This window comes from Phocoena phocoena, chromosome 13 (assembly GCF_963924675.1).
Source record: "Phocoena phocoena chromosome 13, mPhoPho1.1, whole genome shotgun sequence".
In the NCBI taxonomy this organism is placed as follows: domain Eukaryota; kingdom Metazoa; phylum Chordata; class Mammalia; order Artiodactyla; family Phocoenidae; genus Phocoena; species Phocoena phocoena.
In genome coordinates this window covers 85,156,369-85,260,959 of record NC_089231.1, presented here as the reverse complement: position 1 = coordinate 85,260,959, position 104,591 = coordinate 85,156,369, and the positions used below count along the sequence as shown (strand labels likewise).

General features: G+C 49.9%; 3 protein-coding genes, 5 non-coding genes and 3 pseudogenes across 9 annotated transcripts; 7 read left to right on the top strand and 4 right to left on the bottom strand.

Annotated features, from left to right (window-relative positions):
• Positions 1-16,402: 16,402 nt before the first annotated feature.
• Positions 16,403-32,346, bottom strand: BRI3BP (BRI3 binding protein). Its single transcript, XM_065890476.1, has 3 exons — positions 32,039-32,346; positions 21,614-21,716; positions 16,403-16,882 (listed from the first exon to the last, which is right to left on the bottom strand). The coding sequence occupies exons 1-3, from the start codon at positions 32,237-32,239 to the stop codon at positions 16,461-16,463; spliced, it is 726 nt and encodes a 241-aa protein (XP_065746548.1). The 5' UTR covers positions 32,240-32,346; the 3' UTR covers positions 16,403-16,460.
• Positions 32,347-35,338: 2,992 nt separating this feature from the next.
• Positions 35,339-65,293, top strand: DHX37 (DEAH-box helicase 37). Its single transcript, XM_065889542.1, has 27 exons — positions 35,339-35,444; positions 39,200-39,369; positions 42,205-42,317; positions 43,903-44,233; positions 46,324-46,472; positions 47,642-47,734; positions 49,783-49,879; positions 50,767-50,880; positions 53,612-53,713; positions 53,936-54,050; positions 54,638-54,733; positions 54,937-55,019; positions 55,582-55,714; positions 56,168-56,244; positions 56,567-56,799; positions 58,591-58,702; positions 60,042-60,148; positions 60,311-60,499; positions 60,921-61,045; positions 61,141-61,257; positions 62,527-62,699; positions 63,459-63,573; positions 63,699-63,836; positions 64,036-64,130; positions 64,223-64,296; positions 64,955-65,052; positions 65,208-65,293. The coding sequence occupies exons 1-27, from the start codon at positions 35,339-35,341 to the stop codon at positions 65,291-65,293; spliced, it is 3,441 nt and encodes a 1,146-aa protein (XP_065745614.1).
• A 1,904-nt stretch (positions 65,294-67,197) lies between these two features.
• On the bottom strand, positions 67,198-67,269 carry TRNAA-UGC (transfer RNA alanine (anticodon UGC)). The gene has a single exon. It is a non-coding gene; the product is annotated as a tRNA-Ala (tRNA).
• Positions 67,270-67,517: 248 nt separating this feature from the next.
• Positions 67,518-67,589, top strand: TRNAD-GUC (transfer RNA aspartic acid (anticodon GUC)). Its single transcript has one exon. It is a non-coding gene; the product is annotated as a tRNA-Asp (tRNA).
• A 1,977-nt stretch (positions 67,590-69,566) lies between these two features.
• Positions 69,567-69,639, top strand: TRNAF-GAA (transfer RNA phenylalanine (anticodon GAA)). The gene has a single exon. It is a non-coding gene; the product is annotated as a tRNA-Phe (tRNA).
• A 462-nt stretch (positions 69,640-70,101) lies between these two features.
• Positions 70,102-70,173, top strand: TRNAD-GUC (transfer RNA aspartic acid (anticodon GUC)). The gene has a single exon. It is a non-coding gene; the product is annotated as a tRNA-Asp (tRNA).
• A 3,077-nt stretch (positions 70,174-73,250) lies between these two features.
• TRNAA-UGC (transfer RNA alanine (anticodon UGC)) lies at positions 73,251-73,322 on the top strand. The gene has a single exon. It is a non-coding gene; the product is annotated as a tRNA-Ala (tRNA).
• Positions 73,323-80,678: 7,356 nt separating this feature from the next.
• UBC (ubiquitin C) lies at positions 80,679-81,895 on the top strand. Of its 2 annotated transcripts, XM_065890191.1 has the most exons (2): positions 80,685-80,891; positions 80,967-81,895. In XM_065890191.1, exons 1-2 carry the CDS (start codon positions 80,685-80,687, stop codon positions 81,828-81,830), a joined length of 1,071 nt encoding a protein of 356 aa, XP_065746263.1. In that variant the 3' UTR covers positions 81,831-81,895. The 2 variants fall into 2 exon arrangements, with proteins under 2 accessions (XP_065746264.1, XP_065746263.1); XM_065890192.1 differs by having other exon boundaries at positions 80,679-81,895.
• A 5,352-nt stretch (positions 81,896-87,247) lies between these two features.
• LOC136132658 (large ribosomal subunit protein uL11-like) lies at positions 87,248-88,876 on the bottom strand (annotated as a pseudogene).
• On the bottom strand, positions 87,692-87,802 carry LOC136133330 (U6atac minor spliceosomal RNA; annotated as a pseudogene).
• A 12,681-nt stretch (positions 88,877-101,557) lies between the features above and the next one.
• LOC136133127 (E3 ubiquitin-protein ligase RBX1 pseudogene) lies at positions 101,558-101,880 on the top strand (annotated as a pseudogene).
• Positions 101,881-104,591: the final 2,711 nt, after the last annotated feature.

The following is a 104,591-nucleotide window of genomic DNA, read 5'->3' as shown; positions in this document are numbered from 1 at the left end:
AACTCCTATATATCCTGGCTCCCCCCTCACCTCCTTGGAGCAGGTTCTCAGAGTCATCTGAAGCGCTGTCTCCCGGGATGCAGTCCTCATTTTGCCCCAAATAAAACTTAACTCGCAACTCTTAACGTTGTTCATTTTTCTAAGGCAAACACCCAGAGGGCACAGGCCACTTTCTTGTCCTTCTTCTTCTGTATGACACTCAGCCACTCAAGATCACCCACAACTCGGTGATACACTATGTACTGGGTGTTAAGACAGCCCTAATCCTTATGAGCCAAGTGCTTCTGATGAAAGAGGTATTCCTACAAGCAGAGGCCTCATTTAATCCTACAGATTTAAAACAACCGTACAAGTCCTCTAAGGCTTGCCATGGTTTCCTCTCTATACTCTCTCTTTTTTGTTGTTGTTGTGGTACGCGGGCCTCTCGCTGTTGCGGCCTCTCCCGTTGCGGAGCATAGGCTCCGGACGCGCAGGCTTAGCGGCCATGGCTCACGGGCCCAGCCGCTCCGCAGCACGTGGGATCTTCCCGGACAGGGGCACGAACCCGCGTCCCCTGCATCGGCAGGCGGACTCCCAACCACTGCGCCACCAGGGAAGCCCTCTATATTGTTTTTAACAGGGCAAGACACAGGGACCAGATGAGGTGACTTGCCACCCTCTGGCTTGATTTGGCTTCTTATGTATTTGCAAAGTTCATTCTTCAGGAGCCAGGCTCCCAGGAGAAGGACTGTATTTCCTGAAAACTTGTCTCTAGTGCAGTCAAGGGGCACAAATGGTGAAGGGGGGTATAGATGGTGTAATAAGATGCAGAGAAATCTTATTTACACACACACACACACACACACACACACACACACACACCCTTCCCCCACCATCTCATTGTAGGTGGTTACAATTCAAAATACTGCCCAGACTCTCCACCCTAATGGCCGTTTTTTTTCACCCACCGCGCCAATCACCATCTGAAACTAAGTCCTTGGTGTGCCTCCAGGGCAGCACGGTTGCCGGGACAAAGTAGCAGTTCAATAAATACTTATGGGGCGATGAAAGATACTGAGGGTTCAGAATTTGGCTGTCTGTATTATAAGTCTCTACTGGGCTATTTCTTTTGGAAATTTCGGGCAATTGAAATCTTTTATTTTTATTAGCGTTCTTTTACTTATTGTGTGCCTTTGTACTCGAGATTCTTTTGTTTTTTAAACTTTTAGAATGCCACGAAAGAGTCTGAATTTGCTGGAGGGGGTTCTTAGAAGGAGCGAAAGCGCCCGCTGGACAAAGCCGCCGGCCTCCGTCCCTCTCTCCTCCAGCTGGCACGACGGCACTCTCTACGGCCTCTCCCAAGATACCGGACCCCGCCCCGACCCTAACAGAAGCCTAACCGGGTGCAACCAGCCCAGACAGGAGGCCGCGCCCGCGGCGGCGGCGGCGGCGGCGGCGGAGGGATCCGAGTCGCACGGTCGAACCACACTCAGGTCGCACACTGATTGGCTGGCAGAGAATTGGCCTCGCATCAGCCCAGTACATCGCACCGAGGAAGGCGGGCCAGAGCGCCACCAATCGCAAGGCGTTACGGTGCATCGAGGCCGCGCCTCTCAGCCAATCGAAAAGGGGATTCGGAAAAAGCCGTGCCCAATTGGCGCTGGGCCGCGGGGCGGGGTCCTACTTCGACCTCTGAGGCGGAGTGCTGTCACCTTGATAACTCAGTCCTGCAGCAACTGTTTGTCTCCCGCAATCCCAGAATACTCACCGTTCAGTCGAGCCCCGAGCTCGACTCCTGTGGGGCTAAAGGGGGGATTTGCGTCTGAAGTGTCTGAGACATGCTGAGTCTTTCATGTAGATGTTCAGATGTGTATAGTGGGCTCCTAGTATGTGCGAGACTCAATGCGCTGGGGGAATCAGAGGGAACCCGACAAAGTCCGGTGGGAAGAAAGTGAACACATTCATCAGATCACTCAAGTTAGTGAGAGGTGCCCGAAGATGATAAAGTCACAGATTAGAGAGTGGCGGGGGGTGGAGGTGAGGAGGGGGCTACTTTTGATGTGGGCATGGTCTGAGTTAACCTTTGGGTTCTTCAGAATTACGGATGTGATCCGTGCCGGAGGCATTTGAAGCTCTCCCTGCCCCAATTGGTCCGACCACACTCATTCCCCCTCCTGAAGACAAAATGAGCTTGAGAAAGCTATCAGCTTGCCTCTTTAGGGCAGGACCAGGATATGTTTGTGTTTCGTACACGCACATATCGTAGGTTTCCAAGGTTGTGCTGCCTTGGGGTGAGGTCTGAGGAGCTGAGGGATCTTGCAAAGGTGACTGTGGTCGGATCCCATGACACGACTAAGCGATGCAGGCATTTCAAGGCAGGCCTGTGTCTTGTTGGAGACTTAGATCTTCACTTCCTTGCGGAATGTCCCACCGCCCCAAGGACAAAACCTTAGAAAAATGACTCTGCTTTTCCTTACAGGAATTCAATCTTTCAACATTTATGGAGCATTTCTTCTCTAAATAGTAATACACTACCTACCCAAACTCAGAGGCTGAGAAAAGAGGACCAAGCCACTTACATTTTTTCGTGTATAGGATAAAAAAAGTGAAGAAATGCTGGAACTGGGTTATGAGTTAAATGTCTCTCTTTTTTTCTTTTTGCCACCCAGCTCGTGGGATCTCAGTTCGCTGACCAGGGATTGAACCCATGCGAGGGCAGTGAAAGCACTGAATCTTAACCACTAGCCCACAAGGGAACTCCCAGAAATGCCTATTTTAAATGTTTATATTGAATAAAGTAATGCTTTCAATTAATGCTAATTATTTTAATACAATGTTGGAATATATACACAGTGCAATGCTTTGTGCTATACGGGGGAAATTTTTAGGATTTATTAAAGATTTTGATTATTATGTACTTACAACAGAGGGTGTGTTTAAAGTCGTGTGATGAAAATGGTATACTTGCAAAACAGTGAATCTGTGACTGTAGAAATAATCACTCTTAGAGATAAGTTCACAGGCTAACTTGAGACTTTTGTGAAGGTGGGAGCTAGAGCCAAATTAAAATAAATACATACATGTGACTGAAAATACTAAAGCAGAAGAAGGAGGAAAGTGACACTCCAGTCATATAACTCTAGAAATAAAAAGATAATTTAACCTGAGTTCAGAGCTTCTAGCTCTGGTAAGTCTCCATAATGATCTGTTTCCTTTTCTGTTATTTTCTCCAGTTCCGTTCTTTTTTTTTTTCATTTTTTGGCCATGCCGCGCCACTTGCAGGATCTCAGTTCCCCGACCAGGGATTGAACCCAGGCCCTTGGCAGTTAGAGCACCGAGTCCTAACCGCTGGACCACTGGTAATTCCCATCCAGTTCTGTTCTTTGAAACATTTTCTAAACATACAGATATGTATAGAATATGTACCTATAGCTTATATTTGCATTCTCAGATTTTTAAAATCAGCACTTTTTAATGGTGGTATTATTTTCTGACCAGCCTTATAAACAGAGACTTGCAATCACTGAAATAAAACACTTCCAGAAGAATTTCGACACAGAAAAACAAATGTAAGAGAGGAGAGAATTCACTGTCATAATGCAGGGCAAACTGTAGGCACTCAATACGTACTTATTCACAGATACATTTTTACCCATAATCTGATAGGGGCCTTTCTGACCTTTGTCTAGACCTGAACAGGTTTCATCATTAATCCTTTCTTTAGATTCCTTTTCTTTCTCCAATTGGTTGACACTTAAATGTTGATTTCATTCTCTTTTATGAGATAACTTTTTAAAAATAAATTTATTTATTTTATATATTTATTTTTGGCTGTGTTGGGTCTTCGTTGCTGCACGGGCTTTCTCTAGTTGCAGCGAGGTGGGGCTACTCTTTGTTGAGGTGCGTGGGCTTCTCATTGCAGTGGCTTCTCTTGTTGCGGAGTGTGGGCTCCAGGTGTGCGGGCTTCAGTAGTTGTGGCACACGGGCTCAGTAGTTGGGGCTCGTGGGCTCTAGAGCGCAGGCTCAGTAGTTGTGGCGCACGGGCTTAGTTGGTCCACAGCACACAGAACACACAAAATCTTAGTGCATATACACCACTGAAGAACAACCCCAAATCCCTGGGCCCTGAATGAAATTGGCCTGCCTTAAGGAGCCCTGGGATTAAATACTACCACTCTTAATTTCACTCTGGTTAATAATGCTAAGCCTCATTGTGTTAAAACTGGAATAGATGGGACAAATGACATGTTTGGGGGAAAAAAGCAAGCTTATCCATTAGATCAGGGGTCCCCAACCCCTGGGCCATGGACCGGTACTGGTCCTCGGCCTGTTAGGAACCGGGCCGCACAGCAGGAGGTGAGCGGAGAGCGAGTGAAGCTTCGTTTGCCGCTCCCCGTTGCTCCCCATGGCTCGCGTTACCACCTAAGCCATCTCTCCACTCCCTTGCCTTTTGTGGAAAAATTGTCTTCGATGAAACCGGTCTCTTGTGACAAAAAGGTTGGGGACCGCCGCATTAGACTAATGATGTAAATGTACCTTTTTGTTTGATCACCATAGATTGGTTTCCGATTTTCTGCACCAAGGGAAAGACAGGTAAAATGAAATTAACAGCCTAGTTCCTAGAAGACTATCGGCAAAACTAAACACTCAATAACAATATATTGTGTTATGTCATATAAGTGTTACACTGTGTTATATAATAATGTTACATAGTTTTATATTTGCACTAAGTGCAACCACTTGCATAAAGATCACAGAAACACAACGGGCACATAAGGTAAATAAGTCAATTTAGGAAGTGCAGCCATTGATCAGAACAAATTTACCAATATCCTTAATAAAGGAATAAAGGAATGGTTAAATAAATTGTGGTATATCCATAAAATGGGGTACTATCAGCCAGAGAATGGTACAGCAAACTGAGGGGTATGTACAGAAAAACAAACAAAAAACAGGGACCAGAAAAGTGTGTATAATATACTAATATTTGTTAAATAATGGTACACGCATACCTACTACTGCAGGCATTTGTCATCCCTAGCAGGAGTCATAAGAAACTGATGAAGGGGTCGCCTTGGGGGGGGGAAATGTGGTGGTCGGGGGCAGGGCAGGAGCAAGACCTGGTGTCCACCCAACACCCTTTTGTTCCTCTGAACTGTGTACTACGTGATCGCTTAACTTTGTCAGCAGGTCTTGAACTTTCTGGTTTCAGGACTGCTATAGATGGAATGTCTGTGTTCCCCCAAATTCACATATTGAAACCCAACCCCCAATGTGACTGTATTTGGCAATGAAGCCTTCGGGAGGTGAATGGGTCATGTACGTGGAGCCCTCATTAATGGGATTAATGCCCTTATAAGAAAAACTAGCTCTCTTTTTCTGCCATGTGAAGACACAGAACGAGGACAGCTGTCTCTGTTGAGGAAACGGGTCCTCACCAGACACCAAATCCGAGGCTGCCTTGATCGTGGACTTCCCAGCCTCCAGAACTGTGAGAAATAAATCTTTAAGCCACCGAACTGATGGTATTTTCGTTATAGAAGCCCAAACAGATTAAGGTGAGGAGCTTTATATATTGACTTACTGAAGGCCCCAAAAGCTTTTGTTTCTGTGGCTTATGAATTAGAATTCGAATCTGTCAATTAGAATTAACAATCAAGTTAGAAATAATTACCAAATTAGAAATAAAAACTGAGAACCAATATATGGGTATGTATACATATATATATATTCATTTAAAAATAATAAAAAGTTCATTACATGGTACCATAAATAACATATTTTTGGAAAAATTACTTTTCAGAACAAAAAAAAATTAGTGAGAAGAGTGTCATCGTTTTCCGTTTTTACAAATCTCTAATATCTCCCTTAACGAAAACAGCTGAATCTTCATCTCAGATGCAGCGGTCTATCTATTATGATATCACACGTCTTGCAGCCTCTGGAAAACTCCACTGTACATTTGTGAGAAAATGAGAGTGAAAAATGCAAACAACTTACGACTAATAGCATTTTATGTAATTAGAACCCAGACCACACTCTGAGAACCGCAGGCCTAGGCCAATGAATGAATAAAGGAATAAATGAGTGAACACTTCTTCCCCCTCCACCCCCCACCCAGCCACACCGCGCAGCTTGTGGGATCGACCCCAGGCCCCCTGCTTTGGGAGCATGGAGTTTTAACCACTGGACCACCAGGGAAGTCCCTTCTTTTTTGTTGATTTTTTTTGTTTTGAGTGAACATTTTTAAGCATCCAAGTCTTCCTCCATGTGAGAAAAAATATATGTGTCTATATATACACATATATTATGTATCTATACATATACACACACACATATATATATACACACATGCTTGTGGGATAGCATTCAAATGATTTTACGTAATTCACACAGGGTGCTCTAAACAATATAAGGAAAGGATTTAAAAGCTAAGTGAAGGCAAGGGAAAAGCAACAAATAACATACAAGGGAATCCCCATAAGGTTAACAGCTGATCTTTCAGCTGCAGAAACTCTGCAAGCCAGGAGGGAGTGGCAGGACATATTTAAAGTGACGAAAGAGAAAAACCTACAACCAAGATCACCCAGCAAGGATCTCATTCAGATTCAATGGAGAAATTAAAAGCTTTACAGATAAGCAAAAGTTAAGACAATTCAGCACCAGCAAACCAGCTTTACAACAAATGCTAAAGGAACTTCTCTAGGCAGGAAACACAAGAGAAGGAAAAGACCTACAAAAACAAACCCAAAACAATTAAGAAAATAGTAATAGGAACATACATATCTATAATTACCTTAGATGTAAATGGATTAAATGCTCCAACCAAAAGACATAGACTGGCTGAACGGATACAAAAACGAAAACTGTGCATATGCTGTCTACAAGAGACCCACTTCAGACCTAGGGACACAAACAGACTGAAAGTGAGGGGATGGAAAAAGATATTCCATGCAAATGGAAATCAAAAGAAAGCTGGAGTAGCAATTCTCATATCAGACAAAATAGACTTTAAAATAAAGACTATCACAACAGACAAAGAAGGACACTACATAATGATCAAGGGATCAATCCAAGAAGATATAAAAATTGTAAGTATTTATGCACCCAACATAGGAGCACCTCAATACATACGGCAAATGTTGACAGCCATAAAAGGGGAAATCGAGAGTAACACAATCATAGTAGGGGACTTTAACACCCCACTTTCACCAATGGACACATCATCCAAAATAAAAATAAATAAGGAAACACAAACTTTAAATGACACATTAAACCAGATGGACTTAATTGATATTTATAGGACACTCCATCCAAAAACAACAGAATATACTTTCTTCTCAAGTGTTCATGGAACATTCTCCAGGATAGATCATATCTTGGGTCACAAATCAAGCCTTGGTAAATTTAAGAAAATTGAAATCGTATCAAGTATCTTTTCTGACCACAACGCTATGAGACTACATATCAATTACAGGAAAAAAAACTGTAGAAAATACAAACACATGGCAGCTAAACAATACACTACTAAATAACCAAGAAATCAAAGAGGAAATCAAAAAGTACCAGAAACAAATGACAATAAAAACAGGATGACCCAAAACCTATGGGATACAGCAAGAGCAGTTCTAAGAGGGAAGTTTATGGAGGGAGAATGACCAAATGCATGCATTTTCTCCAACTGTCAGGAGAGAAGCTTGTTATACGTAAACTTTGATGATACAGAGGACACACTCTATACCTCCGCACACTCCATCCAGTGGAAAACTGGATGTGGAGTCTGCAGTACTGAGTTTCGGTCCTGGCTCCCCACACTTCTTTTCTTTTTTTAAATTTTATTGGAGCATAGTTGATTTACAATGTTGTGTTAATTTCAGGTGTACAGCAAAGTGAATCAGATATATATATATATCTCCACTGTATCGTCAACATGAATCAGTTATACATATATCCACTCTTTTTTAGATCCTTTTTCCATATAGGTTATTACAGAATATTGAGTAGAGTTCCCTGTGCTCTACAGTAGGTCCTTGTTGGTTATCTGTCTTATGTCTAGTCGTGTGTGTATGTTCATCCCAAGCTCCTAATTTATCTGACCTCTCCACCACGTTTCCCTTTTGGTAACCATAAGTTAGTTTTCGAAATCTGTGAGTCTGTTTCTGCTTTGTAAATAAGTTTATTGATATCACTTTGTTAAAAAAATTAGATTCCAAGTGAGTGATAGCATATGAGATTTGTCTTTCTCTGTCTGACTTAACTTCACTTAGTATGACAATCTCTAGGTCCATCCATGTTGCTGCAAATGGCATTATTTCGTTCTTTTTTTATGGCTAAGTAATATTCTCCCCACACTTCTTATTAGCTGTGCCATTTTGTCCAAGGAGCTTAACCTCTCTGAGCTACATACGAAACAAGAATTTGTTGTAAGTCTTAAATTTTCTCAGAAAACGGTAAACTGTAAAACAACAAAAACTATCTATCATTATGCCCAGCCGCCACTCTTCAGCACAGAGAAGATGGTTGTTATTTGAGGTTTTCTGGTTGTCATCTTTTATAGTCATTGTTTTGGTGACTAATGAAGATCTTTACTGATACAAGTTTGGAAAAAAACCCTCGAAAGCCACAACTTCACCAGGAGAGAGACCATAAAGGGTATAATGATTTCTGCCATTTGATGTTGGGCGGTATTCCTCAACGTCTCTGAGCCTGGGTTTTCTCGTTTGTATTACAGAGATAATCCCTTCTTGGCAAAGAGAGTGGGTAGCTTCAACAAGCCAGGGCAGGTAGAGCAGAGCTGACACACAGAAGGCTCTGTTTATGAGAATTACTGCTGTCACTTACAGGAGCCATGTAATCACCAACCCTCTCCTCCTGTGAGGCTTGCAGAATCTTAGTTCCCTGACCAGGGATGGAACCCACGCCCTCGGCAGTTGAGAGTGTGGAGTCCTAACCACTGGACCGCCGGGGCAGTCCCTCCCGTTACCTTTCACGTCAACCTGTGGGACCCTTGGTCTTAAAACTCATCTAAGAGAAAACTATTGAACACTCTGACCACCAAATGCGTGGAGTTTTCCCTCACATTAAGTATTCCTGACACCGACTACCAGAAGTTAGTGCAGACCCCACCGGTTAAAGGGTCAGTCCCACAAGACCGTCCCCCCCACCAACTTCAGATGCAGATCAAAAGTAGGTGGGTCCCCAGGTTGCCCACACTTCTGTCCAGCCTGGCTACGAATCAGAGTTTCCATGACACCCTCCTCAGGTTCAATAATTCGCTAGAATGGCTCAGAGTACTCGGGGAAACAGCTTTATTTACTCTTACTAGTTTATTACGGAGGATGTGACAAAGGATAAAGATGAACAGCCAGCGGTAGACAGGGAGAGGTCTCGAAGGGTCCCAAGTATAGGAGCTCTTGTCCAAGTGGAGATGGGGGTGCGCCATCCTCCTGGTACAAGGATGCCTTCCCCAACCTGGAAGCTAGGGGCTGGGGAGCTGAAAATTCCAATCCCCTAATTGCACTGTTGGTTCTTGTGGCAGCCAGCCCCCAGCCTGGGGCCCGCCGAGAGCCACGCCACGTCATTAGCATAAACTCCAGTAAGGTTGAAAGGGCGTGTTACGAATAGCGAAAGACGCCCCTTTCGCCCCCATCACTCAGGAAATTCCAAGGATTTTAGGAGCTCTGGGTCAGGAACCAGGAATGAAGACCAAATGTATATTTCTTATTATATCATAAAATCACATCATCGCTCCCTAGGACCACCCCCCCCGCATTTCTCTAATTCCAGCTCGATAACTGGAAATCCTCCAGCCTCATCTTTATCTGATGCTCTGGCCATTCCACAATGGTGTGCAGGACAGAGGACCACTGTCAAGCTGGAACTGATTAACCTGAGGGTTATCAGGGTAGATTATCCCAGGATGAGACAATTTCTAGGCCCAGACTCAAGTATACTTTGTACTGTTTAGATGAATTACTGTCCTGAGTTACAAGATTCATTTGTTTCCCAACAAATACGCATTGAGCCCCTGCTGGGCACAAAGATCCCTGAAGTCATACTTCTTCCCTCCCCAGGGGCCACATAAGCCCGCAGAGCCAGGCATTACCACCACTCTGCTTCCATGTAATGAGCACCTGAGTGATTGAAGTTGGCCCTGTTCCAGCGCTGTTTATATAATTCAGTGAGGTCTGGGAAAAATACAATGAAAGCCACAAATGCAAACCACACGTGTCATTTAAAATTTCCTAGTAGGGACTTCCCTGGCGGTCCAGTGGCTAAGACTCCGCACTTCCACTGCAGGGGGTGCCGGTTCTATCCCTGGTCTGGGAACTAAGATCCCACATGCTGTGCGGCAGGGCCAAAAAAAAATAAGTAAATAAAATAAAATTTCCTAGTAGCCACACTTTATTATTTTTATTTTATTATTATTTTTAAAAAAATTTTTATTGGTGTATCATTGATGCACAGTGCTGTTAGTTCCAGGTGCAAAGCAAATCAGCCATACACATACTCATATCCATCCCTTTTCAGATCCTTTTCCCATATAGGTTATTACAGAATATCGAGTAGAGTTCCCTGTGCTATACAGTAGGTCCTTATTAGTTATCTATTTTATTTTTTGGCCACCGCCGCAAGGCATGTGGGATCTCAGTTCCCCAACCAGGGATTGAACCCTGGCCACAGCAGTGAAAGAAAGCACCAAATCCTAACCCCTCCCTATCTATTTTATATATAGTAGTGTGTATATGTTATTCCCGATCTACTAATTTATCACTTCCCACCCCCGTTTCCCCTTTGGTAACCATAAGTTTGATTTCAAGATCTGTGAGTCTGTTTCTGTTTCGTAAATAAGTTCATCTGTATGATTTTTTACTAGATTCCACATATAAGTGATATCATATGATATTTGTCTTTCTCTTTCTGACTCACTTCACTTAGTATGATCATCTCTAGGTCCATCCATGTAGCTGCAAATGGCATATTTCATTCTTTTTTATGGCTGAGCAATATTCCATTGTATATATGTACCACATCTTCTTTATCCATTCATCTGTCGATGGACACTTAGGTTGTTTCCGTGTCTTGGCTATCCCAAGTAGTGCTGCTAAGAACACTGGGGTGCGCGGATATGTCTTTTTTAATGTACTCTTGCAAAATGATTAATCAGATGTATTTAACTCACTCAAATGGGCAATGTTGTCATTCCTCCTTCCCGGCCCCACTTTCTCACCCAGCACTGATGCTGTGACTCACTGCTGCGTTGTCCTCCATGGTGTGAGGTCCCTGCTGTTCGCTCTCCCAGTGCTGGGCCAGCCAGGGGGCCTCCAGGTAACGTCAGCGTGACTGGCCTCAAACTGTCCCCTGGAGACCCCTGTGAGATTTTCTTTGCAATATAAACATTCCCAGGAGGAATACTCTCAGGTCATAAGTGTGTTTCACGTCCCCGTTCTCCTTTTACATTTGTTCCTGAATGTTTGCTAAGGCTAGGGAACAATTTTTAGTACCCACAAAAGCATTCCAGCTCAGGGTGGGGTGGAGGTGTGTACGTCAGTTGCTATACCCTGCTAGGATTGTCTGAATTAGCAAATAAAAATATACAATGCCCAGTTGAATTGCAGATAAGCAACAACTCTTTTTTGTTTTTCCTTTGGTGTAAGTGTGTCCCAAATATTGCACGGGACATACTTACACTAAACAAGCATTTGTTGTTTATCTGAAACTCAGATTTAACTGGGTGTCCTGTATTTTATGTGGCAACGCTACCTCCAATCAAACAGTTAAATTCAAGATTGTATGACTCTCCTTGGACTGGGGAACAGAATCATGGAATCAGCATTACAGGCCAAGACGGGGAAAACTCCACAAATGCTTGGTTGGAAGTAATGAAATACATTTAGGAAGTCTGTACAACAAAATTACCATAAACATTTATTAAGCTGTAATTTTCACAATATTTTAATTCTGTTCTGAAATCGGTCTACAAATATCTCTACATAACACCAAAGCCAGTGATTTAATAAATAAGAGGGACGTACGGATTGCTCTGCCAAAAAAATAAGCCTTATACATTTATGTCTATTTATGATATTTGTAGAATCAGTTTCCCAAGGCTCATGAAACTAAAGTGTACACACACCACATATGCACACACACACACACCACTATATTCAAATCAAGTGGATTTATAGTATCAAATTAAATGCTACGTAAGATTTATAACCAGATACACAAAATACAAATTTGACTCATGAATACACTGTGGATGATGGGTACCATACCACACAAATATGATTTCCAGTTAAGAGGGAAATAATTGCTTCGCTGGATTTTAAGTGAGAGCTAATCACCACCACAAGAAATCAAGTTAATTACGGTATTCAGAGATTTAACACACATGCGGATATTAAACTGACACTACAATAAAACCTTTAAATATGCAAAAAGACATTAGAACATATGGTTCATAATAACATTAGCTGCCGCAGATCTTCAGTAGACGGTGCAAAGGACGATCGGCTTTTTATGCCACCACCAGGGAAAAACTGGTCCTGGGGTATCTCCTACATATCAAGGAATCAATGAAGAGCAGAGCACAGAATTGAGTACGCTGGACAAGGTTTGTTTATCCCCGATACTATACATCATATTGCTGGTTATCCAATACTAATTTTAAGGGTACTGTGTTAGATCCTGCAAAAATATAAACTTCTATTATTCACAAGTGAGGAGGAAAGGTTCAACTACTCAAATGGCCATAAACAAAAATGATGATGTCTTATTTTAAAAAGCTGGGGGAGCAGGTTGACACCTTTAGGACCTTAAAGAATTCCTTTTATTTTTAATTTTCTTTGGCCGCGCCGAGCAGCTTGCAGGATCTTAGTTCCCCAACCAGGGGTTGAACCCGGGCCACGGCAGTGAGAGCACCGAGTCCTAACCACTGGACCGCCAGGGAAGTCCCAGGCATTCCTTTTAAAGTGAACTGGCTGGATGGGAGAGCTGGATTTTGGATTAAATCAGCCAGTTCAAAACCCATCAGGGAGAAGCGCTCAGGTGTCACGCTGTAAGGCAGGTATCGTTCCTCAAAAGCATCTTAAGAAGCAGGGGGAAGCACGGAGATGAAGCAAAGCAGGATTCCCACTAGTGAGGTGTCTTCGCCATGTTTCGGATTCTGCACTGGACATCTGACATGTTATTCCTAACCAGAAGGCTGCCGAATCACGGGGCCAGACTAACGACCAAAGTGATTTTCATCTTTCCTGCAAGCCAGCCCTCGTGGGTGTGCAAAAGTCCTATTATAACCCTCCCAAGCACTGACCCCATCCTACATGCTCACCCTTAGTTCCAACAGGTGATGTCCCCAACTAGCTACTTCCCACCACAGTCAGAAGAGCACAGACCCAGTTCCCCTCCGTCTGCTTCCTGACCCTGCGTGTATCAGGCTTCCTGTGGTCCCACGCGGCATGGTATGCTTGTTGTCTCCAGGAAACTGTGGGTATTAAAAGCCTTCTTTCAACGGCACTAACCTCTCTCCGTGCTGTCACTCGGTCACCTTCATAAGTTAAGACCCCGGGCATAAGTCACAAGGCTAGCTTTCAGGAAATTCTGTCGCTGCACTTTGCTACCAGAAATGACGTGGGGTACAAAAACAAAAACGAGCAAACCAAAAAACCCGGAAGGCAGGTAACGCTGATTGGTACTGGAAAATATATTTACAGAAGGCTGATGTGCCACGAAAGCATCTTTGCTAGGATGTCAAGGAAGAGATTGCTCCAAACATTATCCCCAAACACCCACAGAAATCCAGCAATCTGGAGGTAGCTGGTCCTTTTTCTCTTCTGGACTATTTTCTGTTCTCGGTATTTACTGTGATACTGAAGCACTGGGCAATTAACATTGATGCCTTGAAGATATCTAAAAAACTGAGTCTTAACTAAAACAGAGATCCACAGTAGTTTTCGTCAGGATGTTTACATATCACGTTGAAGGATGTGTTACACTAATATGTTCTACAGCCCTGAAGATATAAAAAAGGTTTCTCTTCAAGGTATGAGATACGGTACAAAAATACATTTCTCCATGTACAAAAGAGAGAAAAAAGGAAGAGATGAGGAAGGAAGCTTACCCTACAAGCTTCCATGGAATGGAGAAAGCAAAAAAAAAAAAAAAAAAACCCAAATTATTTGGGGTTAAGAACACGTCCAAGCAGAAGTCAAATTTACGCATTAAAAAGCAGGCGTTATTCAGATCGAACATCCATGATTTCTATCAGAATTTCAAGGACTGTTCTACCCTGAAGTGATACCTCTAGTGAACTAATTAACTATTTAACTTTTGTTAAAAATAAAGACATCATTCCATTCCTCTGAGTGTACTGAGCTATAAAACTGGCTTCATAGCCTACACTTAGCCAACCTGGAAAACAAGGTGCATATTCTCAACAGCAATTTCCAGTTGATGCTGTGGCCTGAGTCCACCAGCACCTAGACACGTGAGCCTCCCTCGATCTACTAGAAGTTAAAATGGTTCTCCTGCCTGGATCTCAGTACAGCACAGTGCCCATCAGGTTTCCATGTGTGAGGGTGGGTGAGAGAACAGAGTGGATGTTAGACTCAGACCCGTAATTTAAGACTTAAAAGCTCTGCACAGAGAATGTCCATTTCCCTTCTGGCTAACAGGAGCAAATACCTAAATATGCCAGATACATAGAAGCTAAATGCACAAAAGGAAGGAAGGCAAAGATGACCTCCCTGGAGTTCTTCACACCCTGCGCTAAAATAGATTTGTCCGTAAATATCTAACTGACAAAACTGGAACGGTTTCAATGCAAAAAACACGGGGGTCAAACGCCCATGGGTGAAGATTTGCCCAAGCTAATCCTAGAGAACATGCGTCTCAGGAAGCGAACTGAATGCAGGAGAGTTTGGGTCCCGTTATTGTACACCTTGATAACGGAAGTTTCATAAACATCCTCAGAAAACATTTGCTTCCGTTTTCCAGGTACTTGTAACCCCAAGTAAAACGTCACAGAAAGGCGGCACAGGAGGAGTTGGCGGGCAGCTGAGTTTTCCCCCAAATGATACCCGGACCAAAAGGTCTTGGTCCTACCTGATCTGACAGGGGTCTCTGCAAACCTGCGTAGAGGGGCTCCTGTGAGGGGGCTGCCAGGGCACGACGCAGGTGGGCAGGGAAAGACAGTCACGACCCCTGGCAGCATCCTTTCCTTGCTCTCCTGTGCTCGTTGGTACCCAGAAAGGGGCATCTCCACTAGCCCCTGATCCAAGCCTTGCAAAGCCCCCTCTGTCCAGGACCCCACAGCTGTCTGCCCTGCACATACCTCTCTCTGCCCCTAGGGACCAGCTAAAAATGAGGTCACCCCAGACTCCAGGCAAAAAGCACCTAACACAGGTACCGTAAAAATTTCAGGAAAAATAATTCAGATCTTCTCCAAGTCTGGCTTATGCCTGCTTACTGTTCCTGAGAATGCATTGCAGCAACAGACTCGAAAATGTTATTAGCTGCTATGGTTGGTTTTCCTTCTAAGGTCCTGAGTCACCCAAAACCAAGATGAAACAGATAAACAAAAAAACCCCAGAGAGTGTATCTTTCCTGTATCAACCTAGCTGGCAAATGGCGAAATTAGGACATCAAATAGATTCCTGAATGAGCTTACCCAGGCGGCTCCCGGCATCAAACCCCAAAGACATTTCTTTGCCCGGTCCTTGAATTTCCCTTTACAAAATGTTGAGGTTAAGATACATCAAAGTACAGAAGGGGGAAAAAAATCTTAGGTTTTCTACAAATAGTGATTTCTTCATTTAGAAATAGGATTGAAGGGGGCTCGGCTGGGGTCACTAGGATCCAAAAGATGTTTAGTTTCATCCTTGAAACCCAATGGCCCACATTCAGAAGCGACAACATTCATCAGATCGACATCAGCGAAAAACAACGTGAAATGAAGGTCACAGCTTTGGAACCTGAAAAGACCGCACACAGACCTCACCCACCAATCCCTACGCTGCAAAAACAAATGCTTGCCTTGAAACTCTTCCAAAAGGTCGAATTAGCCATTTCTTCCCCTCCATGTAAAGTTTTAAGTTTATTAAAACTTAACTCCATCTGCCTGTGTTAAAAAACCTTACAAAAGGTGTATTTAAATGCTTGAAAAAATTAACTTTATGCTCTATGCACAGATAAACTTCTCTTCCTGTACAGCTAATATGGTTATATCCTTTGTTTAAAAAAGATTCTTTTCCACTAATGACACTTGGCGGGTAGTTCTATACCAACGATCTTGTCCCATTCTTCTCGGAAGATGTCCTAAGAGTTGACACGTGGCTGGAAACACCCTCGCAAAGCGCCACTCTCCTGCTCAGACATGTTTATTAAGATTGTTTGGGGTTTGGCGTTCTTTTTTTCCTTCTTCTTTTTTGTTTCCGGAGAGAGGGCGCTGGGAGGAGGGGACCCGGCCGGCTGGCTGGTTGTCACTTGCCGTTGGAGCGGTCAAGACTCTCCAGCACTCGGTTGAGACGGATGTTGAGCAGTCTGACCTGGTTCTCCAGCTGTTCCAGCTTCTCCTCCACGCTGGGGCCACTGGGGCTGCTGCGCCAGTAGAAACCCATGGGCCCGGTCATGAAGTAGATGGCCACCACGAAGCACAGCGGCAGCACGGCATTCTCAGGCTCACCCTCGTACTTGTGCAAGATGTACACGCACGACATGGAGAACAGGATGACCCGCACCACCCAGAAGAAGCGGCCGAACACCACGTGCAGGACACTGAAGGTGAAGCCCAGGGTCAGAGACAAGAACCAGTAGGCCAGGAGGACGACGCCCACCAGCAGGAGGGCACGTGTGGGGCTGTTGGCCACCGAGCTTGGATTGAAGTACTGGGACAGGTTCGAGACTGCAGGACAGAACAGAGGGACAGCGGCCGGTTACACGGGGTCAGGGGGTTCTCTGCAAGCTGGGGGTGGGCAGCTCAGCTCACTGGCTGCCTCTGCCTCTGCTACACCCAAGGAATTAAAGTTGGCTGCCTCATTAGCCTTTATACCAAGTCCTGGGAAAAGACAGGATAAGACAGGGCAATGCTGTCATATCGTGGGTTTGAAACACCTTTCAGGTGGGGCAGAGCCTGAAAACTGGCCTTCAATTTCCTTTCTTCCTGTCTTCCATAGTAACAAATGCCCAGTGTTAGGCTGGGCACACGGCTGCCTAGGATAAGGGCGTTTCCCAGCCTCCCTTGCAGCTACATAACTAAGCTTTGGTCAAGGAGAGGTAAGCAGAAATGTTTTGGGGTGGCTTCCTAGAAGTAGTGGGAATATGCCCTTTACCTCTTCTTCTTCTGCCTGCTGGAATGTGGATGTGATGGCTGGAATAGAAGCAGCTGTCTTGTGTCATGAGGGAAGGGAGGTCACCTATTGGGGAGCAATAAGATGGGAGGGGCCTCGGACCCGAGGAGAATGTGCTACAAAGCCACCTACCTGCCTAACCACCTACCTGTGAACTTTCACATAAGAGAAATAAGCTTCCATCTTGTTTAAGCTGCTGTTATTTGGGGTCTCTGTTACTCACAGTCAAACCTAATTGTAACTGGTACCCACACATGAAGTTCCATCTTAAGAATGGAGTGAGGGCTTCCCTGGTGGCACAGTGGTTGGGAGTCTGCCTGCCGATGCGGGGGACACGGGTTCGTGCCCCGGTCCGGGAGGGTCCCACATGCCGTGGAGCGGCTGGGCCCGTGGGCCATGGCCGCTGGGCCTGCGCATCCGGAGCCTGTGCTCCTCAACGGGAGAGGCCACAGCAGTTGAGAGGTCCGCGTACCGCCAAAAAAAAGAATGGAGTGAAATGGAGGACTTGCATCTTCTGTGTGCCTGACTTAAGAAAATTTTCAAATAGAAAATTTAAAAGGATAGTAAAATAAATACTCCTATCAAAACCACCTAGGTTTAACAATGGTTAACATTTTGCTCCATCTCTAGTCACATACCTTTTTTTTTTTAAACCAAACCGTTTGAAAGAGGCACACATCCTACTTCAGCATGCAGCTTTCTTTACTAGTTTTATTGAGATATAACTGACGTACAGCACTATATACGTTCAAAGTGTACAGCATGACTTAACTTACATATAGTGTGAGATGAACACAAGTTTAGTTAGTATCCATCACCTCATATAGATACAAAAAAGAAAAGTTTCTTCCTTTTCCTGAGAACATTTAGGGTCTACTAACTCTCCTGATAACTTTCAACTATACGGTAGAGCGGTGTCAGCTACAGTCATCATGTTGTACGTGACATCCCCAGGACTTATCTATCCTATAACTGCAAATTTGTACCTTTTAACCATCTTCCTCTAATTCCCCTGCCTCCCACTTGCTGTCTCTGGCAACCACAAATCTGATCTCTCATTTTATGAGGTTTTTTTTTTTTTAATTCCACATATAAGTGAGCTCCTACAGTATTTGCCTTTCTCTGACTTATTTCACTTAGCTTAATGTCCTCCAGGTCCATCCACGTTGTTTCAAACGGCAGGATTTCCTTCGTTTTATGGTTGAATAATACTCCATCGTATATATACACACACCAAAAATTCGTTGTTGTTTTTTTATAATTTTATTTATTTTTGGCTGCGTTGGGTCTTCATTGCTGTGCGCGGGCTTTCTCTAGTTGCGGCGAGAGGGGGCTCCTCTTCGTTGTGGTGCACGGGCTTCTCATTGCAGTGGCTTCTCTTGTTGTGGAGCACGGGCTCTAGGCGCGCGGGCTTCAGTAGCTGTGGCTCACAGGTTCTAGAGTGCAGGCTCAGTAGTTGTGGCGCACAGGCTTAGTTGCTCCGCAGCATGTGGGATCTTCCTGGACTGGGGCATGAACCCATGTCCCCTGCATCGGCAGGTGGACTCTCAACCACTGCGCCACCAGGGAAGCCCTCATTGTGGTTCTGATTTGCATTTCCCTAATGACTAGTAATGTTGAACCACTAGTAATGTAGTATTGATACATTTTCTTGTACCTGTTAGCCATTCATATATCTTTTTAAAAAATTAATTAATTAATTAATTAATTTTTGGCTGCGTTGTGCCTTTGTTGCTGCGCCTGGGCCTTCTCTAGTTGCGGCGAGCAGGGGCTACTCTCTGTTGCGGTGCGCAGGCTTCTCATTGCGGTGGCTTCTCTCGTTGCGGAGCACGGGCTCTAGGCATGCGGGCTTCAGTAGTTGTGGCACGCAGGCTCAGTAGTTGTGGCTCATGGGCTCTAGAGCACAGGCTCAGTAGTTGTGGCACACGGGCTCTACAGCGCAGGCTCAGTAGTTGTGGCGCACGGGCTTAGCTGCTCCGCGGTATGTGGGATCCTCCCAGACCAGGGCTCGAACCCGTGTCCCCTGCATTGGCAGGCAGATTCTTAACCACTGCACCACCAGGGAAGCCCAGGCCTCCAATTCTTATTAACGATGGGCCCCTTTGTGCCAGGGCAGAGCCGGGTCCGAGGTTGCAGCCTGGAGGAGGCGGGCAAGACCCCACTCACGGGATCTCAGAAGGGAGATGCGTAACACACACACACAGGAGGGAGATGTTACAGCTGAGGGTGAGAACTGAGGACCAGGTTCCTCACACAGGGTAGTCAGGAGGGGCCTCTTGAAGGAGGTGTCATGTACCAGAGACCCAAGCATGGGAAAGATGGGAGCAGGCAAAGGGCTGGGAGGATCACCCCCAGCAGGGAACACCTGGAGGGACTGGAAGGTACCAAAGACCCCAGCGTGTCCAAGAACAGGATAGGGGCTGGGCAGATCCTTGCTGCTTGCAGTGTCCTTGGTGTGAACCTGGTCGATTCCAAGTGCAGCAAGAAGTCGCTGGGCAGCTTTAAGGACAGTGACCTGACCTGCCTTCTTTGGTTTTTTTTTAAATCACTACTATAAAAGCAGTAATAAAAAAAATGGCTCTGAGAACGGACCCTAGTTAGGAGCTGTGCAGGGAAGAGTTCACCCAGCAGGCCTGAGGCCACTCTTTAGAAACACCTGCTGGCAAGGTGGGCCCTTGGCTGGCATCTGGGAACTTGGATTTCTGGAGTGTGAGGTTGTGATACATAATAAGAAACACGTATTTGGTGTCCATCCCTATTTCTGGCACAGACTCCTAAGACCCTTGGAATTCCCTAAGTGACAAGTGCAATAAAAGTGTCTTGTTAATTCATAGCCCCTTTCACCCACACCTGTGCTTGTTAATCAGGTGATTCTGGAAAGCCTCTCAGGATGTACGCTGGTTGCCAGGGGAACCAACCAGATGATTAGAGGGTTAGGCCCTCTAACCTCCAGGAGGGGCTGAAGGTTTAATCCATCACCAGTAGCCAAGGAGACAATAGAACTCAGAACTGGAAGCTCCGAGTCCCTGCCCACCAACTCTGCCCCATGCATCTCCTCCACCTGGCTGTTCCTGAGTTATATCCTTTCATAATAAACCAGTAACCTAGTGAGTGAGTAAACTTTCCTGAGTTCTGCAAGCGGCTCTAGCAAATTAATTGAACCCACGGTGCGGAGGGGTCGTGGGAACCTCTGATCTACACTAGTCTGTCAGAAGCACGGATCTGTGACTGGTGTCTGAAGTGGGGCCGATTGTGGGACTGAGCCCGTGACCCGTAGGATCAGATGCTACCTCCAAGGAGATAGGGTTAGAACTGAGTTCAACTTGGGGGCACCTGGTCGGCGTCCTGGAGAGCTGAGTGAATTGCATGCACATTGCAGTGAGGGCTCCCTCCTCTCACCAAGAACAGGGGCTCCCTGGCTTGGAGGTTTTTACAATCAGTGTGGTTCACGCTGACGCCTGTTTTCCTTCGGGGAGTCGGGAATTTGGAAAGTGCAGGCAGAGAGCACCTACATGACCAGCTGCCAATAAACACCCTGGAGGCCGAGCCTCTATTGGGCGTCCCTGGTAGATGACACCTCATTCGGGGAATAAAGAGTATCCTGTGGGACGCCCCTGGGAGAGGGCTCTGGGGGCCTGTGCCTGGTTCCCCCAGACTCCACCCCGTGAGCCTTTTCCCTCTGCTGACTGTGCCTTGTGTCCTTCACTGTAATACACCACAGCTGTGAGGACGGCCGCATGCTGGGTCCCGGGAGTCCTCCTGGAGATGCACAGAACCTAGGGATGGTCTAGGGGACCCCGACACAGACTGCTGCAGGCTTCCTGGAGAGAGGCAGCAACCTGGACCAGGGCCGTGAGCTTGAATTCAAAGGGTTCCAGCAGCTGCCATCCAATTCCTAGACCAGGGCAGCAACCCCCTGGGTGGTCACACATCGCTCCTTCAGCCCTTTTGATGATTGTGTGAGTGCTGCATTCCCTGCACTAAATCCCTTTCTGTCTAAGTAACTGGAGTAGTTGGTTACGGACCCCAACAACCTAGAGACTCCACCTCCAGTCCCCGAGGTTTGCCTGGGGGCACACAAGTTGGCACTGCCCACCTGCACGTTATCCTAAATAGCATCTGGGAATCTCAGCTATTTACACACACAATGACAATAAAAAAGGTCCTCTCGTATCCTCACTGCCCCCCTAGTTTTCTCTTGTGCCACCCGCCGTGGGTACCACTCCCATAATTTAACAAGCACCAGAATGAAACGGTGCCTTCACATGAATGCCCCCCACACCTACCGTCAAGTCCAAGGACGTCCAAGAGCTCTGCCCAAACTTTCCACAGGGTTTCCACAAACATGTCCACTCCCAGCACGAACCTCTCGGTCAGCCTCGTCAGGAACTGCAGAAACGGGAGAGAGATCATTACCGACCCGGCCAAAGCTCCCTCCTGCCTAGTCCGGCCAAGCTTACACTTGGACGAGAAAACACAGCCGGCCGATGACGATGGCCACCCCAGGACTGGCCGAGTAGCCCAGGGGACTGACGGAGCTCGGGACTAAGTGTCCAGGTGCCAAGAACCAAGCAAATCTAGACAAATCTCCCTCCTACGGGGGAAGGGATGCATCGGGGCAGCCGGGAGCTCTCTGCAAAGCTGCTCACTCCACCTCCGATTCCTCCTGGAGCCCTTCTAGGCAGACTCTTTTGTCAAAGTCTCTGCCTGATTTCTCATTTTTAAACAGTGGGAGGTGCTGCAACCAACCTATTTCGCCCGGAGGCTGGGACGTTGCTGCATGGGAGCAACTCTGAAGGGCGAGAACTGTGGTTCTCACACTCAAGTCCCATCAGCATCTCCCTAGCGTGTGCAAACAGTAGAGAGAGGCCACGTCCATCCCAGCTTTAAGGACCCACGGCTACTGAAGCGCTCCGAGGATGAATATGAGGTGCACTTTCATTTCACTGTATTTAAAAAAAATATTTATCTTTTTGGCCGCGTTGGGTCTTAGCTGCGACACGTGGGATCTTTCGCTGTGGTGCCCGGGCTTAGTTGCCCCCAAGGCCTGTGGGATCGAACTGGAGTCCCCTGCATTGCAAGACGGATCCTTAACCACTGGACCACCAGGGAAGTCCCGTTTTGCTGTATTTTTTAAAAAACAAGTGATATTAAAAAAATAATAATAATAAGTGATATTCTCGGACTTCCCTGGCAGTCCAATGGTTAGGGGCCCGCGCTTTCACTGCTGAGGGCCCGGGTTCAATCCCTGGTCAGGGAACTAAGATCCTGCGTGCCGTGCAGTGCGGCCAAATTTAAGAAAAAGTGATATTCTATACACATGGTATAAAGTCTCACTCCCCGCAACCCAAACCCCCTTCCAGTGGCAGCGCTGTTACCACGCGCTTGCGGATCCTCTCTTAGATGCACCGGGTGAGGAGTGGCAGAAATGTTTCCCCCATCAGCGGCAGCATACATGTACAGTTCTGCCGTGTTTCTCACGGAACACTCAGCCTTGATTATTCAACTTCAGGCAGGACAGAGCGGCCTCATTCTTTGCAAAGATGGCATATCTGCAGCCGCTTATCCAATCCCCTATGGATGGGCACCTAGGTTATTCCCAGCTTCCCAGGGGGACCCGAGTGTTGCAAGGCTCACGCGGAGAGGTTAAATGCCTCGAAGTGAATTGGTTACAGCATTTAAAATTGGATATCCTGGTTGGAGCCATCCTCTAGGACAGGGGGAAAGAGGAGTAGTGTTGGATCAGTGGCCAGGAGAGCAAAGGATGCCATTGACCTCTGTGCTACTGCTGTCGCTTGGCTGACAGCATGCGGGGTTGGGAGCTTAACTGTCTGGGTTCAAGTCCCAGGTCTGCCCCTTATTTGCTGGGTGGCCGTGGGTAGAATATATATGCGTTATATACCAGGGCTACACCTGACAAGTGGAGTTATTAAAAGTACCCATCTCAGCTGGCTGTTCTGCGCGTTAAATGAGATTTGTGTGAAATGCTTTGACGCACCCAACAGAGGTTCAAAATGTCTACTGACATCCGATTTTTTTTTAAATTTATTATTTATTTAGGCTGTGCTGGGTCTTAGTTGAGGCATGAGGACTCTTAGTTGCGACATGCATGGGGGATCTAGTTCCCTGACCAGGGGTTGAACCCAGGCCCCCTCCAGTGGGAGAGCGGAGTCTTACCCACTGGACCACCAGGGAAGTCCCCGATCTTCTAACAGAAGCTTTGGCCCCAAGACTCTTCTGCAAGGACATCATCCTTTTAGCCTTAAATTTCCTAGCTGCAAGCACCAAAGGGATTTGTATATTTAAAGACCACATGGATAAACCTGACATATCCACACAATGGGATATTATTCAGCCATAGAAACGAATGAAGTACTGACACATGCTTCGACAAGGATGAAACTTGAAAACCTTACACTAAGGACAAGAAGCCAGATACAAAGGACCATAAATTGTGATTCCATGAATAGGAAGTGTCCACAAATATAGGAAATGTCCACAATAGGGAAATCCATAGAGACAGAAAGTAAATTAGCAGTGGCTAGGGGTTAGGGAGAGAGGTTGAGAGCTAAAGGATTTCTCTTCGAGGTGATGAAGATGTTCTACTGTTGACTGTGGTGATGGTTACACAACCCTGTGAATATACGGAAATTATATATGAACGATCTACTTTAAATGGATGAACTGTATGGTATGGGAATTATACCTCAATAAGCTGCTATTTAAAAACTGGAAGGGTACTAACATAACACCGTAAATCAACTGTACTCCTATCTAAAAAGAGGTTTTTTTTAAACTGGAAGAGTAAAAAAAAATAATGGAAGGGTTGATGTAAAAAAAAAAAAAAGGAGGAAGTATCTGAGTGTCTGAAAGAAGAGAGGGTCACTGTCCGTCTCTATGGCAGGGGTAGGTGGGTGAGGGGATTTCAGAGAATGTATCATCACCTGAAGAGAAGGCACACTGGTGTTGGTTTAGTTATAATTCTTTTTTGGTTAGAGATTTACTGACATATCATTTACATACCATAAAGTTCCCGTTTTTAAAAGGCACGATTCACAGCTTCTTTTTAGAAATTCCCCATAATCTAACGTTAGAACATTTTCATCGCCCCAAAAGGAGTCTTGTCCCTGTCAGGAGTCACTCCCCATCGCCTCCCACCCCCAACCTAGGCAACCACTAATCTCCTTTCCATCTCCATGGCTTTGCCTTTCCTGGACTTTCCATACCAGTGGAATCAGGCAATCCGTGACCTTTTGTGCCTGGCTCCTTGCACTCAAAATAACATTGTCAAGGTTCACCCGTGTTGCAGCATGTATTGGTACTTAATTCCTCTTTCTTGCCAAAGAGCATTCCCTTTCAGGGATCTACCGCGTTGTTGCTCCTGTCGTAATTCTTTAAAGTACGCGTGATTTGTACACGTTTGCCAATAAGTAGCAACTTGTACATTTTGTTCAAGTGGAGGAAAGAGGAAAGAGCTCCAATACCAAAAGCTACTGGGCTTTTCAAGGGCACCAGCTCTCCTAGAAAGGGTGTGAGGAAGTACTTATTTGGGGAGGAAGAGACAACAGCTGCTGCTGTTGCTGACCCTGTCTGTGCCTCCACTTTCTCAGCTGTAAAATGGGACTAAGATAAGACAGCCATAAGAACCTGTAAAGGCCTCAGGACATGGGAGCTGCTTAGGTTGCTTGTGTCAGACCCGAGGATTTGCTGGGTGGCAACCCAGCGCTCCCAGCAAGGATGGAGGTCCGGCCCTCTCTCCAAACGGAGCCATCCCCTTCCCACCTAACAAACGTCTTCAAGCAGGTGCTCAGAAACCCACAGGCTCAACCAGGGTCCGGTCTGGCTCAGAGGAAAGTCAGGCCCACCCTGGGGACCAGCCAGGGCAGGAGAGGGTGTTGCAGGGACAGACCCATTGTGGGCCTTTTGGACTGAGCGGTGGGAACCACACTTGCCCTCTGCCCCGGGGGCTGGCACCACTCACTGTGGCTTCCCCTTGGGCAATGTGACTCCTTGGCTCCCTTGTCTGTGTGAAGACACAGGAGCCCTCAGGGAGTGTTGCAGGCTGCACCGTGTTCCTCCAAATCTCAGCGAGGGTGAAATGGGATCAGTATGAGGGACCCTGATCCAACAGGACTGGTGGCCCTACAAGAAGAGATGGGGACATAGACACACACAGAGGAAAGACCATGTGAGGACACAGGGAGAAGCCGGCCACCTGCCAGCCAAGGAGAGAGGCCTCAGGAGAAACCAACCCTGCCAGCACCTCGATCTCAGGTTTCCAGCCTCCAGAACTTCCAGATGGTACATTTCTGTGTGAGCTGCCCAGGCTGTGGTCCTTCCTCACGGCAGCCCTGCAGACTAAGACGGGGGTTCAGCGGAGCCCAGAGCCTGAAGCAGTTCACAGGAATCACGTGAAAAGCTGAACCTACGACACAGCTTGTATGTTTTCTACAACCTATAAAATACGGCCAATAGCTTATAATAACTATGAATGGAGTATAACCTGTAAGAATTGTGAATCACTATGTTGTACCCCTGAAATTTATAACTGCCCTTGCCTGTGCCCAGCAAGGACACAAGACCCTCGCATAGAATTCCTGCTGGAATTGTAATTCCTCAATCTAACCCTGGGAATGCAATCAGGTAAGATGCATCGTATGAAAATTCAAAAGTCAACTGGCCTGTCCCAACCCCACGGAGATACCATGTCAGCCCCACTAAAGTGGCTACACTAAAAGAGACAGACAACCATCAACAGATGAATGGAGAAAGATGTGGTTCACGCACACACACCACCCACACACACACACCCCGGAATATTACTTGGCCATAAAAAAGAATGAAATTTTGCCATTCGCACCAGCTTGGATGGACCTGGAGCGTACTACGCTTAGTGAAATAAGTCAGACAGAGAAAGACAAAAACTGGGGCTTCCCTGGAGGTCCAGTGGTTGAGACGCCACGCTTCCCGTCAAGCAGAAACAGAAACATAGAGGTAGAGAACAGATGTATGGATGCCAAGGGGGAAAGGGGTGGTGTGGGAAGAACGGGGATTGACACGTACACACTATTGATACTATCTATAAAACAGACAACTGATGGGAACATACTGTAGAGCACAGGGAACTCTACTTAATGCACTGTAGTGTCCTAAATGGAGGGGATATGTGTATATGTATGGCTGATTCATTTTGCTGTGCAGTAGAAGCTAACACAACATTGTAAAGCAACTATACTCCAGTAAAAATTAATTATAAAAAAAAAAAAGAGGGCTTCCCTGGTGGCGCAGTGGTTGAGAGTCCGCCTGCCGATGCAGGGGACACGAGTTCGTGCCCTGGTCCGGGAAGATCCCAGGTGCCACGGAGCGGCTGGGCCCGTGAGCCATGGCCGCTGAGCCTGTGCTCCGCCACGGGAGAGGCCACAACAGTGAGAGGGCCACGTACCGCAAAAAAAAAAAAAAAAGAGACTCCGTGCTTCCATTGCAGGGGGCGCAAGTTCGATCCCTGGTCCAGGAACTAAGGTCTTGCACGCCGGGTGGCTAGAAAGTTAAGAAGAAAGAAAGAAAGAAGGAAAGACAAATACTGTAATGATAACTGTTATATGTGGAATCTAAAAAATACAACAGTGAATATAACAAAAAAGAAACAGATACAGAGAACACACTAGGGGCTACCAGTGGGGAGAGGGAAGGGGGGAGGGGCAAGATAGGGGTAGGGGCTTAAGAGGTACAAACTACTGTGTATAAAATACATAAGTTACAAGGATATACTGTACAGCACAGGGAATACAGCCAATATTCTAAAATAACTATAAATGAAGTAGAGTCCAAAAAGATATTGAACCACTATGTTGTACACTTGAAACTAATATAATATTGCAAATCAACTACATTTCAATTAAAAAATAAACTAAATAAAATGCATCCAAGGGGTGGGGGGAAGACAAGAACATGTGCTGGCGAGGATGGGGAGAAAGGAATCCTCGTACACTGCTAGTGGGAACGTAAAACGGTACAGCTGCACAGAGGTTCCTTGAAATGTTGAGAGCTGCCGTATGACCCAGCAATTCCACTCCTAGGTACATACTCCAAAATACAGAAAACATATATGCGCATAAAAACTTGCACATGGGGCTTCCCTGGTGGCGCAGTGGTTGAGAGTCCGCCTGCCGATGCAGGGGTGACGGGTTCGTGCCCCGGTCCGGGAAGATCCCACATGCCGCGGAGCGGCTGGGCCCGTGAGCCATGGCCGCTGAGCCTGCGCGTCCGGAGCCTGTGCTCCGCAACGGGAGAGGCCCCAACAGTGAGAGGCCCGCGTACCGCAAAAAAACAAAAACAAAAAAAAAACTTGCACATGAATGTTCAAAGCAGCACTATTCATAGAATCCAAAAAGTGGGAACAACCCAAAGGACCATCAACTGATAAATGGATAAATAAAAAGCCATAAGAAGGTACGAAATACTGACACAGGTTACAAAAGGGATGAACCTTAAAAACACGATGCTGAGTGAGAAAGAAGCCAGATGCAAAAGACCACACTGTATGATTCCATTTGTAGGAAACGCACAGAATAGGCAAATCCATAAAGACAAAGAAGATGATGGGTTGTCAGGGGCTGGGGGAGGGGGGTGACTGCTAATGGGTATAGGGTTTCTTTGGAGGGGGGATGAAAATGTTCTAAACTTGATTGTGGTGACGGTTGCACAGCCCTGTGAATATAATAAAAATCACTGAACTTTCAGTGAATGAATTGTATAGTGTCTGAATTACAGCTCCATAGAGCTATTAAAAAAAAAGACATAAATGTCAATGTCGTAAAAGCCTCCCTTACCCCCAAATGGGTGAAGGGACTTTGACAGACTAAAGGGAACTAAAGAGACAAGCGTTGATTGGGTGCTGGCTTTTTTTTAAAAAGCTATAAAGGAAATGCAAATATGGGCTGTATATTACAAAATATTATTGTACTAAATTTAAGTTTTGGGGTGGAGGGGCCACAGTATTATGGGTTTGTAGGAGAAAAGTGTCACGATGTCTGCAATTTACTTTCAAAAACAGCGTGTGTATGTGTGTGCTTGTTAGTGAAAGAGAAACAGTTTGGGGGGAGGGAAATGGTGAACCCAGGTGGAGTTTCTAGTTGTTCCTTATTCAATTCTTTCAGCTTTTCAAAATAAAAACGAAATGTTATTTTGATTGTGGTGATGTTTTCAGGGGTATATCCATATGGCAAAATTTACCAACGTGTACACTTTTGTCCCACGTTAAATATGTGTAGTCTATGTCGACTACCCCTCAATAAAGCTGTTAGAATGTTGGTGGGAAAAAAAAAAAGACTGGAAAGTGTCAAAGTTACTCTGCTCAAAATATTTGCTTACAAAGCAAAAGAATGTAAGCCTCTTAAAAAAAAAAATAAAGACCAACAGTTCAATAATGGCAAAGGAAAACAAAAAGCAGTTCCCAGAAAAGAAGATGCCAATGTATTCTGGATAAGTGAAAAGACCATCTATCTCACAGTAATATAATAAAACCAAAAAGTTTACTGACACTTGGTTGGAGAGGGTTTGGGAACCAGCCCTCACACGTATGATGGGAGTATAACTGGAAAACAATTCAGTAATATCTCTCAGTACTAAAAAAGTACATGAACTGGAACTGTGCATAAAGGACACGGCAATCAAAACTAATTTACGCAGTCAGAGTCAGGAGAGGGGCTGTCTTGGGGCAGGGGGATTTCGACCATACTTTTCTAGATCTACATGCTGGTCACATGGGCGTGTTTGGTGTGTGACAATTCATTATGTTGTATAACTTACACAGAAAAGTGCACCAATTATATTTCAATTAAAACTTTTAAAACGCACAGATCCTTTGGCTCAGCAATGACGTTTCTAACAATTTACAGATGAACTTGTCTACGCGCGCTCCAAAACATTTATACAGAAGGACCTTGATTGCAGCCTGGATTCACGAGGCAAAAGACAGGAAACTAGTGAAACACTGGCCATCAAGAGTAGGTTGAACGACGGTGCTTCCTTACACTAAATTACAGCAGGCGAATCCTTCTTATATAAATATCTTCTACCATTTACTAAATGCTCATTAAGTGCCTGGTATTGTACAACCTGACTAATCACATTCAACCGTCCAATTTACCTCCTTTGCACAAATGAGACACACAAAGGTCAAGCAACCGGCCCAAGGTCACAGAGCTAGTGAGACGCAGAGCTGGGATTCGAACCCATGTCTGTTGGAGAGCAAGGCCCATGCTCCAAACCAGAAGAAGGTCAGGGGTTAACTTTAGACAAGTCCTAGTAGAACATGGAGTGTTTCATTAAACACCCTCAAACTTCACAACCCACTAAGCAGGTCTGGCTCGCTGAAAACTACGGTCGCTAGCAGATCCAGTTTCCCCCAAGCCTGGCCGGTCTAGGCTACACTAGGCAGGAAGTATCGGGGCAGCCTCATTCTAGATGCCACAATGATTAGGGGAATCAGGAAGGGTCATGATGCTGGAAGACCAGTGAGGGTACCAGTGTGGTCCCCAGACCCACTGTGCCTGGTTCAAATCCTGGCTCTTCCACCCAGTCTGACCTGAAGCCGGTCACTTCCCCACTCTGTGCCTCAGTTTCCCTATGTGTAAAATGGAAACATTAATAGTACCTACCTCACAGGCCTGTTCTAAGGATTAAGTGAGTTACTCTACCTATAAAAGGACTTAGAACATTGGACCACCTATTTGCTAGAAGGGATGCTGCCCAGTTCATGAATTGCTGAATAAAACCAATTAGATCGTTTTTTAAAAAGGCGCATTTGGGGACTTCCCTGGCAGTCCAGTGGTTAAGACTCTGCGCTTCCACTGCAGGGGGCTCAGGTACAATCCCTGCTCAGGGAAGTAAGATCCTGCATGCGGCTTGGCCAAAAAAAAAGGATAAAAGGTGCATCCTAAACAAATAAATTAGTATTATTGCCATCTCTACTGAAGGCACAAAACTTCATTTACCACAAAACTTCAGTTCTGACCTCGAGATTCTCAGATTCTTTGCCAGAATACAGCTGTCTTATTGGCACCAACCCATATTAGACTCTTAAGTATCTATTTTGTATTTCACGCCCGCGGACCTTATATTCTCAGATAGGACCGTCGGCCAAGACATGGGTTACTTGTGCTTACCCTCCTCAAAAAAAGTCACACTTCTTTTTGCTGTAAAAGGAATGATTTCTGCCTTCAAATGGCTCAGGGACATGGCAGGAGGGAAGCGCAGATTCACCCTTTACACTCAGGCAGACTGGATGGCCACCTTTCTGCACTCAGGTGTTTTTGTTTCCTCCCTCCGTGGCCACCTACAAAGAGATCCCGCCAGAACCCACAACCTCTACGGAGGCTCAGAACACCCATAGGAGATGGTGGTCAGAAGTCAGTTTTCCCAACAAATTAACTTGTATTTCACCTCATCCAATTAGAATATCCAGCCAATCTGATTCGGGCTTTAATGTTCTTTCCTTTCCCCTCCACCTCAAGCACCAGAAAACTTTTTTTAAACCCTGAAAGCCCTTTCAGCGGGGCTTCGCAATGTTGATTTGCTCCTTGGCCAGGATATTAACTAACAACAGTAGCTCACACTGATTCTGCCATTACTCTGAGCCAAGAAGGTACCAACGATTCATAATTACAAACTCATAACCAAGAGGATATTATCATTAGCCCCATTTAAGGAATAAAGAAACGGAGGCTCAAAAAAGTGAAGCCACTTGCCCAAAGCTATCCAGTAAAAGCTGGAACTTAAACCCAAACTTCTCTCCGCTCCAAAACCCCAGGACTGGCGCAGAGCAAAGGAATTAAGAGGACGAGCAGTAAGGAACCGCCTGACCACAGGTAACTGTCCCCCTATTCACTTCCCCTTTCTCGGGGGACTTTCACCCCGAATGGCTACCGAGGGCAAAGAAGGGAGAAAGAACTCCCTGCGCTTCTTCGGAGCGCTCAACACCATCCCCAGGGGTCTGAGTCTCCTCAACAGCTCCAAAGTAAACAAAACGTTCCAAGTGAAAGGCCCAGCACACAGTAGGTGCTTAAAAGGGTTGTTACGGTGCCAGGTTGCCAAAGCAACAGAGCAGACTGCATTACTCCCATTCTTAAAAAATAATTTAAAAAGTAAAAAGCCTAAATATCTTCAAAGCAGAAGAAGGAGGGCCTCAGGTGCTCAGGGGAAGTGGGTCGGGTGCAAGGCTACGGGAAATTCGGGGTTGCTGGGGAGAGCGCAGCAGCGTGGGGAGAGGGCGCGGGCGCTGGCTGGCAGGGCGCCCCCCCGCCCCTCCCCCCCGCACCGGGCAGCCGCCACGATGCCTGGCTCACAGTAGGCGCTCATTCAAACGTGTTGAATGAATGAATGAGAGGCGCGGCCGGCGTCAGCGCCGCCCAGAGGAGGCCCGGGCCGCGCACCCCCGGGGGCAAGGTCCAAGGAGAAGTACCGCATGGCACAGAGGGCGCACCGAGGCCCTGTGCCGGAACCGGCCCCCAGACCCGACGCTGGCTGGGCAGGGCCTGGGCGGCAGGCGGAAGGCTCCGGGGCTCAGACCGGGCTCCCCCGCCCCAGACCCGGGCCCCCCTCTTCCCGCGCCCCGGCCGGCCTGCAGCCCCGGAGGCCGCGCACGGCCCAGGCGGGCCCCGGGTGCGCGGCGGCTGCGGCAAGGTGACCGCGGGCGCGGGCGCGGCGCCCACCTTCTGAGCGGCGCGCACGTTGTCCTCGCCGAACAGGCTGCTGACGCTCTGCGAGAAGGTGTTGACCGTGCGGCGGTAGCTGTTCTTCTCGGTGCCGCCGCGGCCCCGTGCCCCTTGCACGCCCGGGGCCAGCAGCCCGAACAGCAGCAGCAGCAGGAACCCAGCCTGGGCCCGGGGTCCGCCCGAAGAGCGCGCGCCCATCCTGGGGCCGGTGGGATGCGGGGTCCGGGAGAAGGGTGAGAGCCGCACGGTGAGACGCCGCGGCTCCAGCGGGGACCGCGTTGGCGCGCTCGGTGGCCAAGCACCGCACCTCTGCCCGCGCCGCGCCGCCGCCGCCGCCGCCGCCGCGCCGCCTGCCCCGCCCCGCGCGCACAGGCTCGAAGGCCCCGCCCACGCCGCGCCCCGCCCCCGGACGCGGGACCCGCCGGCGACCTGGCCGGAGCGCGAGAGGCGGCTGTGAGGTTGATGATCTCCACGCCCCCACCGCCCGGAAGTCTTCCCTGACCTGGTGGGGCTTTAACTTTTTCTTTCTTAAAAAATAATTTTTATTTTTAACTTTTCTATAAAAAGCAACCCAAGCTTGTAAAAGTGGAAACAGCCCCAACAAGGACGAGTGCAATTGATTGGAAAATATGAACTGTAAACGTTTTATATATCGCTGAATTTATAATGACACCCCAAAATTGGCCACCGTTGCCGATGGCATGGGCACGAGCTTATTCATTCATTCTGAAATGTTTAAAAGAAAAGCATTAAGCGTCCCTCCTGCCCTTCTTCAAAGAACTCTATTTCAGAGTCACAAAATAGTCGAGGACCGGAAGTTCTTTTTAGGAAAGTCCCGCTAGCAAATGAGGAGGGAGTGAAAGAGATTAGAAAATTAGAAATTAGAAAATCCGTTTGCACTCCTTAATGAAATGACGGGTCCAGGCCACAATCATCAAGACACTAAAACCAAAAGGTGGCAGGTCGGTGGGGAACTTAAAAAAGCAGAGGCCAGGACCTGGTCAGGACCTGGACCCGCCAGTCTTAGTGGCAGAAGTACCAGCGCCACCTATGATGGATTCTTGCCAAACACTTTGGACCCAAACTTGATGTGGCCTCCACATCTAACCAACAGTTTACAGGAAATATGGGGGATGGAGAAAAAAATTAGAAGCAGCAGAAGCAATCAGCTAAAGCCAGAATGTGGAGCATTCAACAGGATTAACGACCCAGTTTCCTCAATAAGTAAATGACATAAAAAATAAAAGCAGGGGAGCTTCCCTGGTGGTGCAGTGGTTGAGAGTCCGCCTGCCGATGCAGGTGAAACGGGTTCGTGCCCCAGTCCGGGAAGACCCCACATGCCGTGGAGCAGCTGGGCCCGTGAGCCATGGCCACTGGGCCTGTGCGTCCGGAGCCTGTGCTCCGCAACGGGAGAGGCCACAACAGTGAGGGGCCTTGTTTGCATCCTAAATCAAACCACGTCTAACCAGACATTTTTTGAGACCACCAGGAAAATAAAACTTAACTTTTGTCAACCCAAAGAGTGAAAAATTGCCTCTTTTTGAACTTACATTTTTCTAGATTCCTGGTGAGGTTTTCATACATTCACTGGCCTTATACTTCTTTTTTTTAAAAGGAAACTTTTTTTTATACTGAAGTATAGCATACCAACAGAAAAATACACAAATCATAAGGTGCCTCTCCATGAATTTAAATGACACACAAGGTGACCAGCACCCAGGTTGAAAAAAGGAACATTACCAGCTTTGCAAAATGGCTCCCTTTGCCCTCTCCCATTCACTATGCCCCCTCCAAAATTTAGGGGATTCATTTTGCCTGTTTTTGAACTTTATGTGAATTGGATCATAAAGTATGATCTTTTGTGATTGGCTTCTTTTGTTCAACATTATATTAATGAGATCCATGCTGTTGTGTATTTGCCTTTTCTCCTTTTGCTTTATAAAGTGTTCTCTATAACTTCTGGAGATAATACTTTGGTATATAATACTTTAGAAGAAAATGTAAGAGAATGTTCTATTACCTACCTAATAATTTGAAGATGAACACACTTTTTATTTACTTAAATAAACATATTGAAAGAAGAAACTGTAGATCATTATCATCCGAAGGAATAAAACCTATGAAAACACAGGTTTGATTTGCTCATTATAACGTTTTCGCCCCAAATCCTTTTTACTTAATTAAAAGCATGTTCATATGTATACTATGTAAATCCTCTCACGCACCACCTGTGTGTTCGTGGGGGCTTTTTTTTTTTTCACACACACACACACTGTATTTTATTTTTACAAGAGATGAATAAACTGACACCAAGCATTGTAAATGGATGATCGCAACAAAAGGGGGGTTTGTTTTTGTCTTTGGGGGGAAGAGGGGAGCTCATCCAAATTAATCACACTCTTCATTCATTCATTCATTCAAACCAACAACAATTTATTGCTTACCTGCTCTGCAGCATATCTGCGTTGTTCTGCGTTGGCTCAGGGGCCCAGCCGCTCCACGGCATGTGGGATCTTCCCGGACCGGGGCACGAACCCATGTCCCCTGAATCGGCAGGCGGACTCTCAACCACTGCGCCACCAGGGAAGCCCCAAATAAGTCTTAAAAATAACTTTATCCTTTCTAAAATTCTAAAATAACGCCTAGTGTCTTCACTTTTTTTGTGATATAATTTAAATGTTTGCCCTTAACCGATTAATGCTTTTAACAGAAAAAAGGAGACACAATATAGATGTTCTAGTCGCAAGATACAGGATTCAGAAAATACATTATTTCCCAGTGCGCTACAGACAATGGGATGTGGTCATGAGAATTCAAAGTTGTCTAATAGATGCCTTCTTTTAGTTCTACCTGTCACTGTAATGGAAATATTTAGGGCCTTTTTATTACACAACTGTTTCTTGTAGGAATATCAGAAAATGCAGATAAGCAAAAAAGAGAGGGAAGAAGATTGTATTGGGGCAGGGTTATATTTTTAAAGGTGACAGAACACTCCCATTCCCAAATAGCCAAATTAATATTGGTATTTAGAGACTCAGACCAAACCTCTGTGAGAACAGTCCTGGGCTTAAACTAAGTCCCTCCTCTAACTTGGTCCCGCCTCCGCCGCCGGCCGGCCCTGACTTTCAGCGCGGCCCCTCCTCCAGCCCCGCCCCCAGGGATTCCGTTAGTTTCAGCTCTCGCGAGAACTCAGCCCGGAAATTTTCCGGCCGGAACGTGCGGTGGGATACCACGTGGGTTGGGCTTCGTAGTGTGCTGGTCGTAGGACCTGCGGGAGCAGAACAGAAGCCGGGCGCCATGGGGAAGCTGCGCCGGAGGTACAACATCAAGGGGCGTCAGCAGGCGGCCCCCGGCCCTTCGAAGGGCCCTCCCGAGCCGCCCCCTGTGCGGCTGGAACTGGAGGGTAAGTAAGGCGCCCCCGGACGGGGGCTGGGATTCGGGGGAGGGACCAACCAGGGCCTCGGGGCAGGGCTGGCCAATGGGGGCCGAAGGGCTCCCGGACTATGCCCTGCCTCCGCGACTCGGGCGGGCGACACGGAGAGACACCCCTCTCCCAGATGATACAAAGGAAGGGGGAATAGTGACAGTTGCGTTTTAACTGAATTCGGAACAATACCTGGAGTTTTTTTCCAGTGGGGTCCAGCCCAAGTATAGCTCTAGGGGGAGTTTGGGCAAGGAATTACAAGGTAATTCCATCCATTCTAATGGCTTCGATTACAACCTCCCTACCAGCGACCCCTGAGTTTGTATTTTTCAGCCCAGACCTGTGTGCTTAGCTCCAGGCTGCTGAACGTTTCTGCCCAGACTCCTCCGTTTTGTTAGGAATGGCTACTGTGTGCCAGGCACTATTCTAGGAGAGTAACAGAAGAGGAGATGAAGGGAGAAACTCCCTGCCCTGCAGAGTTCACATGCTTCTGGGAAGAGACAAGCAAAGATAAAGACAAAATACATAGGATGTTTTGCATACATTCATACTAAAGAGATAAAGCACAAGAGGTGTTTGGGCAGGTTGCAGTGTTTCATGGAGGTGGGGGGCGGCGGGGAAGGCCCTATTGAGAAAGCGTTGAATCCTTTTTTAAGACCTGAAGGCAGTCAGAATGGCTGAGTGGAGATGAAATTTTAAATGGGGCAGAAAAAAATAAAATAAAATGGGGGCAGGATCTTGTAGGGCCTGGTGGGCCATGGTGAGGATGGTGGCCCTGCAGAGTTGAGAGCAGAGGAGGGACACAGGATGGGCTTAGGTTTTTTTTGTTTTTGTTTTTGAATAAATTTATTTTATTTATTTACTTTTGGCTGCGTTGGGTCTTCGTTGCTGCAAACAGGCTTTCTCTAGTTGCGGCGAGCGGGGGCTACTCTTCGTTGTGGTGCGCGGGCTTCTCATTGTGGTGGCTTCTCTTGTTGCAAAGCACGGGCTCTAGGCGTGCGGGCTTCAGTAGTTGCAGCACGCGGGCTCAGTAGTTGTGTCTCGTGGGCTCTAGAGCGCAGGCTCAGTAGTTGTGGCGCACGGGCTTAGTTGCTCCGCGGCATGTGGGATCTTCCCTGACCAGAGCTCGAACCCGTGTCCCCTGCACTGGCAGGTGGATTCTCAACCACTGCGCCACCAGGGAAGCCCAGGGCTTAGGTTTTAACAGCATCACTTTGCTGTGTTGAGGAAAAGCAGTAGAGGGCAGAGAATCTGGGCGATCTGATAGGAGGCTGCTGAGTACATTGACTCTGGCAGGAGTTGATGCTCGGACCAGGGAGGCAGCAGTAGAGGTGGTGAGAGGTGGTTGGATTCAGGATGTATTTGGAAGATGGAGCTTTGTTCTGGCTGTGCGCAAGAGCAAAGGACACGTCAAGAACAAATCCCAGGCGTGCGGCTGGAGGCTGGAGCAAGCAGGCATGGGCAGCTTGCGGGGAGGCCAGGAGCTTGGCTTTGGATATGAGTGGTTTGGGGGGCCTGTCAGATATCCAAGTAGAAGGGTCAGCAGGCAGCTGCTGAATCGGACGCTTGAGAGAGGCAAGTCCAGGGGAGATAGCAGTTTGGAGTCATCTGTGTATAGATGATATTTATTTGAAGTCTGAAGACCAGACTGGCTCGCTGAGGCAATGAGTCCGGTCCAGTGAGGTGGGAAGAGAACCCTGGGAGAGTGTGGTTGTCCGGGGACCAAGAGGAAGACCTGCCGTCTGTGTCAGATGTGGCCGTGGGATCAGGCAGGGAGAGAAAGGACCGTGGATGTAACACTGGGGAGGCCATCGGCGACCATGATGGGTCCAGTTTCGGGTGAGAGTTGGGCTGAAGTGATTGAGTGGGTTCAGCTGTCTTGCAGGCCCCTGAGACTGAACACATTCCAAAGTTGGACTCATCCAGCTGCTTGTATAGGATCCGTGAGGGCCAAGCAGATTTAGGTGTTAGGGAAGAGTGAGTCTAGATTCAGGAGGTGGAGGGAGGGAGAGAGAGCCGGGGCCGCTGGCTTCCCTCAACCCGCTAATCAGCCTCTTCTTCCACACTCTCCTCTTGGACCCGGAAGGCAGTGGGGTTATAGGAAAGATTGTCAGAGTGGGAATCTGGAGTCCAAGTTCCCGCCTTGGAAGTTGCAGGGATAGGCTGGGAGTTGAAGCAAATCGCCTGACATCTCTGTGCCTCAGTGTTCTCAGCTGTCCAGTGGGTCCAGCAGTAACAGTCATCCTACCTGCTCTCAGAGTCACGGAGGTGGTATTTTGGGAGAATATGTTTGTGACTGAAACGAGAATGCTTTGAAAAGTAAAGACAAGCTGTAGAGATGTGACATTGTCCTGTGATGGGTGTCATCCATTGTAACAGCAGTGACAACTCAGGAAGTGAGATGGCCCCTCTAAGAGGGCAGAAGACCCCTGGACTGACAGTTGGCTGAGAGCAGAGGGACCCGAGGTCTCTTAGACTCAAAGATTTGGGGAAAGTGGTTTCTCACCCCAGAACAAGACATCTCTGTCTATCCCCACCTTTCTCAGGGGCCAGAGGGATCTTACAAGAATATAAAGCAGGTTACCTTCTTCAAAGAGCTTTCCCCGATCCAATATCACCCTTTTTCTTATTTTTCTTTTTAGCACATCTCCCCCGCCCCTTTTTTTCTATAGCACAGTGGTTCTCAAATTTTTTGCACCAAGAACCCTTTTATATTCCTAAAAATTGAGGACCCCAAAGTGCTTTTGTTAGTGTGGGTTGTGTCTGTCGATATTTACCGTATTAGAAATTAAAACCGAGAGATTTTGAAGCACAAGCGCGTACAAGCACACACTCCTTTAGCTGTCACCACGTCACACGATTTGGAGCCTTTGGAAAATACTGCTATACACTCTTTTCTTTTTCTCCCCCTGCTTTTAATTTGTTTGAGAACTGCAGAATGGATGGCTTGCATTGCTTAAAATAGTCTCATTCTTCTGACTGAGGAGCACACAACCGCTCCTACACTTGGTAATGTCATAAAGTTGTACAAAGCCTGAGCAGTTAATAAAAGTCAGACACTGCCTGTGCGGGGACTCCAGCGTTGGGTGTCAGGCAGAAATACGTGCTCCCCAAGCCCCCTCCTCCCCATGGTGCTGCAGTAGGTTTGAGTTGAAGAGTGATAAGGGAGCTGGATTTTGGTCTGAAACATATACTTTCAAACTCCGAGTTTTTTTTTTTTTTTTGGCCACGCCACACGGCTTTTGGGATCTTAGTTCCCTGACCAGGGATTGAACCCGTGTCCCTGGTGGTGGAAACACGGAGTCCTAACCACTGGACCACCAGGGATGTCCCAGACTCCACCATTTAAAAATAGATGTGACGCAAGCTTGGTACTCAGTCCACTGTACACGTGTGAGAGAGCGTCTTTCAGAGTTATTGTGAAGATGGCCCCGCTGAACACAGGGCCCCGCTGGGAGGGAGGCGCTGTTGCAGCCTGTTCCCTCCTTGCTGCGCCCCCATCCCTCTCCCCACAACGCAAGGACAGCTGACCCGTGGCAGGTGCTGGGTGGACTGGTGGAATGAAGGTGTGACGGGCCTGCGCCCCTGTTCCTATGCGGGTGCCCGGGTGGCTCTCACTGTGGGCAGGAGGGTCAGCCTGGAGGAAAACGGCGTTAACGCAGCATCTTGAGACTCGCAGGCGTCCGCGCTTTCTGTCCTCCAGGGCTGTGGGTCAGGCAAGCGTGTCTTTTCAGATAAGGACACGTTGAAAGGAGTCGATGCAAGCAACGCGCTCATCCTGCCTGGCAAGAAGAAGAAGAAGACCAAAGCCCCTCCCCTGTCCAAGAAGGAGAAGAAACCCCTGACCAAGAAAGAACGGAAGATGCTGCAGAGAATCTTAGACCAGAAGGAGAAGAAGCGCCAGGTATGCACGCTCTGTCTGCATGGCGAGGGATGGGTCGGGGTGTCTGTGACCCCCGACGTGATCCCTGTGGCTGGACTGTCGGATAGAACTTTCCAGAAGGAGGGACAAGTTCTCTGTCTGCAATGTCCAGTACAGTGGTCACCAGCCACACGTGGCTGTTGAGTGCTTGAGATGTGGCCAGTGTGGCCGAGGAATTGGATTTTTAACGTGATTTGGTTTTAATTAACTTAAATGCAAATAGCCACGTGTGGCTAGTGCCCCGTATGGGACACACAGATCCAGAACCTTTCCAGTCCTTGGGAGATGTGCTACTTGGGTATCTGTCGGTCTGGGACAGGTCCAGCTTTGTGGAGGCCACCTGATTGTTGAACCAGGAGTTGGTCGATCAACATGCTCACTTTTTATTTTCCCCCCTCATTCATTTTGTTGTTTATTTTTTAACTTCATTCTGGAGAATTTTAACCTTTTTTGCTTAATATTTTTTTAAGGAGAAAATTTTGTAATGAGAAATTCGAACATATATAAAGCTAGAGACAACAGCGTCATGGACTCCAGCGTACCTGTCCTCAGCTCCAACAGTTGTCAGGCTCGTGGTCAACCTCGGTCGTCTCCACGGCCGGTCACTTTCCCACCCCCTGGGTCAGAGCCCAGGCAGCATCAATCTGTACTAGTTTCTGTGGCGGCCTTGACAAGTGACCACAAACTGTGTGGCTTAAAACAATGGAAATGTGTTCTCTCGGTGATCTGGAAGCCAGAAGCCTGAAATCGAGGTGTCAGCGGGGCCGTGCCCCTTTTGAAGTCTCCAGGGGACGGTCCCACCTGGCCTCTTCCAGCTCCTGTGGCTCCGGATTTCCTCGGCTCATGGCCACATTGCTCCAGTCTCTGCCTCTGTCTTTATGTGGGCTGCTCCCCTATGTGTCCCTCCTCTGTGTATCTCTGATAAGGACACTTGTCTTTTTCTGTATTTTTTTTGTTTTTTCTGTTTGTTTTTCTGTTTTGTTTTGTTTTGTTTTGTTTTTTGCGGTACGCGGGCCTCCCACTGCTGTGGCCTCTCCCGTTGCGGAGCACAGGCTCCGGACGCACAGGCTCAGCGGCCACGGCTCACGGGCCCAGCCGCTCTGCGGCACGTGGGATCTTCCCGGACCGGGGCACGAACCCGCGTCCCCTGCGTCGGCAGGCGGACTCTCAACCACTGCGCCACCAGGGAAGCCCCTATTTTTCTTTTTTTTCTAAAAAATGTTTTGGCTGCACCATGCGGCGTGCAGGATCTTAGTTCCTGACCAGGGATGGAGCCTGTGCCCCCTGCGGTGGAAGCGCAGGGCCTTAACCACTGGACGGCCAGGGGAGTCCCAAGGACACTTGGCTTTGAATTTAGGACTCACCTGGATAATTCAGGATTTCATCTTGAGATCCTTAAGCTAATTACCCTTAACTTAAAAAGGCCCTTTTTCTGAATAAGATCCCATTCTGGGACATGGATATATGTTTTCGGAGGGCCACCATTCAACCCATATACATATCCCTGAATATTTCAGTTTGCATCTCTAAAATAAGGACCGTTTCAAATTACCACAATGCCATTAGCATGTCTAAATTTTTTCAAAATACCATTAGATATCCAGTAAATAGTCAAATTTCTAATTGTTTCATAGATGCTCTCCACCCGCATCTCTTGTCTTTCCCCCTTATATTTGTTGGAGAGATTGGTTTGTTTGTCTCAGAGACTTTCCCATGGTCTGGATTAAAAACTTTTAATCTCTGATATAAACATGGTCTTCCACCCTCTGAATTTCCTATAAATTGGTATTTGGGTCTGGGGCAGTGACTCTTAACTGAGACAGTTTTGCACCCCCCGCCCCGGGAACATTTGGCCAAATCTGGACATATCTGGGGTTGTGACGATTTGGGAGACGCTACTGGCATCTGGGGGGTAGAGGTCTGGGATGCTGTTAAACAGCCTGCAGTGCTCATAACATCAAAAAAATGATCTGGCCCCGAATGCCAGTAGTGTGAAAACTGAGAAACCCCGATCTAGAGGCTTTAGGAGATTCTCTCTCGTTAGTCTTTCTGGCAAGGTGACCACATGGTGTGCTGTGTCCACCAGGGGACACACAGGCCTCCCGTTAGCAGCTCTGACGCTTGGTCCCTGGAGCCCTTCATGCAGGGGAGGCTCACTGTCCTGTGCGTGTGTCCTATTTGAATGCTGTGAGCATCTTTTCTTGCTGTTCTGTACGTTGTTTTTTATCGATTACGAAATGCGTGTGTGTGTATGTGTGTGTGTATATATATATATATATATATATATATACACATAAACACGTATAAAAGCAGATATAAAATATCTGTGTAATTTCAAGAATAACAAAACAAACACTCATGAATTGCTCACCCAGGGGAAAGGAACCAACTGGACCCGCCCCCGCTCACTGCTTTATTCAAGGCAGAGTGGGGACCACTTCCTATCACACACTCAGCTGTTCTTCCCTTGTACTAACTGCGGGAAGTCTTGCATTATACAAATAGGCCCTACTTTATTATTTCATCTCCCGTTGATGGGCATCTGGATAGTCGATGATCTTCCCTTACGACACACCGTGGTGCAAAGAGAGCCTTGTTTATCCAACCCCAGACTCCGTAAGGGGGCAGAAAGCCACCCTAAGCTCACGGGTCTTTCGGCGTTAAGAACTCCATGAAGGATGGTAATTGCAGTTCGACCTTTGGTTTAAAAAAGACTGTAGGTGTTAGTGATGCTGGAATTTTATTTAGAGTCTCAGCTTCCCTTCTGACGAGGGGATCATGATGCCAAATGTGTAACACACTCATTTCCTTCCCCAGCGAGCAGAGATGCTCCAGAAATTGAGCGAAGTCCAGGTTTCAGAAGCTGAGATGAGACTGTTTTACACCACGTCCAAACTGGGCACTGGGGACCGCATGTACCGCACCAAAGAGTGAGTCGGCTGGCCCCTCCCTGAAGCCCGTCCTTCCCGCCAGGGCTCCCCGGGGGGCTCAGGGGTCATGGCGTCTTCTGGGGTTATGAGAAAATGCGTTTGCAACGGCACGTGTGCTCAAATGCCTCAAACGTGTAGAGGCCTCAGATGATGCAAACTGTCCTGCCGTGCGCAGGATGCTGGCATTCTCCCGCGACGCTGGGTCCTGCCTTACAGGTCCTTCCAGCTTTTGCAGGGACGAGTAGCCTAGAAGTTGTCACCAAGGAGGTCAAGGATTTGATTTAGCCCATTGGCAGGTTTTGTTTGGTTCCCGTAGCATCATTAGACATTGGGATCTTCTGCACATGTGTGAGTCTCCTAGGGCTGCGGTAACAGGTCACCACAAACTGGGGACCTTGAAACAAGAGGAATTTATTCTCGTGGTTCTGACCGCCAGAAGTCCAAAGTCAAGGTGTTGGTGGGGTGGGTTCCTGCTGGAGGCCAGAGAATCTGTTCCAGCCTCTCCCCCAGCTTCTGGTGGTGCCGGCTATCCTGGGCGTTCCGTGGCTGGTCAACACGTCACCGCAGTCTCGGCTTATCGTCACGTGGCATCCTCTGTGTGTCTTCCGTGGCCTTCTGTCTGTGTCTGGGTCTCTGTTTTCTTTTTTCTTTTTTTTTTTTTTTTTTTCTGGCCACGCAGCATGCGGGATCCTAGCTCCCCGACCAGAGACTGAACCCATGCCCCCTGCATTGGGAGCATGGAGTCTTAACCACTGGACCACCAAGGAAGTCCCCTGGGTCTCTGTTTTCTTATAAGGACACCAGTCATTGGATTTAGGGCCCATCCTAATCTAGTATGACCTCATCTTAATGACATCCTGAAGACCCTGTTTCCAAATAAGGTCACATTCTGAGCATCTGGGTGGCCATGAATTTTGGGGAGACACTGTTCAACAGTCAACATTTAAGAATTAGGAGATTTCACATTAAAATCCCGGGTCCCCCCGGTCTTGACCAGTTGGATGATGTGGCTGCACCAGCTGGCCTTCCCACAGAGCAGCCGGCACTAGATGGGGCCCGTGTGCTCCCCCCAGCCCACGCCCCTGCCCACTGCTCTCACACTTGGCCCTCTCTGCTCATTTCCAGTACTGGCCTGTTAAGCCTTGTGCATTTAACGACTGCTTATCAAGTATAAACTGCATCTCAGGCTCTCCTGTGGGCCCTAGGAATAGAGCAGTGCACAAAAATTAAATTTCTTCCCTTAAGAAGCTCACATTCTAATGGTGGGGAGATGGGCAGTGGTCCAGTGAATACATATATATTTAGTGCTGGTGAGCACTAAGCAGAAAAGAGCAGGTGGAAGAGGATGGAGGGGATGGGGGAGGTGATTGAGGCTACACGGTAAGGGAGAGTCCTCCTGAGAGGTGTCCTTGGAATCGAGTAAGGGAGCAGTTGTCTTCAGGGAGCATGGACAGCGGGTGCAAAGGCCCTGCAGCAGGGAGGGGCGTGGCCTTTGCAGCCTGGCCTCTGAGGAGCCTGCAGCAACCCAGAGCTGCCTCAGGTTGACTGGCCCATCCTAGGCTCTGACTTCTGGCTCTCCCGGCAGGAAGCCCGACAGCGTGGCAGCCCAGGGTCTGGAGAAGGTCAGCAGCCTCAGCGGGGCCCACCGGAAGCGCCACCACCAGGAGGCAGAAGAGGAGGAGTCTGAGTCCTCAGCAGAGTCTGGACCTGAGGAGACCCCAGCGGACGAGCAGGCAGAGGCCAGTGCAGGGTCGCCCCCAGCGCATCTGCCACCAGCTCCGCCCGGGGCCAGGGGCCAGAGCCCAGTGCCCAGCGGTCTCCCTCCACCAGCTCCTCCTGCGGCAGCCTCTGCCCTGGCCAGGCCCCCAGCGAAGCCCGCCGTCTTCGTCCCTGTGAACCGCTCCCCTGAAATGCAGGTTGGCCTCTCTGGTGTTTGATTAAGGGCTTAGGTGCTCAGGTCTGTGCTGTGAGGGGGCTGAGGGTGCAGAGAGAGGGCGTCCCAGGATCTGAGCAGGTTGCATTGCCTTCTGTGCCTCAGTTTCCTTGCCTGGAAAAGGGGGACAGCTGTACCCACCTCGCAAGGTTGTTGTAGGGCTGACGAGCGGGTGCCCGGCACGTGGTCAGGGCTGCTCAGATGGGTGTCCACTGCCCTTATCATCGTCTGGTCACCGTCACCTTCAGCCTCTGACCACAGGTCCTGGTCCAGGCATCTGCTCACTGGGACAAGAGCTTGGGCTCTGGAGTCAGTTGACCTGAAATGGAGTGCTGGTGCCCCCACCTTCCAGCTCATTCTGGGCCTCGTTTTCATCCGTAGCATGGGGGTACCCGTCTACTCACAGGGACTCCGGCTCTCTACACTTCGTATCCTTGTCTGGTAAAATGAGGGTCTCACTGGGTTGTCAGGACAACAAGATTCAGGGAGATGAAGCCCGAGGCCCATGGAACGCACCTGGGGAGCCGTGAGGCTGGTGATGCCGCAGGGTCTGGCCCATCACGGGTGGTGGTTCCGTCCACACGTTTCCACGGAGCACGTGCTGTGGGCCAGCACAGGAGGTGGAGCGATCTGCAGTCTCGGAGCTCTCGGTCCAGGAGGGGAGACCGAGGTCGACCACACATGGGACGAGAGCCACGGAGGGCAAGATCGGATACCATGAGGGGGGATCACAGGAGGGCCTGGCTTCATCAGGGAAGGCATCCGGGTCGAGAGTTCAGGGACCAGATGGGAGCATGGGGGCCGTCCCACACCGAGAAGTGTGTGAGCAAAGGCCTGAGGCAGAGGGTTCCTGGGTCTTAGAGCAGCTGTTTAAAACCACAGATTGGATTGTGGAGATGAGGTGATTTCAGTCACAGGTACATTTGTGTGCTCATATATAAGCAATTAGGGTGAGCTTACTGCTCTAACAGACCCTGAAGTGCCACTGGCTTCATGCCACAAAGGCTTCCTTGTAGGGGACGTCAGAGCCCAGTGCCGTCCTCTGCGAGTTGGGGTGTGAGATTCTGCTCCACACGGCCGTTCAGGAACCCGGGCTCCGCCATCTAGCGTCCCTGGTGCCCCCTGGGGTTCATCCCCTGCCTTTCTCTGTGGTTTTTGCACGTGCGTGTTTTTACGCCTAGGTTTGCCTGTTTTATAAGCGGCCTCACATCATGTCTATTTTTCAGCACTTTGCTTATTTGTTAGTCGGCATTGTGTCACCAAGGTCCGTTTGGGTTTTGTTTTGTTTTGTTTTCACTGCTATAGAGCATTACGTTGTGTGAACAGAGCACGTTTTAAGTACCCTTCTCTGGCTGGGCATTTGGGTTGTTTTAGCTTTTTGCTACCATCTTCACTGCTGATTTAAACATTCTTGCCTTTTTCTCAAAGCCACAGGTACAAAAATTTGGGGGGGAGCAGCGTTTACAAACTGGAAGTCACAGCCATTGTGGAGTCATGAGATGGCCAGCACCTTTTTTTTTTTTTTTTAACCAATGGAATGGAATAGAGATAGAGAACAGAATGTTTAAAATTAGCGTGCTAGCATGCGTCACACATAACAAGGGCAAGCAGGGGTTCATGAAACTTCTCCCTCACTCTGTAATACTTGTGTGAGCATGTGTATGTGTGTGCGCGCGCACCCACGTGTGAGTACCTAGGAGAGGAATCGCTGTATCTCACATTCTCGATTTTGGTAAAATTAGCACCCGGTTGTTTGCCGAAGTGATTGTGCCGTAAGTGTAGTCTCCCCCCGGCAGCAGGCAAGAGTTCCTTGTGCCCAGAGGGGCTTCTCTGCACCACGCTGTCCCCGAGGACCCAGCCCATGTCTCTGCCCCTCCCCAGCCGTCAGGGCTTCCATCCTCCAGCGAGCACACCTGTTCCCCTTGGCTGGATGCTGGCTGCTGCCTTTATAGGAACCACGTCACCCTACGTAATCTTGCTTTGAGCAAAGCCCCCCATCCCCTCCGCCCTTCTGCAGGGGACGACAACCCCCCACCCCCATTCCGTGAGCGCTGACTTCCCCTCTCTCGCCAGGAAGAGCGGCTGAAGCTCCCGATTCTCTCTGAAGAACAAGTGATCATGGAGGCAGTGGCCGAGCACCCCGTTGTCATCGTGTGCGGCGAGACCGGCAGCGGGAAGACCACCCAGGTGCCCCAGTTTCTCTACGAAGCAGGCTACAGCAGGTGGGGGCTGGCCACAGGGTCCCCACAGGTTCCTCAGGTGACAGTGAGACGTGGCCCCTGGAAGTTGTTAGGAGCAGGGCTCCTGGGGATCTAATTCCGGCTCTGCCGTTGCCATGCTGTGTGACTTGGGGCAAGCTCCTTAACCTCTCTGGGCCTCAGTTTCCTCAGCTGTGACGTAGGGTTCATCACTGCACCTACTTCACGGGGTTGTTATGTAGATGAAATGACTGAATTTGTGTAAAACGTTTAGGTTGGTCCCTGGTGGGAGGGATGGCGTGTCAACTCCTGTTGGCCCTTCCGACCATGTGTGTCAGGGTCCCCAAGACCACCCCCAGGTTCAGCAAATTGCTGGGAACACTCCCAGGACCCAGCATGTAACCGTACTCACGGCTGTGATATATTACAGTGAACGACACAAAGCACAGCCGGCAAAGGGAAAGGCTCACGGGGTGAAGTCTGGGGGAACCAGGCCCAGGCCCCCAGAGCCCTCTCCCAGGGCGGGGGTCACACAGGACGCGCTTCATTGCCCGTGTGAGATGTCATCAAGCAGGGACGCCCAGCAGAGGCTCAGCACCCAGGGTTCTTACCGGGGCTGGTCACACAGGCGGCCTCTGCCTGGTACCTACCCAGTCCTAGACTCCCCAGAGGAAAGCAGGTGTCAGCATGCGCCACCTTGTTTGTACAAGCAGTTCAGGCACAGTGAGCCCCGCTCGTCCGTCAGAGAGAGGCGGGAGCCCTCCTGAAATCCAGGATCCCAGACACCAGCCAGGGGCTGCCCTGGAAGCAGAGCTTTGTAGGGAGAGCAGCCTCGGGCCTGCTGGGTCAACTCTTTCCTGCCCAGAATCCACCACCCGTCCCCTGGGTAGGTTCTGTGGAGGCGCGTGTGCTCGGCTGGGTTGGACAAGCCCCCCGGCTGCAGGCTCAGGTCCACCTAGGCCTCGTGCTTGTTTGCGGCTGCCTGGACCCCTTGGCCCCGTGATTATCAGAGCGTCTCCTGTAGAGTGCCCTGTGGGCCGTTCCCTTTTGCTGTTGTTAAGTGATGCTGCGGTGCCTTGCCTGGCGCCCGTGTCCCGTCACCCCCAGTGAGGGCCGCTTCCCGAGCCGCATGTGACTTCGGGGCAGATGGGTGGGGCGGAGCCCTCCTGATGCCTTGTGTTCTCCTCCCCCAGTGACAACAGCATCATTGGCGTCACAGAGCCCCGCCGAGTGGCCGCCATGGCCATGTCCCAGCGAGTGGCCAAGGAGATGAATCTGTCACCACGGTGAGGGCTCTGCCTCCTATGGGAGAGTTGGGGGTGGCCTTCTGGCCCCACCAGACCTGAGCCACGGCGCAGGCCCGCGTCCCCCTGGGGGGCGCCGGCAGGGGGCGCCACGTCTGCATCTAAGCACAGGGCGGTTCCCTACATGCCAACAGTAGGGGCGTCGTGAAGCAGGGGCAAGCCAGCCAGGCCCTTAGTGAGGGGACAGAGTGGCCCTTACAGGCCTTGAGGGCAGAGCAGAGCAGCAGGTGGCCGAAGGAAGGCAGGCAGGAGGCGAATAGCGTGGCCGGGTTAATTTACGGCCTCAGGTTTCCAGGAGGAAAACCCTCTCCTGGCAGTAAGGCTGCAGGACTTGCCTCGGAAAGCAGTTTGAACACAGCATAGCCCTGGCCTGAGGATGGCTCCGCGCCGTGTCGATAATGCAGACGCCTGCATCTCAGCCCAGACCGTCCAGTTCAGGCTGGAAGGGGTGGCGTGTCCAGTGTGGTCTGAGGCTCAGAAAGCACAGACCTGTAGGGAACACCCTGGCGGCCCAGTGGTTAGGACTCCACGCCTTCACTGCCGAGGGCCTGGGTTTCATCCCTGGTCAGGGAACAAAGATCCCACAAGCTGCGCCACGCGGCCAAGGAGAAAGAAAAAAGAAAGCACAGAATCGTATAGAGGCAGAGTGCCCGCCATCCACACTGGCATCAGATGTTTACCGACCAGGACCTGCCATGGGTCAGGCCCGTCCTGGCTCTGGGGACAGAACCCTGCCCCCGCTGGGCCCAGCACACAAACTGGGGAGGCTTGTTCTGTTCGTGTCTTAGGTGGGCGAGGCTCCCCCAGCTCCCTCCCCGGTGGCAGCCACTACTGCACGTTTGCTGTGGATCCTTCTAGACAGTTGTGTGCACAGACAGGCAGTTCTGTGTGTCTCTGTATTTCTCGCTGTCTGGCTGCTGCGTGAACGGTTCATACTGTTCACGCCCTTCTGTATCTTTCTTGTGGCATTTCAATGTGTACCTTGAAAATTACAGTACATACAAAGCTGCCCCTTTCATTCTCTTCAACTTTTAGATTTATTTATTTATTTATTTGTGGCTGTGTTGGGTCTCCGTTTCTGTGCGAGGGCTTTCTCTAGTTGTGGCAAGCGGGGGCCACTCTTCATCGCAGTGCGTGGGCCTCTCACTGTCGTGGCCTCTCCCGTTGCGGAGCACAGGGCTCCGGACGCGCAGGCTCAGCGGCCATGGCTCACGGGCCCAGCCGCTCCGCGGCATGTGGGATCCTCCCGGACCAGGGCATGAACCCGTGTCGCCTGCACCGGCAGGCAGATTCTCAACCGCTGCGCCACCAGGGAAGCCCAATTCTCTTCAGCTTTTTAGTGTGACATCTTCAAGCGTGTACAAAAGTGGAGAGACTAGTGTGATGAACCCCCACGTACCCGAGACCCGGTTTGGAGCAAGTCTCAGGTCTCGCATCATCTCAGCCTCAATGTTTCACTGTGCGGGGCTGAAAGATCATGAGTCTGGGGTTTTTTGGGGTTGTTTGTTTTCTTGGCCGCGCCCCAAGGCTTGGGGAATCTTAGTTCCCTGACCAGGGATCGAGCCCGTGCCCCCTGCAGTGGAAGCGCAGAGTCCTAACCACGGGACCACCAGGGAGGTCCCTGGTTTGTTTTTGTTTTTTGTTTTTTTTTAAGAATAGGATTCTGAAAACATAACAGCAGTACCGCCACTAAAGAGTGTATCATAACTCCAGAGTGTGCTCCGGTCCGTGTTCCCATTTCCCGGGTTGTCTCCTAAACAGCTTTTACAGTTGCTTGTTCACGTCGGGCTCCAGCCAGGGTCCGTGTGTGTGTTTGATTGACGTGCTCTTCACTTGCCCGTGACAGCTCCTGGAGAGGGAGGCGGGGTGGGCCTGTGTCCGGGCCTTGCTGGGGGAGCCGGTGGGCCCTCCCCTCGGCCGCCTGCCCAGCGGGGCCAGGCCTGCTCCTCTGCCCACCTTGGAGTGGCCGCACGGCTGCAGACCCAGGCAGCTGCAGCTCTGGGGGCCCGAGCCGTAGCCTGTGCCCACAGGGTCGTCTCCTATCAGATCCGATACGAGGGAAACGTGACCGAAGAGACCAGAATCAAGTTCATGACCGATGGCGTCTTGCTCAAGGAAATCCAAAAGGTTGGTTGCTCATCTGGCGTCACAAAGCAAGGCTGGTAAGCCTGGGGGCGGGGGGCTAGGCTGTCACCTGGGGTGTGAGCAGTGAATGTTGGCAAACCACTGTGTTTACCACCGTGCTGCTGTGTGACCTTGTGCAAGTTACGCAACCTCTGTGATCCTTAGTTTCTCCATCTGCAAGCTGGTACCTTCCTCCTAATTGCTTTGAAACAAAAATCGTGTGACGCACGAAAGCACCTTAGCACCCCACCTCGTAAGTGCTTGTTAAACGTGAACTTGTGTTTTCAATGTGGTTTGGTTCACAGACTGTGTGTTAGCCAAATGCACACTGCTTCTCTTGGGCTGTATGACGTCCCCCGGGCAGGGGTCACTGGGAGAGCAGAGGTGACTCCTGCCTCGAGGCCGCCTGGGACGGTGGCTGTGAGTGTGTTGTGGCGTCGATGGCCCCTTCCTGTATGGCATGCGCTGAGCTCTTGCCCCTGGTCCCCAGCCAGCATCCCCTCATTCCCGTTTCCTGCCTGCCCTCCCCGCCCCATGGGCATCTGCATTTGGTAGCTCAGCTCTAAGAGATCGTAGCTACCTTTTCTCTAGAAATTTCTCTGCCAGGGCCCAGGTCCCGTGCTGTGTACTTTACAGATAGTAATTGTCATTGAAACTTCACCACGACCCCGTGAGATGGGTCCCGTTGTCCCATTTGACAGATGAAGAAAGAGGCCTGGGAGGTGAAGCAACTGGCCCGGGGTCATAGGCCAGGACTCCCCGCAGGCCAAGTGCTCTCAGATCTGTGCTGGCTACCAGAGGGGCTCCTTGAGCAGGCACCTTGGGGTGCACAGTGACCTTGGGGTGCTCAGGCCCAGCTGGCTGGCCTCACCCCCGACCTCCCCCACCAGGACTTCCTGCTGCTCAAGTACAAGGTGGTGGTCATTGACGAAGCCCACGAGAGGAGCGTGTACACTGACATCCTCATCGGCCTCCTGTCCCGCATAGTGTGTCTCCGGGAGAAGGTAGGTGAAGGTGCCGGGGAGCCCCGAGTCCCAGGCCACGGCTCCCACAGCCCACGGCGGTCTACACCCAGGCTGCTGCCGTGAGAGGGTCTCCCGGGACAGGACCCCCCAGGCCCGGTGCTGGGCTGCGGGTCTTGGCGTAAACAGACCCTGTGTGATCCCTGTCCTGGGTCCAGCCTCATCCACTGTGACCCTTCCCTTTGTCCAGAGCAGGAGGCTCAAGCAAGGAGACCGTGGTGGGCCAGGCTCCACTGCAGCCGGCTCTGAGACGCCAGCCGGGTCTTTGGAACCCGCAGCGCCGGTGGGGCCACCCAGCCACGCTTGTGCTCCACGTGCTCTGAGATGCTTGCCCTGTGCCCGGCCTAGGGTCTGCCCCTGCCTGCATCTCCCCCACGCCAGATCAGGCAGGGGCGGACGTCAGAGGGATGCTGCCCTGGGGTGGGAGCTCTGTGGAACTGTCCTGTGCTGGCCCCTGCCAGTCCCGCCGAGAGGCTGGCACTTCCCCACGCCCAGTTCTTAGAAGTGCAGAACCTTTATCAAGTAGGCATCAGGTCTGTGTGTGCTGTGTGCCAGGCACCGAGCACATCACGGTGAACAGGACAGAGGTTCCTGCCTTTGTGGGGTTTCCATTTTCATGAGGGCACCTGACAGTAAGCAAACTCAGAAAACCTGTGAGCTGGTGACGGACAAAGCCGGGGAGAGGGAGCAGTGCCAGGCAGAAGGTGGAGGGTTGGTAGTGAGAGAAGACTCACTGAGAGGGTGACCTTTGAGTGGGGGGCTGGAGGAAGTGAGTGAGTGAGGCGGGGTACTGGTGGGAGGAGATTCTGAGAATTGAGAATAGCCGGTGCAAAGGCCCTGGGGCAGGTGTTATCCTGATATCTTGGGGGGGGGGTTCTGACTTTATTTTACATAATGGATGCCCTTACAGTGTACGATTCAGTGGTTTTTAGCATATTCAGAGTTGTTATATCATCACCACGATCCACTTTAAAATATTTCTGTCACCCTGAAAAGAAACCCTGTGCCCTTTGGCTGTCACCCCGTCCTCCTGCACTCCCCCATCTCCAGGCATCCGTCAGGGCACTTTCTGTCTCTATGGATTTACCTATTCTGGGTATTTCATGTAAGTGAAAAGACACAACATGTGGCCTTTTGTGACTGGCTTCTTTCACTTAGCACATTTTCAAAGTTCATCTCCATCGTGGCCTGTGTCAGTGCTTCGTTCCTTTTTATGGCTGAATCATGTGTGGAGGGACCACATTTCATATAGCCATTCATCTGTCGGAGGACAGCTGGGCTCTTTCCGCGTTTTGGCTCTCGTGAACATCCGTGTCCGGGTCTCTGTGTGGACTTGTTTCCTTTCTCTTGGGTCTGTGCCCAGGGGCAGAGCCGCCAGGCCCCATGGGAGCTCTGCGTTTAACCATTTCGACCATCCCAGACCATCTTCCGCAGCGGCTGCGTCCCTTATGTTCCCGCCAGCAGGGTACAGGCTGCCGGTTCACGTCCTCGCCCACGCTTGGGACTTCCCATGATTTTAGTCCTCGCCATGGTCTGGATTTGTGTGTTGAGGACTGTCAGGCAGCCTAGGGTGGCGGAGCGGAGTGAGGGAGGTGGGGAGAACAGGAGATGCAGGGAGGTACGCGGGCTGGGGCAGACGGGGGAAGTTGTTGCAGGAAGGAGACGGGGCCTTTGGTCTGCGCTGTGCCTCTCACCTTGGCTTCTGTTCGCCGAAAACGCTGAACTTTGGGGTTTGGACCTTACGAGCCTCAGGGGACAGCTTCCAAGGGCTCGAGAGCAGAGCCCGCCAGGGGGCACAGTAGGTGCTGCCTAGGGGGCTGGGAACGAGGCACCCGCCACCGCAGTCACAACGTCGAGGGGGAGGGAGGGCTGAGACCACCACACCCATTGTGCCGGTGTGCCAGGTGCACCCCAGGCTCGGCCCTCCCGTCTCATCTCACACCATCAGAGCTTGACTTGGAGGAATCTTTTTTTCATTCCTTTTGGCCACGCCGCACGGCTTGCGGGGATGTTAGTTCCCTGACGAGGGATTGAACCCACGCCCTCGGCAGTGAAAGCACTGAGTCCTAACTACTGGACCACCGGGGAAGTCCCTCGGGGGTATCTGTCTTTTTTTTTTAAATTTATTTTGTCTTTTTTTTTAATAAATTAATTAATTTGTTTATTTTTGGCTGTGTTGGGTCTTCGTTGCTGCGCGTGGGCTTTCTCTAGCTGCGGCGAGCAGGCCTACTCTTCATTGCGGTGTGCGGGCTTCTCATTGCGGTGGCTTCTCTTGTTGTGGAGCATGGGCTCTAGGCTCACGGGCTTCAGTAGTTGTGGCGCACGGGCTCAGTAGTTGTGGCTCGTGGACTCTAGAGCGCAGGCTCAGTAATCGTGGCGCACGGGCTTGGTTGCTCCGCGGCATGTGGGATCTTCCCAGACGAGGGCTCGAACCCGTGTCCCCAGCATTGGCAGGCGGATTCTTAACCACTGCGCCACCAGGGAAGTCCCTTTGGGGGTATCTTAAGGGCTCCTTTAACAAGCCACTGCTGCCCACTTCTTTCTTAGATCTTTGGCAACCAGAAAGAGGATTGAGGATCGAGGCGAGGTGGGGCTGGAGGGAGGCCAGGAGGGCAGGGCAGGTCTCCCCCAAGGGCCCCCCGCTGCCCCCCGTCAGTGTTCCTGGCCCCAGTGTTCCTGGTGGCTATGGGTCCCCGGGTCTCTCGTCCCCCAGAGGCACTTGCCGCTGAAGCTGCTCATCATGTCGGCCACGCTGCGGGTGGAGGACTTCACCCAGAACCAGCGGCTCTTCGCCCAGCCGCCCCCCGTCATCAAGGTACCGCCCAGGCCGGGGTCTCAGGGTGCCGCGGGAGGCCGGGCCCCTCTGTCGACTGCGACAGAGCGCAGGACGCCTGCTGCCGGGGAGGTGGGTGGGATCGTAGCACCAAATGGAGACCTTCGTGGTCAGAGAGTTCAGGGAAGGGGAGGGCCTGGGCCTGGGCTCAGGTCACCCCTGACCCCCGACCCCGACCCCGTGCTTCCCTGGGCGTCCTCGTAGGTTGAGTCCCGGCAGTTCCCAGTGACCGTGCATTTTAACAAGCGGACGCCGCTGGAAGACTACAGTGGGGAGTGCTTCCGGAAGGTGTGCAAGATCCACCGCGTGCTGCCCGCAGGTAAGGCCCTGGCCGGGAGGAGGCCGGCCCTCCCCCTGCAGGCCCGGGGGTGCAGCCACTCGGCCTCGCTGTGCCTCAGTGTCGTCACTGGTCCAGAGCGCTCACAGCACCTGCCCTGCCGTGTTCCGCCCCAAGGATCGCGAGGCTTCAGGGACTAACTGGGTAGGGGGTGAGGGGGTGGAGGGTGCCTTTTGTCCCCACAGACGCAGGGCCGGTGAACAGGCGTGTCCCGCCTGAGTCTCACTCCTGACCCCCCACAGTTCTCACCATATCCCCGTCAGTTCCGTTCACCAGGCGATGGACCCTTGTGTTGCTCCCACTTCCCTGGAGGAGAGCTGCTTTCCCCGTGTTTTGGGCTCATACCGGGGGATGGGATGCCGGCTCCCACGGCAACTGTTGAGCCCCTTGTCCCAGCGCCCTCGGTGTGCGGGCAGCTGCCCGTCGCTCGTCTGGGCCTCTGCAGCCCTGGTTTGATCAGCACTTCCTTGCGCCCCAGCTCTCGGATCAAGGCCTGGCACACGGTCATGGCCAAGGCAGCGTCTGCTGCGTGAACGAGCGGGTCACGGCGGGGCTGGCTCTCCCCACAGGCGGCATCCTGGTGTTCCTGACGGGGCAGGCAGAGGTGCACGCGCTGTGCCGCAGGCTGAGGAGAGCCTTCCCGGTCGCCAGGCCCAGGCCTTCAGGTAAGCCCAAGCTGCAGCCCCTCACCCAAGAGGCTGCGGGCGGTCAGCCTGGGCTTCGGAGCCTCCCCCGGGAAAGCCGGCCCTTTGCCGCCCTCCTGTCCCCCCAGTGAATGGTGATCGATGCAGTGACCCTACCCGGGACCCTGATCACCTGGCACCAGCCACAAGATGGCCTGCTCCCTAACTTGCTCGTCTTTTCCCAGAAAAGGACGCTCAGAAAGATTCGGTAGAAGAAACACGGAGGTTTAAGAAGTCGCAGGCTCGGGCGAGGAAGGCCAAGGCCACGGTACGTCGAGGCCGGAGGGGTAGCTCAGACTCTGCAGCCGCCTTGTCCGTGTGGTGGCCGCTAGCCCCTATGGCTGCACAGATGTAAATTTAATTAAAACCAAATAAAAGTAAGATTCAAGTCCTCGGTCGTGTTAGACACACCTGGGGCTGTGGGTGGCCTTGTTGGGCAGCAGGGGTCTAGAACCTTCCTGCCGTGGAGGGAGGGGTTGACTGGTGCCGCTCTGGAGGCTGCAGGGTGGGCTGCGACTTAAAACATTCCAGGCTCCCTGTACTGGGGGCCTGGAGGAAGTTTCCGGAAGGCCCAGCCCCGAGCCCTGAGCAGGGCCTGCGTGGATGCCCAGGGCGGCGGTCTCAGGGCTGCACACATGTTAGCTCGCAGCATCCTCACAGCAGCCCTTCGAGAAGCCCCGTGATCATCCCCAGCTCTTAGATGAGGATACCGACGCAGGACGGGGTCGAGTGACCTGCCCAGGGTCACGTGGCCGCAGGCGCTGCTCGCAATGCCGGTCTCTACGCAGGGTCCCTCGCAGCCCGCGGTGCTGATGTCTTGTTTACCGTAGACGCTGCCCCAGATCAGTTTGGACAATTACTCGGTGTTGCCAGCGGGCGGAGGTGACGAGGACAGGGAAGTGGACGAGGAGTCCCTGGGCTCCGACCTGGACCTGGACTTAGGGGACGACGGGACGGACGGAGGTGGGACCCGCCGCGGCCTCTGCTCCCACCGCGTGGGCTGGGGTCGAGCGATGGGCCCTCTCCAGCAACGAGCCCCAGGGGAGCTGGGGTTCCTGCTTGCTCTGCCCCCTGCTGTCCCCTGAGCTCCTGAAACCGCCTGACACAGAGGAGGCCCTCAGGTCTCTGTGGTGCCGGTTGTAATGGGGGCGCCAACCCCGGACTTGGCTTTGCTGGGTGAACACAGGCCTTGGGGGTTTGGGGGGGGCCAGAATCAAGCCCTTAGGGGGCCCCACACAGGGCCTGGGGCTCTTCCGAGGAGGAGAGACTGCAGCGTGGCTGGCTTTGCCGACCCTCTCTGCCAGTGCCCAGGGTTAAGCCCTGGCAGCGGGGCTGCAGGGGGGCCTCCCCGGCGGAGCGGGCAGGGTTGCTGGGCAGCAGGGGAGCTGGGTGCCACAGGCCTCTGCTCCCCTGCAGGTGAGCGGCCCGATGCCTCGCTTCCCCTCCGTGTGCTCCCTCTCTACTCTTTGCTGGCCCCGGAGAAGCAGGCGCAGGTAACCGTGCGGGGCCTGGGATGGATGCCCGGTGGGGAGCGCCCAAAGGCGTTGAGGTGGGAGCAGGTCAGACGCCGGGTCACCCTCTCCGTCAGCTGTCTGATCAGCGCCCCAGACTTTTGAGAGGGTATTGGGATCTCCTGCTCGGAGGACGGAAACGCTTCCCTCATTTAGCTGGGGAGCAGTGGCCCAAGGCGAGGACAGTCACCTCCAGGCCCTGCCCCGCCTGGCTGACTTCTTCTGGCCTCTGTCCCACAAATTCTTTCCTGACTCTGGTGGGACAAAGGTCAGTTTTCTTGTTGCTCCCGTCCCCCCATCCTAGGTCTTCCAGCCTCCCCCAGAGGGGACACGGCTGTGTGTTGTGGCCACCAATGTAGCCGAGACGTCCCTCACCATCCCAGGCATCAAGTACGTGGTGGACTGTGGAAAGGTCAAGAAGCGGTACTACGACCGTGTCACCGGCGTGTCCTCCTTCCGCATCACCTGGGTCTCCCAGGCCTCGGCCGATCAGCGGGCAGGACGCGCGGGCCGGACGGAGCCCGGCCACTGCTACAGGTGGGGCTCCCGGGGGCCCCTCCAGTGACGTTGGGGCCACTGGGCAGTGGTCACCCACCCACGGGCGAGGAAAGGGGGATCCCGTGTCCCGCTGGAAACCGTCCTTCGCACCCCCTTTTCTGTTGGCTTTCGGGCACTTGCGTTATTCCGTTATTCTGCTGCTGACGTCAGGCCCTGTGTTTATTAGCACGTCGAGTTTTGTTTTGTTTTATTAACACCTTTTCTGAGGTAAAGTTCACATACCATAAAACTCACCATTTAAAGCGTGCAATTCTGTGGGTTTAGTATATGTACAGTGTTGTGTAGCCATCGCCACTATTAATTTTTAGACGTTCTCTTCACCCCCAAAGAGACCGCATTTATCAGTTGTACCCATTAATCAGTTTCTCCCTGCGTCTCCCGACCACTCCCAACCCACCAGCGCCCGGCAGCCACTCATCTACTTCCTATCTCTACAGACATGCTCATTCTGGACATTTTCTGTGAACGGAATCAGACAATATGTGACCTTTCGTGTCTGGCTTCTTTCACTCAGCGTCATGTTTTCAGGGTTCATCCACGCTGTTGCCTGTGTCAGTGCTTCATTCCTTTTAATGGCTGAGTACCATGACGTTGCGTGGAGGGGCCACATCTCACTGTCCATTCATCTGCTGATAGACTCTTGGGTTGCGTCCACATTGTGTCCACTGTGAATAGTGCTGCCGTGAACGTGTTCAAGTGTTTGAACGTCTGTTCCCATGCCTCTCGGGTGTATACCCAGGAGTAGAAGTGCTGGGTTGTACGATGACTCTGTGTTTCACATTTTGAGGAACGACCAGACTTTTCCACGGCGGCTACTCCATTTTATCTATACATTCTCACCAGCAGCGTGCGAAGGTTCTAATTTCTCCACATCTCACCAATGCTCGCTATTTTCTACTTTATAAAAATGAAAGTACGAGCTGGTATCTCTCAGTGGTCTTGGTTTGCGTTTCTCTAATGACGTTGAGCATCTTTTCACGTGCTTACGGGCCATTTGTACGTGTTCTCTGGAGGGATGTCTATTCAGATCCATCATTTCTTTTTTCTTTTTATAGTATTTGTTATTTTATTTTATTTACTTAGTTGGTTGTGCCAGGTCTTAGTTGTGGCAGGCAGGCTCTTTAGTTGCGGCTCGTGGGCTCCATAGTTGTGGCATGCGAACTCTTGGTTGCAGCATGCATGTGGGATCTAGTTTCCTGACCAGGGATCGAACCTGGGCACCCTGCATTGGGAGTGTGGAGTCTTAACCACTGCGCCACCAGGGAAGTCCCTATCATTTCCTTTTCAGTCAGGTAGTTTGTCTTTTGATTGGTGAGTTGTAAGTGTTCTTTGTATAATCCTAGTATTGGATCCTTGTCAGAGGTATCATTAGCAAGTATTTTCTCCCAGTCAGCATGCTGGGTTTTATTTGTTTGTTTTCAAGAGCTGTGTGCTGTTCTTTTCAACGTTGCTTTACGTTACAAAAGAAAAGAAAATTGAGAAACTATGCCAAGAAAACTCGTAAGCAATACAGGAGTTAAAACGTCCCGAGTGCCGTGTGCCAGGCAGTTCTAAGCAGTCTTATGTGAAGATACCTGAAGTATCTTCACCAGTCCCAACGGCGCAGCTGCTATGCTCGCCCATTTCACAGGTGAGGAAAGTGAGGCAGGAAGAGGGTAAACACCTTGCCTAGTAAAGTGGTGGAGTCAAGATTCAATGCCAGGTAGTTGGGCTGAGTTTCTTCCTTATTCACTTAACATTTCTTAGTCTCGGGTGCTTCCTTCTGTTCAGACTGTATTCATCCGCGGTTTTCGGGGACTTTGAGAAGTTCCCCCCTCCTGAAATCACCCGGAGACCCGTCGAAGACTTGACCCTTCAGATGAAAGCTCTCAACATTGAAAAGGTCAGTTGCAGCCCTAGCCCTGCCATCACCCCACTGATCTGCCAGGGTACCTGTGTCCGGTCTGGGGGGCGAGGGTGACCCCAGCCCCTCGCGGGCTGTTCCTCCTTCCCTGCGGCCCAGGAAGCGCTAGGAGCTCAGCCCTGTGGTGCTTGCCCAGCCCCCCACCTCCTCAGTGCTGCACCCACTGACAGTGTCCAGGGGTGCCCGCCTCTGCCCTGCTCCGGGAGGGCTGGCGCAGGCAGAGAGAACTGCCCCCATCAGCAGTCATTCCCAGCCCTCCCTTCCCCCCAGCCCCTGACAGCCACGAGGCCGCTTTCCTGCTGTCCCTGTGGATTTTACATTTTGGACGTTTCATAAAAATGGAATCATATGATGTTTGTCCTTTCTTGTCTGGCTTCTTTCACTCAGCATCGTGGTTGGTTTTTTTCGGGGTTTCTTCTAGCCAATGTAAACCTCATTTATCAGTTCAATACACAGTAAGATGATGTAAAAGATACGATCATGCTTTTCATTGCTAAAAGTTTTTACATTAGTTATGTTTGGTATTTTATTTTCAGTGTCAAAGAACCTAGCTGACAGTTTGAATCACAGTCAGTTTATTTCAGCGAATATTATAAATCGATACGTGTTTTATTTTTCTGTTGTTTGGACCATCCACAGCTGAACCTAGCAGCGTCGTGTTTTAAAGGTTCGTCCACACTGTAGCACGTGTCAGAATTTCGTTCATTTTTATGACTGAGTCTCACTCCATCGTATGGATGGACCCTGGTTTATCCGTCTATCGATGGATATCTGGGTTGTCCCCACCTTTTGGCTGCCGTGCCTAGTGGTGCTGTGAACATCTATGTACAGATGTTTATCTTAATGCTTGTTTTGAGTTGGTCACTCTAAGGTACCGCCCTCCCTGACCCCGGTCACTCCCTGTCCCTGATCTGTCCCCGGATCACCTGTCTGGGCACATTTTCTCCTGTGATGACGTTTATTCTCGTGTATACTCACTGGTCTGCGGCCCCTTCTGGCTGAACGAAAGCTCAGTGGAGGCTGAATCCTTGTCTTGTTTTCCTCTGTCTCCATCGCCAAGAACAGTGTCTGGTGCACACGAGGTGCTCAGTACATGCTTCTGAGTGAGTGGCTGATGTGAATGAGTGACGGAAGAGGGCCTGTGGAGTTTCCCCGGCGCGTGGACTTCGCGTGTGTCCCGGCCCCGCCGTGTCCCATGTTCTGGGCGTGAGTGGTGCTCGGACGGCAGGCGGTAGGAGCCCCGTCCTCCTGCCAGGCCTGGTCCCCTGCTTCCTCCTCCGCATTCACCTGTCTCCTGCCACGTCTCCCTGTGTCCCAGGTCATCAACTTCCCCTTCCCGACGCCCCCGTCCGTGGAGGCCCTCATCGCCGCCGAGGAGCTGCTGATCGCGCTGGGTGCCCTGCAGGCACCCCCAAAAACAGAAAGGTAGGGCAGGAGCTCGGGGGAAGTGGGGAGCCCAGGTCCCGCCCCGTTCTCTGCCCTCTCCCCTCTCCCCTCCTCTCCCAAGCTGACCGAGCACCAGGCCTCTTGGTGCCAAAGGCTTCTCATGGAGCCTCCCCGCACCCATCACAGACCTCCATCCTCCAGGGTGAAGCAGCTGCAGAGGTCCCGGTGGAGCTGCCCCATCACTGAGCTGGGCAGGACCATGGCCACGTTCCCCGTGGCACCGCGCTACGCCAAGATGCTGGCGCTGAGCAGGCAACACGACTGCCTGCCGTACGCCATCACCATCGTGGCTGCCATGACTGTCCGGGAGCTGTTTGAGGAGCTGGACAGGTGGGGGCCGGGGGCTGGGCATTCGGGGGCCGCCTGCCCTTGGCTGAGCCGTGGTGTGGAGCCTGGCCTCCTGGGGCATCACTGACTTGCTGAGTGGTCTTGTGCGAGACCCTCGCCCGCCCTGCGCCTGGCAGTGTTCTACCAACCTCTGTTTCTGTTTTTGGTTTTGGCCATGCCGTGTATGGCCCCCGTGTACCTTGTGGGATCTCAGTTCCCTGACCAGGGATCAAACCCGTGCTCCCTGCAGTGGAAGCGCAAGAGCCCTAACCACTGGGCCACCAGGGAATTCCCACGATCGTGGTCATGTTGATCAGTGACCCCACCAGGCATTTTTGGGCCCACCCTGGGTAACTGGTGTGTTCCCTGCCTCTGCAGCCGTGCGCGGCCAGGGCAACAGCCTGGGTGGTGTGTGTGTTCGCAGGCCAGCTGCCAGCGACGAGGAGCTTGCCAGGCTGAAGGGCAAGCGGGCCCGGGTAGCCCAGATGAAGAGGATCTGGGCGGGGCGGGGAGCCTCTCTGAAACTCGGGGACCTCATGGTGCTGCTGGGTGAGTGCCCTGCATGGCGTGGAGTGTGGCTGGTGGGGAGGTCACGGGAGGTGGGATGGGGCAGCGAGAATGAGTGACGCCCCCCCCATCCACAGGCGCCGTGGGAGCCTGTGAGTACGCGGGCTGCTCTCCCCAGTTCTGTGAGGCCAACGGTCTGCGGTATAGGGCCATGATGGAGATCCGGCGCCTGAGGGGCCAGCTGACCACTGCGGGTACGGCCCTGCGCCCGGCAGAGAACTTGACCCCGTGGACGTTAAAAGTCGCTTTTGAGCGACGTCACCCACGTACAGTCGATCTCCGTTATTCACAGATTCCACGTTTGCGAATTCACCTATTCGTTAAAATCTGTTTTAGTGCTCGCCACCTTTGTGGTCCTTCGAGGACACACACACGAGCAGGGCAGTGACATGTGCACGCTGTCCTGTCAGGCTGTCTGTCCGTCTCATCCTTTCCTTGGTGACATCCCTCTCGTCACCCTTTGTCCCGGCTCTGGCCTGGACCAGCTGCTGGCCGCACCTCCTGCCCAGCAGCCTCGTGCAGGGGTCCCTGCTCTCAAGTAGGGTCCGGCCCTGGTTTGCTTCTCCAGCAGTGGAAGGGGCCCCTCTTGTTGGAGTCGGGGAGCAGCAGACGGTTCAGCCCCTGCTTTCCGCTCCTGTTGGTCTGAGTGGTGGTGGGGACCGGACCCGTTTGAAGCCCATCAGGGCTGGGCGTGTGTGGCGGGTCTTCTGCGTCCTGTCTGTGTTCTGCCTTCTTCCTGTTTCTTTCCTCTTCTCTCGCTTTTTAAGTGAAACAACATAGGTGTCACTGAAGGTTTTGTAGGGAAGACAGATTTACATTGCAAACCTAAAAACAGAAAGCCCTGGACTCCCCCGGCGGTCCAGTGGTTAGGACCCCATGCTTCCACTGTAGGGCCACGGGTTCGGTCCCCGGTCGGGGAGCTAAGATCCGCAAGCCCACTCTCCCCACCTGCGTCCCCCGTCCTGCTCCTCTCGTCTTTTCCCTGCCGCCTCCTCCCGCCACAAGCAGCAGGGCCCAAAGCCCCACCTCCTTTCTCCCCACCTGCCAAGTGTTCCAGAGCTTCAGCTCCTTCTCATGCAGAAGGAGGAGGCCTCGCCCTGCGTCTCGTGCCTGGGCTCAGCAGTGCAGGGCCCTCGAGGGGAGAGGTGGCCTCCACACTTGTCCTGCTCAGAGAGCGTGACTCGTCTGTCACGTCTCCCGGCTGGGCGTGCTCCCTGCCCCAAGGCCGACGAGGAGTCAAGTGTGAGCTCTCGCAGCAGCACGGTCCGCCGCCCGCAAGGGAACTGGGGTTTCGTCCTGAGGACGAGGCAGACGTGGGTGTGGGTGGGCATCCTCGGTGGATGGGGGCCGAGATGCGCAGGTCGCTGAGGCCAGAGCTCCGAGCTGAGCGGCGTGGGGCCTTCCAGAAGGCTGGGCAGAGTCAGCCCCCGCCTCGCCTTCCTCACGCCTCGGTCTGCCCCCAGTCAACGCCATGTGCCCCGAGGCCGGGCTCTTCGTGGACCCCAAGATGCAGCCGCCTTCCGAGAGCCAGGTGACCTACCTGCGGCAGATCGTGACGGCCGGCCTGGGTGACCACCTGGCCCGCAGGGTCCAGAGTGAGGACCTGCTGGACGACAAGTGGAAGAACGCCTACAAGGTTGGACACTGGCTCGGGGACGGGCAGCAGGGCAGTCGCTGCGCCCGGGCCCCCCACCCTCCCCGCCCTCCGTCTCACGTCCTGGCAGCCTGGGCAACGTCAGGATGCCTGTGAGGGGCAGCGGGGGGACCCTTGGGTGTGGGGGGGCCTGTCCTCCCGGGTCACGGGTCCCACTGCCTCTGGGAAGGTCCCCACCCAGGGCCAAGGTGGAGTGACGGTGCAGCCACTTCTCCCTTTGGGCGTGAGCTTCACCCCGACTTCACTGAATGGAGATAGAAGCACATCTCATACAACTTGCCGTTTTAAAGTGCACAATTTGGGGGGGTTTAGTCCATTCAGAGTTGTGCACCCAGCACCACAATTAACTTGAGAACGTTTTTATTATCCCAAAAAGACTCCGGATAGCCATTTCACTCACTCCCCATCTTCTCTTGAGTCTCCCCACCCCGTGAATCTGTTTTCTGTCTCTACGGATTTGCTGTTCTACGCGTTTCACACGAAACTCCACTGCGTGGCCTCTTGCACTGGCTTCCTTCGCTCGGTGCTGCGCCTTTTGGCGGGTTGCGCTGCTGCCCGTGTCAGTACCTCTCACGGCAGGGTACGCGCTCCGTCGGCGGACACACACCGCCAGGGTGGCCATTCGTCGGTTGACGGATGCGCTCCTTTCCTGGCTGAGGGTGTAACTGGATTCAGGGGGTCAGCCTCACCTGGCACTCACGCATGCTCCAGACTCACGCCCACCCGCCGTCTCTCTCGCAGACCCCCCTCTTCGACGACCCAGTCTTCATCCACCCCAGTTCCGTGCTCTTCAGGGAGCTCCCTGAGTTTGTGGTCTACCAGGAAATTGTGGAGACCACCAAGATGTACATGAAAGGTAGCGCAGCTGGCCAGCCCCTCGCCTGACCCGCGTGGCTCTGGTGAGCCGTGTCGCTGGACCCTTGAGGGGAGAACCCATGAGCCCTTTGCTGAGCCCCCATCCCTTCTTTCCCGGGCCCCCAGGCGTCTCGACTGTGGAGGTGCAGTGGATCCCGGTCCTGCTGCCTTCTTACTGCCAGTTTGACAAGCCCCTTGAGGAGCCACCCCCCGCCTACTGCCCCGAGAAGGGGCGGGTGCTGTGTCACCGGGCCAGCGTGTTCTGTGAGTCGGGGTGACTTCCCGGTGGCCTTGGGCTCCACTAGACACGTGGTCCCGCCTCCCGCGTGCCCTGGGCGGTGTGTGTGTCCTGCGCCGTGTCGTCCCAGGCTGCGGGCCCCCTTGGCAGGCGGGGAGGGGATTGGCAGGGGAGGGCGGCGTGGGGCTCCATCGTGGCCCCTGCTCACTGGCTCACGCGCCCCAGGTCGCGTCGGCTGGCCGCTCCCCGCGGTCCAGGTGGATTTTCCAGAAGGCCTCGACTGCTACAAGCACTTTGCCCAGGTTCTGCTGGAGGGGCAGGTAGGCGACACAGCTCCCTCGGCCCCTTCCTTGGCACCTCGGGTGGGACGTGAGCCCCAGATCTCTCACCCCATCCTGTGGTCTCTCCCCAGGTCTTCCACAAGCTGGCCTCGTACAAGGGCTGTTTGCTGTCCAGCCCCAGCACGATGCTGAAGACGTGGGCCAGGTACAGTCTCTCCCGGGGGCGTCGGCTCGGCAGGTGGTGGTGGAGGGGGCTGAGACTAGTGTCCTGGGGCCGCCGTAACAGATCCCCACCCACTGAGGGCCTTAGGACGACAGGAGTCTCTTCTCTCGTGGCACTCCCGGGGACTCGGGGTGAGGCTGTGGGTCCAGGAGCCCCTTCCAGCCAGCACTTGGTTCTGAGCATCCGCTCTGTGCCGAGCACGTCCTCGTGTTAGGGTCGAGCCATGACCCTGTCCCGTGGCGTGTCCCAGGGCAGGGAGGTTGTCCCCAAACAGAACAACTAGTACAAGTGGCAGGGGTGGCACAGCTACGAAGGGTCAAAGCAGGACGTGGAGGTGAGGTGGCGGGCGGGCGGACTCAGTCAGGAAAGGCTGACGGAGCAGCGTCAGGGGAGGCAGGGCTGCGTGCCAGGCGGGAGTCTGGAGGAAGGTTCCAGATGGACAGGCACCGTGTGTGGGAGCAGCCTGGGCGGGCGGGTCAGAGGCAAGTAGTGGGAGGCGATGGAGTCTGGATCCTTCCATCCGGCCAGCACCCCCAGCCTGCTGGAGGGAAGGGGACTTCCTGCAGTTCCTGGGCAGGCCTGGCAGTGGTGCCAGCGTGTGGGCCTCGTGACGCCCCACGTCCTGCCTCCCCACCCGCAGGCTACAGCCCAGGACAGAGAGCCTCCTGAGAGCCCTTGTTGCTGAGAAAGCCGACTGCCGAGACGCCTTGCTGGCTGCTTGGAGGAAGAACCCCAAATGTGAGTCTGACCAGGAAGGGTGCCCCGTGGCGAGGGCATCGCGGGGGGGACAGGGTGGGGCCACCGAGGGGGCCCAGGCTTAGCAGGAGGGCGTGCCCTGCGGCAGGCGGGCGGGCACAGAGCCGCTCTGACCGTCCTGCCTCCCACCCCTGCAGACCTGCTGGCCGAGTACTGTGAGTGGATCCCGCAGGCCACGCACGCCAACGTCGAGAAAGCCTGGCCGCCCACTGCTGACTGCTGACCCGGTGCCGGCTTGCAGGGCCGAGGACTGGCCTGCGGACCCAGGGGGCTGGCAGTGGCCGGTGTCCGCCATGGTCACCCTGACCCCAGACTGCGCCCAGGAGGCAGGTGGGGCCCCTGGACACTCTTGGTCATCTTGGCTCGATTCTGGGCACAGCTCGCCGCCGCCCTGGGCAGTCCCACGCGGGGAGACTTGTAACTATTACAGGGGGGATCGTGGTTTTTTCTCCCATGCTGGTCCTGCTTTAAACGTGCTCTGTGGACGACATTAGTCCCTTGTAGAGCAGCAGGCGACCACGGGCCCTTCCTCCGCTCCCTGTTCCCTGCGGGTGTGGTGCACCCTGCCCACAGCCCGCGAGGTCCGCCAGGGCTCCCGCCGGCTCCTGTGGAGTGGGCGTCCCCTCCCCGGAGTCAGCTCCCCGCTGGCTACGTTGCCGTAATAAACGTTGACTGTGACAACAGATGTATACCGCGTCTACTGAGTTCTTTGGGCCAACCTCTGAACGTGGGGATGGTCCGGGGACATCCTTCTCGTGCGCGTGCGCACACGTACGTGGAGACTAGTTTGGATGGATGCTCGTGAATGTGTTAGTGGTGATGCTGCGGCACGGTGAGCCTGTAGAGGTTGATCATTTTTCTCACCTTTACTTAGGTATTTTTCCTGAATCAGTTTGTGTTAATATCAACACATAAACTCGGGAATTTCCTGGTGGTCCACTGCAGGGCGCACGGGTTCGATCCCTGGTTGGGGAACTAAGTTCCTGCAAGCCACGCAGCACAGCCAGAAAAGTAAAAAATAAACACAAATTCTGTAATATAAACACACGTAAGACAAAACAACAGAGATACGTGTTTAATATTCCAAAACTATTCACTTTCTCCACAGCCTAGCTACTAACCCTACTGTTCCCCCAAACTAGGCGGTCTCCCCTACCCCACTCCTCCCGCATTTAAGCCATCTGCAAGGTCTGTTAGTCCACGTCTGGGATGTGTCCAGAACCCCCTCGTGTTCCGCACTTCCCCTGCTGTGCCATCCCCACCTCCGCTTCCAGCAAGCCTCCAGCAGCTCCCGCTTGGGCCATGGCAGTGGCTTCCTGGCGGGTCTCATGTCCACTCTTCCCGCCTATAGTGGACTCCACATGGCAGCCAGAGGGAGCTGTTGTAAAACCTAAGTAAATCACGTCATTCCCCTGCAACAGGCCTTCCAGTGTCTTGAAAGATTCAACCTTCTCCTTCCCTCATTCATTAAACCTGCACAGGGCTTTTTTCTGTCCCCTCAATGCAGATTCCTCCCCCTACCCCCCTTCAACCTCAGGGCCTTTGCACCTGCCATTTCCTCTTTCTGCAGACAGGCCCCCCCCCCGACACTTTGTGGCAGCCTCCACGTCCTCCCCCTTTAGTCTCCATCTCATCACAATTACCGTATTCATAAAGCTCATTGCTACTTGCTTATTGCTAGTTACCTAGACTGGAATACTGAGGACAGGAGGGCTGAGAAACCTTGCCCGGGGTATCCGGGGATACAAGGGTACTTGACGCTACCTGAGCACACAGGCGCTCCATGTGTCCACATTTCTCGGCACTAGGTGCTCAGGAGTTACGGAATGGACAGTTGCAAAACCCTCCTTAGAAATTCAGTGTTTCCTAACTGCTTGATGACGTGAATCACTACGAGTGTTTGTTTAAAAACGCGGCCCACTGCTGACCTGAATCCGAATCTCCAGGGGAGAGGACACGGGCATCTGTGATTGAGACCAAGGACGTTTGACTAGCGCCGCCCTCTCCAACGGAGCTCCCTTCTTAAGCCAGATGATGCGGGGCTTTGGGTCCCCTTCCCTGCTTTGCCTTCTGGTCGTGTGGCTGTGATCCAGAGGGGGGAAAAATTAATTCTAGGCGCAAAAAACGTGGAGATGCCGGGGATTGAACCCGGGGCCTCATACATGCAAAGCATGCGCTCTACCACTGAGCTACATCCCCAGACCCGTGGAGCTGCATGCTGGAAGTGAGGATATAGGAAGTAGTGACTTCGCTCCTCCACGTCTCTTCCGTTCTGGAGGCTCAGCGCCTTCAGAGACGCAAGTAAGTCTTTCCCGTCCCAGGAAGCCCACCAACCAGGGGCGCGCGGCACTGCGCCCGTGGAGACCGGTGTCCGGAGTAGATGGGTGTAGCAGCCGAAGAATGGTCTTTCTTTATGGGTTTGGCGGGAGAACACCCGTCGTAGCTCGTCCTCGTTAGTATAGTGGTGAGTATCCCCGCCTGTCACGCGGGAGACCGGGGTTCGATTCCCCGACGGGGAGGCTGTGTGATTATTTTAACTCACTCCAACACACATACAAGACATTTGGGGCATCTTCTTCAAAGTGATATGACTATGATAGACAGATATGCGTGGAAGCGTGTAAATTTGGTTTTCGGAGTATGTCCATTTCCTCAAGAAGATAGTGGAGAATACTGTATACTCAGCCATGAGCACTCTAGGCTCCCTTCTAGGTAAGAATAAATATACATAGTGAGTATATTCGTATTTATGATCGGATTACAGCAACAACTAGAGCGAACTAGCTCCCATCATGCACCAGGCAGTATTCGTAAGCGCTTTACAGGTGTGCACCCATTTAATCCTCACAATAAGCCTAGGAGGGGCTATTTTATCACATCAGACAGATGAAACGCAGGCACAGAGCGTGGATCCGGTAACTTGTCCGAGGTCACATGAATCAGTCTGGTCTAGACCCTGGTTACTTCCGGGGAGAAGGACTGGGATAAGGTGGGAGTGACTCTGCCTTTCCGTTCGGTACTTTTCTGGACTGTTCGAATTTTATTTTATTTTTTTTCCACTCTCCTTCCCTTCCTTCCTTCATTTCTTCCTTACTCGATTTTTATCAAATTGGTACACTTAGTTTTTCAAGAACTACTACACTTTCGTGAAAAGCAGCAGTAGGGTCCCCTGCTGTATCCCCTTGCTCCTGAAGGAATTTAGGACATCCCGTTTTGGTGTACTGTTTATTTTGAGCTGTCAGCACCTCACTGGTCTCCTTGCTGCCACTTGAGCCCCTCCTGTCCATTCTCCATACAGCAGTCAAGGGAGGCTTTAAGAGGTGAATCATATCACTCACTCCCCAGCAGCTTTCCAACACAAGAGAAAGTACAAACCCTTCACCGTGGCTTTCAAGGCCGGCACGATCCGGTCTCTGCCCACCTCTTTGTCCTCGCCTCCTATCTGCTGTCCCCTCACCCTCTTCACCTCTTCCACGCTGACTTTCCATTCATATAACTAGCCGGACTCTGTTTCAGCCTCAGGGCCTTTGCATCAGCTGTTGCCTCTGTTCCAGAGGCTCTTCCCCCAGCGGGCCCTTCATTCTCCAAGTCTTCTCAGCACTCTCTCCTTCTCTGACTGCCCCCATCCCAGGTGTTCCATCCCATCACTACCATTTATTTTGCTTCTTATTATGACGAACTATTCTGTTACTGTATTTGTGACTGGGTCACAGGGTCATTAGGTGCTCAGCAAACACTTATTAAATGACTTCACATCATGAAGGACGTCCACGCTTGTTCATCCTGTCCCAGACAACACTCCCCAGCCACCCATCTCCCAAAGGGCAGGGAAGCAGAGAAAGCCAAACCTGGACGCCGACCTGTGGATTTCCTCATGCCTTGGAGCTGAGCAGTTGCCACAGGTGGGGTGGCCATGCTTGGAGACCGAATCTCAGTCACTGCCGCAGGGAGAGCCCACACGGCCTCCCACACGCCTTGGCGTTGGCGTGGTCCGCATCCCTGCCCCGCCTTGGGCTGCTTGGTGAGCTCCACCCAAGGGGAGACCTTGTTCAGTTGCGCAGAGAAGGGAGCCTGAGAAAGCGGAGCTCCGAGCCAGGTAAGAATCGTTCTTTCCTTAATTCAGCAAATATTTTTAAGCACCTATTAGGTGCCAGGCACTGTTGTCGGCCTTAAGCGATACAGCAGTGACAGAGGCTGATGAGTTCCCTGCCCGTCGTGGGTCTGTCATTCTAGCCGGGGGGGACAGATAATGGACAAGGAAAACAACACCTAAGCTAACAGTAAACAATAAAGGGCTGGGGTCGCATCCGGAGGAGTGATCAGGGAAGGCTTCTCGGAGGCGGTGGCTTTGAAGGACGAGAAGGGGCGGGTGCGGGGCGAGCCTGGCAGGCCTGCGTTCCCGCCGACCCTGGTTCCTCAGCAGCGGATCCCCAGATCGAGGACCCAGGGCCATTAGACGACGAGGAGGCCAGAAGCGGAGGTTAGCGACGGCAGCAGCCGAAATAGCTCAGTTGGGAGAGCGTTAGACTGAAGATCTAAAGGTCCCTGGTTCGATCCCGGGTTTCGGCAGCTTAGTTTTTCTTCCCATGTGTCGGGGGAAAACAAAAAAGACGAAGTGATTCTTTCAAATGAATAAAGGGGTTTCATTTTCTTTGTTTAAAACATCTCCGAGCAGTATCGAAGGGAAGCCAGAGGGTATGGGAACCTCTTTACAACTCCCCAACTGGAAAAAGCCGACAAGACCAAGAGTTCCTTAACTCTTTTCTTTCACTTCATAGGCACTTAACCTCTGTTAGATGTCTGTTAGTTAATTTTTGCTGTTTATTAATTTTTGCTCTCTGAACCCTCACGGCTAAATCATGGACCAGGGAGGAAAAGTACTCTTTAAGATGGAATTAAATAAACTGGGATTTTTCCTTCTTTTGTTTTGTAGGAAAAGATGAAGTATTTAACCTTTTGGAACATGTGACTATTTAGGGAACGCTGAATGTACCTTTAAGAGGAGAGCCGAAAGACGCCTGCTAGAGCTTGTCCTCGTTAGTATAGTGGTGAGTATCCCCGCCTGTCACGCGGGAGACCGGGGTTCGATTCCCCGACGGGGAGGCGCGACCTCTTTTCGAGCTGCCGTACATTTTCTCATTTCTCTTCCAAAGAACTTTCATAAAAATTCCTTATTCTTTGAAAGAATCAACCTGGCAGGCAAGCGAGATTTGCACCGGCGGCTGTCTGTCATCCGCTTGGTCGTAGTCACGGACGAGCGTCCTCCCGTCACATGGTTACAAGAAAGAAAAAAGACAAAGTTCTCACGTTGAAGTGGAATTTTCCACCTTCTCATGCCACAGCGCCGCTGCCAAGTGTTTGGTTTATATAATGATCTCCCAGAATAAAACTGTCAACTCCTAAGGCCAGGAAATGCTCATTCGGCTGCAAATTTTTTTTTTTTTTTTTTTTTTTTTGCAGCAAATATTTCGTCTTCTTATGTCTTGCGCCGGCCCAGAGGTTGGCCCTCAGAAAATGTCTATGGATTTGAGACAGGAGGTAGGGTGAGTCTAAACTGGACGGTTTTTTTGTCTTACTTCAGTTGCAGACTCAGCTTCCTGCAACATGCCTATATTACCCTTCCCAGGCTCCTAGTCTTCATTCATTTATTTGTCTGTTCATTTATTTTTTTTCACATTAATTCCATACATATTTACTGAGTACTTATTATGCGCCAGGCACTGTTCAAGGCTCAGGGGATAGAGCAGGAAACAAAACAGGCAAGGCTCTGCCCTACTGAGCTTAGGACCAAGGCGTGGACACAGACAATCGGCAAATTGTATAAAAACAGGTTCTGAGACTGATAAATGCTACGGAGAAAAACAAAACAAATCGAAGTGATGCGATAGCGAATGCATGGGATTCACAGGTCCCTTCTTTTTTTTTTTACTTTTTTTTAAATTAAAAAAAAATCTTGGCCACACCGTGCAGCATGCAGGATCTTATTTCCCCGACCAGGGATCAAACCCTCAGCCCCTGCAGTAGAAGGGCAGAGTCTTAACCACTGGACCGCCAGGGATGGCCCCATAGGTCCCTTTAGAGAGGTGGCCAGGAAGGCCTTCCTGAGGACCCCGCCAATGAAAAGAAGCCAACCATGAGGAGATCTGGGGAACAGCTTTCCAGACAGCGGGAATGGCAAGTGCAAAGGCCCTGAGGTGCATAGCAGCCTGGTCGCCTGAGGAACAGCTAGGAGGCAGGTGTGGCTAGAGTGCCCATAGAGAGGAGCAGGGGCGTAAGGGAGGGACGTTACGGGCGGTCAACAGAGGCCAGATCACCGAGGGCCTTAAAGGCCAGAGTGAGGAGCATGGATTTGATTCCAAGTTTTACACAGAAAGCAAACATAATCGGGTTTGTTTGGAGCAATCAGGGGCACCTGCTGAACTGACTACAGGCCCTCAGCTCGCTCCCGAACCACGTCCAAAATACCACCACTTATGTTGCCGTCCTTCTTCCGTTCTGTGGCTAAGGTCGCTTGCTCTCATGGCTGCCCTCTCGAGCTAGAACAATAAGGAGAGAGGATGGCTTTCAACGGAGCCCCATTCCGCAGATCACCCCATCGCCCTCCTGCTCCTTTCCTGTTTCACCCAAACAGTATCAGCAAAGCGTCAGTTCACACACGGGGTGAATATGAGAAGTAGTAGGTCTTCGCTGGAGTTTATATAATAACAGCATTTTTAATAATGGGAACTGGCATTTCAGAGCACGGGCCTCGAACCAGGCACTGTTCTATACCTTCTCTGTGTAACTCATTCAGTGGTCACAACCACCCTGTGAGGCAGTTACTATTCAAATCTCCATTTCACAGATGAGGCCCAGAGAGGGGAGGTAATGAAATCACAGCTGCTGGGTCCAGTGTCCCGGGCACCAGCTCATTTGGGACTTGACTATGAGGGGTTTCAGGTACTGGCAGGCTGTAAGGGAGATGATTAGTTAAGGACTAGGGTGGCAGTGTATTTTGGGGTGCGTTCTCCACATCATAGTAAAGTGACTATTTCTTGCCAGGAAATCTCAAGTGCTGGTGGAAAGAGGCGTAGCCTCAGTTTTCGGTGTCTCCTTGTCTCTCACCGAACCAGTGAGTGGCACCTTGATGACTTGAGGGACACTCCATAGCATTGTGACTTCTCTCCCCTTGGGGAGCACTCTGGAAAAGAGGTGCTAATTGACAGCTAAGGAATGGCTCTTTTCAGTGAGCTACCTCATGGAGATTCCTTCCTTCCTCAGCGTTTTAGTGGGGGTGGATCTGTTTTTTTTTTAATGTATCTTTTTTTAATTGAAGTGTTGCGTTAGTTTCAAGTGTATATACGCATATATTCTTTTTCAGATTCTTTTCCACTGAGGGTTCATGTTGACATTCAGAGGTCTTTTTTTTTTTTTTTTTTTTTGTCTGAGTTGGGTCTTCATTGCGGTGCGGGGGCTTCTCATTGCGGTGGCTCCTCTTGTGGCGGAGCACGGGCTCCAGGTGCGCAGGCTTCAGTAATTGCGGCTCGTGGGCTCAGTAGTTGTGACTCGCGGGCTCTAGAGTGCAGGCTCAGTAGTTGTGGCTCATGGGGCTCAGTAGTTGTGGCTCACGGGCTCTAGAGCGTAGGCTCAGTAGTTGTGGCGTATGGGCTTAGTTGCTCTGCAGCATGTGGGAATCTTCCCAGACCAGGGCTCGAACCCATGTTCCCTGCATCGGCAGCTGGATTCTCAACCACTGCGCCACCAGGGAAGTCCCAATAGTCAGAGTTCTTGTTGGAGAAAAATAAAAAGAAAAATAAACGGTCTGCAAACCTCACAGTCACCAAAGGTTGGTATGGATTTAAAGACCAGGAAACCGGAGATTTCTGGGTGGAGGTGCAATGCGGGCAATGTCCTTATTTATTGGAAAGAAACCCTTTTATTTTCTGTTCCTTCTCTTCTGTCTGTGAGGAGCGACATTCAAGAATAGGTCTGTCTCCCTTTGCTCCTTGGCTCCGGTATCAGCTGGAATTTCAGCTGCAGAGCTGTGAACGACGGGTCTAGTTGGGAAACATAAAACGATTGATTTTGGTTTGCTTTAAACTTTAACACCCATTTAGGTATACAGCATTTTAATTTAGGAAAAAAAAAATCTAAAGAATAGACTATAGCAGAGAATTTCAGAAAGCGAAGAGAAAGGGGAGGGGGATGTAGCTCAGCGGTAGAGCGCATGCTTTGCATGTATGAGGCCCCGGGTTCGATCCCCGGCATCTCCACTGTACCGTCCCTGATTTTTTATTTATTTATTTATTTTCCCTCAAATTTCTGCCCCTGTTCATCATACAGACACCATGGACGTGATTATAACGGGTATTACTCCTCCGGTCACTACTTGGAAGTGGGATTTTCACAATAGGTGGGATCTGCCCTTCTTGAAGTCCCTAACACTCCAAATGTAATTTTATTAGGAGAGGCAAAGGGAAGCAGTTACAAGAAACATGTAAAGGCAAAGCCTGACATGATGACTGAAACCACGGAAAAAGTGAGAATGATCATTTAGGGAAGGTACCCTACGCTTCCTGGCATTGTGACTGCAGTTAAAGGCCTGGAGGCCTGGCGACTCATTCCCAGCCATCAGACGGCAAGCGTAGGCGTCATTCAAAGGTCTGAGCCCTTGCCCTTCAGTTGTGCTCTCAACTCCTTCTGAAAATGGAGCCATTTTCGGAGGGAGCCACCCAAAAGGAAACCAGCAGACACGGCAGGCGGGACCGTGCTTCCCGCTTCCTCAGCGACAGGCCACGTATGAACGCATGAATGACTGTGGCGCACATACTGTTTAAACCTATGTTTATACACTGTACTTTATCATTAAAAATAAAAGCTATTTTATTAAAAGAAGGGGTCCTGTTGCACTCTGGGTTCGGTGGTTCTTCGTCTGCGGAAATAATGAGTTCCTCATCCATCAAATCCTGTCTCTCATTTGATTTGACCTCATGTTTTAAATCATAAAAACATCTCATCTTAGAGCTGGAGGGATCTGACCCTGCACAGCCTTCGTTTCTTGAGATGAAACAAATTCATGAAATGACTCCCAGTTAGGGAGTGGAGTACTGGTGACAGGTTCTCTTTGTAATGAACTTCCATGAAGGTTATTTCTCCCTAAATGTCAACAAGGTTTTAAGAGAACAAAACGTTGAGGTTATCTCTATAAAGTCATCAGGCCTCACAAGAAATGAATCATATGATTCTGTTTTACTTTGTATCTTATGCTTAAATATTTCTAATAGCACAATGACAAGGAAAACACCATAAGGAAAAAAGAACAAGGTGTGCTGAGAAATGGAGCTTTCTAGAAAAGATGTCATAAATCTTTGAAAAAAAATGTTTTTCAATGATTAGATTTGATTTTACAAATAAAAAAAATCAAAATCCATTATATATCAAATCTAATCCAATGATTAGATTTGATTTTACAATTAAAAAAAATCAAAATCCAAAAAAATGTTTTTCAATGATTAGATTTGATTTTACAATTAAAAAAAATCAAAATCCATTATCTGAGAAATGGAGCTTTCTAGAAAAGATGTCATAAATCTTTGAAAAAAAATGTTTTTCAATGATTAGATTTGATTTTACAATTAAAAAAAATCAAAATCCATTATATGAGGTACCAAAGGTAGTCACATTCTTGCGACTTCCCGGCGGTCTAGTGGTTAAGCCTCCGCGTTCCCACTGCAGGGGGACACAGGTTAGATCCTGGTCTAATATCTAAAATTTAAAAACTAGCCAAATTCATAGAAACAGAAAGAATGATGGTTGCGAAGGGCTGGGGGTGAAGGGTTAGTGTTTAATGGGTACAGAGTTTCAGTCTTGCAAGATGAAAAGTGGAGATGGATGGCGGTGATGGCTGCACAACAGGGCGAAAGGTGAAAGGTAGCAGAACATGCCCCTGACGTTATTTTGAGCTACCAGCACTTGAAAAACAGCAAATGCAAAGCAAGGCTCTCACCGAACTCCCCTTCTCCGCCCAAAGACAGATCCTTCCAAAGGAACTCCATGGTCCTAGATCCCCTACCCAGGAGTTTCACTAACCAGGGAAGATTGGCTCTTGACACAGGAGAGACTAAAAGTTGATACCAAACTGTGTCAGAAGCTATCATATCTCTCATATCATATCCATTCTTCTATTCTTCCAGTAAAAATCATTTACTCTCCCTTAAGAGGACTTTCCCTGTTAAGATGGTATTTAAGCCTAAATTCTAAAGTCACATCTTTGAGTGACACATTTTCCCTCCGGGGTATCTCCAATATATTCAAGACGTGTGCATGTTAATAAATTATTGTGCTTTGTTTTGTTTTGTTCAGGACTCAGAAGGGTAAAAGGAAAATTATTTTTCCTCCCCTACAATATACTTAACACTACTGAACTGTACACTAAAAAATGGTTGAGATGATATATTCTGTGTATTTTGCCACAATTTAAAGACAACAAATTAAAACACAAAACAAACGCCCAATAAGTTAACTAACTTCTTAACGTTCCTATACTAGGCAAAATTGGAACTTTCTGACTGGTGGGGGATGAAATGGGTTATTTTGAAGCCGGAGCAGTTTGTTTTCTGCCACACAATGCAAATACACAAATGTAAGCAGGAAAAGGAACAGAGCCTCTAGGGCTTCTTCTCCTTCTTTTTTTCCCCCGCTAAGGCGCAGATTCCCTTGACTTCCTTTTATGATTATATAACTGATGACAACACAAGGCAAACCTTTCCCATCCAGCTCTCCGATTTCACCCTTTCCCTTAGGAGGAAAATGTTTGCTGGTCGTTGTGCGAACATTCTCATGTTGCTGAGTTAAGTCCCATACAAGGTTATGTGACCTTCAGCGGAGCTGAATCCTTTGGGGGAAGGAGGAAAGGCAGGCGGACAAACAGGCACCAGTCCCACCCCCTGCAGCCCAACACCCAGGCCCTTTGTGAGCTCAGCTCATCACGTGCTCACGCCCGCCCACCAATCCCGCCTTGCTGCTGGGTCTCTGTCACTCTTCCATTGGTGCCAGCTCTGACGCAATCCCTTCTGGGCCGCCTGCAAAGGATGGGTCAGTGGATGAGGGAGCTGAAAATGGATCCAGTGACTCAAGCTGCTTCTAGCACGTTCTAGCACATTGCATTCTAGGTCAGGGGATTTTAGGAGCGTGACTTGATACCCGATTCCTGAATCCAAGTGGGACATTCAGACTTTGGGAGCCCTTCTCAGCAAATAGAAAAGCGGTTGTAACAACAGCAACAAAACTCCTCTGTACAGCAGGGTTTATCAACCCAATGGATTACTGACATTGGGGACCGGGTAATTCTGTATTATGGGGGACCGTCCATTGAAGGATGTTTAGCAGCATCCCTGGCCTTTATCACTGGGTGCTAGTGGCATTCCTCACCCCCAATACCACAGTATGACAACCACAAATGTCTCCTGGGAATTCCCTGGCAGTCCAGTGGTTAGGACTCAGTGCTTTCACTGCTGTGGCCTGGGTTCAATCTCTGGTCAGGGAACTAAGATCCCGAGAGCGGAGAGGGGGCCAAAAAAAAAAGTCCCCAGACATGGCCAGATGTCCACCGATGGGCCAAATCTCTCGTGGTTGAGAACCACTGCTCGAGGTAAACAGCAGCCACCTGTCTTTGGGGTGGTCATTTTTCCCTCCCCTCCCCCTCACCTCAGTGCCCTTGGACAAATGTTTATTTCTTTGTGCTTCAACCGAACCCACAGTTAGACTTAAGTTAGGGACCACAGGGGTGGTGCAGAGAATTTTTCTGCTAGAGACAACACAGTGTTCTCAGCTCGTAAGAATGTTGTTTTCTCTTTGGAGATAACCCCGGGCCCATTCCCCCACCCTCTGAGCCTCTCTTCTCTCTCCTCTCCCCCCTCTTTCTCCTTCTTTCCCTCCCTTGCCTCTGAAATCAGGCCTGTTTTTCTCTGTACCTTTCCCTCCCTTGCCTCTGAAATCAGGCCTGTTTTTCTCTGTACCTTTTGGACCATGAAAAAAACTATGTCACAAAACTCGTGACTCAGCCTTTAAACAACAGGAATCACAAGGCTTGCAGGAAAGGAACAGCCCAAAGCAAACAGGGTGTGGTTTGAAGCCAGGTCTGGTCACCTGAGAAAGTGTCTCAGCTTTTTGTTCCTCCAAAAACTTCTTTCTGAAATTTAGGGAGAAAAAAACTTTAGAAAGAGCCTTGATGTTCTGTTCCTTTAAACTCCCTTTCCAAAAATTTAGAAATAACTTTCATGGAAGTCTGTGTTGGAAGTCACTGTGAAACGGCAGAAATGCGTCTCGGGGTGGGGTGGGAGGCTCCGAGGAGCTCCAGTTCTTTATGTCTCAGCTCAGAAAGAATTCAGCGAGAGGCAAAGTGATAGCTAAGGAGTGATTTATTAGACTAGGACGCTTGTGAGGCTTCCAAGCGGGTGGGCGAGAGGGGGCTGCACCCCGAAAACTTAGTGGGCTACAGCTTTAGAATCCAACAAAAAATGGGGAGGGGGAAAAGACCACCTTCTTCCTCATTCTTGAGTAGATGTTAAGCTTCCATCATCAGTTCCTCCTCCAGGTCAGGCAGGGGAGTTTTCTTGTCCCTCCATAGTCAAGTCAGGACTGTCATGGCACAGTGGAAATGAGCAAAAAGGTGGTAACATATATTAAAAATGGTAAATCATCTCAGGTTTCAGTATAATGTCACCCTCTCCTTATATGTTTGTTTTTAGTACGCCCAGAGGAGCGTGTGCTAGGAATCATTAAGTTACTGAGCTCAGTGGGCAGGATATGGGTCTCCTTCCACCGTTGTTTGTTTCGGGGCATGTCTCATGCTTCTGTTGCATGGGTTTTTTGTTAAGCAAGCCTGCTGGTTTTGTGGTTAAGTAAACCTGCTTTCTTGAGTGAAAGACCCCTTAACTTACTTTTTTCTCTACTTACAATCCCCTAGTGGGATTAACTATAATGTTTAATCACCAACTTTGTCTCTTTACTCTGTCCCTGTCAACTGGGGTCTCCTGCTAACCTGAAAAATGACATTTTATTTTTATTATTCATTCTAATTTCCCAGTAATAAATTCATTCTGAAAAAAGTTAAAAATGATAGAGGTTAAAGTCTATTTTGAAAATTGCTCAGAGCTTTTTCATAAGTACATACCCAGGTTACCAAAGAAAATATATAGCAGTTTTGTTCTGATTCACGTTTTAAGTATAATGTTTAAATAATGTTCATAATTTCAAGCAGGAATGTAGTCTTTTCCTAACGGCAGAACATTTTTTAGTCAGTTGCCCCTTTTTCTCTTTCTATATTTTTGAAGGCTTTAAGGGTAAAAATCAAAAACACCCTCCTCTCATTTGTACAAATAGGGAATATTTCTAGAAGAGTCCAGAAAGAATGGTGGCTGGGGAATTGAATGCATGAGGAAGATTTTCCACTGTAAACTTCAAAAAAATCTGTTGGCATCATATTCGTATATTTCAAAATAGTTGAAAAATCTGCTGGAGAAAGGACATAGAGATCATAAAATAGATTGTCATAAAAAAAAGGAAAAAGATCTAACTGACGATCTTTTTCTCTTCTTTTACCCAAAGGGAATTTGCCTAGAGAATTAAATTTTATATTTGGGATATTAATTTTTTTCCCCAGGAATAAACAGAACTTAGATTCAATAAGTATCTTCTTAAAATCTCGGGTTTAAATAGGTTTGATTTCTGATTTCTGAGCTCAACTAAATGTCAACAGAATTCAAATTCCAACGCCTCCCTGTTGATAATCAAGCACAAACCAGGAAGGCTGAAGAGCAATCTAGAAAGTTCTGTCAGCTTTCAAGTCCAGCGCAAAGAGTTTTACACAGCTGTGTGGAATTTCTGCTTTTCTTTTCAAAATTCAATGTAGACCTGCCATAGGCATTTCTCCCTTGGAAACTTAGTTTTCACTCCTGTGTTCGGAGGAATTCCTGAGGCTCCTGACGACCCGTCTGAGGCGGGCATGAGGCCGCGTCCCTGGGATTTGTCGAGTCATCCGTCTTGTCTCGGTGCCCGCCCGGTGGGGGATGGGTGCGGCCGCCGCAAGTTGGGGGGCTGGACTCCCAGAGTAGGCCTCGCGACGGGCTGAGGATGAGGGGGAAGTTCTGGGCAACAGAAACACTACCCATATCTAAATATGACTCACAATAAACACCCCTCTTTATTCGCGGGGGGGGGGGGGGGAGGGGCAGGGCGGGGTGTGCGCTGGGCAAGCGCGACCCCGACTCGGTGTGAGGTGCTCGGCCGGAGCCCTGTACGCCTAGGGCGGGCCTCGCGAACGGCGGGGCCCGTCCGGCCCGGGGGGAAGGGGCATCAAGGCCGGGCGGTGGAGACGGCCCGCTCCGGACGTCTGAGCGACTCCACGCCGGGTTTTCAGGCCGCCCGCTCCCCACTCTCCCTCCCCTCAATTCGAGCCCGGGGCAAGTCCGCGGACGCAGCGCTCAACCAGCGCGCTGATCCCTCCGCCAGGCCTCTCGGGACGGCGGCCCGCTCCGCGCCAGATTCGGCCCCAAAGCTCCAGTCTTCACGGGAGAGCATTTTATGAGTGGAATTAGTTGAGTCTGGGGTTTCTCTTCAGAGGGCAGGAGGGCTGCGAAAAGTAGTCCCTTCTCGGCGTTTCTGCGGAAGGATCTATCGGAGCGGCGCTACCTGCAAGTATATAAGGAAGCGCCGGCGGGAGCGCTGCGCAGGCATTTTCGTGAAGTTTGGGAGTCGAGTTGCGGTTTTTCTGCGTTTGCTGCCGTCACCACCATTTGGTAAGGAGGGGTCCCGGGGGTCTCGCGGCCGCGGGGGGCGCGGGGTGTCGACTTGCCCGCTGCGGCAAAGGGAGCAGCCGAGGCCTTTAGTTACCCGGGGCCCGCTAGCAGCAGGGTAGCCCTGGGAGGGAGGAACGCGGCAAAATGGCGTCCGTTCCCCGTCCCTCGGTGGGAGAAGCCGGACCCCGAAGCGGGCTGTGAGGTGGGAGAGAGAAGATGGGGCGCGGGGGAGGGGCCTGCGGGTGAAAAGGAAACGCGAGAGGCCCGTGAGGCCTCCGTGGCGGCGGGGCCCAGCTTTTTGGGGAACGGGCTTGGGCAGCGTGTGAGGGAAGCGAACATTAGGGCACGGTTTGACTCGAGCGAGAACTCGGTTTCCCGTCCCAGTAAGGGGACAGTAACTGCCGATGCCACGGAGCCGTCCTGCACCCGCGAGGGCGGAGGGGACCCGCTCGCCAACGCGGTTACGAGACGTCATCCCTTCCGTGGGCTCATAATCGAGGGTGGGGCCGCCTGCTGGTATGTGTGGAGGGAGAGTTTTTCTGGTCTCGGGGCACAGGGTTTGGGCCTGGGGTGGTCGCTGCCGTGTTGGCAGGGGACAGACGGCCAGTGAGGGGGGAGGGTGAGTGAGGCCCGCGAATTGACTGCTTTTCTTTCTTAAGTGCGTGAAACGTTGGCTTTGACCTTATTTGTCAAGCTTTTGAGTTTTTGGGCAAGTTAGTCATTTGGTTAGTATATAGTGACGTATAATTTTGTAGCGTTAGGTATGTGTTGACTTCTGAATTACCTGTTAAACGCTGGGGTTATTTTTTGTGTTAATTTTTTTTGTTGCAACAGACAATGCAGATCTTCGTGAAGACCTTGACTGGCAAGACCATCACCCTGGAGGTGGAGCCCAGTGACACCATCGAGAACGTCAAGGGGAAGATCCAAGAAAAAGAGGGCATCCCCCCAGACCAGCAGAGGCTCATCTTTGCCGGGAAACAGCTGGAAGATGGCCGCACTCTCTCTGATTACAACATCCAGAAAGAGTCGACCCTGCACCTGGTCCTCCGTCTGAGGGGTGGTATGCAGATCTTCGTGAAGACCTTGACCGGCAAGACCATCACCCTGGAGGTGGAGCCCAGTGACACCATCGAGAACGTCAAGGCCAAGATCCAGGATAAGGAGGGCATCCCCCCAGACCAGCAGAGGTTGATCTTTGCAGGCAAGCAGCTGGAAGATGGCCGCACTCTCTCTGATTACAACATCCAGAAAGAGTCAACCTTGCACCTGGTCCTCCGTCTGAGGGGTGGTATGCAGATCTTCGTGAAGACCTTGACTGGCAAGACCATCACCCTGGAGGTGGAGCCCAGTGACACCATCGAGAACGTCAAGGCCAAGATCCAGGATAAGGAGGGCATCCCCCCAGACCAGCAGAGGCTGATCTTTGCAGGCAAGCAGCTGGAAGATGGCCGCACTCTCTCTGATTACAACATCCAGAAAGAGTCAACCTTGCACCTGGTCCTCCGTCTGAGGGGTGGTATGCAGATCTTCGTGAAGACCTTGACTGGCAAGACCATCACCCTGGAGGTGGAGCCCAGTGACACCATCGAGAACGTCAAGGCCAAGATCCAGGATAAGGAGGGCATCCCCCCTGACCAGCAGAGGCTCATCTTTGCAGGCAAGCAGCTGGAAGATGGGCGCACTCTCTCTGATTACAACATCCAGAAAGAGTCAACCTTGCACCTGGTCCTCCGTCTGAGGGGTGGTATGCAGATCTTCGTGAAGACCCTAACCGGCAAGACCATCACCCTGGAGGTGGAGCCCAGTGACACCATCGAGAACGTCAAGGCCAAGATCCAGGACAAGGAGGGCATCCCCCCAGACCAGCAGAGGCTGATCTTTGCAGGCAAGCAGCTGGAAGATGGGCGCACCCTGTCTGACTACAACATCCAGAAAGAATCCACTCTGCACCTGGTCCTGCGCTTGAGGGGAGGTGTCTAAGTTCTCCCTTTTAAGCTTTCGACAAGTTTCATTGCACTTTTCTTTCAATAAAATTGTTGGCATTCTCAAATAGTGTAATTTATTTCTTTTTAATAAGTGTTTGCAGAAGATTCTTTTTAATTAGGGGTGGGGTGTGAGGGATCAAAGTTTTGGTCTACCAGATGATTCTGTGATAACCTAGAGGTAAGCAATGTCAGTAACATAGAACTGTAGTGGGTGAGTATAAATAAAACCCAGACAAGTTGGAGGCTGCAGTTAGAATTTTCCATGTGGACGCTTAGATGTAGATTTACTTGTAAGCTACTGACTTTAAAAATACTGAGTTTGGGTGTGGTACCTGAGAGTGGGAGGGTTTCTGGAATACCAGCAGGGAGGAGCTATTAGAGGGCCGGAGTGGTGGAAGGGAGCCAGAGTGGTGGAACGGAACCTACAGAAAAATCAGTTTTAGTACATAGCTCTGTTTAAATTCACATTGAGCTGCATAGAAAGTCATTTGACCAGATGTTTTTTAAAAGGATGTGGTAATGTTTTTTTGAATTTTATGTTTCATACAGCAGGTTCTTACTATCGTATGCATATTAGTGTATATATGTCAATCCCAATTTCCCAATTCATCACACCACCACCCCCTGCCACTTTCCCCTATTGGTGTCCATAAGTTTGTTCTCTAGGATGTGGCAGTTTAATTTTTACTAAAGTCTCATTAGGCGTTATGCTAGAAAGTTTAGGAGTTAGTAGTTAGAGAAGTAAAGCTATTGTCATAATTTTTGCTAAGATAAAGTTGTCAAGATTCCTTAATTTTCTGAGACTAGGTGAAAGATTTGTATATAGCTAAATTGGTGGGTGAAGCCATTGGCTCTTGGTCTTTTATAGTAGTGACTTACCAGTCAGATGCTACTGGTAAGTATCTTTGTATGTCATAACTAGAGCCAAAGGTGAAAGTTGCAGGGAAGCTGGTTTAATATAAGGAGCTGGCACTGGTTGGTAGGTACCCCAGAAGTCAGAGGCTTATTTGAAGGACTCGAAATAAGGGATTGTTCTCTCCAAAGAGCACCACTCCCGCTAGCTTCTCCCTTCCTCTCTCCCACTTTTAGGGTATGCATGTGTAACTTCTGATGCAGAGGAAATTCTGTATTACTGCCAGTTCTAAAATACCTGAAGTCAACAGGCTTAAGTCCTCCCTTTAGGGCATCACAACTAGGAAATGCCATTTGAAAAGTTTGTCTTAGGCAAATCCGTTACTTATTGTGGGTTTTCACTTTATTGACACCAGAGCATGTATAGTTCACTGGATTTCCGTGATCCACCCATGCAAATGAACATACAGGTCGAGAAGCAACATTACAAAAATCCCTGGAACTCCACCAGCACCTGTAACCACGTCCAGTCGCTGTAAGTAGTTTTTGTGTAAGTAAGTTTTTTATTTTATTTTATTTTGTGGTACGTGGGCCTCTCACTGCTGTGGCCTCTCCCGTTGCGGAGCACAGGCTCCGGACGCACAGGCTCAGCGGCCATGGCTCACGGGCCCAGCCGCTCTGCGGCATGTGGGATCTTCGCGGACCGGGGCACGAACCTGTGTCCCCTGCATCGGCAGGCAGACTCCCAACCACTGCGCCACCAGGGAAGCTTCTGTTAAGTAATTTTATTGCTCATTAAAAACAAGTGGTCAGGGGCTTCCCTGGTGGCGCAGTGGTTGAGAGTCCGCCTGCTGACGCAGGGGATGCGGGTTCGTGCCCCGGTCCGGGAAGATCCCACATGCCGCAGAGCGGCTGGGCCCGTGAGCCGTGGCCGCTGAGCCTGCGCGTCCGGAGCCTGTGCTCCGCAACGGGAGAGGCCACAACAGTGAGAGGCCTGCGTACCGCAAAAAAAACAAACAAACAAACAAAAAAAAACAAGTGGTCATAGCATAGGGGTAAAACGTCAATAGCATCTTGAAAATGACTGCCCTGCAGGACAGGCTTTGCAAGGTTCCTAAGGAGGTGTTAGTGATGAGTGCTTTGTGTTCGAGTGTGAGGCGGTCAGTGGCTAGTGATGCTTCAGAATGTGGGGCTGGGTCAGCTCGTGGTGGGGGGGTGGACCATGTGTGCGACATGCAGTTAGAAGGATCTTGGCATTAGAGCATAAAGCTGTGTGGGTGTCCTAGGGGTGGGGATGCTCAATGGAGAACTTGCTGAGGAACACTTGGCTCCTTCCTGTCAAGTTGAGTGAAAGGAATTGCTAACTACAGGTGTAAACACTAGAAAAGATTTGAAAAACAATTAAAAACACTAAAATCAGTGATGGTGCAAACTATATGTAAATATATTAAATATTAAAATATGCACAAGATATAGTACAAACATTAAAATCATGATAAAGGAAGTGAAAGTTACACATAAGCTTACTCCCAGGAAAATGAGTATATTTGCCTCTTACTGTATCTAATTACAATGTATACATTGTTTCATAAAGTCAAAGGTAGCCCACCTAAGTTCCTAAGTAGTTAAGTAACCATATTCCTTCCCAGTGATAACTAATTTTAAAGTTTGGTATTCCTTTGGGCTTTCCTCCTGTGTAGTAAATACATATAGATGTATACATAAATACAAATAGGACCATTGACAGCATAGTGTTTCTCAGCCTTTTTTTTAAAACTAGGTAATTATGGACATCTTTCCATGCCAGCATATCAGGATCTCCTTCATTTTTAATACTCCAGCTTGTATTTCATTGTATAGATGATCATCTGTGACTTAATTTAACTTGTCCACCAACATTTGATTCTAGGTTTTTGCTGTTACAATCCAGCTGTAAAGTACATCCTTATACACATCTGTCATATACTAATATTTTGAAAGGATAGCATAAAAATACAAGATTTCTATTTAATAAGGCTCTTGGGGATAATTTTAAAAATCAGCCTTAAAACATTTTTATAATGATTACTGTATTTGTTACTGTCTCATTTTCCTACTTTCATTTTTTTGAGTAAATAATACGTTCATGTGTTTCAGACATATAAAAAGTTTAAAACAGTATATAATGAAAAGTTTTCAGTTTTGTCTCCCAGCCTCTTGGTTCTCCACTTCCCCTAGTATGTGCTTTCAGAGTTTCTCTGTGCATGTACAAGCGACTACTGATTATTAATTCCCCTTTATGCAAAAGGTAGCATACTGGCTCGCAGTCTGTCCCGCACCATGCTTTTTCACTTTATGTCTTTTATAGTTTTGACAGAGTTCTAATATCCTTTCATTATAAAGGAAAAATACCTTCCATGTAATTTTCTCAAGAATAAAGACCACGAGAGCAACACAATCCCTAGTGAACATTTACAGGACCCTTCACCCAACAAATACAAGCATGACAGGAAAAATAGTGATATAGTGTTGAACGAGAGGCGTTTCTATCATCAAGGGATTCTGAGGCTAAAGAACAGAGATGCTAGACTTGCTCAGTTTCGTTGAATGATCTTAAAGCACCCCAAAGTTTGGTTTCACACGGAGTTAATACTACGTAAGGATTCATTTACACAGATGTGATTGTGTGAATCTTGAATAAACCAGAAGAAAAATGCGTGGCTCATATTTGTTTAGTGTTCCTTTTTATGTTTCGTTTGAGAGCACAACGAAGTCCTCGTCAAATTATTATAAATATGGTCCTCAGAGAGGTATGCTGTTCAGAGATTGGCAAGCGCTTGTTAACTCAAGGATGTCAGCCTTAGTGTGCAGTGATGTCTCTGCCGGAAGAGGGAGCTACCGGAACAGACTTTGGTTTAGTCATGAAGCCGGCAGCGCCCCCAAGCGGTGTGGTTGACTAGGCAATTTGTGCTTTTACTTTTCTATTTCTCACAGTGGGTTGTTTACTCATTAGTAAAAGTTAATTTACTGTCCTCCCAAATGCCTTTTACTTTATCCTGTTTCTGCCGGTCCTGAAGCCATCTCCATTTTTTAAAAAATTTGTTTTCTGGCTGCGTTGGGTCTTCGTTGCTGCATGCAGGTTTTTCTCTAGTTGCTGAGAGCAGGGCAACTCTTCATCGAGGTGCGCAGGCTTCTCATTGCGTGGCTTCTCTTGTTGTGGAGCACAGGCTGTAGGCGCACGGGCTTCAGTAGTTGTGACGCACGGGCTTAGTTGCTCCGCGGCATGTGGGATCTTCCCGGACCAGGGATGGAACTCATCCCTGGTTCAATTGCATTGGCAGGTGGATTCTTAACCGCTGCGCCACCAGGGAAGCCCCAAGCCATCTCCTTTTCCATTCCAGCTGGAATGACTCCTCCATAGCATCTAATGTAGCTATTATTCAACGTAGATTCTTTGTTTCTTACAGTATCTCAACAGATCTAACCCCTCAAAATGCCCTTCTCCCTGCTTCTCTTATCTGCTGACCACTCTTTTTCCCCATATGCTCCCTGACATTTTCTACGTCCTTGTTTCACTCCAGCTGCTCCCTCTTTCTAAAATACCACCTTTCCCCTATGTCTGACTTTAATAAAAACAAGTCTATAGCCTTGGCTGCAATAAGGAAAGAGCTGGGTTCCTGGGACAGCACAGAGAGGTTATACTGCAGCCCAGAGAAGGTGTGTATAGGATGGCAAGAGGTCACTGGCAGAATTTCCTGAGGCAGGAGGCTGGCTGAGCAGCAAGCAAGGGGCTATCAGCACAGGTTTGTGGAAAGTGTAACATTCCTCAGAAACCCCCAAAAATACCAGGGAAGGGAAACTGGTAAGTGGACTTCCTAGAGGCGGTCACACACAATGCAGAACAGACCGGTCATACGGGCTTTAAAGGAAATGCTGACTCCTCCACACTGGCCCACACAGATGCTGGGTCACAACTCCCTGCCCCCTCCCCCCTGTTGGTCATTCCCCTGGCATAGTCCAACCTGATGGGCTTCACTAGAGTTTTCAAAGCCCCCCGTCCAAATGCTTGAGACTGTAAAAAATACATTGTATCCAATATATGAAAATTACAAGATTGAATTTAAATATTTTAGAATCTTCAAAAGGTAACACATAAACTGGCACAGACTTCAGTGCTGACATAGGCACTTGTATTTAATGGGGGTACTTTTTAATGCAAGATATAATATGAAATGCTTTATATTTGGCTGTGGCATCCAAAGTAAAAATGTCTAGAGCCTACATGGGTCTTAAAATGCCCCTGTTCTTTTCTTTCATTTAAAAAGAAAATTGAAAACAGATTAGACTTTTTTTTCAAATGTTTCCCTGCCAAAAGAGAATTTTGAACGTTTTTGGAATAAATCATCCCAAGAATGTCAGTATAGCTGATTTAATTTTTGATCCAGGATCCAGTAAAGATTCACGCTTTGCATGGGTTATTATATCTCCTTTATGTTTCTCTCTCTCTCTTTTTTTTGGTTTGGTTGTGAAATGATTCTTTATTTTTGTGCTCCTTTATTGAAACACTTCCCTTTCTAGTTTTTAACTAACTGGGCATTGCCTGGCACCACTGTTGATGTCATCTTTCATGTCGTGATGGTGGTGGCCATCAGCACAGACTGGGCAGTCCTCAGGGTCTCTTGATGGTTCCAAGAGAATTCTCTAACCAAAGACTGGTGCTGCATCTGTCGAGCAATGTTGACAATCCCATCAAAGTGATACTCCCACTGTGCTTAATGTTTTTCTGCTTCTTTCTGTCTCTTGGCCGTTCCTTGAGGCCTTTGATGATCAGTGCAGAGGCAAAACGTACCACCTCAGTCTGAGCCTGTTGGTTCTGAATGGTCAGTTTCGCTGTCATCCTCAGACGCTTCCAGTCACTGGTTGCCTTGGTAATGTCATCACCAACCTTTTTTGGAGACAGACCTACGGGGCAGATCTCAGGGGTCACTGAATTCCCCACCAGTGTACCTCAGGCACACAACTTTGAGAAACCGTGGGTAGGTGGCGGTACTTTAACCATATCTGTGTTGTCAGGCCTGAGGGCCTCTTCTATCCTAGTCCAGGGGAGAGCTAACCTTCTCTCTCTTCACACAACACCCCTCCTCTGTCTCTCTTTTTCTTTGGCTGTTCAGCGTGGCCTGTGGGATCTTAGTTCCCTGACCAGGGATTGAACCCAGGCCCTCAGCAGTGAGAGGCAGAGTCCTAACCACTAGACTGCCAGGGAATTCCCCACACCCTCTCTTTCTCTTAATCTAGAACAACCCTATGTCTTTTGTATTTCCTAGGACACTGACTGAAGAACCAGGCCAGCCGATTTAACTAATGTCTCCCGTTCTGGATTTGTCTGATTGTTTCCTCATATGTGTGAGCCGTTTTGAAAAATATACATCATAGAACACATTTATTGTCTCCCAATTTGCACTCCACCTGTCTGTCCCTTCATCTTTCTGTCTCAGCTAATATCTCCTCTGTGTCTTCCTGTTCCAGCCGAAGTCTCAACCTCTCTTTCATCCATCTGGTCCAATTCATCAGCAAATCCCATCCACTCAGCCTCTAAAACATAGCCAGAATCTTGGGGCTCTTTCTCCAGGACAACACCCTGATCCGAGGCACCCATTTCTTTCATCTTAACCCCCGAACTGGTCTCTGCTCCCACTTGGGCCCTGGATGACCCACCCTCCTCCAAATAGTGTGGGATGTGCAGATTTCCAGAAAGTTGATGGCTTGAGCCTATGTTCCTCATTCCTCATTTCAGACTCTCTCTTTGGGCAAATACAACAATCAGGAGGGTGTGAGGGGCATGGGGAGGGGGATGAGGCCCAGGGGACCCCCAGAAGGTGACAGTGTGTCAGCACATGGACCGCCGGCCCTCGTGTCCAGGTCTTCCTGCTTGCTGGTTTGCCATCCCAGTTAGTTATTGAAAACAAGAAGCCTTCCCCTGCGTAAAAATCCCCAAAGACCAGCCGTCCTATCTCTTGGCTTCATTGCTGCTCTTCTGACCCTATTCATTCTCCCTTAGCTGCCCAGTTTTCTTTACGGCTTACGAAGAGCCCGAGGCTTTTCCTGCTTCAGGGCCTTTGCACTCCGCTCTGCCTGGAATGCCCTCCCCTGGATCTTCCCATCAGAGGACCCACCTCCTCTCTCAGGTCTCAACTCCAACCTCCTTTCCATGACCACCATTTTAAACGAGTCCACTGGCTCTCAACTAGTCTCATCCCCTGATCCACTCCTAGGTCCTTCATAACGCTTCTCAGTATCTGGAATTTTCTGACTGGTTGGATATTTGTCTACTGTTAGTTCCCCTACCTGTTAGCATACTGATAACTCAGTCCTCATCATGCCTGGCACTCCAATCCGAAAATTCTTCGTTGTCCTTTTATTTTAAAAATTTTTTTTGGCTGCTCTGTCTGGCATGTGGGATCTTAGTTCCCGACCAGGGATCGAACCTGTGCCCCTTGCACTGGAAGCTCAGAGTCTTAACCACTGGACCGCCAGGGAAGTCTCAGTCCGAAACTTCTTAACGACTGAGACCAAGGCACGGTGAACGTCCAGATTTTATTGATGTAGAAACTGAGGCACAGAGAGGTACAGGGAGGGCACCAGGCATTCTGGCCACAGTTCCACACTCTTTTTTTTTTTTTTTATGTTATAGAATATATATTTGTATAGATTTTTATTTATTTTTTTGTATTTTTAATTTTTTAATACAATTTTAAAGGTTACTTCCCATTTACAGTTATTACAAAGTATTGGCTCTATTCCCTGCATTGTACAGTACATCCTTGAGCCTACCTTACACCCAATAATTTGTACCTCCCACTCCCTCACTCTTAAATTGCCCCATCCCTCCCCTCTCTACTGGTAATCACTAGTTTGTTCTCTGTATCTGTGAGTGGGCTTCTTTTTTATGATATTCACTAGTTTGTTGTATTTTTTAGATTCCATATGTAAGTGATATCATACAGTATTTGCCTTTTTCTATCTGACTTACTTCACTTAGCGTCATGACTTCCAAGTCCATCCATGTTGCTGCAAATGGCAACATTTTGTTCTTTTTTATGGCTGAGTAATATTCCATTGTATCTATATGTACCACATCTTCTTTATCCATTCATCTGTCGATGGGCACTCAGGTTGCTTCCATATCTTGGCCATTGGAAACAAGGCTGCTGGGAACACTGGGGTGCATGTATCTTTTTGAATTAGTGTTTTTGTTTTTTCCGGTTATATATCCAAGAGTGGGATTACCCTGCTCCACGGTCTTAACCACTATGCTCTCAGGTCCCCGTGGAAGCACCACGAAGATTGGGGTTTTTTCTGTTGTATTGCTCTGACCACAGCTCTCGGTGCTTGGAACCCAAAGTGTCTGATTCAGGCTCTGATTCCAAGAAGAAGCCTTTTATCTTCTTGCTGGGCTGGGTGGTAGAGCCATCACAGCAAGCCCAGGGCCTCAAGAATGGTCTGTCGTGTCTCACATCTAGGGGCGGCAGGATGAATGGCTTCAGGGAAGTCTCAGGGATGATTCATTGGCATGGATAAAAGAAAGACAAGGCCAAGTTGTAAGAAGTTCATAGCTCGATTCCAAGAAGCTAACCACACATGGCTATTTACATTTAAATTAATTAAAATTCAATAAAATGTGTTTATCCTTTGCACTGGCCACATGTTAAGAGTCTAGTAATGGGGGAATTCCCTGGTGGTCTGGTGGTTAGGATTCGGCCCTTTCATTGCTGTGGCCTGGGTTCAATCCCTGGTCGGGGAACTAAGATCTGGCAAGCTGTGTGGCGAGGCCAAAATTAAAAAAAAAAAAGTTTAGTAGAAACATGTGACTAGTGGACATGTTTCCATCGTGGCAGAACGTTCCGTTGGATGGGGCTGGTGTAGGTGGACCATCACTTAGTTAAGCATCCTTCTGCTGTTGGCTATTCACGTTGCTTCCAATATTTTTCTACTATAATCAGTGGAACAAGATAATACGACTATTCTTTTTATATATTTTTTAAAATTAATTAATTTTTTTTAATTTTTTGGTACGCGGGCCTCTCACTGTTGTGGCCCCTCCCGTTGCGGAGCACAGGCTCCGGACGCGCAGGGTCAGCGGCCATGGCTCACGGGCCCAGCCGCTCCGCGGCATGTGGGATCTTCCCGGACCGGGGCACTAACCCGCGTCCCCTGCATCGGCAGGCGGACTCTCAACCACTGCGCCACCAGGGAAGCCCAAGACTATTCTTTTTTTAAATAAGGTTTTGTTTTGTTTTGTTTTGTCCTCACTGCGCGGTTTGTGGGATCTTTGCTCCCCGACCAGGGATTGAACCCAGGCCCTCGGCAGTGAGAGCTCAGAGTCCCAACCACTGGGCTGCCAGGGAGTTCCCTATATGGCTATCCTTACACATAGATCTTTGCCCGTGTGTGCATGTATATCTGATAGATACGCTTCTCAAGGGAACTTGTGGGTCAAAGGGCACATGCTTTTTAAATTTAGACAGACTTTGCCAAGTCCCCCTCCAAAGAGGTTACACAAATTTACACTCTGCCAAAAATAATCAACAGCCCCTGTTTGCCCACACCCTGGCCAGCACTGGGGCTTTTCAAACTTTGATCTTTGCTTGTCCGCTAGGTGAATAACGGTATCTTACAATAGTTTTAATTTGAAAATTATTTTAAGTTTCCCCTAACCTTATTCATTATTTCACTGCCAAAAGCACTTTCAATATGAAGAACATTTCTCCAAGTTCTCTGTATCTTAGCTGGGGACTTTGCCCTTCAGGGCCGCGTCTACTGTTTATATTGATTGCCTCACCCGTCACTGGTGTTGAACTGTGTGCTGCTAATTATTAGCTATGGTGGATTCAGAAGGAAGGGTAGAATTGGATATGGAACGCCCAAAGCTACGACAAATTATAAAAGGGCCCGGCTGTCACTTGAAAAACAAATATGATGCTTCTCATAAGAGACTCCATCGCCAGGTACAGATTGTTCACTTAACTGTACAGGTAAGGGCTGTCACTTAGTCCTTTTCCTCATGAGTAATTGACTTTTTGCTCTCGGAATGCAAATCTGCAGTGGCAGATACACAGGGCTGTTGACTTTTAAACTATATAACATTTAAAGATAATTTTGGTCCACCCATGTTCGGAGAAGCACTATTCCATAGCCAAAAATGTGGAAAGAATACAAACGTCTATCAGCGGATGAATGGATAAACAAAAGGTGGTGTATCTATACATTATGATATTATTCAGCCATGAAAAGGAAGGGAATTCTTTTTTTTTTTTTTTTTTTTTTTTTGGTACGCGGGCCTCTCACTGTTGTGGCCTCTCCCATTGCGGAGCACAGGCTCCGGATGCGCAGGCTCAGCGGCCATGGCTCACGGGCCCAGCCGCTCCGCGGCATGTGGGATCTTCCCGGACCGGGGCACGAACCCGCGTCCCCTGCATCGGCAGGCGGACTCCCAACCACTGCGCCACCAGGGAAGCCTGAAAAGGAAGAGAATTCTGGCACAGGCTGCAACGTGGTTGATCTTGAGGACATTGTGCTAAATGCGATCAGCCAGTCACAAAAGGGCAGATAACGTGGGATTTCAGTTATATGAGGTCCCTGGAGACGTCAAATTCATGGAGACAGAAAGTAGAATGGGGGTTGCTGCCAGGGGCTGGGGGAGGGAGATGAGGAATTGTTGTTTAAGTGGGACAGAGTTTCAGCTGGGGAAGATGGAAAAGTTCTGGAGATGGATGGTGGTGATGGTGGTACAACAATGTGAATGTACTTAATGCCACTGAACTGTACACCTGCAAGGTGGTTAAAATGGTTAAAGAAAAACAGTGCACACATGGAAAAGTGTTTAGGAAATAGGTGGAGAAACAGAAAATAGTCATAGAGGCTCCCATTTGGGAACTTCTTCTATTAGGGATTGAACCCATGCCCCCTGCAGTGGAAGCACAGACTCTTAACCACTGGACCGCCAGGGAGTTCCCTGTTACGTGTCTTTTTATCTATTTATTTTTTTTAAAAAAATGTATTTATTTTTGGCTGCATAGGGTCTTCACTGCTGTGTGCGTGCTTTCTCTAGTTGTGGTGAGCGGGGGCTACTCTTCATTGCTGTGCACGGGTTTCTCTTGTTGCGGAGCGTGGGCTCTAGGTGCGTGGGCTTCAGTAGTTGTGGCACGTGGACTCAGTAGTTGTGGCTCGCGGACTCTAGAGCACAGGCTCAGTAATTGTGGCGCACGGGCTCAGTTGCTCCGCGGCATGTGGGATCTTCCCAGACCAGGGCTCAAAGCTGTGTCCCTGGCATTGGCAGGCGGATTCTTAACCACTGAGCCACGAGAGAAGCCCTCTTATGTGTCTTTTTAAAATCACAATTTAAAATGTTTAAAAAGTATTTTTAAAAAACAAGCGCACAAAATATGTCATAATATTAAGGTTCAATAGAGCTGGATGCTGAATATTTTATTCCCTATCCTTTCATGAATGTTTAAAATATTCCACAATCAGGAAAAAATTCTGGAAGTAGTTCTTTAGGATACATGGGCAAAAAAAACTATGATGTAGAATCTTTTTAGCTTTTATGTAAATCTTTAGACTGTAAAAGCAGCAATAAGGCTTTATCTTTTTAAAATTATAAATTTATTTATTTACTTATTTATTTATTTGGCTGCGTTGGGTCTTCACTGCTGTGCGCGGGCTTTCTCTAGTTGCGTGAGCCGCGAGTGGGGGCTGCTCTTCGTTGCAGTGCATGGGCTCTAGGCGCACGGGCTCAGTAGTTGTGGCGCACGGGCTTAGTTGCTCCGCAGCATGTGGTATCTTTCCAGACCAGGGCTCGAACCCGTGTCTCCTGCATTGAGCACAGAGTCTTAACCACTGGACTGCCAGGGAGTTCCCTGTTACGTGTCTTGTTGCAGAGCACAGGCAGATTCTTAACCACTGTGCTACCAGGGAAGTCCCCTATCTTTTTTTTTTTTTCTGCGGTACGCGGGCCTCTCACCATTGTGGCCTCTCCCGTTGCGGAGCACAGGCTCCGGACGCGCAGGCTCAGCGGCCATGGCTCACGGGCCCAGCCGCTCCGCGGCATGTGGGATCCTCCCGGACCGGGGCACGAACCCGTGTCCCCTGCCTCGGCGGGCGGACTCTCAACCACTGCGCCACCAGGGAAGCCCTCCACGGTGAGTTTTAAGAAGCTCTGCCTGCCTGCGGGTGGAGGATGGAGAAGACAGTTTAGGCCAGTTGGGGGATGGGTCTGTCGTCCCGGCAGGATGATGGTGTTTCAGTGATTCTCAAAGTGTGGTCTCCAAAATAGCAGCGTCAGTGTCTCCTGGGAACTTGCTAGAAAATGCAAAATTATAAGACCATCCAGACCTACTGAATCAGGCCCCCTGGTTGCGGGGGGCAGCTCTTTGGGTCCCCCCCTACCACCATCCCACCAGGTGATTCTGAAGTGCCTCAGGTGTGAGAACCACTGATCTAACCAAGGCAGTGGAAATGGTGCATTCATTTGCTAGCGCTGCCATAACAATGTACAACAAACTGGGCGGCTTCAAACAACAGAAATGTATTTCTCAGAGCTCTGGGGGTCAGAAGTTGGAAATCAAGGTGTCGCGTGCTCTCCAAAGCCTCTACGGGAGGAACCTTCCTTGCTTTTTCCAGTTCTGGTGGCTGCCGGCGTTCCTTGGCTTGTAGACCCATCACTCCAGCCTCCCCTGTGTCCCCTCCTCTTATAAGTACACCAGTCATTGGATTTAGGGCCACCCCAATCCCGGATGACCTCATCTTCACTTGATCACACCCGCAAGACCCTATTTCCAAATAAGGTCACACTCACAGGTCCTGGGGGTTAAGACTTGAACATATCTTTTTTGGGGGACACAATTCTACCCACTACAGATGGAGAGAAATAAAAGGATTCGAGAAATATCAAGACAAGAGAAATCTTAATGGTTAGCTGGGGGTAGGAGGGAGAGAAAACAGAACGAAGAGGAAAAACGACTCAAATGCTTTTACATCAATAACAAAGCCTGGGCTGACGCTGGTGTCTTGTTGCTCTCTGAATGAGTTCCTTCGGGTAGAGTTTCAGGAACTTGATTCCAGTATCTTAGGACCGGTAAACACCTTGCTGAAATAAACTCCTTCCCACCTGAGAACCTGTCTCCCTTCCCTGCGGGGCAGGTCTGGGGAGAGAGGAGCTGGAAGAGAAGATGCCCTTCGCCCACGGAGCCCCCAGCTGATTACACTAGCTTCAATTCAGGCCACACTTGAGAGCCAAAATCAAAATCAAGGTCACAGAGCCCGGGGCCATCTGAAGCTGCTGCAGATCTCAGCGGCCTCAGAGGAAAGGATGGAATGGGAGACCACGGGCCTGTCTCCTGGTAGAGGAGCTGGGGGGCCCGTTAGCGTGGGAGTCCCTCCCTCCCAACCACAGGCTGCACTCAAAGCATTTGTTCTTCTGGAAGATTCTTCTCCTCCCTTCTCGCAGTCCCCAGGAGTTCTGATCCCCTGGAGGGCTTGTGAAGACCTAGATACTGGGCCTCGCCCTAGAGTGTCTGACTCAGCAGGTCTGGGGTAAGGACCAAGAATTTGCAGTTCTATCTTGTTCCCATCTCTCAGAACGGAGAACCACAGCCCGAGATGAATGGCTCTGAGCCCCTGTTGCACGTGGGGGTCACACAGGGAGTTAAAAACACCAACCCCAGTGCTGGACCCCGGACCCCGAAAATCTCCGAGAACGGGGCATGAGCTCTGACTTTGAAGCTCCCCGGGATTCTAAAGGTCAGCTAAGTTTGAGGTTGACACCATTCCCTCACTATGATTGGCTGAGAAGTGGACACATGACCAAATTTTGGCCAATAAGACACGGGGGTGGTGTGCTGGGGGACTTCCGGGTTGATGGCTGCCAACTTGCATTGCAGCAGGTGCTGGGGCGGGAAGATGGAAAGAACGTGGGTGCTCAATGATGTCCATCCTTGACCACGGAAACTGAGAACCCCGAAGCTGCTCCATCTCAGGACTTCCCCCTTTTGTGGAAATAATAAATGTCTTCATTGTTAAACGGCTCAGGTTGGTGCTTTCTAGTACTTTCAGCCAAAAGCATCTCAGTGGCTGCAGATGTGAAACCCTCTGGCAAGTAGCCAGCAGCCACAGTCAACAGCTTTATTGATTTACTTATGCAGTGAATTTTACTGAGTGTCTTCTATGTGTCAGGATGGTTCTGGGCACTGGAGAGCATGAGCGAGGTCCCTGCTGTCGTAGAGCTGCATTCCAGCGGGGGGAGACAGACACAAAAGCAAGTCCACAAATAAACCAACAGAATAATTTCAGACAACGTTCAAGAAGGAAAATAGAGTGGTTTGCTGGAGAGGGAGGGAGGGTGGGGCTTCTCTGGGAAGGTGACATTTGAGCAGAGAACTGAATGAAGAAGAGCCAACTATGTGAAAAGGGGCAGGGGAAGGATTCCAGGCAGAGGGCACAGCAGGTGCAAAGGCCCTGGGGTGGGAGTGAACTTTGTTCAAGGAACTGAAATGTGGAATGTGAAGGTGGCATGATTATGCCAGCAGCCTTCAGGGAAGTATCTAAAAGCACACAAAAGCCCCACAGTCCAACTTTTTCTCTCTCTCTCAATTTCTTAGGGCTTTTGTTTTCAGGTCCAAAGTGTACTAGCCCTGGTTTGTTGAAATCTGAGTGGAGTTTTTCAGGCTCCTCTTCCTAACTCAAGAGAACCATTTAACCTTTCACCGTGTGTGGCCTGCTGTACACTGGCTTTCTTCAATGAAAGCCAAGTGTTCATGCTTCAGCCTAACTAAACAGCTCTGTCTGCAGCAGGTCCCCATCTGTTTTGCTGTTTCTCCTGACAGAACATTTTCTGTCCTGCCCAGAAACCTGCAGCTCCTGTCATGGCCCCTTCCTTTACAACACCCACCTTGTCTGCCTGGGGCCTGCCGATGCCTGGGGACACATCCCACAGCATCAGAGCAAGAGGACGACCGCTGTGCCACCAAGCAGGAGTGTTGTTGAGGCCAACGTTGGTACGAAGAATCCTTTAGGATAGAAAAGGCCTTTGCTCTTTTAAAAAATTCACTCAACTGTAGAACAGCAAAGTTGCCATTTCCTTTCCTCAGTGGGGACACTGCTTGTGGACACCAGGTTGAGGTGTGTGCCGGGGGTGGCTGAAACCCAGGTCCAAGCAGGTTCTGGAAATACTCTTTGGCAGGAAATGGATGGCGACACCATTCCGCACACGGCTGCCAGCAGCAGAAGCTCCTGTTTGGGCAGACATGGGGTGGTGCTGAGAGGGACCACAGGACACTCACTCACAGGGTTCTTTGTTTAACTGTGTTTACTGCGAGTTTCCTGTGAGCAAGGGGGACACGGTCTCACACAGGTCCCAGACCAGTGGGGACAAAGATATTATTCTCACACCTCTGAGTCTATAATGCCACCTGCACCTGAGAAAAATGCTCTCAGGGAAAGGAATCTGCTTTGGGGAGGGTGTATTACAGAGGTCACAGAGTGAACCTTTTTCAAAGCAAACAGGATCGAGTTACTTCCTGCTTAAATCCTGCACTGGCTTCCCGTTGCCCAGGTATAAAGCCCAGACCCCTCTCCGGGGCCCACAAGGCCCTGCAGCTCTGGTGCTGGTCCAGGTCCCCCACTTCTCCCCCTGCCACTCCCTGAGATGCAGCCTCCCTAGCCTCTTGTGGATCTTCTGATGTGTTCAGCCTGTGCTCACCCCAGGACCTTGGCACGTGCTATGCTCACTGCTCTAAGCACTTTTCACAGGTCCCCACGTTCTCCCTTAAAGTCTGGCTCCGATGCCACCTCCTCAGAGAGGCCTCCCCTGGCCAGCCCATCTCAAGTGACTCTCCTTATGACGTCTTCTTGTTTTATTTTCACGGCACTCTAATTTTACCCAGCCTGATTGCTTATGTCTGTGCCCCCCACTGCTATGAAAGCACAACAAGGGCAAAGACATTGCCTGTCTTCACAGCAGGGCCCAACGCCTGCCATGGTTTGTGGAATGAATGAATGAATGATTGAGGGACCTGACCCCATCTGGGCCAGCCAGTGAAGGCTTTCTGAATTGACATATGGTGGAAAAGGAGGGCCTCACCTCTGCTTTTTTGGGGGGGCCTCACCGCACTGCATGTAGGATCTTAGTTCCCTGACCAGGGGTTGAACCCGTGTCCCCTGCAGTGGAAGCCAGGAGTCTTAACCACTGGACCACCAGGGAAGTCCCACCTTTGCTTACTTTTTGACCTCACATCTCATATTCTCCCCTCTCCCCTCTACCAACCTGAGATCTTTCAGTTTGTTTGTTTTATTAAATAAGCATGCTAAAGTTCTAAGGGCTTCACAGATAGGAGCTCACTTGGTTCACACCACAGCCCTCTGAAATAGGTATTATTAGCCCCATTTTACAGATGGGGCAATTGAAGTCCAGAGAAGTAAGTATCATGCCCACACGTGAGCCAAGATTTGAACCTGGATTATCTGGCTCCAGACTTGCTGTTTTTAATGACTATTCTTTCTTACCTCCAGGCTTTTCCCCAGAATGCTATCTCTAGGATTCTCTTCCTCTTCTCTCATTAATTCCTTTTTCACCACAGAATCAGTTCTCATATCTGTCAGGGTCCAAGCAGGAAGGGGACAGTGCATTAAAACTGGGAGATTTTGAAGAGGTTTTAACACAGGGACTGTTTTAAAGGTGTGAGGAAAACAAAAGGAGTTGTGAAGCTGTTCTCACTCCTAGGGCTGAAGGTTGGAGGGGAGGGAATGACTTTGGAACCTGGAAGGAGAGGGGCTGCCTTACTTGGAAAGGGTCATGGCCAGCCTGAGCGTTTCTGTTATCTGTTGCTGCAAAAAAAACCCCAAAAAAGCACCCCAAAGGTAGTGACTTAAAACAACAAAAATTTAGTATTTCTTATCACCTTCTGGCTTGAATAGTTCTGGAATGCCAGGATGCCGGGCAGGTCCACAGATGCTGGCTGCCAGCTGGGCTGGTGGCTGGGGGCGTGGTCCTCACTCACGTGGCTTCTCCACACAGCTGCTTGGGCTTCCTCACAACATGGTGGCCGAGTTCAAGAAGGAGTGTTTTAGGAGGTGAAGGTAGAGCTGCTGATGGCTTAAGGTCCACTCTTGGAGGCTACCCAGGGTCACTTCTGCCACAGTCAACCTGTGGTTGACAGAGGTCACAGTGTCAGCCCAGATTCTGGTGGAAGGAAAATGGATTCTCAGTAAAAGGAGTAGCAAAGGAGCGTGAAGGGTATCTTTACTAAGAACATACCACCAGATGAGGCTGGAGAACGTCTCATTTTCCCTCACTCAACTTCTTCAGATCTCCTGCCTCCCAGTGGCCAGAGCCAGCTAGAAACCAGAGGACAAGGGAGGCTGCTGACCTGGCTTCTGAGGGTCACCTTCTTAGGGAAGACATCAGGATGGAGAAGCAGAAGGTGTTTGAGGGACAGAACAATATCCTGGCATAGGACCTCCCACTCTCAAGCTCTGCGAGACCTCTCTCTTTTTCCTTTGTTTGTAATTCTAGACCTCTGTGATTATTTATTGTCAGTCTCTCCTCCAGTACTGTGAGCTCCAAGAGGGCTGGGATCACGGCTGCTTCGCCCACCCCTGGATCCCCCAGCGCAGCACTGTGTCTGGCACAGGGTAGATGCTCAATGAATATTTGTTGAATGACTGAGCCCTTCCTGATACGACACAGATTTCTTCCCTGGCTTTACCCCTCACCCCCGATCCATCCATCCCAAATACACCTTCCATCCGTCCAGGTCTCCCTGGCTTCCCCAACCCAAGTCACTACAACCCAGGCTGCGCAGGGTAACCTCATTCTCATCCTAGCTGAGCCACACTTTTTACTCTTGACCCTCAAGCAGCGGTCAGGGAGAAGTATTTTTATTCTTTAAAAAAAAAAGGGAAATTGTCTTAGTTCGCTGTGTCTGCTGTAACAGAATACCGCAGACTGGGTGGCTTATAAACAACAGATATTTTTTTTCCTCATGGCTCTGGAGGCTTGAAGTCCAAGGCCAAGGGGCTGGCAGATTCTGTGTCTGGTGACAGCCCACTTCCTGGTTCATAGATGGTTACAGGTTCCCTGTGTTCTCATGTGGCTGAAGAGGTGAGGGAGCTCTCTGGGGTTTCCTTTATACGAGCACGAATTTCATTCAAAATGGCTCCAACCTCATGACCTAATCACCACCCAGAGACACCCCCATCTCCAAATACCGTCACGCTGTGGCTTAAGATTTAACATATGAATTGTGTGTGTGTGTGTGTTGTGTGTGTGGGAGGCACAAACATTCAGTCTATAGTAGGAACAGACACAAAAGTAGAGAAAATCGTACCACGAACCTCCATGGACCCATTTTTCAGATTCCACACCTATCAAGTTTTTTTGTTACAGCTGCTTCATCCATCCTCTTCACTTTCTCTTTTAGTGAATTATTTTGAAGCTACTCTCAGTCACAATGGCCTTTTTCCCCTACATCCTGCAGTATGCACCTCGAAAATACTTCACGTAACAGTTATCACCTCTTCAAAATGAGCAATCGTTGAAAGCTTTGTTTTTTTGGTCGCACCACGCAGCACGTGGGATCTTAGTTCCCCGACCAGGGCTCGAACCCGCGCCCCCTGCAGTGGAAGCGTGGGGTCTTAACCACTGGACCGCCAGAGAAGTCCCATATATTTTTTTTATTTTTTATTTTTTGGCTGTGCCGCGCAGCTTGTGGGATCTTATTTCCCTGACTAGAGATTGAACCTGGGCCCCGGCAGTGAAAGTGCAGAGTCCTAACCACTGGACCACCAGGGAATTCCCTGAAAGGTATTTTAAAATCTAAATCAGATCACTCTGATTTAGGTTACTCTTCTGCTATGAGATCTCCACGGCTGAAATTGGAATTATTTACCATGGCCTAAGAAAAACCTAACAATTTATTGTACAGACTCTGAGAGTAAAAGGGGGAGGGTGCTAGTAATAATCATATTGGGACAAGAGATATAAACTGGGCGGTCACGCTATCTGAGGGGCCTGCCCTTCATGGCACCGTCTCTGCTTATCTGTTCCTTGAACAGATGGGACATCTCCTTGCCACAGGGCCTTTGCACTTACTGGGTATTTTGCCAAAATGTCCTCCCCAGTCTCACCCTTCTGGTCTCACCCCTCCACCCCCTCATTTCTCTGTGGTGTTATCTCATCTGTTTCTCTCATTGGCACTTTATCATCATATAAAATCCTTATTTATTTGCTTAGGTGTGTTTTGTTTTGTTTTAAAATCTCTCTCCCCTGCTAAAACGTGAGGCCAGGACAGAGGGGACCTGTCTGTCTTGTTCACTATTCTATCCCCTGCCCGTAGCACACAGTAGGCCTGGTACATGGATGGATGGATGTGCCCTGTTCATCCCTGCAGGTCCGGCGGGGCCAGGTGACCTCAGAGGAGCCTCCTGCGTCCTGGGACTGGAACCATCCTCACGTCTCCAGCCGTCTGGGCTGTGGGAACAGGCAGAGGCTTTTCTCTTGTGATCCGGCAGACACAGAGCAGAGTTGTTAGCTCCTGGTTGCCAGCTGAGCCCTCCCACACACTTACACCTTTGAGATGGAAGGTGGTTTTGCGTTGGAGACTTAGCTCTTGCCAGAGAGACGTACATGTCTCATGTCCTGAGATGCGGGGGCAAAGGTGAAGTTCAACCGACAGCTTTTAGTGAAGGAAGACGTCTGGAGACTCCCAAGGTGGTGGATGATTCTGCAGGGAGTCAGGGTTTTGTAGGCGCTTGGCTGAGTCTCCTAGGGGAAGTGGTGGTGGTGGTGAGACTCTGGAGACCTCCACCAACATTAACATGCACAAGGGTCTGTGTGTTTCCAAAATGGCGGCGGGGATGGATGTGGATACCTGGGGTGGCGCCAGCATCAGTGCAGGCAAGAAGCGCTTTGACATGAAAAGGGGGAAATGTGGTAGCCCTCTGAGCCTGGGACAGCGTGGTTGGTAACTGTGCCGCCTGCAGGGACCACGTTATGAATCTTTGCGTAGAATGTCGAGCTAAGCACGTGTCTGCTACTTCTGAAGATGTGCCGTTGCATGGGGGAGTTTAAGCACTTCTCCTGCAACTCCTGCTGCCTCAAAACACGGTAGTTGTGTCCGCTGGACAAGAGAGAGCGGGAATTCCAAACGTATGAGCATTAGAAAAAGGCATTCTTTGATCAAGCTCAACTGTTTTGTTCTTCATTTAATGACTTGCCCTCCTGTTACTTAATTGTTCAATAGAACTGTGTCTCTCCTGCTTTGTCTTTTCAGTTTGCTCTTCCGGCAACCTTCTGTGTCAAATAAAATCTACTTTCCTAAATTCTAAAAAAGTGTTCTGGGAATTCCCTGGCAGTCCAGTCCCTGTGCTTCCACTGCAGGGGGCATGGGTTCAATCCTTGGTTGGGGAATTAGGATCCTGCAAGCAAGCCGCCTGGCACAGCCAAAAAAAAAGGATTGTAAAAAAACAAAATTGCAGGAGTCATTTTCACTTACTGAAGAAAAACAGCTCCTAAAAAGTCATTTGCATCAATGGGATATTATAGCATCTTAAAGAACATCTATCCAGACACACTCCTGCCTCAGGACCTTTGCACTGACTTGTTGCCTGGGTCTGGAAAGACCTTCCCCAGATATCTACGTGGCTCGTTCCTGCACTTACCTTAAGTCTTTGCTCAAATGGCATCCTCTCACAGAGGCCCTCCCCCAATCACCCCATTTAAATTGCAACCCTGCCCCCTGGGGGCGCTTACCCTGTTCTCTTATTTTTCCTGCTAAATCATGTATCATCCTGTAACACAGTGCAGTCCAACAGAGATGCAATGGGAACCACATGTGCAATTAAAAAAAATTTTAGCGGCAGCATTTTTTTTTTTTTGGCTTGTGGTATCTCAGTTCCCCAACCGGGGATCGAACCCGCAGCCTCAGTAGTGAAAGTGTGGAGTCCTAACCACTGGACCACCAGGGAATTCCAGTAGCTGCATTTTAAAAAGTAAAAAGAAACAGGAGAAATTAATCTCAGTAGTATTTTTTTTTTTTTTTTTTGGCGGTACGAGGGCCTCTCACTGCTGTGGCCTCTCCAGTTGCGGAGCACAGGCTCCGGACGCACAGGCTCAATGGCCATGGCTCACGGGCCCAGCCGCTCCGTGGCATGTGGGATCTTCCCAGACCGAGGCACGAACCCGTGTCCCCTGCATCGGCAGGCGGACTCTCAACCACTGCACCACCAGGGAAGCCCTCAGTAGTATATTTTTAATTAGCCCAACATATCCCAATGTTGTCATTTCAACGTGTAATCGACATCAAAATATTGAGATATTTTATGATCTTTATTTCACAGTAAGTCCTTGAAACCTGGCGTGTGTAGGACACAGCAGCTCTCACGTGAACATCATTTCGAGCGTCTTGTCGCCGCGCGTGGTCAGTGGCTACCGTATAGGGCAGCGCAGCCCTGGCATGTTATAAAATTTACCCATGATTATGTTCACCATTTATTGATCTTGCTTGTCTGCTGGAATAGAAGGTCAGCAAGGCTTTGTATGTTCACTGCTGGGTCCCCAGCACCTAGCAGAGTGCCTGGCTCATAGTAGGTCGATATTGGCTGAATGAATAAGAGCAGCGAATGTGAACTCTGGGTCTGTCTTCACCCGATGGCGACCTAGGTGGCAGACGTGGCCAAACGTGATTGTTTCCTCTTCCTCGCTGGCTTTTTCTTTTTTCCCTGTGCTTTCTCTCACTCTCCCCAACTACTTCCTCTTTCCCCTCTCTCCACTTTTTCTTCAGCAAAGAGAGTAATGATTCATGTCTGGGCTCTGGAGCCAAGCGACTTGCTTCCATCCCTGCCCTGCCACTAACCAGCTATGACTCTTCTGAATCAAGCCATTCAGCTTCCATGCAATACCTCTCATGCATTGCCCCAGGTGGTAATAATAATTCTCCCTGCGCTGAGGTGGGGCGGACCAAGTGTGGCAGCCTGCAGGCAGTGATGATCCCATGTAAGAATGGCACCTCGATAAGTGTGTAACCAGGATTAGCTCATTTAATCCCATGACTACGCCAGGAGGTGAGCGCTGTTGAGATGATCTCTACTGCATAGATAAGGAAGAAGCCAGGGCACAGAGAGGTTAAGCAAGTTGCACAAGGCCACACAGCTATGTAACCTGGCTGCAGGTCCTTAACCATTGGGCTCTTATAGCTGTTGTTTATCAATGCCTATTGATTAAGGGCCTACCGTGTTCCAGGCACTGTTCTAGGAGTTGGGGATACAGCAATGAACAAAATAGACAGATTCCTGCCCTTGTGGAGACTTTTTCATTCCAGAGGAGGAAGAGAACCAATAAAACAAGCAAATACAGGAATAATGTAGTGTTGGATGGTGGTAAGCATAATAGAGAAAAATAAAACAGGGCAGGGAGATGGGGGGATTGTGGGTGTGGTTGTAATTTGAGAAGGTTGATAGGAAGGAAGTCTTTGCTTTGAAGATGACATATAAAGAAGGACTTGAAGGAAGGGAAGGTGACCACATGGAGGTTTGGGGAAGAGTGGTTCAGCAGAGGGACCAGTAAGTGCAAAGGTCCTGAGGCAGGGGCAAGGCAGCAGGTTTGAGGAACACCTAGGAGGTGGAGCAGAGTGGGCTGGGGGAGAGGGGGATGCGAGGTCAGGGAGATGAGGGTGACCCACAGAGCTCACAGAGGGGGCTGTGGTGAGGACTTGGCTTTTACTCTGAGTGAGGTGGGAACCACAGGAAATATGCTATACTTCAAATAGCACACAACCCACTCGTGTAAAATGTACAATTCAATGGGTTTTAGTCTATTCACAGAGCTGTACAACCATCCCCACAATCAATCTTAGGACTTTCCGTCACCCCAAAA

Coding starts and splice junctions, on each gene's coding strand:
- BRI3BP (XM_065890476.1), bottom strand. CDS start 32,239: ATGGGCGCGCGCTCTTCGGGCGGACCCCGGGCCCAGGCTGGGTTCCTG. Junction 21,717..32,038: donor ACGTGCGCGCCGCTCAGAAG/GTGGGCGCCGCG, acceptor CCGTTTCTGCAG/TTCCTGACGAGGCTGACCGA. Junction 16,883..21,613: donor GGACGTCCTTGGACTTGACG/GTAGGTGTGGGG, acceptor TCTGTCCTGCAG/TCTCGAACCTGTCCCAGTAC.
- DHX37 (XM_065889542.1), top strand. CDS start 35,339: ATGGGGAAGCTGCGCCGGAGGTACAACATCAAGGGGCGTCAGCAGGCG. Junction 64,131..64,222: donor AGGTTCTGCTGGAGGGGCAG/GTAGGCGACACA, acceptor GTCTCTCCCCAG/GTCTTCCACAAGCTGGCCTC. Junction 64,297..64,954: donor ATGCTGAAGACGTGGGCCAG/GTACAGTCTCTC, acceptor CCCCACCCGCAG/GCTACAGCCCAGGACAGAGA.
- UBC (XM_065890192.1), top strand. CDS start 80,685: ATGCAGATCTTCGTGAAGACCTTGACTGGCAAGACCATCACCCTGGAG.